This window comes from Pongo pygmaeus, chromosome 15 (assembly GCF_028885625.2).
Source record: "Pongo pygmaeus isolate AG05252 chromosome 15, NHGRI_mPonPyg2-v2.0_pri, whole genome shotgun sequence".
NCBI lineage: Eukaryota > Metazoa > Chordata > Mammalia > Primates > Hominidae > Pongo > Pongo pygmaeus.
This window is the reverse complement of record NC_072388.2, coordinates 72,403,794-72,507,537: the sequence shown is the minus strand read 5'-3', so window position 1 is coordinate 72,507,537 and position 103,744 is coordinate 72,403,794. Positions and strand designations below refer to the sequence as shown.

Genomic DNA, 103,744 nt, shown 5'->3' with positions numbered 1-103,744 from the left:
TTTGTATTTTTAGTAGAGACGGGGTTTCACCACATTGGCCAGACTGGTCTCAACCTCCTGACCTCAAGTGATCCGCCCACCTCAGCCTCCCAAAGTGCTGGCATTACAGCAGGTGTGAGCCACCACGCCTGGCTCACTTATACTCATTCAGCAAAGAATTATTGAACTCCATTTACGTACCAGACACTGTTAATTGATGTTACTCACTTTTCCTTTCAGAACTAAAGCCTTATCAGTTGTGTGCTGAGATAGAAAGAGGAGACTTTTTCCACTTCTTGTGTTTTCTACAGTTACTCCCTTCCCAAACTGATAAAGTATACAGTTTATAAAAATCTTAAAAACTCATTCTTACTGGTAAATTCATTTTAATAATGAGGGAAAGAAACTTTAAGTAGTTATTAAAAACAAAAGAATGAATACACATACACACACTAAATGTGGCAGATGTTTCCAGGAGAGATTAGCAACAGAGAGGCCACATGATCAAATAAAAATTACAGTTTTGCTGGGATTGTCCCCTCTTGGCCACTCAAGTGTTTGTGGAAGAAAGTCTGGAGTTGTTTCCAAGCATCCACCTGAGCCATGGCATGAGCCCTGGGCTCCCCTCCCCAGATAATAGGACTGCCCACCAAGGCATGCAGGGAAGCCCGGCACAGGGGGAAGTAAGGAGGCTCAATATAGTGCCCTGTCTCTGGGTAACAGATGATCTGGGGCTTTCTCTTCCCATGGGCCTGCAAGCGTTTACAGGCCTCATTAGCATAGAACTCACTCTTCCAGTTGTGGTCATCCTGACCTACCAGGAACAGGAAGGTGCTCTCTGCCCTTTCCACGGGAATGAAACTCTTCTGGTCAGGTCCTTCCAAAGGGCTGTTCAGGACATCCACAATGTCTGCATAGCCATCTTTGGTCACCCTGATGCGATTTCTGTTGACGCCCACAGGGGGCAGGGTCTCACCCTTGTAGCGTAAGGTTCCCCCAACATTGGCCACAGAGCCGTTGATGACAACAGCAGCCGTGATGCCCTTCAGGAAAGAGGCCATGGAAAGGCAGAGCTCACCCCCTTTGGAAATTCCAAGCAGCCCAACTCCTGGACCTTTTACCTGAGAAAGGGACAAAGGAAAAAGAAGAAGAATGACTCCACAAACAGTGGAATACGGTGAGTAGTGTCCACCCTGGAAGTTAGTTGAACCTGAGTCTGAATCTGGGTTCTACCATTTACCCAGATTTGCAGCGTTGGGAATTTACCTCCCCTCTATCTCTTCCTTTCCACAATTTCTCCATCACCACTCTTGGTGATAACCATGTGGAAGATCTATCAATTACTCTGGTTTCTCAGTTCCTTAATCTCATATCTCCTATGATCTTTTTCTGTCTCCCACCTGAGCCACCCATTCCCAATGTTGTAACTAAACTGAGTCATCATCAACAAGTACATCATCTCCTGGCCGGGCGTGGTGGCTCACGCCTGTAATCGCAACACTTTGGGAGGCTGAGGTGGATCATTTGAGGTCAGGAGTTTGAGATCAGTCTGGCCAACATGGTGAAACATTGTCTCTACTAAAAATACAAAAATTAGCCGGGCAGTAGTGGCATGCGCCTGTAGTCCCAGCTATGTGGGAGGCTGAGGCAGGAGAATCAATTGAACCCGGGAGGTGGAGTTTGCAGTGAGCCGAAATCATGCCATTGCACTCCAGCCTGGGTGACACAGCAAGACTCCATCTCAAAAAACAAAACAAAACAGAAAGAAAGAAAAAACATACTGGAATTTAAAATTGCATAACAACAACTACGAATCTGTTTACTAGCAGAAAATATGTAGTATAGAATTGTATAGAAACTGTCTATAAGAGGCTAGGTGTGGTGGCTCACATGCCTGTAATTCCAGCACTCTGGGAGGCAAGGTGGGCAGATCACTTGAGGTCAGGAGTTTGAGACCAGCCTGGCCAACATGGTGAAACCCCATCTCTACTAAAAAAAAAAAAAAAATACAAATATTAGGCTGGGCATAGTGGCTCATGCCTGTATTCCAGCAATTTGGGAGGCCAAAGCAGGTGGATCATTTGAGGTCAGGAGTTCAAGACCAGCCTGACCAATATTGTGAAACCCCGCCTCTACTAAAAATACAAAAATTAGCCAAGCATGGTGTCAGGTGCCTGTAATTCCAGCTACTCGGGAGGCTGAGGCACAAGAATCACTTGAACTTAGGAGGTGGAGGTTGCGATGAGCCAAGATCGCACCACTGGACTCCAGCCTGACAACAGAGTGAGACTCCATCTCAAAAAAAGAAAGAAAGAGACTGTCTACAAGAAGTGACTAAAAAAGGTAGTGTGTGTTGGGGTAGGGAATGGCTGTCATGAATGAGTCAACTTCTGTGAAAACCCAGACCATTAAGAGACCTGATACATCATAGCCCATAAATCTGAGAGAAGAACTAACCTCAGGATGACTGAGCAAGTAGTTCACGGCTTCTTCAAAGTACTCCAGATGGAGCGTCTCCATGGTCTTGGGGAGGTCTTCATAGTTATAATAAGCCAGAGCCATCACAGCAAAACCCTTCCCAGCCAGCAGACTAGCCCGATACTCCAGCAGGCCACCTCCAGTTCCGAACATGTCCACAATCCCAGGAAAGGGCCCAGGTTCTTGGGAAGAAACAAAACAAAATGCAAAACTAAGCTATTCCTGAAACAGTTGGTTTCTTATCAAGTTAAACACATACTTACCACACATGTGACCCAGCAATCCCACTCCTAGGTATCTACCCACGAGAAATGAAAACCTGTGTTTGTCCAGAAACTTGTAGGCAAGTGTTTATAGTGACTTTACTCATTATAACCAAAGACTGGAAACAACCCAAATGTCCTTTGACTGGTGAATGAATCCATTTAATGGTACACCACCAAGAAACAGAAAGAAAGACTGCCACACAGAAGAGCATAAATGCCTCTCCAGTGCACTCGACAGAATGCACTTATTCAATGGAGACAGACTCAAAAGGCTACTCATTCTGAATGACTCCACCTACTGAATATTTTTACCATTTACATTAAACGTTGTATTTCACACACAAAAAATAAAGAATAACAACACAGGCTGGGTGCAGTGGCTGACGCCTATAATCCCAGCACTTTGGGAGGCTGAGACAGGTGGATCACCTGAGGTCAGGAGTTCGAGACCAGCCTGGCCAACATGGTGAAACCCCATCTCTACTAGAAATACAGAAGTTAGCCGGGTGTGGTGGCGGGCACCTGTAATCCCAGCTACTCGGGAGGCTGAGGGAGGAGAATCGCTTGAACCCGGGAGGCAGAGGTTGCAGTGAGCCAAGATTGCGCCACTGCACTCCAGCCTGGGCAAAAGAGTGAGACACTGTCTCAAAAAAAAAAAAAAAAAAGAATGCAAACATCTTATAGGCAACACTTTAAGAAATACTTCAGTGCTGATACCCTCAAATCATAAAAGTCCCACAGACCCCTGTGCCCTTTCCTCCCTTTCCAGTATCCTGGACTTTCTGTGTTATCACTCTTGGTTTTCTTTATAGTATTACCACTTAGATTATGTACCTTAAACAATATTTTATTTTGCCTATTTTTTGAATTGTATCGAAATGGAATGATACTGAATGTGTTCTCCTAGGGTTTGACTGTTTCACTCAACAGTGGTTTGGAGATTCATCCATGTTGATTCTGTTGTATTTTTTTCTTTTATTTTGTGTATCTTGATAGATGTTGATTCTTGTAGCTGTAGTTCAATCACTTTGACTGCTGGAAATATACCTCAATTTATTAATCTGTTCTACTGTTGATGGACATTTGGACTGTTTCCAGTTGGCTTTGCTCTCTTTTAAATTTAATCCAGATTAAATTTAATCCAGATGAGCCATTGCTCATCTGCAATGGCTTTCCTCTTATAAGGAATATGCTGCACATGTACAAGTAGAACAACATATTTAACTTTATAAGTTAAGACAAATTGTTGCCCAGAGCAGATGAATATGTTGACTCCTTCTAGCAGTGAGTTTCATTTCCTCCACATACTGGTCAGCAATTGATAATGCTGGCTTCTAAAAGTGGGCCACTTCTGAGAGTGTGAAATGTACTCTGTTGTTTTATTTTACATTTCTTTGATTATTAATAAGGATAAGCATCATTTCATTTTTACATTGGTTGATTGCTCTTTATGTAATATAAAAGTATCCAGTAACCTCAAATTTCCATTTGACAGCAAGAGGCCTTCCTATTGTAAATACTAATTTACATAAACCTTAACATACTGTGGGAGTTGAAAGAAAAGTTGCAAAAATGAGAAACTTTTAAAGCACATTTGTGGGCCCCATACCCCTAGGATCCCGAGAAACCCCAGTGCCCCAGCAGCGATGAGCACAGCCCATGCGTGTGCTGATGGACAGGGACCACGTGCTGGCAGCTTCCAGATGGCCTCCTGCTGGGCTTCAGCCACTGCTTCTCAGGGAGCTGCACGTGACACTGCAGCAGCACCGCAGCTTCCTGGCCTGGAAGCAGTACCGCACCCTGCTGCCGGACCTGGTGGATAAAGTGGCCCATGGGTGTGAAGCCCTAGGCTTTTCCCTAGTCTTGGAGCCCACCCTGGAGGGCCTTGCAAGAGATGAAGCACATGCACAACACCGAGGTCTTCATACTGCACCAGCCCCTGTCAAAATATGACCACTGTGTGGGTGAGAAGCACTGCTGGGTAGAGCAGCACCTGGAGTCCCAGCTTGTGAAGTGAATTATCCTGACAATGGACAAGACCGTGGTCTTTGGGGACTTGCTCACTGATGACAAGGATACCATTCGAGGCCAAGAGGAGAGGCCGCAATCAGTACCTGGTTCTGCCATGCACAAGGAGGTGGCTGCTCTCCTGGAGTGACAACAGGAGGGAGATCATAGCCAGCCAGCGGGGAGCTAGGCAGCAGGAACGAACAGGCCCTGTAGGGGGCAGCAGCTGCAGCTGGAGCAATGGCGGGCGGGCAGGCACCATAACTAACCTCTGTGCTGTCACAGGCCCAGCCACCTGGCACCTCCTGGCTGCCATGGAAATACAGTGAGAAAACCACTCAGCATTCTTATTAAAAAAAAAAAAAAAAAAAAAAGTGGCTTTGTAGTCAATACATGAATAAGAACATTAAAAAATTGAAACTACCTGAAATTTTTTTTTTTTTTTTTTTTTTAGATAGAGTCACTCTTGTCCCCCAGGCTGGAGTACAATGGCGTGATCTCAGCTCACTGCAACCTCTGCCTCCCGGGTTCCAGTGATTCTCTTGCCTCAACCTCCTGAGTAGCTGGGACTACAGGCTTGCACCACCACGCCTGGCTAATTTTTGTATTTTTAGTAGAGACGGGGTTTCACCATGTTGGCCAGGCTGGTCTCGAACTTCTGACCTCAGGTGATTCGCCTGCCTCCGTCTCTCAAAGAGCTGGGATTACATGCGTTAGCCACCGCGACCGGCCTGTTTTGTTTCTTTGTTTTTAATATTATAAGTGTCTTTTCCCTTTCCCTACAATGTTTTTTTTTTTTTTTTTTTTCTTTTGAGACGGAGTCTTGCTCTGTCGCCCAGGCTGGAGTGCAGTGGCGGGATCTCGGCTCACTGCAAACTCTGCCTCCCGGGTTCACGCCATTCTACTGCCTCAGCCTCCCGAGTAGCTGGGATTACAGGCGCCCGCTACTACGCCCAGCTAATGTTTTGTATTTTTAGTAGAGATGGGGTTTCACCGTGTTAGCCAAGATGGCCTTAATCTTCTGATCTCGTGATCCGCCCGCCTCGGCTTCCCAAAGTGCTGGGATTACAGGTGCTGGGATTACAGGTGCTGGGATTACAGGTGTGAGCCACTGCGCCTGGCCCTTACAATGTCTTTTAACTGAGCACTAGGTTTGAGGGACCTCTCAGTTTTGGAGCGGCAGGGACACTTCCCCAACCAACTTTCCATTCCATTCCTGTTTCCTTACACTAACCTCCGGAATGTTGGAAGCTACATCCCTTCTTCGTGTGAAAAGCGCAGGGACGGGGAAAAAAAAAGTGTAACTCCCCTCAAAGTGCCGGTCGCGGTGGCTCACCCTGTAATCCCAGCTCTTAGGGAGGCAGAGGCGGGAGGATAGCTTGAGACCAGGAGTTCGAAACCTGCCTGGGCAATATAGCCCGGGAGCGCAGGTGGGACATACACACAAGCGAAAAGCGCGGGGCGGAGGAGACACACATACAAAGTGAAAAGCGAAGGAACAGGGAACAATTAGCGGAGGTGACTCACCTGGCGGCAGGAAGAGCGTGCCCCGCACCCGGCCCGCGCGCACCGGCTCGCGCCGCACCCCGGGCGGGAGGAAGTAGCGCTCGTGCCGCGCCTGGCACAGCAGCCGCCCGGGGTCGGGGTCGTGGCCATCCAGCACCTCCAGCTCCACGGCCAAGGGCGTTCGCACGTCGCGCTTCACCAGCCGCACCAAGGGTTTCTCGGGCTCCAAGGCCCACAGCAGCCCCATGGGCTCAAGCCCCGCGAAGCTGCCGCCCAGCGCGGGCGCGCGCTCCAGGTCCAGCTCGCCGTGGGCATCGGCGCGGTAGCGCGCGTGGGCCTGGAAAAGCGCACCCTTCTCGTCGCGCAGGGACGCGCGCAGCGTGACCGGCTGCTCCGGGGCTAGGCCGCGTACTGCGATTCGCACCGGTTCGTCCCAGCAGCAGCGGCCCGCGGGCTCCACGATCAGCGTCGCCGCCATCCGAGCAGGAACCCTAATGATCTGGCCAACCTGCCTCAGCTGTGGAGACCCCAGGAACTGCGCCGAACTCTTCAGGCTCCATTGGTACAGCTGCGACGCTCGAAGGACAGCAGGAGATGAGGCCATTTTGAATTCAGACCTGAGAACAACTGAATGGGGGTGGAGAGAAAGAACCTTGTTAGAGATCCTCTCGGGCTGCCGTCGCAGGCTAAGCGCCCACTAGGGCAGAGTACTCTGCTAATGTGAGCGGGGAAGGCCAGAGTCCAGCCGATCAGCCAGACCAAATATAGACACACTGGAACTTGCTTAAAGTCTCCTGTGTTGAAAACTCCACTTTATGTTAGAAAGCAACTTCCTAGTTTTGCTTTTCAGAAGCCTGCTGGCCTGCGGAATGGGCTGGACCATGGCTGGTTCTTAAAGAACCTGGCAGCTAGCAGTCACCAGGCGCCAAACTCCTGATGGCGAAGAGGAATGCAGAGCTGGAGTTGGTTTTGATCACTTTGTTGAATAATTCACACTCATTACTAATTTTAGGGCTTTTCTTTCAAAATCTGCACCATGGTGTTTTGCTTTTGTGTTCTCTGTATATGCCTATCCTCCACATCACTCCCACATCGAAGGGTGCTGGCTTCTTACTAGCTGTGTGACCTCTGAGCTTCATTCCTTACGAGTGTAAAAATAGCCAAATGAGGTAATAGTTATTAATTTTTCAAACTCCTGACTTTGTAATGCGCCCGCCTGGGCCTCCCAAAATGCTGGGATTTACAGGCATGAGCTACTGTGCCCGGCCAATAGTTATTATTTTGTTATACTGGTTTCTCAATTATTGTTCCAGTCATACAAGTGTTTTTGAGAGACAGGGTCTCACTACATTGCCAGCCTGGAGTACAGCGGCGGTTTACCATCACCGCACTTACAAGCCTCAAACCTCTGTGCTCAAGCCATCTTCCTGCCTCAGCCTCTCAAATACCTCAAAGGACCACCGGCGCTCCCCACGCATCGGAATTTTTTCTACTTTTTCATAAGCTATTGGTTCCAACCAGAGGTTTTTTTTTTTTTTTTTTTTTTCATTACTTAAGCTTTAGGCCCCTGCCGAGCCCTTGTACCTGATTTTATAATTTCCTACCTGTGTAATTAGAGAAACCTATAAATGTGTAGGCTTCAAACCCACAAAACTTGTGTTTGCCTCTGCTTCTAATAACACTGTCCTCAAGGTAAGCCTTTTTATCTCGTTCCAAATCTCTCATATCCCATGTCATTAATCATACAATTCCCTGTTAGTTCTAATTATCTTTGTATAGGTTGTGGCACACATCAAGTATATTCTGTGCATAGAACTCTCAGGAAGTAAAAAGGCAAATAATTGTGTGTCCGGAATTGGTTCCTTCTGGTGGGTTCTTGGTCTCACTGACATCAAGTACAAAGCCGCGGACCCTCACGGCGACTGTTACAGTTCTTAATACAGTTCTGAAAGGTGGTGTGTCTGGAGTTTCTTCCTTCTGATGTTCAGATGCGTCTGGAATTTGTTCCTTCTGGTGGGTTCGTGGTCTCGCCTCTCGCTGACTTCAAGAGTAAAGCCGCAAACCTTCAAGGTGAGTGTTACAACTCACAAAGGCAGTGCGTCCGGAGTTGTTTCTCTTGTTCCTCCCAGTGGGTTCGCGGTCTTACCTGCTTCAGCAGTGAAGCTGTAGGCCTTCACGGTGTTACAGCTTTTAAATGCAGTACGGACCCAAAGAGGGGGCAGCAGCAAGGCTTATTGTGAAAAACAAAAGAATAAAGCTTCTATCAGCCTAGAACGGAACCCAAGCAAGTTGCTGCTACGAGCTGGGGTGGCCAGCTTTTATTCCCTTATTTGGCCCCGCTCACTTTCTGCTGATTGGTCCATTTTACAGAGTGCTGATTGGTCCATTTTACAAAGTGCTGATTAGTTCGTTTTTACCCAGTGCTGATTGGTGCATTTACAAACCTTTAGCTAGACACAGAGTGCTGATTGGTGCATTTACAATCCTTTAGCTAGACAAAAAAGTTCTCCAAGTCCCCACCTGACCCACAAGCCTAGCGGTCTTCACCTCTCAATAGTAGCTAATGGTTAATACTTATAAGAATCCTATTAGTAAATTAAGGCCCAGAGAATTTAACTGATTTTCTGAAGATCACACAGCTAGAAAGTAGAAGTTGGGTGAGGTGGCTCATGCCTACAATCCCAGTTTACTTGCAAGCTGAGCTGGCAGGGTTGCTTAAGGCCAGGAGTTTCAGACCAATCTGGACAACATAGCAAGACCTTGTCTCTAAAAAGAAAAAGGGGACGGGCACAGTGGCTCACACCTGTAATCCCAGCACTTTGAGGCGGGTGGATCATGAGGTCAGGAGATCGACACCATCCTGGCTAACACGGTGAAACCCCATCTCTACTAAAAAAAAAACACAATAAATTAGCTGGGTGTGGTGGCAGGCGCCTGTAGTCCCAGCTACTCTGGAGGCTGAGGCAGGAGAATGGCATGAACCCCGGAGGCGGAGCTTGTGAGAAGTGACAGCGTGCTGGCAGCCCTCACAGCCCTCGCTCACTCTGGGCACCTCCTCTGCCTGGACTCTCACTTTGGCGGCACTTGAGGAGTCCTTCAGCCCACCACTGCACTGTGGGAGCCCCTTTCTGGGCTGGCCAATGCCGGAGCCGGCTCCCTCAGCTGTCAGGGAGGTGTGGAGGGAGAGGTGCCAACGGGAACCCGGGCTGCGCACGGCACTTGCAGGCCAGCTGGAGTTCCGGGTGGGCGTGGGCTTGGTGGGCCCCGCACTGGGAGCGGCCAGCAGGCCCTGACGCCCCTGGGCAATGAGTGGCTTAGCACCTGGGCCAGTGGCTGCGGAGGGTGTGCTGGGTCACCCAGCAGTGCTGGCCCACCGGCGCTGCGCTCGATTTCTCACCGGGCCTTAGCTGCCTTCCCATGGGAAAGGGCTCAGGACCTGCAGCCCTCCATGCCTGAGCCTCTCCCCGCCTCCGTGGGCTCCTGTGCAGGCCGAGCCTCCCCGACGAGCACCACACCCTGCTCCATGGTGCCCAATCCCATTGACCACCCAAGGGCTGAGGCGTGTGGGCGCACAGCACAGGACTGGCAGGCAGCTCCACCCGCAGCCCCAGTGCGAGATCCACTGGGTGAAGCCAGCTGGGCTCCTGAGTCTAGTGGGAACTTGGAGAGCCTTTATGTCTAGCTAGGGGATTGTAAATACACCAGTCGGCACTCTGTATCTAGCTCAAGGTTTGTAAACACACCAATCAGCACTCTGTGTCTAGCTCAGGGTTTGTGAATGCACCAATCGACACTCTGTACTAGCTACTCTGGTGGGGACTTGGAGAACCTCTGTGTCAACACTCTGTATCTAGCTAATCTGGTGGGGACGTGCAGAACCTTTGTGTCTAGCTCAGGGATTGTAAACCCACCAATCAGCACCCTGTCAAAACAGACCACTCGGCTCTACCAATCAGCAGGATGTGGGTGGGGCCAGATAAGAGAATAAAAGCAGGCTGCCCAAGCTAGCAGTGGCAACCTGCTGGGATCCCCTTCCAAACTGAAAGCTTTGTTCTTTCACTCTTTGCAATAAATCTTGCTGTTGCTCGCTCTTTGGGTCCACACTGCCTTTATGAGCTGTAACACTCACTGCCAAGGTCTGCAGCTTCACTCCTGAAGCCAGTGAGACCACGAACCCACCGGGAGGAATGAACAGCTCCAGAGGTGCCACCTTGAGAGCTGTAACACTCACCTTGAAGGTCCACAGCTTCACTCCTGAGCCAGCAAGACCACGAACCCACCAGAAGGAAGAAACTCCGGACACATCCGAACATCAGAAGGAAGGAACTCTGGACACGCCACCTTTAAAGGCTGTAACACTCACCACGAGGGTCCACGGCTTCATTCTTGAAGTCAGTGAGACCAAGAACCCACGACACACTTGCAGTGAGCCGAGATGGCGCCACTGCACTCCAGCCTGGGCGACAGAGCAAGACTCCATCTCAGAGGAAAAAAAAAAAAGAAAAAGGGAGAGGGTTCATACCTTTAAAATCTGATTCTCAAGCCTGGGCTCTGAACAGCTATGCTTTTACTGTCTCTCACATGATGTTGAAGAAGATTTGGAAAAGAAACTCATATATTGATGAATGTTGTATAAACTGGTATGACCTTTTCATGGCAATCTGTGCAAAAACACTTAAAAGATCCCTTCTCTTTGACTCACAGTTCCACGTCTAGGAATTTCTTTTAAGTAAACTTTAATGAATGTGTGTAAATATTTGGCTATAAGGATGCTTATCATATCATTTTAATAGAGAAAAAATGAGAAACAAGTGAGCAATATGAATTTGGTTTAACCAGTTTAATTGTGATGTCATAAATGAAATCAGTGTAGCCATTTAAAGTTATATAGCAGAAGAATATATGATGAGCATTTTTCCATGAAACTGATGAAAAAAGCAGGTTAGAGAACAGTATAAATATACTTTTTACCAAGATATTAACATATTTTTTAAAAAGACTACTCAAACAATACCCCAGTAGCTGGGTGCAGTGGTTCATGGCTGTAGTTCCAGCTGTTAGGAGGGAGGCCTAGGCAGGAGATTGCTTGAGCCCAGGAGGAGTTCGATACCAGCTTGGGCAACAGAGCAAGATCTCATCTCTTTAAAAAAAAAAAAAAAAAAAAAGCAGAAAAGATAAGACATGAAAATTTAAAAACACACACATCTAACTATTTCAAACTGTTGTTTCTTGAGCCTTGCAGTTTTATGCATAGTATTTGTTTATTTGTTTGTTTGTTTTTTAAGATGGGGTATCTCACTGTTACCCAGGCTGGAGTGCAGTGGTGCGATCATAGCTCACTGCAGCCTCAACCTCCCAGGCTTAGACAGTCCTCCCACCTCAGCCTCCCGAGCACCTGGGACCAAAGGCATGCACCACCACACCTGGCTAATTTTTAAAATTATTTGTACAGACGAGGTCTCCCTATGTCACCTGGTCTCAAACTCCTGGCTTAAGCAGTCCTCCCACCTTGGCCTCCCTGAGTGTTGGGATTATAGGTGTGAGCCACCACACTCGGCCATGTTTCTTTTTTTAATTCTTTTTTTTTTCAAGACAGAGTCTTGCTCTGTCGCCCAGGCTAGAGTGCAGTGGTCTGATCTCGGCTCACTGCAACCTCCGCCTACTAGGTTCAAGTGATTCTCCTGACTCAGGCTCCCGAGTAGGTGGGACTACAGGCACGCACCACCACACACAGCTAATTTTTCTATTTTTAGTAGAGATGGGATTTCACTGTGTTGGCCAAGCTGGTCTCAAACTCCTGACCCCAAGTGATCTGCCTGCCTCAACCTTCCAAATTGCTGGGATTATAGGCGTGAGCCACCGCGTCTGGCCCAGAACTTTTACATCATTCTACAATGAAAGTCTTTGCCCGTTAAACTATTGGGGGAACTCACCCCCAATATTTCAACGTAGGTTCTTTCTATTTTCCATAAGAGTCGGCCGGCTGAGAAATAAAGAGAGACAGTACAAAGAAAGGAATTTTACACCTGGGCCACCAGGGGTGACATCACATATCGGTAGGACCGTGATGCCCACCTGAGTCTCAGACCAGCAAGTTTTTATTAAGGGTTTCAAAAGGGGAGCAGGGGTAAGAACAGGGAGTAGGTACAAAGATCACATACTTCAAAAGGCAAAAGCAGAACCACTAATAAGGGTCTAACAAAGATCACATGCTTCTGAGGGAACAGGACAAAGGGCAAAAGCAGAACCACTCATAAGGGCCCAACAAAGATCACAGGCAAAGGGCAAAAGCAGAACCACTGACAAGGGTCCAACAAAGATCACAAGGCAAAGGGCAAAAGCAGAACCACTGATAAGGGTTGTGTTTAGCGGTGCACGTATTTTCTTGATAAACGTCTTAAACAACAGAAAACAGGGTTGGACAGCAGAGAACCAGTCTGACCACAAATTTACCAGGGTGGAGTTTTCCCAACCCTAGTAAGCCTGAGGGTTCTGCAGGAGACCAGGTCGTATCTCAGTCCTTATCTCAACAGCACAAGACAGACGTTCCCAGAGCGGCCATTTATAGACCTCCCGCCAGGAATGCATTCCTTTCCCAGGGTATTAATATTAATATTCCTTACTAGGAAAGGAATTTAGTGATATCTCTCCTACTTGCATGTCCATTTGTAGGCTCTCTGCAAGAAGAAAAATATGGCTCTTTTTGCCCGACTGCACAGGCTGTCAGACCTTATGGTTGTCTTCCCTTGTTCCATAAAAATCACTGTTATTCTGTTCTTTTTCGAGGTGCACTGATTTCGTATTGTTCAAACACACGTTTTACAATCAATTTGTACAGTTAACACAATTATCACAGTGGTCCTGAGGTTACGTACATCCTCAGCTTATGAAGATATCAGGATTAAGACATTAAAGACAGGCATAAGAAATTATAAAATTATTATTTGGGAACTGATAAATGTCCATATTAAGATGAAATCTTCACAATTTATGTTCCTCTGCCGCGGCTCCAGCCGGTCCCTCCATTCGGGGTCCTTGACTTCCCGCAACATTAAACAATAACTCCTTATTCCCTCCTGCCACCAGCCCCTGGAAACCACTATTCCACTTCCTGTCTCTGAATTTGACTACTTTAGGTACCTCATAAAGTGTAATTATACAGTATTTGGCCCTTCGTGTCTGGCTTATTTTGCTTAGCATATTGTCTTCAAGGTTCATCCATATACTTACAGCATATCATAACTTCACTCTCCCCAGAAATTTTGCTCTGTCACCCAGGCTCTGGGGTGCAGTGGCAAGATCATGGTTCACTGCAGTCTCAACTCCCAGGTGCAAGCAATCCTCCCATCTCGGTCTCCCCGGTAGCTGGGACTACAAGCACGTGCCACCTCACCTGGATACTTTTTAAGTTTTTTGAAGAGATGGGGGTCTCACTTTGTTGCCCAGGCTGGTCTTGAACTTCTACATTCAAGCAATCTTCCTACCTCGGCCTCCCAAATTGCTGGGATCATAGGCATGAGCCACCTCGCACAACCATTTCATTCTTTTTTTGAGACAGAGTTTCACTCTTGTTGCTCCGGCTGGAGTGGAGTGGTGCAATCTTGGCTCACTGCAACCTCCTGGGTTCAAGTGATTTCCTGCCTCAGCCTCTCGAGTAGCTGAGACTACAGGCATGTGCCACCACACCCGGCTAATTTTTGTATTTTTAGTAGAGACAGGGTTTCACTGTGTTGGCCAAGCTGGTCTCGAACTCCTGACCTTGAGTAATCCGTCTGCCTCAGCCTCCCAAAGTGCTGGGATTATAGGCGTGAGCCACTGCACCTGGCCCATTTCATTCCTTTTTCTTTTTGTTTTTTTTCTTTTTTTTTTTGAGATAAAGTCTCGCTCTGTCGCCCGGGCCGGACCACAATGGCACGATCTCGGCTCACTGCAACCTCCGCCTCCTAGGTTCAAGAGATTCTCCTGCCTCAGCCTCCTGAGTAGCTGGGATTACAGGCGCCTGCCACTACGCCTGGCTAATTTTTGTATATTTAGTAGAGATGGGGTTTCACAATGTTGACCAGGCTGGTCTTGAACTTTTGACCTCAGGTGATCACCCTCCTCCGCCTCCCAAAGTGCTGAGATTACAGGCGTGAGCCACCATGCCCGGCCCATTTCATTCCTTTTTAAGGCTGAATAACATTCTGTTGTATGCATCTTCCACATATTGTTTATCCATTCATTCACTGATGGACATTTGGGTTGTTTCCACCGTTTGGCTATTGTGAGTATGCTGCTATGAACATGGGTATACAAATATCTGTTAAAGTCCCTGCTTTCAATTCTTTTGGATATATACCTAGAAGTAGAATTGCTGGATCACATAGTAATTCTATATTTAATTTTTTGAGGAACCTTCAACAGGATTTTGATTTATTTTATTAGAGACAGGGTCTCCCTCTGTCACTGAGGCTGGGGTGCAGTAGTGCCATCATAGCTCACTGCAGCCTCCAACTCCTGGGCTCAAATGATCCTCCTGCCTTAGCAGGGTTATACTGTTTAATTTTTTTAGTCTTTAATTTTCTTTTCTTTTTTTTTTTTTTTTGAGATGGAGTCTTGCTCTGTCGCCCAGGCTGGAGTGCAGTGGCCCATTCACGGCTCACTGCAAGCTCCGCCTCCCGGGTTCATGCCATTCTCCTGCCTCAGCCTCCAAGTAGCTGGGACTACAGGCGCCCGCCACCACGCCTGGCTAATTTTTTTGTATTTTTAGTAGAGATGGGGTTTCACTGTGTTACTCAGGATGGTTTAAATCTCCTGACCTCGTGATCCGCCCACCTCAGCCTCCCAAAGTGCTGGGATTATGGGCGTGAGCCACAGCGCCTGGCCTAGTCTTTACTTTTCATACCAGAAAACGTACCCTCTCGCTCTTTTATGGGGGTCCAACCGTCTGAGTGCAGCTTGAGCCCAAGTGCTAAAGTCCATATTCAGGTTGGTCAGCAGCAGCAGTCTTGCCTGGAACCAAGAGATGGACCACCTGAATAGCATGACCTGGGTCAACGAGATAGAGCCTTAGGCCCGGAAATCTTTCCTGCTGTCAGGATAAATTAGTTTGTTTCACAACAGGACTCCTGAAGATCAGAATTTCTATATCTGTAAGACTTCTACGACTTAAAGAATTTCTGTACATGTGAAATTATACTATTAGAAATACAAGATTGAAGAGTCTCCTTGTAAAAACTAGTGTTAATGGCTAATAATCTAGCCAGGATTTGGAGATCAGGGAAAATGGGATTGAACTGTGCGGACAAAGGAGATTAAGTAGCAGCGGAGGAGCTGAAAGGGGAATGGAAAAGTCGACGGACAGCTTCTACTTTACCATCTGTTCTATCAGCCTGGTAATCTGACGCCTGCCAGAGCTATGTGGTCATGTGTTCCCTGCTTTGCTTCTTTCTCAGGATTTATAAACCCCTGTGGTGGGAGAATATGGAGCTGCATACATCTAGAGGGTTTTTTATTTTTATTTTTTGAGACTGCGCTTCACTCTTGTTGCCCAGGCTGGAGTGCAATGGCCTGATCTTGGCTCACTGCAACCTCTGCTTTCTGGGTCCAAGCGAGTCTCCTGCCTCAGCCTCCCGAGTAGCTGGGATTACAGGCATGTGCCACCAGGCCCAGCTGATTTTCTTTTTAAATTTTCTGTTTTTAGTAGACACGGGGTTTCACCATGTTGGTCAGGCTGGTCTCTAACTCCTGACTTCAGGTGATCTGCCACCTCAGCCTCCCAAAGTGCTGAGATTGCAGGCATGAGCCATCGCACCTGGCTGAGGTTTATTTTTCAAAGAATGACCAAGAGGCTGGGTGCGGTGGCTCACGGTTGTAAATCCCAGCACTTTGGGAGGCCAAGGCAGGCGCATCACTTGAGGTCAGGAGTTTGAGAACAGCCTGTCCAACATGGTGAAACCCCGTCTCTACTAAAAGTACAACAATTAGTGGGGCATGGTGGTGTGGCCTGTAATGGGAAGCTGAGGCAGGATAATTGCTTGAACCTGGGATGCAGAGGTTGCAGTGAGCCGAGATCGCACCACTGCACTCCAGCCTCGGTGACAGAGTGAGACTCTGTCTCAAAAAAAAAAAAAAAAAAAGAAAAAAGACCAAAAACTCCATGAAACTACCATTCAATAAATAATCAATAAATAAGATGCAATTTCTCGAAGCTCAGTTTACAAAGAAGGAAATTTAATAAATGGTTGAAGATACCCCCGACTGAACCCACATGTTCTCTGAGTAGACTCATGGAATTCTAAAGAGTTGGTTGCTTGGAGACTGATAGAAACAGCTTTGGAACCTAAGAAACCAAGGAAGGCTTAAGATGCAGAACCTTGCTTCTCTCTGAGGACTGCCTTGTAGGAGGCCATTTGGAAAGTAATTTTGAAACACTGCTCCTTTGCCAGTATCTGAAAGGTGCTGGATGGTGTCAGCTGGAAGATGAGAGGCAACCTAAGGTAGCTGAAAAAACTTTGGATTAGGTGTCAAAAGGGTCAGTACTACTTCAGATACCAACCAGTATGGTGATCTTAATGATGTCTCTTCTCTCTGGGCCCCAGTTTTGGGATTTATAAAATCAGGACATTAGGCCTGGTGCAGTGGCTCATGCCTATATTCCCAGCATTTTGGGAGGCCAAGGTGGGAGGATCGTTTGAGTCCAGGAGTTCAAGACGAGCCTGAGCAACATAGTGAGACTCTATCTCTACAAAAAAACAACAAAAAAAATTTAACTGAGAGTGGTGCTACGTGCCTATACTCCCAGCTATTGGGAGGATTGCTTGAGCCCAGGAGGTCAAGGCTGCAGTGAGCCATGATTGTGCCACTGTACTCCAGGAGAGTGAGACCCTGTCTCAAAAAAACAAACAAACAAACAAAAAACAAATCAAGGCATTAGACCAGGTCATCTTTATAGCAGAGTTTCCAGAGTAATCTCTGGAGATAGCCGTATAGCTGTGTGAGTGCATGGCGAGAAGTTAGAAAGTAGAGGGGAAAAAATGAGAGGAACTTTTTGAGGGCAAAAAGGGAGAAAGGGGGATTTGAAACAAGCCAGGTTAAGCAGCTGTTCCCTAATCCCACTCTCCCCACTAACCAGGCTTCCTTCATACACCCCACTGACACCCTTTGGGCTGTGCTTTCTTTAAATGTAATGTGTATTAAACCTGAGAGCTTGTGAAAATGCAGATTAGTAGGCCTCACTTGCAGCCCACTGAATCAACATTCTGGGAGTAGGACACAAGAGTCTGATGTAAAAGGTTCGTTACCCATATCTACTCCAGGCGCAGTCCCAGCATTTCTGGGGGCCAAGGCAGGAAGAACGCTTGAGTCCAGGAGTTTGAAACCAGCCTGGACAACATAGTAAGACCCTGTCTCTACTAAAAACAGTTTTAAAACATTAGCCAGGCATGGTGGTGCGCACCTGTGGTCCCAGCTACTGGGGACGCTGAGGCAGGAGGATTGCTTGAGCCTGGGAGGCAAGGCTGCAGTGAGCCATGACTGTGCCACCGCACTCCAGCTTGGGTGACAGAGTGAGGACCTGTCTCAAACATAAATAAATAAAAACAAAAAACTATATCTAACAAACACCACCCCAGAAGCTGACTGCACACTCTTGGACTCCATCTCAGAACTTCAGAATCCAAATCTGTTGGTAGAGATGAGAGTATTATTTTTTTAAAGCTTTCAGAAGATACTGATACTAAGGCTTACTGCTTTTTAGTCTTTTCTTTCAAGGCAGTTTCCTCTATTTTGATAACAAGGGAGAACGCAAGATATTACTCCTTTTAGCACACGTTACTCAACCTACTTTGACCACTTGTACAGGATAAAGGTATCAGACCAGAGGGTGAGGGTAAGCGACTGATAAGCAAACAGAAAAGTAGAACTAAATTTGGAATCTCTGAGATACTACCCATTTTGAGTTGAGTTCTGTATTCATAAAATATTAGAGGCAGGAGAGGAATTTAGTCCAACTCCTACGTTTTCCAGTTGGGGATCTAGGAAGTTCATCAGGTTTTAACTAGAGGCATGTGGCCTAACCCTTCCAACCCCATTCCTACCCTTCTAGCCCAAGTTCCTAGAAATGCAGATAATGCTGGTGGGTTGCTCATTCCAGGGCCTGGTCTGCAGTTATGCCAGATTGACTTAATTTTTTATGCTGTGTACAAAAGGACCCAGGACCTGCCACTCTGCTTTTGGTTCTAGAGGGCTATTTGTTGGGAGTGGGGTGCTGCCTCATAATGCTGGTCACGTAATGTGTAAGTTTAGATAATAAGGAGCCTCCAAACTCCATTAATAAGTCCTTTCTTCCTTCTCTAAGCACCCTCTCTTTTAATTGCTGAGTACCCTGTACCCCTAAATTCTTCCCGAAGCGCCCAGTGCATCTAACTGTAGGACCCAGAGACTTGCCTTCTAAGGACAACAGTCCATCCTCTAAACTAATAATAACAATTCCTCACACATATATTTTAGTTTGCAAAGAACTTTCATACATGTTTCTACTTTTGAGCTTCATATCAATTAACACTAAATTAGAACAGGTATCAGACTCAATTTTCAGATTGGGAAACTACAGATTTTAAATTATTTGCCCAAGGTAACATGACTGGGAAGTGCAGAATTTGGCCTTACACCTGCCCCGTGACTCCAAGACAGACAAAGACAAGCCAGAACAAGCCTCTTGATCAGACCTTGTGTAACGTTTTCTTCTGTCCCCATTCCTTTTCAAAACAGACCTATCATGTGTTCCCTTCCTTCTTAGTAAGCCATCATATCAGATGATAATAACTATTCCTTAAGTTTTTTTTTTTTTTTTTTTTTTTGAGGTGAAGTTTCACTCTTGTCGCCCAGGCTGGAGTGCACTGGTGCGATCTTGGCTCACTGCAACCTCCACCTCCCGGGTTCAAGCAATTCTCCTGCCTCAGCCTCCTGAGTAGCTGGGATTACGGGTGCCCGCCACCATGCCTGGCTAATTTTTTGTATTTTTAGTAGAGATGGGGTTTCGCCATGTTGGCCATGCTGCTCTTGAACTCCTGACTCAGGTGATCTGCCCACCTCAGCCGCCCAAAGTGTTGGGATTACAGGCATGAGCCACCGCACTCAGCCTCCTTAAGAATTTCTAATAATTGATAATGATAATATGGTATTCTTTCTGGGATGTTTGCATTGTAACTAAAGATTCTTTATGTCAAAGGCTAAAAGGCATTTATCTGGGGACACCCCAAATCACTCCTTTTTTTTTCTGAGATAGAGTTTCGCTCTTGTTATCCAGGCTGGAGTGCAGTGGCACGATCTCGGCTTACTGCAACCTCTGCTTGTCAGGTTCAAGCAACTCTCCTGCCTCAGCCTCCCAAGTAGCTGGGATTACCGGCATGTGCCACCATGCCTGGCTAATTTTGTATTTTTAGTAGAGATGGGGTTTCACCATGTTGATCAGGCTGGCTGGTCTCGAACTCCTGACCTTGGGTGATCCACCCACCTCAGCCTCCCAAAGTGCTGGGATTACAGGCGTGAGCCACCCACCTAGCCAATCACTCCTTATAGGTAGTCATCTGGGGACGAAACGAGTCCTCATCCCATTTTTCAACTGTTTAGGATCAAATTGCCCCCTGCCTTAGAAGCAAGATGTGGACACACTGATGTGTTAGGAATGTAAAATGTTTTAGAAGAATATGCAAGGCAGGAGAATATTAATGTTCTTTTCATTTGACCATTCATATTCAACCAGTGAGGAACTCCTCTTAACAAGAATCTTATAAGACAGGTCTGATGTTGTCAAAATCTCTCACTTTTTTTTTTTTTTTAACTAAGAATATCCTTATTTCTCCTTCATGTTTGAAGGCTGTTTTTGCTGAATATAATATTCTAGATTGGAAGTTTTTTTCCTTCAGCACTTTGTCACCCCACTCTCTCCTGCCCGGTAAAGTTTCTGCTGAGAAGTCTGCTACCAGCCATATTGGAGCTCCTTTATGATGTTATTAATATGTCCTTCTTTTCTCTTGCTGCTTTTAGGATCCTTTTTTAGCCTTGACCTTTGAGAGTTTGATTATTATATGCCTTGAGGTAGTCTTATTGAGGCTGAGTTGGCTTGGTGTTTTATGACCTTCTTATACCTGTATATTCATATCTTTCTCTAGTTTAGAAAGTTCTCTGTTACTATTTCTTTAAATAAATTTTTACATTGATCCCTCCCTCTACATTCTTTTTTTTTTTAGTTTGATCATTTTTATTTCAAGTGTATTTAAAAAATCATAAATGGGGTTTCATAATCCAAAGTTGAAACATTTATTCTTCATAGCTTCAGAATTTGACAAGCAATTGTAGACCATGCTTTCCAAATCCAGTCTTCTTTGCTATTTTTCAAACTTCTGAGATCTAGTATTAAACTGCTCCATTCTAAATGTATAGTTTTAGATAAGTATTGTACACTTGTTGATAAGGGTTTTCTGAAAACAGTCTATCAAATATAAAGAATGGTTTCTATCTAAGAATCAGCAGTGAGGGAAGAATATTAAATACCTATCAAGAAATCAATTATTCATTTTAAAAATAACAGAACCAGTGCTGCTCTCTGTCGTAAAAGAGAACATGTAAAATTTATTTTTATAAATTTTGGTAATATTTTATTCCCCACAGAAGCCTTCAATCCTACTTAAAGACATTTTACACACAGTAACCATCAGGATTTACTGAGTAAAAATCTCAGGTATTAACCATGCCCCTAAAATGTGCTATTCCAAAGAGGAACAAGTTACTTTTGAGGAAAAAAGCTGCCTTGGTAACTTCCTTCAAATGTTTATTTTAAATAAAGATAATTGATGGAAATATTTTTTAAACGAACTTTGGGTGTAATATGGCATACTGCCCATCAAATAAAAAAGGAAATCAAAACTTTCTTTCCATTTATAATAAGTTTTCCACCTTTACTATCAAGATTACAACTTATTGACCTTTTATGCTTGCTTGGTTTTTTTGACTGCCTAATCCAATATTTAAATTTTTAAAAGTCTGCATTTCAATGTAGTAAGAGGTATTTTTCAAATAATCTTCAGAACCCAGAATACAGACACCAGAGCAACACTCTCAAGTCATACTTTTGACTACAATTAAGAGATGAAAATGGACGGATATCTGAAGATAGTTATTCCCTCTGCTCTGAAGGTGAGCAACATTTTAACATGTGAGCAACACAGAACTCCACTCCTCTGGAGCTTCTTTCAACTCAGAATGCTTCAGTTCAGTAAGTCAATATATTACTCTTAAAAATTAAAGTTTGGTCACTAAGAAGGACTGAACAAAAATTATTCCCCTCCCGCCAAACACAACCAGAACAGTTCTAATCAGGCCCTCTTCTCCCCACAAAAATAGGGAAGTAGCTGGGCTGAAGGCTTTAAGTGTGACATTTCAGTTCCTAAAACATCGCTGCTATTTGCTCAAAGTTGTAGGTCTATGTATTTCCTTCTCCAATACGTCCCCATTTATAAGTTTATTTCCATACATACAAACGTGCACATGTGTGCACATGCACACGCACACACACACATTCACTCTCAAGTAAGACACTTTTTTGTGTTTGTTGATAAATTATGAGGATTATGAACTAGGTGTGTGCAGGGTTTCATAGGTGCTTTGTAAACATCAGAGTCACTTGGGTCCTTTCCTCCACAAGCCTCAAATCAAATTATGCAACCAATGACCACTACTTTCCCAGACGCTGTTCACAGGCTGCATATTGACGAAGGGCAGAGAAAAAGTCCTCATAACTGATGTTTAGGTGGGAAGGCAAAGAGACAATCTCAGTCAATCTGATGTGCCAGGGAAGAAAGCCTAATGTGCTGTCCACAGGACCGAACTTCAATACTAAATCAGGATCAGGACAACCATTTGAACTAAGTAAACTGCCTAACGTATCTACATCCAAATCTGTGGGTCTCTTTTGCTTCTGGGCTACTAACTGGCAAAAGTCCTGAGCAGCTCTTAAAATATCTGCTTTTCCATCTTCCGGAGACAGCACCTTCACTGCCAAATGGCAATTTAAAACTTGATCATCTTTGTCACTACTATTTGCAAATTCTGGTGAGTATTTTGAACAATCTAGGCCCAGAAGTTCTTGCTGTTTTAAAATTTCATCCATCAATCTGGAATTATTTCTTTTGAAAATACCTTGGTGGTCGTAGACGCTAATGTAGGAGATGCCCACGGCCATACACCACACCACGAGGCTCGCGATGTCCGAGAAGCTGGGTTCCTGCTCCACCTGGGTGATCACCAGGCCCATATGCACAGGCAGCTTCTCCAAGGAACGGCCGTCCGCGCGCCAGCGCATCCGGTGGTGGGCGGCTGCCAGGCACGACCCCCCGCGCGGGTGCCGGTGGTGACGGCGGTTCCTGCCAACTGCCCGGGGCTGGCGGAGCGTGAAGCCGAGAGGCGCTAGGACCGCGGCAGAGGCGGCGCGGCAGCAGCGCCGCCAGATCCAGTTCCAGGTGCCGAACCCAACGCGGAGCCAGGAGGTGAGCGTGCGGTGCAGATAGAGCAGCGCGTGCAGCACCCACCACACCAGCTCGTACAGACTCGTCATACTCTTATGGCCCTCGGGCACCCCTTTCCCTCCCACCCACTCCCGCGGCGCGACGGCTTTTTATCCGCCCCTGCGGCCGGCGCGGGCCATCGTTCCGCGTTCCCCCGCCCCCCGAGCCCGAACCCCTTTCCACTGCCAACACCTCACCTCGCTCCCGCCGCCATCTTCCTCCTCCCTTGGCAGCCCCGCCCCCAGTCCCCTCTACATTCTTTTAAAGGCCAGTAACTTCAACTTGCCCTTCTGAGGCTATTTTCTAGTTCTTGTAGGCATGCTTCCTTTTTTATTCTTTTTTTCCTTTTACTCCTTGGACTGTATATTTCCTTTTTATTTTTATTTATTTATTTATTTTTGAGAAGTTTTGCCCTTGTCGCCCAGGCTGGAGTGCAGTGGCACTATCTCGGCTCACTGCAACCTCTGCCTCCCGGGTTCAAACTGTTCTCCTGCCTCAGCCTCCCGAGTAGCTGGGACTACAGGCGCCCGCCACCACACTCGGCTAATTTTTTGTACTATTTAGTAGAGACGGGGTTTCACCATGTTAGCCAGGATGGTCTCGATCTCCTGACCTCGTGATCCGCCCGTCTCGGCCTCCCAAAGTGCTGGATTACAGGCTTGAGCCGCCGTGCCCGGTGGGAACACAGACAATTTTTAGGGCAGTGAAACTATTCTATGTGATACTGTAATGGTGGACACATGTCATTATACATTTGTCCAAAACTATAGATGTAGAACAAACACCAAGAGTGAACCCTAAAGCAAACTAGAGATTTGGGGTGATAATGATATGTCAGTGACGGTTAATTGTAACCGATGTACCATTCTGGTGGGGGATGTTGATAGTGGAGGTAAGGGAACTATGCATGTTTTGGGGGCACAGGGAGTATATGGGAAATCTCTGTACCTTCTGCTCAATTTTGCTATGAAACTAAAACTGCTTTAAAATATAAGACTTAAAAAAAAAAAATAAGTAAACCACCCAGATAGCTCAGTTGGTACAGCATCAGACTTTTAATCTGAGGGTCCAGGGTTTATGTCCCTGTTCCTTAATTTTTTCTTAACTTTTTAATTAAATTAAACACAAAAAAGAAAAGTAAATGTATTGGATGGAAAATCAAGAGTGGGTCTGGCTTAACATTTGATTGATCCAATGGCTAAATGATGACACCAGGAACCTCTGCTTTCTGTCTTCTCTGCCATAATAACATCATAAGGTGGCTGTCAGCGTAATTGGGGCCTCATCCTTTTTTGCTTATATTGAGTAGGAGGGAGAAGATTCAGATTTCTAAGAAAGGTCTAAGTCACATATTTTCTCCTGTCATGGAATGTTGAAATTGGCTTAAACCAAATGGAGATTGCCACCATTGCCCCTGGGATCAGGGTGGAGTTAGCATTTCCTGGAATCCATAGCTGCAGGGGGAGGGGCAATGAAATCAGGAATTCTCCGAAAAAGTGTAATATATGCTGAGCAGGTACCTGACACTATGAGTGTAACGGAGGAAGTTCTCATGACGGTACTGATGGCTTTTTGAAATGTAGGGCAAGAAAGGACACTTTGAAAATTTAGAGAGATAGGCCGGGCTCGGTGGCTCACGCCTGTAATCCCAGCACCTTGGGAGGCTGAAGCTAGCGGGTCACTTGAGGTCAGGAGTTCAAGACCCGCCCGGCCAACATGGTGAAACCCCGTCTCTACTAAAAATACAAAAATTAGCCGGCGTGGTGGTATGCACCTGTAATCCCAGCTACTCGAGAGGCTGAGGCAGGAGAATCACTTGAACCCAGGAGGCATAGGTTGCAGTGAGCCGAGATCGCGCCATTGCCCTCCAGCCTGGGCGACAAGAATGAAACTCCATCTCAAAAAAAAAAAAAAAAAAAAAAAAAAAAATTAGAGAAATAAAATATGGGTCTAATAGGAGTTATGATTATTTTTGGGGCAAATTAAAGAATTTGGAAGTTGGAGACTGACTTTGAGAAGATTGGGGCGTATTTAGATTTGAACACAGAGTTTGACATAAAATATGTGTTGGAAAACAAGAAAAAATTTAAGCACATTAGCAGTATTTTGCTGCTAGATAATTCTCCCCCAGTTTATCCTCAATCCTCAAAATCAAGTGGGAATGGGAGGTCCCGTGGAAACAAGTCAGGGGAGATAAGGTAAATCCACTTGTGTTCCTAGCAGAAATTTTACTGATAATCAGAATAGTAATAAGTATTGAAATAAAGCAAAAACAAGTGGATGGGCCAGGTGCGGTGGCTCATTCCTGTAATCCTAGCACTTTGGGAGGCCAAGGCAGGCAGATCACTTGAGGCCAGGAGTTTGAGACCAGCCTGGCCAATGTGGCAAAACCCCATCTCTACTAAAAATGCAAAAATTAGCCGGGTGTGATGGCCCATGCCTGTAGTCCCAGCAATGTCCCGGGAGGCTACGGCAAGAGGATTGCTTGAACCCAGGAGGCGGAGGTGGTGCTGAACCAAGATGGCATCACTACACTCCAGCTAGGGTGACAGAGCAAGACTCTGTCTCGAAAAAAAAAAGTGGATGTTGCCAAAAGGGGAGCGGGGGAAGCAAGAAGTCTGTGTCAAAATATACCCTATTTTTGATAAATCTCCAAACAAGTATGCAAATACTCCTGTCAGTAGGCTCAATCAACAGTCTGTCTGACACCCTGAAGCTAATGCAGAGAAAAAATGCCCAAGAATGACTGGCAGCTGTTCGTGGGGCTGAAGAAATCATCTACTTTTTTTTGTTTTTTTTTTTTTACACCAGGCCGGGAATCATCTAATTTTTCTATATTAGGGAGGAAATTGAGTAAACTCAATATTCTGTAGTAATATCACCATAAAACAAAGACAAAAATACAAACAAATAATTGAGCACTCGTGGACTTCAGTATGGAACTAAAACATAAAATGTTTTGCCAGCACTTTGGGAGACCCAGGTGGGAAGACTGCTTGAGGCCAGAAGTTTGAAACCAGCCTGGGCAACAGAGCAAGACTCCACCTCTATAAAAAATTAGCCAGGTGTTGTAGTGCATACTGGCAGTCTCAGCTACTCAGGGAGGCTGGGATGGGAAGATGGCTTGAGCCCAGAAATTTGAGGCTGCAGGTGAGCTATGATCACACCAATGCACTCCAGCTCTGGGCATCAGAGCAAGACTCTGTCCCTAAAACAATTTTCTTTTTTTTTTTTCAGACAGAGTCTCACTGTGTGGCCCAGGTTGGAGTGCAGTGGTTCAACTTGGGTCACTGCAACCTCCACCTCCTGGGTTCAAGCAATTCTCGTGTCTCAGCCTCCCAAGTAGCTGGGCCTACAGGTGCATGCCACCATGCCCAGCTAAGTTTTTGTATTTTTAGCAGAGGTGGGGTTTTACCATGTTGGCAAGGCTGGTATCCAACTCCCGACCTCAGGTGATCCACCTGCGTTGGCCTCCCAAAGTGCTGGGATTAAAGGCATGAACCACTGAGCCTGGCCTCTAAAAAAATTTTTTTTTTCTTTTTGAGACCGAGTTTTGCTCTTGTTGCCCAGCTGACTGCAACCTCCGCCTCCCGGGTTCTAGCGATTCTCATGCCTCAGCCTTCCTGAGTGGCTGGGATTTACAGGCATGCACCACTACGCCCGGCTAATTTTTTTTCTTTTTTTCTTCAAGATGGAGTCTTGCTTTGTCACCCAGGCTGGAGTGCAGTGGTGCCAGTGGTGGTGTGGTATTAGCTCACTGCAACCTCTGCCTTCCAGGTTCAAGCTATTCTTCTGCCTCAGCCTCCCAAATAACTGGGATTACAGGTGCCTGCCCCCAGGCCCTGCTAATTTTTGTTCGTTGGTTGTTTGTTTTTTAGATGGCGTTTCGCTCCGTCACCCAGGCTGGAGTGCAGTGGTGTGATCTCGGCTCACTGCAACCTCCACCTCCCGGGTTCAAGCGATTCTTCTGCCTCAGCCTCCCAAGTAGCTGGGACTACAGGAACGGGCCACCATGTCTGGCTAATTTTTGTATTTTTAGTAGAGACCGGGTTTCACCATATTGGCCAGGCTGTTCTCAAACTCCTGACGTCGTGATCCACCCGACTCAGCTTCAGAAAGTGCTGGGATTACAGGCGTGAGCCACCGCGCCTGACCTTTTTTTTTTTGTATTTTTAGTAGAGATGGGGTTTTACCATGTGGCCAGGCTGGTCTCAAACTCCTAACCTCATGATCCAAACTCCTGACCTTCAGCCTCCCAAAGTGCTGGGATTACAGGCGTGAGCCACCTCACTCAGCCTAATTTTTGTATTTTTAGTGGAGATGGGGTTTCACCATATTGCCAAACTGGTCTCGAACTCCTGACCTTGTGATCGGCCTGCCTCAGCCTCCCAAAGTGCAGGATTACGGGTGTGAGCCACCATGCCCGGCCTGGGTATATGGCATTTCATGCCTCCTTGGCATTGCTTAATCTAGAGCCTACGTTGCAAGTGGTTTCAAGGGATAATTAGTTCAACTAGGAGTAAGATGTGACAGCTATCATATTTTAAGTGCTTCTCTGGGCCTGATAATTTAAAGGGGCTTGCACTTCTCAGATAAAAAGGCTTTGTTTTTTCTTTCCTCATGACTATGGTTAATAGTGTATTGTATACTTGAAATTTCCTAAGACAGTAGATCTTAAGTGTTGCTATGGTGTGAACGTTGGTGTCCCCTACCCACCCTAAATTCAAATGTTAGAACCCATCAAAGGACAAAATTACAATTAATTTAGTTAAAAATCTCAATTGAAAAAAAAAGTCTTAATTGGCTTTATTGCGATTCTAAGATCAGGTAACACTTCATTCCATAAAATAGAGTAAGTATTCACATGAGCTGAGCAGAAGTTGGCCTTTATAGACAGAGAAGAGCTGAAAAGAGCAGAAGCAAAGAACAAAGAGCTTCCTGGTCATTTCAAAACTATTTTTCTTGTAAGGTGGGCATCAAGGAGACAGAATAACAGAAAGTAACTGATTAGTTACTTAGTTACTTCAGGCTAATTTTTTTTTTACTTTTTCATTGTTATTATTTTTTATTTTTAATAGAGACGGGGGTCTCACTGTATTGCACAGGCTGGTCTCGAACCCCTGGGCTCAACAATTGGCCTCCCAAAGTGCTAGGATTACAGGTGTGAGCCAACGTGCAGGACAAGGCCTTCCTTTTCTTTTCTTTTTTTTTTTTTTCTTTTTTGAGCTGGAGTCTCACTCTGTTGCCCAGGCTGGAGTGCAGCGGCACTATCTCGGCTCACTGCAACCACTGCCTCTCTGGTTCAAGCGCTTCTCTTGCCTCTGTCTCCTGAGTAGCTGGGATTACAGGCCCCCACCACCATGCCTGCTAATTTTTTTTATTTTTCATAGAAACAGGGTTTCACCATGTTGGGCAGGCTGGTCTCCAACTCCTGGTCTCTAGTGCTCTGCCTGCCTTGGGCTCCCAAAGTGCCGGGATTACATGAGTAAGCCACCATACCCAGCTGGCTAATTCTTTTGTGTACAGATTAAAGCAGAGGGGAACCTCATTGCCATGATAATTGAAGATCAAAATTGGCATGTTTGGGAAATTGGCTGTTATTTCTCTCCTGATTTCTCAGAAGGCCAGGTAACACTTCAATTTAGGTTGGGTGAAACTTTAGCACGGGTGACGCCATTTTGGTTTTTAGTCTTGTCTGTTGGGGCCTAGTGCTAGAGCCTAGTCCAAAACAATGGCCTTAGTGGGGCATGGTGGTGCATGCCTATAATCCCAGCTACTAGGGAGGCTGAGGCACAAGAATTGCTTGAACCTGGGAGGCAGAGGTTGCAGCATGCCAAGATTGCACTGCTGCACTCCAGCCTGGGGGACAGAGCAAGATTCTATCTCAAAAAAAAAAAAAAAAGAGCAAAACAATAGTCTCCGATACTTTTTTTTCATTCCCTTCAAATGTATCCTCCACAGCAATAATTTTTATTTAACAAACCTAATACCCAATGTGATAGTACTTTTTTATTTTAATTTTTTTGGAGGTCTAGTCCTGCTCAGTTGCCCAGGCTGGAGTGCAGTGGCACAATCCCGGCTCACTGGACCTCTACCTTCTGGGTTCCAAGTGATTCTCCTGCCTCAGCCTCCCCCGTAGCTGGGATTACAGGTGAGCGCTACCAAGCCCGGCTAATTATTTTTTGGATTTTTAGTAGAGATGGGGTCTCACCATGTTGCCCAGGCTGGTCTTGAACTCCTGAGCCCAGGTAATCCACCCACCTCAGCCTCCCAAAGTGCCGGGATTACAGGTGTGAGCCATCATGCCCAGCCTCAATGTGATAGTATTAAAAGGTGGGGACTTGTCACCTGGGGGAGAAGAAGGGGAGGCACAGGACCCCAGAAAGTGTCCTGAGCAGGAGGCTTGTGTCCTTGGGGGTGGGGCAGCAGCACTGGTGCTGACCTGTCCTTGCCCTGACCTAGGCCTGTCTTGCTGGGCCAGGCAGGGGCTATGGCAAATGAGCGAGACACGGTGGCCAGGCCGTGAGCCAGGAACAGTGGGAGTCAGGAATGCCAGACAGTGTGTGCATGGGTGAGGGAAACCCGGGATAGGGCCCATGAGGGGATGGAAGGGAGCTGGTGGGAGAACTGCCCACACAGACAGGCCTGGGTGGCACCCAAGAGGTATGGGGGTCAGGGGCCTCAGACTCATGGCATAAGACAGGCATGAGGTGTTGGGGGTCTGGGTGAGGGGGTTGACAAACTGCCAGGCTGGAGCAGGGGGTGTCTGGAGGGCCCAAGGTGTTATGAGATCAGGAAGTGGGGGACACTGGAGTGTTTGTGGGTTGCTAGAATAGCTGTGGGATGCACTGGTCTAAGTTGGGGGTGACAGTGGTTGGGACACGGGGAGGTTGATTTGTGTAGGCACAGGGGATTGTGGGAATGGGGGCTGGTAGGGTCTCAAAAAATGGGGCCCAAGCTCAGAAGGAGCAGGCAAATGAGGATTAGGGAGGGGATGCTGTAGGTTAGAATGAAGGCTCTGCCTCCTCTGAGCTTGGAGCCTGGGAAAGGGGCCAGGGTGGATTTATGATGGTACAGGCAGTGCTGGGGGCTCCCGACAGGCCCCGGGCAAGGAAGAGGCTGCAGAATGCCCGCTCTGCCATTACAGACCAATTACACTGAGACAGCAGGGTTTGCAGCACAGAAAGAGCTTCATGATCACAGGGCACCTAGCAACGAGATGGGAGGAGACCCTCAAATCCATCTCCTTGAAGAATTCTGGGCTGGGGTTGTTACCAGTGGAAAGTGTCTGAGTTACTGGTGGCGAATCTGTACAGGTCTGCAGCAACTTCAGTTCTTGCCTCCTCAGAAGAAAGAATTTGACTGAGGGGCATAAGGCAGAAAAAGAGATGGAGGTGAGTTTCAGAGCAGAGTGGAAGTTTATTTAAAAAGTCTTTAGGACATGAAAGAAAGGAAAGTTCACTTGGAAGAGACCTGACTGGGCACCTGAAGGTCAAGAGCCCCGTTTAACTGTGATCCTAGGACTTTATAGGCTCGCCTCTTTCTCGTGATTCTTCTCTGAGGGTGGGCTGCCCTCATGCTCTGTGCTCTCTTTACCTTTGGGAAGTGAGCATGCACAGTGTATGTAGGAAGTTGTATACATGCCCATCTGAGGCTTTCTTCCCTTCTCTGGTGGAGTGTCCTGGAAAGGTCATACGTAGCCATTTTGTCTGGTTTTTTTTTTTTTTAAGACGGAGATTTACTCTTGTTGCCCAGGCTGGAGTGCAGTGGCATGGTCTCAGCTCACTGCAACCTCCACTTCCCGGGGCTCAAGCGATTCTCCTGCCTCAGCCTCCCGAGTAGCTGGGACTACAGGTGCGCACCACCACACCCAGCTAATTTGTGTATTTTTAGTAGAGACGGTGTTTCACTATGTTGGTCAGGCTGGTCTCGAACTCCTGACCTCAGGTGACCCATCCACCTCAGCCTCCCAAAGTGCTGGGATTACAGGCGTGAGCCACCATGCCCGACCTGCCATTTTGTCTCTTAATGCACATGCCCAGGAAGTTGCTTCTCCCTGGCACCTGCATTCAATTAACACTTTAATGTTAACAGCTGTGGATCATCAGGAGCTTGTCTCACTCTGGCCCTCTGGCACCGACTGTGAATTTTCAGTTTTAGAGAGGCAATGTGATAACTGTCGAACCATCACCTGACATTCCTAGTGGGTGAGGGAGAAAAGCCCTCTCCTTCCCTGCTCATGTCTGTCTAACTACCTGTAACAGGGTTTTTAAAGGGATCATGAAGGGTAAAGGGCTAGAAAATCGGGGTCATTGATTGGTTGGGGTAAAGGGGATTAAATTTTCAGGAGGTGGAAACTGCATTCTTTTTTTTTTTTTTGGAGACAGAGTCTCACTCTGTCACGCAGGCTGGAGTGCAATGGCGCGATCTCGGCTCACTGTAACCTCTGCCTCCCAGGTTCAAGTGATTCTCCTGCCTCAGCCTCTCAACCTCCAAGTAGCTTGGGCTACAGGCACATGCCACCACACTCGGCTAATTTTTGTAGTTTTAGTAGAGACGATGTTTCGCTATGTTTGCCAGGCTGGTCTCGAACTCCTGACCTTGTGATCCACCCGCCTCCGCCTCCCAAAGTGCTGGGATTATAGCTGTGAGCCACTGCGCCCAGCAAAAACTGCATTCTTTAGTGAGTGAGTTCCTGTGGGGTCCTTCAGAGAAGCTGGCATCAACAGTTTCATTGGCGGCTGATGTGACACCTCGGTTCTTGTCTTCTTGGTTTAAAAGAATTTAAACAAGAGACACACAGCAAAGAAGTGCAGCATAGAGTAATTTATTGCAAAGGAAGAGTATTTTGAAAGTTACGTGCAGAATGGACAGTATACTGTGAGAGAGAGAGGATTCAAGGCAAGCTGCTCATAGGGGTGAGACAGCAGAGACTTGCAGTAGGGAGACTCCCTTTATGGGAGTCTTACATGATTATTCATAAGGTGGTGGGAAGAGGTGTTGCTAGTAAGCATGTTCCGGGTGGTCTTCTGGGTGCACATGCACAGTAGCTGTACATGCTTGTTCATATGTCACATGTCTCACTAGCATATTACATCTCCATGTAGGGCTGTCTTCTTCTATTATAATGAGCAAAATGTCAGTTTGAGGACAGGTAAAATTAAAATGCTCATGCTGTCTATGGGGGAAATTCCCTACTGAAGACAGCTTTGCTTGAATGTGCTCAATGACAATGCGAATGCTGAGGCTCACTGTGTTGACTGTATGGGTGCCATGGTCGCTGCATCCCGAGAACACGGTCACTCCCTTAACTACCTATCCTGCCTCAGTTTCATTGCTACGCAGGACCTGAAAGAATATCTCAAATGGAAAAGTTAACGTTTTATAATGTTCCAGTTGTTATCTATAGAGCAGTGAAGGGGAACTATGACCTTGTGACAGGGTCTATGTGACTCTGGAGCAACAGACAGCAAACAACTCTGAGCAAGTGGGTCAGAGAGCAGCTGACCTCATGGCCAATGCTGTGTGTGCTACAAGCTGGGCTGATTTCCATTTCGCCCCTCCCTTCTTCCCTGATTAATTTCATAAAGTTGATAGGAAGGTTTCAGTGGGATCTTGGCCACTCTCATAAAGGAGGCTGTTCTGAGGGGCTGGGAAGGAGGCCTCATGAGAGGAGGAAGGGCTCCCAGGGAAGGGCTTGAGCCAGGGTCCCTGATGTTGGGGTGGAGTGGAGGGCAATATTAGCTTCAGCATGTGCACAGAAGAAGGCTTGGGGGTTCTGAGTGGTTGGGGTGCTACTGTGGGAGGCGGTCACCTTCAGAGAAGGGGCAACAGGAGGTGGGAAGCCCTGGTAAAGATTCAATTCCCCAAGTGGCCCAGATGCTCTAAAAATGGCTTGCCTCAGGGACTGTCCACCACCAAAATATCTCAGCACTCTCTCTTGGTATTTAATCAGATAAAGCCCCAGGATCTGAAGCCCCAGGTTCAGATCCTGCCTTGCCATTGGCTTGCAGGATCTATGACCTTGGCAAATGGCTTTGCCCCTTGCCTCAATTTCTTTTTCTGCAGAATGTGACAGGAGTGTTCTCTACTTCCTGAGGGTGTTTAAAACATTAAATAGTAATTAGCTCTTAATAGCTAACACATTGAACCTGATGCCCAGGGCTTGATGCATGATTGTTAATTCCTCCCAACAAGATGGGATTGTTGTTATACCCATTGTATAGATGAGGAAATTGAGGCCTGGCGCTCCGAGATACACACAGACACACAAACATCACGAGGCATTTGGGAAGTGACTGTCATGAGGGTGGAACCCTCATTAATGGGACTGGTGCCCTTATAAAACAGGTTGAAGAGAGCTGCCTTGCTCCTTCCACTAGGTAGGACACAAGATGGTGCCATCTATGAGGAACAGGCCCTCACCAGACACCAGATCTGCTGGTGCCTTGATCTTGGATTTCCTAGCCTCCAAAACTGTGAGCAATACATTTCTGTTGTTTATAAATTACCCAGTCTAAGACATTTTGTTACAGCAGTTGAACAGATTAAGACAAGTGTCCTCACCACCGGGGAAAAAAAAAAAAAAGAGCGAGAGAGAGAAAGATGGGAGATGATGGACAGGTTAATTACCTGGATTGCAGGAATCCTTTCACAGTGTGTTAATGTACACATATCAAAACACCATGCTGGGTTGGCACAGTGGTTCACGCCTATAATCCCAGCCCTTTGAGAGGCCAAGGTGGGAGTGTAACTAAGCAGGTTAGCAGCTTAGCCTCAAATCTTAAGACTTTTTTTTCCTTTCCCCTTTCTCCTCCCCCAATGAGTCTCAAGATAGAACTCTGAGACCAGCTGCATATGTGTTTCCTTTCATCGTGAAATACACCCTCGGAATGTGCTGAACCTCCACGCCCTTTCTTTTCCCATTCTATGTTTCCATGCCTTATGCACATGTATTTACCTAGATGCTCGTTAAGTACACACCATTACCTGGTCATATATTTCCTTCAGCTTCAGGGACTGGATCTGGATATGGACCAGACACCTCTAGCCACAGTGATGGCAATGGCTTCTTCACCAGATGAACAATACTTCAAGACAAGCCACTGGAGCAGGTCACGCCACCCGACAACTCCTAGTTCCGCTGCCTCTTCTGCACTCCAAACTCTCTCTTCAAAAACTCCTGGATTCCCTCCACAAACTGAAGAGTGGAAATATTTGCAAATAATTACACCCACTTCTCCCCTTGCTAGCATGGGTAATAAAACTCACTCTCTTTATCACACCTCATTCTTATTATATTGGCTTATTTTTACAAGTGGCGAGCAGCTGGACCCTTCTACTGATTACAGGAGGATCACTTGAGGCCAGGAGTTCGAGACCAGCCTGGGCAACATAATAAGACCCTGTTTCTGCAAAAAATTAAAAATTAGCTGGGCATGGTGGCAAGTGCCTATAGTCTCAGCTACTCAGGAGGCTGAAGTGGGAGGATGGGTTGAGCCCCCAGGAGTTTGAGGCTACAATGAGCTATGATAGCACCACTGCACTCCAGCCTGGCCAGAGCCTGTCTCTTAAAACAAAAACAAAAACAAAAACCACCCGCCACAACCATCACTTTGTACACTTTATTTTTATTTTATTTTTTGAGACAGGGTCTCACTCTGTTGTCCAGGCTAGAGTGCAGTAACACAATCTTGGCTCACTGCAACCTCCGACTCCCAGGTTCAAGCGATTCACCCACCTCAGCCTGCCAAGTAGCTGGGAGTACAGGTGTACACCACCACGCCTGGCAAATTTTTATATTTTTTGGTAGAGATGGAGTTTTACCATGTTGGCTAGGCTGCTCTCGAACTGCTGACTTCAAGTGATCCACCCACCTTGGCCTCCCAAAGTGATGGGATTACAGGCGTGAGCTACCGTGCCTGGTCCATGTTATACACTTTAAATATGCTTTTAAAAACCATGCCCATTGGACTTGGGTATTGGTTACATGGTGGTTCCCTTTAAAATTATTCATGATGGCCAGGTGCAGTGGTGCCTGCGTGTAATCCCAGCGCTTTGGGAGAGGTCAAAGTGGGAAGATTGCCTGAGCCCAGGAGTTTAAGACCAGCATGGCAACATAGGGAGACCCCATCACTTTTTTTTTTTTTTTTTTTTGAGACAGCGTTTTGCCCTTTCGCCCAGGCTGGCATGCAGTGGCACGATCTCGGCTCTCTGCAACCTCCGCCTTCCAGTTTCAAGTGATTCTCCTGCCACAGCCTCCCGAGTAGCTGGGATTACAGGCACCCAGCACCACGCCCGGCTAATATTTGTATTTTCAGTAGAGATAGGGTTTCACCATGCTGGCCTGGCTGGTCTCAAACTCCTGACCTCATGACCTGCTCGCCTTGGCATCTCAAAGGGCTGGGATTACAGGCGTGAGCCACCGCACCCGGTCTTTTTTCTTTTTCTTTTTTGAGACGGAGTTTTGCTCTTGTTGCCTAGGCTGGAATACAATGGTGTGATCTCGGCTCACTGTAACCTCTGCCTCCTTGTTCAAGCGATTCTCCTGTCTCAGCCTCCCAAGTAGCTGGGATTACAGGCACATGCCACCACACTTGGCTAATTTTTGTATTTTTAGTAGAGACAGGGTTTCATCATATTGGTCAGGCTGGTCTAGAACTCCTGACCTCAGGTGATCTGCCTGCCTCGGCCTCCCAAAGTGCTGGGATTACAGGCATAAGCCACTGCACCCGACCTCTGTTTTCAAATAAATAAGCGAATCATTATGGAGCATGTTAGTTTAATGAACTTTTCTGTATATTTCACAGTGTTCACAGTGTGCATGGGTTGCAAGTGAAAAGAAAAATGTCTTTCAAATAACTAATAAAGACTAACTAGGCTGGGCCCGGTTGCTCATGCCTGTAATCCAAGCAGTTTGGTAGGCCAAGATGGGCAGACTGCTTGAGCCCAGAAGTTTTGAGACCAGCCTGGGCAACATGGTGAAACCTTGTCTCTGCAAAAATACAAAAATTAGCTGTGCATGGTGACACGTGTCTGCGGTCCCAGCTACTCAGGGGGCTGAGGTGGGAGGATCACTTGAGTCTTGGAGATCGAGACTGTAGTGAGCCAAGATCATGTCACTGCCACTGCACTCTAGCCTGGGTGACAGAGTTAGATCCTATCTCAAAAAAAAAAAAAAAAACGAAATGTCAAGAGGCTGATAGGTAATCTGAACCCTTGTGGTGATTTTTAAAATTTTTCATGTTATTAAAACATTTTTTTTGCCAGGTGCGGTGGCTCACGCCTATAATCCTGGCACTTTGGGAGGCCAAGCCAGGTGGATCACCTGAGGTCAGGAGTTCAAGACCAGTCTGACCAACATGGCAAAACCCCATCTCTACTAAAAATACAAAATTTAGCTGAGCATGGTGGCAGGCACCTGTAATCCCAGCTACTTGGGAGGCTGAGGCAGGAGAATCACGTGAACCCAGGAGGCAGAGGTTGCAGTGAGCCGAGATCAAGCCATTGTACTCCAGCCTGGGCAACAGAGTGAGACTCCGTCTCAAAAAAAAATTGTTTTTATAAGATGGTGTCCCACTGTGTTACCCAGGCTGGCTTGAACTCCTGGGCTCAAGCAATCCTACTGCCTCAGCCTCCCAAATAGCTGGGATTACAGGCATGTGCTTCTACACCCACAGGCTTATCTGTGGTGCTTTTGAATCTAATATTCACCAGCCCGAATTTCTAAGAATGGGGAATAGGGTCCCTAAGGTCTCAAAAGGGCTTCAGCAGACAAGTTTGGGACCCAGCATCTACTAAAACAAGTTTTAACTATTGCACTTTTCTAAGAGAGTCATATACTATATAATTGCAAGGGAAAAGATAAAACAATATGACTTGAAATTTTGTGTTGTGGCCTGGCATCTTGGGGTGGGACTTGGCCAGGCCAGCTATGAGGAACTGTCCCAGACTGCATCATCTCTAAGAGTTTTCAGAGCCTCGGGTCATGTGTACTCTAAATGGGGCTCCATGCCCAGCACTGGCATTCTTGTGGAAGTTTGGACAGACATGGCACCAGCTGCAGTCCTGGGTTGCAGAGTAACACAGGAAGTAGCTTCATCTCAGGGTATCATCTCTCTACTGTAGATGTGGTTATATTCTACTGCTACAAGACCATGAATTCCTTTAGAAAAAAGATGCCGGAAGCTGGCAGCAGTGGCTCACACCTGTAATTTCAGCACTTTGGGAGGCTGAGGCAGGAGGATTGTTTGAACTCAGTAATTTAAGACTAGCCTGGGCAACATTGGGAGACCCCATCTGTAAAAAAATTAAAAATTAGCCAGGCCTGGTGGTGTGTGCCTGTGGTCTCAGCTGCTAGGGTGGCTGAGGTAGGAGAATAGCTTAAACCTACGAGGTTGAGGCTGCAGTGAGCTGTGACTGTGCCAGTGCACTCCAGCCTGGGCAACAGAATGAGACCCTGCCTCCAAAAAAAAAAAAAAAGAAGGAAAGAAAAGAATAATAAATTAAGGTTTTTTTTTCTTTTAAATACAACTAAGGTTTAAGAAAAATCAAGTTTATTGTGGAACTATTTATATCAAGTGATATAAATATTGTCTTTCTTTTTCTTTCTTTTATTTATTTTTTTTGAGACAGTATCTTGCTGTCACCCAGGCTGGAGCGCAGTAGCACGATCTCGGCTCATTGCAACCTCTGCCTCCCGGGCTCAAGCGGTTCTCCCACCTCAGCCTCCCCAGTAGCTGGGACTACAGGCATGCGCCACCATGTCTGGTATTTGTTTGTAGAGACGGGGTTTTGCCATGTTGCCCAGGCTTGTCTTGAACTCCTGGGTTCAAGCAATCCACCGGCCTCGGCCTCCCAAAGTGCTGGCATTACAAGTGTGAGCCACCACGCCAAGCCTAAATTGTTATTGAATTTCACATTTATCATTGTTAAAATCACTTATGTAATTCATCTAAATAATGTTTTATCAGCTTTTGAAACAATTAAATCCTAAAGGTCCATATGTATAAACAGGAATGTAAAATTTATTTGCACTAGGAGAATCCTTATTAATCCAAGGAGAAGATATCAAAGAACTAAATATGTATTGGTTTTGAAAAGTTTTAGTAGTTTTATATCTAACTAGTAATCAGTTTATAGGCAAGATGTTAACTTCCATTCTTAAAGGAGGAACTCAAATCTGATATACTTTTTATATTATGTGCTTTTCTTCCACAGTAGGTAATCATTTATTTATTTAATTAATTAATTTATTTTTGAGGCACAGTCTTGCTCTGTTGCCCAGGCTGGAGGGCAGTAGCGCAATCTCAGCTCATTGCAACCTCTGCCTCCCAGGTTCAAGCAATTCTCCTGCCTCAGCCTCCTGAGTAGCTGGGACTACAGGCACGCGTCACCACGCCTGGCTAATTTTTTGTATTTTTAGTAGAAATGGGGTTTCACCACGTTGGCCAGGCTGGTCTTAAACTCCTGACCTCAAGTAATCCATCCACCTCGGCCTCCCAAAGTGCTAGGATTACAGGTGTGAGCCACCACGCCTGGCTCACTTATACTCATTCAGCAAAGAATTATTGAACTCCATTTATGTACCAGACACTGTTAATTGATGTTACTCCCTTTTCCTTTCAGAACTAAAGCCTTATCAGTTGTGTGTTGAGATAGGAAGAGGAGACTTTTTCCACTTCTTGTGTTTTCTACAGTTACTCCCTTCCCAAACTGATAAAGTATATAGTTTATAAAAATCTTAAAAACTCATTCTTACTGGTAAATTCATTTTAATAATGAGGGAAAGAAACTTTAAGTAGTTATTAAAAACAAAAGAATGAATACACATACACACACTAAATGTGGCAGATGTTTCCAGGAGAGATTAGCAACAGAGAGGCCACATGATCAAATAAAATTTACACTTTTGCTGGGATTGTCCCCTCTTGGCCACCCAAGTGTTTGTGGAAGAAAGTCTGGAGTTGTTTCCAAGCATCCACCTGAGCCATGGCATGAGCCCTGGGCTCCCCTCCCCAGATAATAGGACTGCCCACCAAGGCATGCAGGGAAGCCCGGCACAGGGGGAAGTAAGGAGGCTCAATATAGTGCCCTGTCTCTGGGTAACAGATGATCTGGGGCTTTCTCCTCCCATGGGCCTGCAAGCGTTTACAGGCCTCATTAGCATAGAACTCACTCTTCCAGTTGTGGTCATCCTGACCTACCAGGAACAGGAAGGTGCTCTCTGCCCTTTCCACAGGAATGAAACTCTTCTGGTCAGGTCCTTCCAAAGGGCTGTTCAGGACATCCACAATGTCTGCATAGCCATCTTTGGTCACCCTGATGCGATTTCTGTTGACGCCCACAGGGGGCAGGGTCTCACCCTTGTAGCGTAAGGTTCCCCCAACATTGGCCACAGAGCCGTTGATGACAACAGCAGCCGTGATGCCCTTCAGGAAAGAGGCCATGGAAAGGCAGAGCTCACCCCCTTTGGAAATTCCAAGCAGCCCAACTCCTGGACCTTTTACCTGAGAAAGGGACAAAGGAAAAAGAAGAAGAATGACTCCACAAACAGTGGAATACGGTGAGTAGTGTCCACCCTGGAAGTTAGTTGAACCTGAGTCTGAATCTGGGTTCTACCATTTACCCAGATTTGCAGCGTTGGGAATTTACCTCCCCTCTATCTCTTCCTTTCCACAATTTCTCCATCACCACTCTTGGTGATAACCATGTGGAAGATCTATCAATTACTCTGGTTTCTCAGTTCCTTAATCTCATATCTCCTATGATCTTTTTCTCTCTCCCACCTGAGCCACCCATTCCCAATGTCGTAACTAAACTGAGTCATCATCAACAAGTACATCATCTCCTGGCCGGGCGTGGTGGCTCACGCCTGTAATCGCAACACTTTGGGAGGCTGAGGTGGATCATTTGAGGTCAGGAGTTTGAGATCAGTCTGGCCAACATGGTGAAACATTGTCTCTACTAAAAATACAAAAATTAGCCGGGCAGTAGTGGCATGCGCCTGTAGTCTCAGCTATGTGGGAGGCTGAGGCAGGAGAATCAATTGAACCCGCGAGGTGGAGTTTGCAGTGAGCCGAAATCATGCCATTGCACTCCAGCCTGGGTGACACAGCAAGACTCCATCTCAAAAAACAAAACAAAACAAAACAAAACAGAAAGAAAGAAAAAACACACTGGAATTTAAAATTGCATAACAACAACTACGAATCTGTTTACTAGCAGAAAATATGTAGTATAGAATTGTATAGAAACTGTCTATAAGAGGCCAGGTGTGGTGGCTCACATGCCTGTAATTCCAGCACTCTGGGAGGCAAGGTGGGCAGATCACTTGAGGTCAGGAGTTTGAGACCAGCCTGGCCAACATGGCGAAACCCCATCTCTACTAAAAAAAAAAAAAAAAAAATACAAATATTAGGCTGGGCATAGTGGCTCATGCCTGTATTCCAGCAATTTGGGAGGCCAAAGCAGGTGGATCATTTGAGGTCAGGAGTTCAAGACCAGCCTGACCAATATTGTGAAACCCTGCCTCTACTAAAAATACAAAAATTAGCCAAGCATGGTGTCAGGTGCCTGTAATTCCAGCTACTCGGGAGGCTGAGGCACAAGAATCACTTGAACTTAGGAGGTGGAGGTTGCGATGAGCCAAGATCGCACCACTGGACTCCAGCCTGACAACAGAGTGAGACTCCATCTCAAAAAAAGAAAGAAAGAGACTGTCTACAAGAAGTGACTAAAAAAGGTAGTGTGTGTTGGGGTAGGGAATGGCTGTCATGAATGAGCTAACTTCTGTGAAAACCCAGACCATTTAAGAAGAGACTTGATACATCATAGCCCATAAATCTGAGAGAAGAACTAACCTCAGGATGACTGAGCAAGTAGTTCACGGCTTCTTCAAAGTACTCCAGATGGAGCGTCTCCATGGTCTTGGGGAGGTCTTCATAGTTATAATAAGCCAGAGCCATCACAGCAAAACCCTTCCCAGCCAGCAGACTAGCCCGATACTCCAGCAGGCCACCTCCAGTTCCGAACATGTCCACAATCCCAGGAAAGGGCCCAGGTTCTTGGGAAGAAACAAAACAAAATGCAAAACTAAGCTATTCCTGAAACAGTTGGTTTCTTATCAAGTTAAACACATACTTATCACACATGTGACCCAGCAATCCCACTCCTAGGTATCTACCCACGAGAAATGAAAACCTGTGTTTGTCCAGAAACTTGTAGGCAAGTGTTTATAGTGACTTTACTCATTATAACCAAAGACTGGAAACAACCCAAATGTCCTCTGACTGGTGAATGAATCCATTTAATGGTACACCACCAAGAAACAGAAAGACTGCCACACAGAAGAGCATAAATGCCTCTCCAGTGCACTCAACAGAATGCACTTATTCAATGGAGACAGACTCAAAAGGCTACTCATTCTGAATGACTCCACCTACTGAATATTTTTACCATTTACATTAAACGTTGTATTTCACACACACAAAAAAAAGAATAACAACGCAGGCTGGGTGCAGTGGCTGACGCCTATAATCCCAGCACTTTGGGAGGCTGAGACAGGTGGATCACCTGAGGTCAGGAGTTCGAGACCAGCCTGGCCAACATGGTGAAACCCCATCTCTACTAGAAATACAGAAGTTAGCCGGGTGTGGTGGCGGGCACCTGTAATCCCAGCTACTCGGGAGGCTGAGGGAGGAGAATCGCTTGAACCCGGGAGGCAGAGGTTGCAGTGAGCCAAGATTGCGCCACTGCACTCCAGCCTGGGCAAAAGAGCGAGACACTGTCTCAAAAAAAAAAAAAAAAAATGCAAACACCTTATAGGCAACACTTTAAGAAATACTTCAGTGCTGATACCCTCAAATCATAAAAGTCCCACAGACCCCTGTGCCCTTTCCTCCCTTTCCAGTATCCTGGACTTTCTGTGTTATCACTCTTGGTTTTCTTTATAGTATTACCACTTAGATTATGTACCTTAAACAATATTTTATTTTGCCTATTTTTTGAATTGTATCGAAATGGAATGATACTGAATGTGTTCTCCTAGGGTTTGACTGTTTCACTCAACAGTGGTTTGGAGATTCATCCATGTCGATTCTGTTGTATTTTTTTCTTTTATTTTGTGTATCTTGATAGATGTTGATTCTTGTAGCTGTAGTTCAATCACTTTGACTGCTGGAAATATACCTCAATTTATTAATCTGTTCTACTGTTGATGGACGTTTGGACTGTTTCCAGTTGGCTTTGCTCTCTTTTAAATTTAATCCAGATTAAATTTAATCCATATGAGCCATTGCTCATCTGCAATGGCTTTCCTCTTATAAGGAATATGCTGCACATGTACAAGTAGAACAACATATTTAACTTTATAAGTTAAGACAAATTGTTGCCCAGAGCAGATGAATATGTTGACTCCTTCTAGCAGTGAGTTTCATTTCCTCCACATACTGGTCAGCAATTGATAATGCTGGCTTCTAAAAGTGGGCCACTTCTGAGGGTGTGAAATGTACTCTGTTGTTTTATTTTGCATTTCTTTGATTATTAATAAGGATAAGCATCATTTCATTTTTACACTGGCTGATTGCTCTTTATGTAATATAAAAGTATCCAGTAACCTCAAATTTCCATTTGACAGCAAGAGGCTTTCCTATTGTAAATGCTAATTTACATAAACCTTAACATACTGTGGGAGTTGAAAGAAAAGTTGCAAAAATGAGAAACTTTTAAAGCACATTTGTGGGCCCCATACCCCTAGGATCCCGAGAAACCCCAGTGCCCCAGCAGCGATGAGCACAGCCCATGCGTGTGCTGATGGACAGGGACCGCGTGCTGGCAGCTTCCAGATGGCCTCCTGCTGGGCTTCAGCCACTGCTTCTCAGGGAGCTGCATGTGACACTGCAGCAGCACCGCAGCTTCCTGGCCTGGAAGCAGTACCGCACCCTGCTGCCGGACCTGGTGGATAAAGTGGCCCATGGGTGTGAAGCCCTAGGCTTTTCCCTAGTTCTTGGAGCCCAACCCCGGAGGGTCTTGCAAGAGATGAAGCACATGCAAAACACCGAGGTCTTTATACTGCACCAGCCCCTGCCAAAGTATGACCACTGTGTGGGTGAGAAGCACTGCTGGGTAGAGCAGCACCTGGAGCCCCAGCTTGTGGAGTGAATTATCCTTACAATGGACAAGACCGTGGTCTTTGGGGACTTGCTTACTGATGACAAGGATACCATTCGAGGCCAAGAGGAGAGGCCGCAATCAGTACCTGGTTCTGCCATGCACAAGGAGGTGGCTGCTCTCCTGGAGTGACAACAGGAGGGAGATCATAGCCAGCCAGCGGGGAGCTAGGCAGCAGGAACGAACAGGCCCTGTAGGGGGCAGCAGCTGCAGCTGGAGCAATGGCGGGCGGGCAGGCACCATAACCTCTGCACTGTCAGAGGCCCAGCCACCTGGCACCTCCTGGCTGCCATGGAAATGCAGTGAGAAAACCAGTCGCAATTCTGTTTATTGAAAAAAAAAAAGTGGCTTCCTGGTCAGTACATAAATAGGAACATTGAAACTACTTGAAAATTTTGTTGTTGTTGTTTGTTTTTTGTTTTTGTTTTTGTTTTTTAGATGGAGTTTCACTCTTGTCCCCCAGGCTGGAGTACAATAGCGTGATCTCGGCTCACTGCAACCTCTGCCTCCCGGGTTCCAGCGATTCTCCTGCCTCAGACTCCCGGAGTAGCTGGGACTACAGGCGCCCGCTACCACGCCCGGCTAATTTTTTGTACTTTTAGTTGACACGGGGTTTCACCGTGTTAGCCAGGATGGCCTCTATCTCCTGAGGTCGTGATCCGCCCGCCTCGGCCTCCCAAAGTGCTGGGATTACAGGCGTGAGCCACCGCGCCCGGCCCTTACAATGTCTTTTAACTGAGCACTAGGTTTGAGGGACCTCTCAGTTTTGGAGCGGCAGGGGCACTTCCCCAACCAACTTTCCATTCCATTCCTGTCTCCTTACACTAACCTCCGGAATGTTGGAAGCTACATCCTTTCTCCGTGTGAAAAGCGCAGGGACGAAAAAAAATAAAAATAAAAAAATAAGTGTAACTCCCCTCAAAGGGCCGGGCGCGGTGGCTCACCCTGCAATCCTAGCTCTTAGGGAGGCAGAGGCGGGAGGATAGCTTGAGTCCAGCAGTTCAAGACCTACCTGGGCAACATAGCCCGGGCGGTGGGGGGGCTGGAGAAGAGACACACACACGCACACACAAGCGAAAAGCGCGGGGCGGGGCGGGGGACACACACACACACACACACACACACACACACACACAGCGGAAAGCGCAAGAACAGGGATGGGCAGACGGGAACAATTAGCAGAGGTGAGTCACCTGGCGGCAGGAAGAGCGTGCCTCGCACCCGGCCCGCGCGCACCGGCTCGCGCCGCACCCCTGGCGGGAGGAAGTAGCGCTCGTGCCGCACCTGGCACAGCAGCCGCCCGGGCTCGGGGTCGTGGCCATCCAGCACCTCCAGCTCCACGGCCAAGGGCGTTCGCACGTCGCGCTTCACCAGCCGCACCGAGGGTTTCGCGGGCTCCAAGGCCCAGAGCAGCCCCATGGGCTCAAGCCCCGCGAAGCTGCCGCCCAGCGCGGGCGCGCGCTCCAGGTCCAGCTCGCCGCGGGTGTCGGCGCGGTAGCGCGCGTGGGCCTGGAAAAGCGCGCCCTTCTCGTCGCGCAGGGACGCGCGCAGCGTGACCGGCTGCTCCGGGGCTAGGCCGCGCACCGCGATTCGCACCGGTTCGTCCCAGCAGCAGCGGCCCGCGGGCTCCACGATCAGCGTCGCCGCCATCCAAGCAGGAACCCAAATAATCCGGCCAACCTGCCTCAGCTGTGGAGACCCCTGCAACTCTGCCCAACTCTTCCTCTCGGGCTGCCGTCGCAGGCTAAGCGCCCACTAGGGCAGAGCTGTCTGCTAATGTGAGCGGGGAAGGCCAGAGTCCAGAGGATCAGCCAGACCAAATATAGACACACTGGAACTTGCTTAAAGTCTCCTGTGTTGAAACCTCCACTTTATGTTGGAAAGCAACTTCCTAGTTTTGCTTTTCAGAAGCTTGCTGGCTCGCGGAATGGGCTGGGCCAGGACTGGTTCGTCCCAGCTACTCGGGAGGCTGAGGCAGGAGAATGGCGTGATCCCGGGGGGCGGAGCTTGCAGTGGGCCGATATCACGCCGCTGCACTACAGCCTGGGCGACAGAGCGAGAGTCCGTCTCAAAAAAAAAAAAAAAAAAAAAAAAGAACCAGGCAGCTAGCTGTCTCCAGGCTCCAAACTCCTGATGGCGAAGAGGAATGCAGGACTGGAGTTGGTTTTGATCACTTTGTTGAATAATTCACACTCATTACTAATCTTAGGACTTTTCTTTCAAAATCTGCACCATGGTGTTTTGCTTTTGTGTTCTCTGTATATGCCTATCCTCCACATCACTCCCACATCGAAGGGTGCTGGCTTCTTACTAGCTGTGTGACCTCTGAGCTTCATTCCTTACGAGTGTAAAAACAGCCAAATGAGGTAATAGTTATTAATTTCTCGAACTCCTGACTTTGTGATCCGCCCGCCTCGGCCCAAAGTGCTGGCATTTACAGGCGTGAGCCACCGCGCCCAGCCAATAGTTATTATTTTCTTATTCTGGTTTCTCATTTTTGTTCCAGTCAGGCAACTGTTACCTCTCTCATCTTTTTTTTTTTTTTTTTTTTTTTTTTTTTTTAAAGAGACAAGGTCTCACTACGTTGCCAGTCTGGAGTACAGCGGCGGTTTACCATCACTGCACACTTACAAGCCTCAAACTCCTGGGCTCAAGCCGTCTTCCTGCCTCAGCCTCTCAAACACCACAAGGGACTACCGGCGGTCCCCATGCATTGGGCTCTTTTCTACTTTTTCATAGGCTATTGGTTCCAACCAGAGGTGGGTTTTTTTTCATCAAACTTAAGCTTTAGGCCCCTCCCAAGCCCTTGTACCTGATTTCATAATTTCCTACCTTGGTAATTAGAGAAACCTATAAATGCGTAAGCTTCAAACCCCCAAAACCTGTGTTTGCCTCTGCTCCTAATAAGGCTGTCCTCAAGGTAAGCCTTTTTATCTGTTTCCAAATGCTCTCATGTCCCATGTCATTATCATACAACTCCCTGTTAGTTGTAATTACCTTTGTATAGGTTCTGTGGCACACATCAAGTATATTCTGTGCATAGAAGTCTCAGGAACTAAAGAAGGTAAATAATAGTAGCTAATTGTTAATACTTACAAGAACCCTATTAGTAAATTAAGGCCCAGAGAATTTAACTGATTTTCTGAAGATCATACAGCTGGGAAGTGGAAGTTGGGTGAGGTGGCTCACGCCTGTAATCCCAGTTTACTTGGAGGCTGAGGTGGCAGGGTTGCTTAAGGTCAGGAGTTTCAGACCAACCTGGATAAGACCCTGCCTCTAAAAAGAAAAAGGGGCCTGGCGCGGTGGCTCGCGCCTGTAATCCCAGCACTTTGGGAGGCCGAGGCGGGCGGATCACGAGGTCAGGAGATCGACACCATCCTGGCTAACACAGTGAAACTCCGTCTCTACTAAAAAAAAAAAAAAAATACAAAAAATTCACCGGGCGTGGTGGCAGGCACCTGTAGTCCCAGCTACTCGGGAGGCTGAGGCAGGAGAATGGCGTGAACCCGGGAGGCAGTGCTTGCAGTGAGCCGAGATGGTGCCACTGCACTGCAGCCTGGGCAAAAAAGAAAAAGAAAAGAAAAGAAAAAGGGAGAGGGTTCATACCTTTGAAATCTGATTCTCAAGCCTGGGCTCTGAACAACTATGCTTTAACTGTCTCTCACAAGATGTTGAAGAAGATTTGGAAAAGAAACTCATATTGGTGGATATATAAACTGGTATGACCTTTTCATGGCAATCTATGCAAAAATATTTAAAAGATCCCTTCTCTTTGACTCACAGTTCCACGTCTAGGAATTTGTTTTCAGTATAACTTCATAAATGTGTGTAAATATTTGGCTACAAGGATGCTAATCATATCATTTTAATAGAGAAAAAATTAGAAACAAGTTAGCAATATAAATTTGGTTTTACCAGTTTAATTGTGATGTCATAAATGAAAGCAGTTTAGTTATATAGCAGAAGAATATATGATGAGCATTTTTCCATGAAGCTGATGAAAAAAGCAGGTTAGAGAACAGTATAAATATACTTTTTACCAAGATATTAACATATTTTTTAAAAAGACTACTCAAACACTCCCCCAGTAGCTGAATGCAGCAGTACATGCCTGTAGTTCCAGCTGTTAGGAGGGAGGCCTAGGCAGGAGATTGCTTGAGCCCAGGAGGAATTCGATACCAGCTTGGGCAACAGAGCAAGACCTCATCTCTTAAAAAAAAAAAAAAAGCAGAAAAGATAAGACATGAAAATTAAAAAACACACACATCTAACTACTTCAAACTGTTGTTTCTTGAGCCTTGCGGTTTTATGCATAGTATTTGTTTATTTGTTTTTTAAGACGGGGTGTCTCACTGTGTTACCCAGGCTGGAGTGCAGTGGTGCGATCATAGCTCACTGCAGCCTCAATCTCCCAGGCTTAGGCAGTTCTCCCACCTCAGCCTCCCGAGTACCTGGGACCACAGGCACGCACCACCACACCTGGCTAATTTTTTAGATTATTCGTACAGACGGGGTCTCCCTATGTTGCCTGGTCTCGAACTCCTGGGCTTAAGCAATCCTCCCACCTTGGCCTCCCTGAGTGTTGGGATTATAGGCAAGAGCCACTACACTTGGCCATGTTTCTTTTTTTAATTCTTTTTTTTTTTTCAAGACAGAGTCTTGCTCTGTCACCCAGGCTGGAGTGCAGTGGTCTGATCTCGGCTCACTGCAACCTCTGGCTCCCGGGTTCCAGCGATTCTCCTGCCTCAGCCTCTTGAGTAGCTGGGATTATAGTCACGTGCCACCACGGCCAGCTGATTTTTATATTTTTAGTAAAGACGGGGTTTCACCATGTTGGCCAGGCTGGTCTCAAACTCCTGATCTTGTAATCTGCCCGCTTCAGCCTCCCAAAGTGCTGGGACTAGAGGCGTGAGCCACTGTGTCTGGCCTTAACTCTTATTTTTTTAGAGACTAGGTCTTGCTCTGTCACCCAGGTTGGAGTGCAATGGCACCATGATAATTCATTGCAGCCTTGAACTCCTGGGTTCAAAGGATCCTCCCACCTCCTCTTCCCAAACAAGTGACCCTACCACCTCAATTTCCCAAAGTGCTGGGATTGTAGGCATGCATGGCCTCATTTTAACTTTTTTTTTTTTTTTTTTAGAGACAGGGTCTTGCTATGTTGCCCAGACTGGTCTTGAACTCTGGCCTCCAGTGATCATCCTGCCTTGGCCTCCCAAAGTGCTAGAATTACAGGCATGAGCCACTGGAACAAGCCAATTTTAACCATTTTTAAGTGTACAAGTCAGTGACATTAAGTACATTACATTGTTGTACAACTATCACCATTATCCATTTCCAGAACTTTTGGAGTCTCACTCTGTCCCCCAGGCTGGAGTGCAGTGGCGTGATCTCAGTTCACTGAAACCTCCACCTCCCGGGTTCAAGTGATTCTCCTGCCTCAGCCTCCCAAGTAGCTGGGACTGCAGGCGCGCACCACCACACCCAGCTAATTTTTGTATTTTTAGTAGAGATGGGGTTCCACCATGTTGACCAGGCTGGTCTTGAACTTCTGACCTCAGGTGATCCACCCTCCTCGGCCTCCCAAAGTGCTGAGATTACAGGCGTGAGCCACCACGCCCGGCCCATTTCATTCCTTTTTAAGGCTGAATAACATTCTGTTGTATGCATCTTCCACATATTGTTTATCCATTCATTCACTGATGGACATTTGGGTTGTTTCCACCGTTTGGCTATTGTGAGTATGCTGCTATGAACATGGGTATACAAATATCTGTTAAAGTCCCTGCTTTCAATTCTTTTGGATATATACCCAGAAGTAGAATTCCTGGATCACAGAGTAATTCTATATTTAATTTTTTGAGGAACCTTAACAGGGTTTTGATTTATTTTATTAGAGATAGGGTCTCCCTCTGTCACTGAGGCTGGGGTGCAGTAGTGCCATCATAGCTCACTGCAGCCTCAAACTCCTGGGCTCAAAGGATCCTCCTGCCTTAGCAGGGTTATAATATTTAATTTTTTTAGTCTTTACTTTTCTTTTTCTTTTTTTTTTTGAGATGGAGTCTTGCTCTGTCGCCCAGGCTGGAATGCAGTGGCCCAATCTCGGCTCACTGCAAGCTCCACCTCCTGGGTTCACGCCATTCTCCTGCCTCAGCCTCCAAGTAGCTGGGACTACAGGTGCCCACCACCACACCCGGCTAATTTTTTTGTATTTTTAGTAGAGATGGGGTTTCACAGTGTCAGCCAAGATGGTTTTAATCTCCTGACCTCATGATCCGCCCGCCTCAGCCTCCCAAAGTGCTGGGATTATGGGCGTGAGCCACAGCGCCTGGCCTAGTCTTTACTTTTCATACCAGAAAACGTACCCTCTCGCTCTTTTATGGGGGTCCAACTGTCTGAGTGCAGCTTGAGCCCAAGTGCTAAAGTTCATATTCAGGTTGATCAGCAGCAGCAGTCTTGCCTGGAACCAAGAGATGGACCACCTGAATAGCATGACCTGGGTCAACGAGACAGAGCCTTAGGCCGGGAAATCTTTCCTGCTGTCAGGATAAATTAGTTTGTTTCACAACAGGACTCCTGAAGATCAGAATTTCTATATCTGTAAGACTTCTATGACTTAAAGAATTTCTGTACATGTGAAATTATACTACTGGAAATACAAGATTGAAGAGTCTCCTTGTAAAAACTAGTGTTAATGGCTAATAATCTAGCCAGATTTGGAGATCAGGGAAAATGGGATTGAACTGTGTGGACAAAGGAGATTAAGTAGCAGCGGAGGAGCTGAAAAGGGAATGGAAAAGTCAACGGACAGCTTCTACTTTACCATCTGTTCTATCAGCCTGGTAATCTGACGCCTGCCAGAGCTATGTGGTCATGTGTTCCCTGCTTTGCTTCTTTCTCAGGATTTATAAACCCCTGTGGTGGGAGAATATGGAGCTGCATACATCTAGAAGGTTTTTTATTTTTATTTTTTGAGACTGCGCTTCACTCTTGTTGCCCAGGCTGGAGTGCAATGGCCTGATCTTGGCTCACTGCAACCTCTGCTTCCTGGGTCCAAGCGATTCTCTGGCCTCAGCCTCCTAAGTAGCTGGGATTACAGGCATGCGCCACCAGGCCCAGCTGATTTTCTTTTTAAATTTTCTATTTTTAGTAGACACGGGGTTTCACCATGTTGGTCAGGCTGGTCTCTAACTCCTGACCTCAGGTGATCCGCCTGCCTCAGCCTCCCAAGGTGCTGGGATTACAGGTGTCAGCCATCGCGCCTGGCTGAGGTTTATTTTTCAAAGAATGACCAAGAGGCTGGGTGCGGTGGCTCATAGTTGCAAATCCCAGCACTTTGGGAGGCCAAGGCAGGCGCATCACTTGAAGTCAGGAGTTCGAGAACAGCCTGGCCAATATGGTGAAACCCCGTCTCTACTAAAAGTACAACAATTAGTGGGGCATGGTGGTGTGGCCTGTAATGGGAAGCTGAGGCAGAATTGCTTGAACCTGGGAGGCAGAGGTTGCAGTGAGCCGAGATCGCACCACTGCACTCCAGCCTGGGTGACAGAGTGAGACTCCCTCTCAAAGAAAAAAAAGACCAAAAACTCCATGAAACTACCATTCAATAAATAATCAATAAATAAGATGCAATTTCTCGAAGCTCAGTTTACAAAAAAGGAAATTTAATAAATGGTTGAAGATACCCCCGACTGAACCCACAAGTTCTCTGAGTAGACTCATGGAATTCTAAAGAGTTGGTTGCTTGGAGACTGATAGAAACAGCTTTGGAACCTAAGAAACCAAGGAAGGCTTAAGATGCAGAACCTTGCTTCTCTCTGAGGACTGCCTTGTAGGAGGCCATTTGGAAAGTAATTTTGAAACACTGCTCCTTTGCCAGTATCTGAAAGGTGCTGGATGGTGTCAGCTGGAAGATGAGAGGCAACCTGAGGTAGCTGAAAAAACTTTGGATTAGGTGTCAAAAGGGTCAGTACTACTTCAGATACCAACAAGTATGGTGATCTTAATGATGTCTCTTCTCTCTGGGCCCCAGTTTTGGGATTTATAAAATCAGGACATTAGGCCTGGTGCAGTGGCTCATGCCTGTATTCCCAGCATTTTGGGAGGCCAAGGTGGGAGGATCGTTTGAGTCCAGGAGTTCAAGACCAGCCTGAGCAACATAGTGAGACTCTATCTCTACAAAAAAACAACAAAAAAAATTTAACCGAGAGTGGTGCTACGTGCCTATACTCCCAGCTATGTGGGAGGATTGCTTGAGCCCAGGAGGTCAAGGCTGCAGTGAGCCATGATTGTGCCACTGTACTCCAGGAGAGTGAGACCCTGTCTCAAAAAAACAAACAAACAAACAAAAAACAAATCAAGGCATTAGACCAGGTCATCTTTATAGCAGAGTTTCCAGAGTAATCTCTGGAGATAGCCGTATAGCTGTGTGAGTGCATGGCGAGAAGTTAGAAAGTAGAGGGGAAAAAATGAGGAACTTTTTGAGGGCAAAAAGGGAGAAAGGGGGATTTGAAACAAGCCAGGTTAAGCAGCTGTTCCCTAATCCCACTCTCCCCCCTAACCAGGCTTCCTTCATACACCCCACTGACACCCTTTGGGCTGTGCTTTCTTTAAATGTAATGTGTATTAAACCTGAGAGCTTGTGAAAATGCAGATTTCTAGGCCTCACTTGCAGCCCACTGAATCAACATTCTGGGAGTAGGACACAAGAGTCTGATGTAAAAGGTTCGTTACCCATATCTACTCCAGGCGCAGTCCCAGCATTTCTGGGGGCCAAGGCAGGAAGATCGCTTGAGTCCAGGAGTTTGAAACCAGCCTGGACAACATAGTAAGACCCTGTCTCTACTAAAAACAGTTTTAAAACATTAGCCAGGCATGGTGGTGCGCACCTGTGGTCCCAGCTACTGGGGACGCTGAGGCAGGAGGATTGCTTGAGCCTGGGAGGCAAGGCTGCAGTGAGCCATGACTGTGCCACCGCACTCCAGCTTGGGTGACAGAGTGAGGACCTGTCTTAAACATACATAAATAAACAAAAAAACTATATCTAACAAACACTACCCCAGAAGCTGACTGCACACTCTTGGACTCCACCTCAGAACTTCAGAATCCAAATCTGTTGGTAGAGATGAAAGTATTATTCTTTTAAAGCTTTCAGAAGATACTGATACTAAGGTTTATTGCTTTTTAGTCTTTTCTTTCAAGGCAGTTTCCTCTGTTTTGAGAATGCAAGATATTACTCCTTTTAGCACACGTTACTCAACCTACTTTGACCACTTGTACAGGATAAAGGTATCAGACCAGAGGGTGAGGGTAAGCGACTGATAAGCAAACAGAAAAGTAGAACTAAATTTGGAATCTCTGAGATACTACCCATTTTGAGTTGAGTTCTGTATTCATAAAATATTAGAGGCAGGAGAGGAATTTAGTCCAACTCCTACGTTTTCCAGTTGGGGATCTAGGAAGTTCATCAGGTTTTAACTAGAGGCATGTGGCCTAACCCTTCCAACCCCATTCCTACCCTTCTAGCCCAAGTTCCTAGAAATGCAGATAATGCTGGTGGGTTGCTCATTCCAGGGCCTGGTCTGCAGTTATGCCAGATTGACTTAATTTTTTTTTTTTTTTTTTTTTTTTTGAGACAGAGTCTCACTCTGTTGCCCAGGCTGGAGTGCAGTGGCACGAGCTTGGCTCACTGCAACCTCCAACTCCTGGGTTCAAGCAATTCTCCTGTCTCAGCCTCCCGAGTAGCTGGGATTACAGACATGCGCCACCACGCCTGGCTAATTTTTTGTATTTTTAGTAGAGACGGAGTTTCACCATGTTGGTCAAGCTGGTCTCGAACTCCTAACCTCAGATGATCCACATGCCTCAGCCTCCCAAAGTGTTGGGATTACAGGTATGAGCCACCACGCCCAGCCAATTGACTTAATTTTTTATGCTGTGTACAAAAGGACCCAGGACCTGCCACTCTGCTTTTGGTTCTAGAGGGCTATTTGTTGGGAGTGGGGTGCTGCCTCATAATGCTGGTCACGTAATGTGTAAGTTTAGATAATAAGGAGCCTCCAAACTCCATTAATAAGTCCTTTCTTCCTTCTCTATGCACCCTCTCTTTTAATTGCTGAGTACCCTGTACCCCTGAATTCTTCCCAAAGCGCCCAGTGCATCTAACTGTAGGACCCAGAGACTTGCCTTCTAAGGACAACAGTCCATCCTCTAAACTAATAATAACAATTCCTCACACATATATTTTAGTTTGCAAAGAACTTTCACACGTTTCTAATTTTGAGCTTCATATCAATCAACACTAAATTAGAACAGGTACCAGACTCAATTTTCAGATTGGGAAACTACAAATTTTAAATTATTTGCCCAAGGTAACATGACTGGGAAGTGCAGAATTTGGCCTTACACCTGCCCCGTGACTCCAAGACAGACAAAGACAAGCCAGAACAAGCCTCTTTTGATCAGACCTCGTAATATTTTGTTCTGTCCCCATTCCTTTTCAAAACAGACCTATCATGTGTTCCCTTCCTTCTTAATAAGCCATCATATCAGATAATAACTATTCCTTAAGTTTTTTTTTTTTTTTTTTTTTTTTTGAGATGAAATTTCGCTCTTGTTATCCAGGCTGGAGTCCAGTGGCACGATTTTGGTTCACTGCAACCTCCGCCTCCCAGCTTCAAGCGATTCTGCCTCAGCCTCCTGAGTAGCTGGGATTACGGGTGCCCACCACCATGCCTGGCTAATTTTTTGTATTTTTAGTAGAGATGGGGTTTCACCATGTTGGCCAGGCTGGTCTCAAACTCCTGACCTCAGGTGATCTGCCCACCTCAGCCTCCCAAAGCGTTGGGATTACAGGCATGAGCCACCGCACACAGCCTCCTTAAGAATTTCTAATAATTGATAATGATAATATGGTATTCTTTCTGGGATGTTTGCGTTGTAACTAAAGATTCTTTATGTCACAGGCTAAAGGGCATTTATCTGGGGACATCCTAAATCACTCCTTTTTTTTTTTTTTTGAGATGGAGTTTCACTCTTGTTACCCAGGCTGGAGTGCGGTGGCAACCTCTGCCTGTCAGGTTCAAGCAACTCTCCTGCCTCAGCCTCCCAAGTAGCTGGGATTACAGGCACCTGCCACCACGACCGGCTAATTTTTTGTATTTGTAGTAGAGATGGGGTTTCGCCATGTTGGCCGGGCTGGTCTTGAACCTCTGACCTCAGGTGATCCACCCGCCTTGGCCTCCCAAACTGCTGGGATTACAGGCATGAGCCATCCTGCCCGGCCCTGACTGTGTATTTTCATATAACCCGTCTTCAAGCTCACCAGTTCTTTCTTCTGCTTGACCAATTCTGCTGTTGAGAGACTCCAATGCATTTTTTAGTCAACTTAATTTTTCAGCTCTAGAAGTGATGCTTGATTTTTTTTTCTTTTTGCAAAGTGAAAGCAAGTTTATTAGAGAAGTAAAGAAACAAAAGAATGACTACTCCATAGGCAGAGCAGCCTTTCTGCTTGATTTTTGTTATTTCAATCTCTTTTTGAAATTTCTGATAGAATTCTGAATTCCTTCTCTGTGTTATCTCGAAGTTTGAGCTTCTTCAAGATTACTATTTTGAATTCCCTGTCTGGAAAGGTAACATATCTCTGTCACTCCTGGATTGGTCACTGGTGCCTTATTTAGTCCATTTGATGAAATAATGTTTTCCTGGATGTTCTTGATGCTTGCGGATGGTCATCAATGTCTGGACATTGAAGAGTTAGGTATTTATTCCAATCTTTACAGTCTGGACTTATTTGTACCTATCCTCCTTGAGAAGGCTTTCTATATATTCAAAGGGGATTAAGTGTTGTGACTTAAGCCTATGGTCTCTGCAGCTGATGTATACCAGGGGGTGCCCTAAGCCTATGACCCCTGCAACTGTTGCCAATTCCTGGATACTCCTGGATCCTTGGTGGCCTTGGGTAAGATAAGGGAGAATTCCCTGGTTACCCAGGCAACATCTCTCACTTTCTCTCTTCTCTTTCCCCCAGTCAGGAATCTCTCTCCCTACTGGGCTGCCTGGAGTTGGGGGAGGGGTAACATAAGCACTCCCGTGGCCACCACAGATGGCAGTGCACTGGGTCACACCTGAAGCTTTGCAGACCAGTACAGTATTGGATCCTGCCTAAGGCCTGTGGCCAGAACTGCTTAGCTACCACTGATATTTACTCAAAGCCCAAGGGCACTTTAGTCAGCAGGTGGGGAATCCTGCCAGGATAAATCTGACCCATCAGAGCAGCAGATTCCCTTCTGGCGCAGGATAGGTCTGGAAATGTAGCTTAGGAGCAAAGGCCTGGAATCAGAAGCCTCAGGATTCTGCCTGGTGCTTTGTTTTCCTGTGGCTGAGTTGCTACTCAAAGTCTTCTGGACTTTGTCTGGCAACTTGAGTACTCTTCCCTCTCCTTTCCACACCCAAAGTCCGCTGCCTCCATGACCAGTGCATCTCCAGGGTTTGCCTAGGAATATAGTCCTTGTGACCTGACTGTCACTCATATGTATTCAGGGCCCCAGGCCACTTTGGTCAGCTGGTGGCAGAACCAGCTGGGACTCAGGTCTGTCCCACTCTGCCTGAGGATTCTCCTCTGGCCCAGAGCTGATCTAAATGCGTCCTCTGTGGGTGCCAGCAGAATTCTGCTTAGTGTAGTGCTGTGCTGTGACAGGGCAGCAGTGAGTTCCAATGCAAAATCCCACACTCCTCTCCCTCCCTCACATGCACAGATTCTGTCTCCAAGCTGTTGTGCCAGGGGCGAGGGATGGGGGTATAGGCGATGCAGGACCGTCCTTCCCACCCTCTTCAGTGCCTCTTTTCTTGATACGATGTGAAAACCAGGTACTGTGATCACTCACCTGATTTTTTGTTTCTTATGAAGATGCTTTTTTTTTTTAAATAAGGAGTCTCACTCTGTCACCCAGGCTGGAGCGCAGTGGCACCATTTCATCTCACTGCAACCTCTGCTTCCCAGGTTTAAGCGATTCTCCTGCCTCAGCCTCCCAAGTAGCTGGGATTATAGGCCCCCACCACCACGCCCAGCTAATTTTTGTATTTTTAGTAGAGATGGGGTTTCTCCACGTTGGCCAGGCCAGTCTTGAACTCTTGACTTCAAGTGATTCGCCCACCTTAGCCTCCCAAAGTTCTGGGATTACAGACGTAAGCCACCGCATCCGGCCTAAAGGTGCTTTTCTTGCGGGGACAGTTGTTCAGTTTGGTGTTCCTGCATGGAGACAATCGCTGGAGGGGTCTGTTTGGCCATCTTGCTCCAGCCTTTCCATTTTCAGCCAGTGGGAGTAGCCACTGTTTCAGGAGAAAACATCATCTTGTGACCACCCTCTTTCTCTTAACTTGCCTTCATGAAGACGTTGCCTTCATGGTTGTGAAGAGATGAAGCAATTACATTTAGCCTTATGTGCAAAAAGTCCTGGAGTGATAGCATATTAATCATGTGTCACCTAATTTGAGGGAGGTTATTGATTCTGGCCTAATAGCATCTAGATGAAAGTTGAGCCTTTGCTGAATGCTGTAGCTCACACCTGTAATCCCAACGCTTTGAGAGGCCGAGGCAGGCAGATTGTTGACCCCAGGAGTTTGAGACCAGCCTGGGCAACATAGTGAGACCCCATCTCTATTAAAAATAAAAAACAGATAGCTGGGTGTGGTGGCGCATGCACCTGTAGTCCCAGCTACGCGGGAGGCTGAAGTAGGAGGATTACTTGGGCCCAGGAGGTTGAGGCTGCAGTGAGCTATGATCGTGCCAGTGCTGCACTCCAGCCTGGGTGACAGAACAAGACCCTGTCTCAAAAAAACAAAACAAAAGAAAAAAAACGCACAAAAAAAGAATTTGCCCTTAACACAAAGAAATACAATATGGTCACTTTTACACATGGAAGACAGTAAGAGAAATCATGCCCTAGGGAGAGAGGCTATGTGCTGGGTGTTAAGGAGGAAAGAGAAACAAGTCAGATCTGGTCTGCACGGGCACCTTGGACGCAGGGCAGGAGTTGACACTAGCAGGATAGAAAGATATGGAATAATGGTCTTTCCTTCATCCTTACACATAAGGAGGCCTACCTGCTCCTTGGAGAGGCAAGGCCAACAAAGTGAGTGGTAGGGAGTGGTGCTTGGGCCAAGGCCAGTGTGGCACGGAGGTTAAGTGCTCCAGAGTTGTGATCTAGTAGGCTAGGTTTGAAACCTGACTCCTCTTCTTACGGGCTATGTGATCTGAAGCAATTTACCTACCTCTCTGAACCTCAGCTTCTTAAAATAGGGAATGAAGATCATAATATCTTCCCTACGTAAAACCCTCAGCAAGATTATTCCAAAACTATCATTATTAGGCCAAGGGAATACTTCAAAAGGAAAACAAAACAAAACTAAACTAACATTAAATTTAAGCATTTGTTATCTACAGTGTTTGCCATGCTAGCTAAAATATAGAAACAACCCATCCAATAATTCATGAAGAACCAAAACCATTTACCTATTTGATAAAATACATTACAGCTATTTTTTATATATATATATATATATATATTTTTTTTTTTTTTTTGAGACGGAGTTTCGCTCTTGTTGCCCAGGCTGGTGTGCAATGGCATGATCTTGGCTCACTGCAATCTCCCCCGCCCTAGGTTCAAGCGATTCTCCTGCCTCAGTCTCCCAAGTAGCTGGGATTACAGGCACATGCCACCACGCCCGGCTAATTTTTTGTATTTTTAGTAGAGATGGGATTTCACCGTGTTGGCCAGGCTGGTCTCAAACTCCAGACCTCAGGTGACCTACCCACCTCAGCCTCCCAAAGTGCTGGGATTACAGGCGTGAGCCACTGTGCCCGGCCTACAGCTATTAAATATTTTAACAATAAAAACTATGTAGCAATAGGTGTGCTGGATGACTCTGAAAGAAGAGACGGGAGTCATGGTCACTGGGCAATGGAATTATAGTCTCAAATATTTAGTCTCAAATATTTAACAATGCGAGGTGTCATAGGATTAACAGTTAAAGTAAGTGGTACAGACCAGGAGGAATTTATAAACTTGGGTATGACCTGGTAGCCTGGAAAGGTCAAGAAAGAGTTATGGAGCAGCACAAATTGAGCTGGGCCTGGAAATTGGATACAATTTGTGTCAAGTATGAAAGGCCATTTCATGTAGAGGACACAGAAGGAAGCTTCATTAGGTGGAGAGAGGATACTCAGAGAACAGCCAGGAGACTGGACTGGCTCAAGCAGAGGTTACATGCCAGGACAAAGTCATAAACTGAGGCCAAAGTCATGGAGAACCCTGAATGCCATGCTGAATAGTCTGAACTTCACGCTATAAGCCTTTTGAACGAAAGAAGGCAACATTTAAAGACAAACTGGAAGCATGGGATACTGCTGAAAAGCAGTCATCCCTCACAAGGAGATGAGGGTCTGAGCTTTGGGAACAAGTGTAAGAACCAGAAACAAGGGCCTGATACATGAAATATTTAGGATGTTGCACCATTTTCTTCTTTTGTTCTTCTAACTCACGTGGCTTTTCCCCACCCCCTTTCCATCTGTTTTTCAAGTTATTCTCTTTCTGAACTGCTATGGGCTACCAATTTCTGCTGCTCTAGAGTTCTCATCAGTTCCTGCCATTCCCTTAACAGGTGCCAGGTCTCATCTCCAGGCCTTGCCTCTAGGCCAGGCAGTGTGGAAGGAAGCATTTGCTGGGACGCAGTATGACCAGGACCCAGAAGGAAAAGACCTTTCTCCCCCATTGCTTCTATCAGTCACTGCCCCCACGGTTGGGATGGGGCATGATTTTAAACTACTCAAAACTGAAAGGCAAGGAGGAGTGTGCCTCTGTCTCCAGTGTGCCTACGGTCTTCTTCAGCTCACAGTACTGTCTACACCGCAAGAGCCAATATTTGAAAATGGCTGCTGCAAACCTTACCTTCTCTCAGGAGGTGGTGTGGCAGCGAGGACTGCCCGGCATTCCTTATAGCCAGTACAGCTTTGACCACCTCTACAATACCAATGACATCATCCATACTCCCCGAATCAGGAAGGCCCGGCCTCAGAAACCTGTTAGCTTCAAGTTCCTGGGTTCCTCAAGTCCCTTAACAGGAGACACCTCCCTGGCTGTGAAGACAGAAAGCTCTGCCAATCCCGAAAAGAAGCTGAAGAAATCAAAGCCAGCCAGCACCATCCAGGAAGCACCCCGCCCTCTCATCCGTCATCCCTGCATGCATCCAGATATGCTGGGTCGGCCACCTTCTCCAGATGTGAACCTCGAGGAAAGAGAAGCCTGGCTTCTGCCTCCTGAGAAGGAGGCCAGAGCGTGGGAGGCCACTGTGCTGGAAAAGCTGAACAAGCGCACAGCCCGATGGATCCAGAACAAGCATCCTCAAAGGCCTGGGGCATCCCCCAACAAGTGGCAGAGCTTCCTGCGCCAGCAGTACGACTGGAGTCACATCCGTGATGAACTTACCTCTGCCAGTGACCTGGAGCTCCTGAAACAGCTGGAGGCAGAAGAGACAGCAGAGTTTGAGGATCAAAGTGTCATCCTGCCCCCACAGGAAAAGAAGAAGCCAGAACTGCTGCTTCCCGTTTACTACAGGTATACTGACCAGGGCCTCAAGTGTACCTTTGATAATCCCTGACTCCCCTTTAGGGACTCCCAGGTGGACTCACACTCCCGATTTTGGAATGCACTCTCCCATCAACTTTATGTTCTCCACCACCGGCCTGCTCTCTGAGAGCTCTGCAAAGTAAGGTTTCTCAATCTGCACTGCTGACGTTCTGGGTTGGATAATTTTTGTTGTGGGAGCTGCCCTGTTCATTATGGAATGATAGCAGCATCCCTGGCTCATACCCACCAGAGCACAACCTCCTAGCTGTGACAACCAAAGATGTCTCAGACACTGCCAAATGTCTCCAAGAGGGACAAAGTCATTCCCAGCTGGGAACCACTGCTCTTAAAGGGATTGGTTCTCAACCTTCTCCAGCAGACTTTGCCATCAGACTGCTGGTGTAGTTACCAGCCAGGTGCTCCCAGAAATGTATCCTTGGTGGAGTGAGGAAGGCAGGAACCTCATAGCACTGAGGTTTGGTCCTGCCTCACTCTGAATAAGGAACCAGTGTGTCACTGACTCAAAAACTGACTAGCTGCAGGACAGAGAACCAGACAACCTGAGAGAAGAAGATGACTACATGTTTCTTAGATTGCTTCCATCTCATTTTTAGCTAGAGGGAAGACTGGAGCTATTACACTATCCCTGATTTCCAAGAGTGAACTAAAAATCAGTGGAAATCCTTTTATTTATTCATTTATTAGACAAATATAAATTACGTTCTTGCTACTTTCCAGGTACTCTGCAAAGTGCTGGGAATACAATGTAAAAGCAACAGACACAGATATGTACCTTTAAGGAGCTCACAGCCTGTCCATCACCAGGTGGATGGACATTAAATAACCACACACAGAATAGACAGAGTGAGATGACGAAGGAGGTGGGATCCCTTCCCCAAGGCCATGCCGCCTTTAAGGGTACGAATGTTAAAAAAGGGTTATGCTGGAGCACCGCCGCTCTGCCCTGCTGCTTGGTGGCTGCAGAAGGCATGGATCCTTCAGTAGCCAGGCAGGACAGCTGTAGACAGGCCCTTCTGGCAGCTCCACATTCAACTGGCACCATGGGGACAAGGCTAAAAGTTAAACATTGGTGTTCTGCAATGCTCACGTGTATAGGAGCTGAGCTTAAAGAGGAAAAGGAACGAGCTGTGGATTTAATGGAAAGGGGGATCCACCTCCTACTCTTTTCCCCTTTTCCCTCCTTTCTCACCCCTGCCAAGATTGCCCAGTTACTTCCAACAAGCAGAGACAGCTGAAATCATGCCTGGCCACAAGACCACTGAGGATATCCATGAAAAGACGAGCCTCTCCCAGCCCCAAACCCAGAGCTACTTTCGCCAGGTGACTCCCCGAGCTGGAAAGTTTGCCTACTCCACAGACAACACCTTTGAACAGGAGATTTACTTTGGTAATAGAGCTGTGCCCCTGTGGTAGGGGCACAGGGGGACATGGGCCAGGGAGGTGGAAGATCACTGGGGGCTGGAAACAGTTGTGGGTATGGAGAAGAGGCCCTGGATGACCCAGGTTTTCATGTTCATGACCCAGCACCCACACTAGCACAGGAGTCGGGTCGGGGAGTGATAACTAATAGGGAGGGAACTGCTCTCTCCCCGCTTTCTCTATCCCTGCATCTTACTAAAGAGGCAATGAAGGGTGGAACTGTAAAGTAGGCAAGACTTTGGGAACAATCCATCTCGTCTGTCCACCCTTCTCCCTTCTCTCACTTTGAGATATTCTCCCACTTCGAGATAGTCTCCCACCAAGGTGCTATGTGGGAAAAAATCAGAGCTTTGGAGTCAGGCACATTTGGGTTTAAATCCTGGCTCAGTATTTTTTTAGTAACCTTCAGTAAATTATATAATTCCTCTGAGCCACAAGCACCTTATTTGTGAAGTGATGTTAACAAAAATGTACTTTGAGTAGAGTAGATGAGAAAGCATATGTAATGCTTCTTGCCCAATGTCTGTTTAAGGTGTTCAGTAAATGTTCGCCACCTTCCCCGTCCCTACTGCTGTCCCTTAGATGCCTGGGCTTCCAGGATACTCGATCTAGGTCTTCGTGTTCCAAGCTGTTTCTTCTTCCCAAGCCCCATCTTTTTCCTAAACTGCTGCAGCTGAAAGTCTTCTCAAAGTGTTTAACAAAATTACTCTAAGGTATTCATGACTGATGGGATTAATTAGGTGCCTCTTTTTTAGTATCTAGCTTTTTATAAGGGATAAGGCCTCTAAGTGGTTACATAGGTTCTTTTCTTTTGTTTTCTTTTCTTTTGAGACGGAGTCTTGCTCTGTCGCCAGGCTGGAGTGCAGTGACACGATCTTGGCTCACTGCAACCTCCGCCTCCACCTCCCAAGTAGCTGAGATTATAGGCGCGCGTCACCCCGCCCAGCTAATTTTTGTATTTCTAGTAGAGACGGGGTTTCACCATGTTGGCCAGGATGGTCACAATCTCTTGACCTTGTGATCCGCCCTCCTCAGCGTCCCAAAGTGCTAGGATTACAGGCGTGAGCCATGGTGCCCAGCCGGTTCTTTTCTTATTTTTGAAACGGTTTCACTCCCATTGCCTAGGCTGGAGTGCAGTGGTGCTATCTTCACTGCAACCTCCACCTCCCAGGCTCAATTGATTCTCTTGCCTCAGCCTCCCGAGTAGCTGTACCCAGCTAATTTTTGTATTTTTTGTAGAGACGGGGGTCTTACAATGTTGCCTAGGCTGGTCTCAAACTCCTGACCATGTGATCCACCCACCTCGGCCTCCCAAAGTGCTAAGATTACAGGTGTGAGCCACCACACCCGGCCATAGGTTCTGCCTTAGGAAGGAAAGCACCATCCTTGGCTCCCAGGCCTCTAATGAGGTGACTAGCTATGACATTTCTTTTTTGTTGTTTTTTTCCCCACAGACACTATAGTGATTTATCGCTGTGATATTTCTAAGCAATGCTCACCTTCAAGGGATGCCCCAGAGTATAGCAGTCATGGATCCTAGGGGCTTAGATTAGGGCAAAAGGAAGTTGGGTCTGATCCTGGTGATTGGGAACCCAGGGAGAAAGGAAAGAGGGAGGTTATAGGGGACTCATTGTTTCTTTGTCTGTTCACAGATGAAGTCCAGATCATCCACCAGATTGGTGCAAAGAGAGACCAGATTGTCCTGGAAAACCTAAATCGGTACAACAAGCAGCTATCTAAGGTCTTCCCTGAAACTCCAGAAAAGTGGAGTGCCCAGGCAATTCCTGAAGCACGTAAGCAGGAAGCTAACAGGGAAGGCAGGGGTTAATAACGGGAATGTGGCTACTTCCCATCATTACCCACTATTCATGTGCTAGAGCTCCCAGTTCATGGGCTGAAGCACCATTAGCATCTAGGCAATCGGCTTTCTACGTACTAAAAATAATCTCACAAAATTATAAAATACTAACTGTAACTAGGAAGAGCCTCACAGGAACATACAATCAGTTGAGATCTGATATAACTTAGGTATAACCAAGTGGTTTAGGGCCAATAGTTACCAATAAGGCAGCTCCTATCTCAATGCTAACAGGGAAAGTGCACCTAACAGGGAAAGTGCATCAAACTCTTGACCCAGCATTCTGCCCTTTTCCCTTGGGCTGGCTCTACCCTCCCACTCGACACTCAGCCCACCCATACCTGAACTTTCACAAGTTCATCATTCTTCACTCTGTAAGACAAAGAGGGAAAGAAGGTGGCCAAGAAATTAGCTTATGAAACAAAATGTGCACATCTTCCACAAGACTCTATTTCCCATGACTCTTTGTAGGATTACTGTTCAGATGGGCCCAGTGGTGTGCAGAAACTAACAGCAGTTGCCACCCATTCCTTTTTTTTTTTTCTTTTTTTGGAGACAGAGTCTTGCTCTGTCACCCAGGCTGGAGTACAGTGGCGTGATCTCTACTCACTGCAACCTCTATCTTCCTGGTTCAAGCAATTCCCCTGCCTCAGCCTCCAGGGTAGCTGGAATCACAGTTGCATGCCCCCACACCTGGCTGACAGGGTTGCCTGGCCTGCTAGCTGTGCCTTTGCATCCACTTGGCAAGAAGTCCTTCCCTGGGCTCAGTCTACCCTTGGAGGCACAGGCACATTCTGTGCCTGCTGTGGAGGCACCCGCCAGAGAGCTGTGGACAGCCACAGGATTTCCACACAACCTGGCTTTGTTTGTTTTTGAGACAAAATCTCGCTCCGTCGCCCAGGCTGGAGTGCAGTGGCGTGATCTCGGCTCACTGCAATCTCCGCCTACTGGGTTCAAGTGATTCTCCTGCCTCAGCCTCATGAGTAGCTGCGACTACAGGCATGCGCCACCACGCCCAGCTAATTTTTGTATTTTTAGTAGAGATGGGGTTCACCATGTTGACCAGGATGGTCTCGATCTCTTGACCTCATGATCTGTCCACCTCGGCCTCCCAAAGTGCTAGGATTACAGGCGTGAGCCACTGTGCCCAGGCTTTTTTTCTCCTTCCTCCCTTCCTTTTTTTCCTTCCTTTCTCCCTTTCCTTCCTTCCTGTCTCCCTCTCCTCTCCTCTCTTTCCCCCTCCTGCTCCCCTTCCCTCTCCCTCTTTTCTTCTCTTTTTTTTTTTTTTTTGACAGGGTCTCACTCTGTTTCCCAGGCTGAGCACAGTGGTACAACATGGCTCACTGCAGCCTTTACCTTCCTGAGCTCAAGCAATCCTTCCACCTCACTCTCCCGAGTAGCTGGAACTACAGGTGCACACCACTATACCCAGCTAATTTTTGTAAAGACAAGGTCTCGCTGTGTTGCCCAGGCTGGTCTCAAACTTCTGGGCTCAAGTGATGCACCCTCTTCAGACTCCCAAAGTGTTGGAACTACAGGCATGAGCCACTCTCCCAGCCAGAGGATTCTTTTCCAATAACAGCTTTATTGAGCTTGAATTTACATACTATAAAATTAATCCTGTTAAACCATACAATTTGATGAGGCAGACAGATCGCTTGAGCCTAGCAGTTTCAGACGAGTCTAGGCAACAAGGTGAGACCCCGTCTCTACAAAAAAATACAAAAATTAGTTGGGCGTGGTGGCACGCACCTGCAGTCCCAGCCACTCGCGAAGCTGATGCAGGAGGATCAGGGCCACAGGTGCGCACCCCACACCCAGCTTATTTTTAACTTTTTTAGAGATAGGGTCTCACTATGTTGCCCAGACTGGTCTCGAACTCCTGGCCACAAGGGATCCTCCCACCTCAGCCTCCCAAACAAAGTGCTGGGATTATAGTCATGAGCCACTGTACCCTGCCAAGAGTCATTACTTTGTGTGCTCCCTTTAGATCAGCAGTCCTCAATCTTTTTGGCACCAGGGACCGGTTTCGTGGAAGATAATTTTTCCACAGACCAGCAGGGTGGGGATGGTTTGAGGATGAAATGGTTCCACCTCAGATCATCAGGCATTAGATTATCATAAAGGGTGCACAACCTAGATCCCTCACATGTGCAGTTCACAATAAGGTTCATGCTATGTGACTCTAATGCCACTGCTGATCTGACAGGAGGCAGAGCTCAGCGGCAATGCTTGCCCACCCACTGCTCACCTCCTGTTGTGGTGGCCCGGTTCCTAACAGGCCATGAACTGGTACAGGCCCATGGCCTGGGGGTTAGGGACCCCGGCTTTAGATGACTGTTGATGTGGAAGGTAGCTAGTGGATGTGTTTCTATCCAGTTATAACCCAAATGACTGGAACTAAAGTAAAATTTGGCAGTTGTATTTTTTATTCCTATGAGGTTAAATATCAGAGATCTAAGACTTGCTCATCACAAATCCATTTTAACTCCTTGAGGAGAGGGATATAGGAGAACTGGGGTTAATTCAGCTACTTCTCATCTCTTCAGGAGGGATTTCAAATCGGCTGAGAGAAGTCGGGGAGCGTCACATGGCAAAGTGTGAGCTGGCCTGTCAGAGGTGGTTCCACAGCTCCTAGTTGCACACACCCTACCCCACAAAGGAGGGAGGCCTCAAGCAGAGTGGCTGAGTCCCCCAGCACGTCCAAGCTGGTGGGGACCATTTGGAGGAGATGCATTGTATGGGCATCTTTGCTAAACTGCCCTGGAGTCTCACAAGACTCTTTTTTTTTTTTGAGATGGAGTCTCCCTATGTCACCCAGGTTGGAGCGCGATCTCAGCTCACTGCAACCTCCGCCTCCCCAGTTCAAGTGATTCTTCTGCTTCAGCATCCCAAGTAGCTGGGATTACAGGCGCCCGCCACCATGCCTGGCAAATTTTTGTATTTTTAGTAGAGACGGGGTTTCACCATGTTGGTCAGGCTGGTCTCGAACTTGTGACCTCAAGTGATCCACCCGCTTTGGCCTCCCAAAGTGCTGGGATAACAGGCATGAGCCACTGCACCCCGCCTCACGGGACTCTTCTTACATTAGAAGAAAGAAATGTTATGTCTTCCTTGCTCAAAGGAAAGAATTGATTCAGAGCAAATCTAAAGGTGTTAAGAGTTGGAATGAAATCTTGGAAAAAAACAGAAATGGCTGATAGTGACTGATTAGAACATGAGACTAATAGGCAGTGTGAATAATGAATTAGTACATCTGGAAATGTTTTTATCATTTTCCCTTCCCCTTCTCCACACAGCTTTTTTACTGAGAAAGAGGCTTTCTAAATTTGACACCATGAAAAACATTAAGTTCAGAAAATATAACTATAGCTTTTTTTTTTTTTTTTTTTTTTTTTTTTTGAGAACAGAGTCTCACTCTGTCATCCAGGCTGGAATGCAGTGGTGCAATCTCGGCTCACTGCAACCTCCACCTCTCAGGTTCAAGTGATTCTCCTGCCTCAGCCTCTCAGTAGCTGAGACTACAAGCACATGCCACCATGCCCAGCTAATTTTTTGTATTTTAGTAGATACGGGGTTTTCACCGTGTTAGCCAGGATGGTCTCGATCTCCTGACCTCGTGATCTGCTTGCCTCGGCCTCCCAAAGTACTGGGATTACAGGCATGAGCCACCGCACCCGGCCAACTATAGCTTTTCTAACTATATCTAATATTTATGGTTTCTTCTGTTCTCAAATTTCTGTTGTCATGAGGAAAAACTCAGAGATGTTAAAATCTTTAAAATTTCACAGCTTATAGCACTATTGCTCTCCCCAAATTAAAAACATTAAAAGGAAAACTTAATACTTTAGAAATAATGGCCAATGACACTAAATTGCAACGTATCAAATATTGAATTTTATGAGCAAATCTCGTTACGTATAAACATATTTATGTTCCTAAAGATTTAGGTTCCTAAAGATAACCTTTAAACTTACAGAAAGGTTTGTAGATATCTCAATTTCCCCCCACAAATCTCTCGCCCCCATCATCATCATGGCTTACCATGTCTGTAGTCAGGACTTTCCATAATTCCCTGTGTACTTGTACTCAGTTCCCTAATCATGGGGAAATTCACTCTTGAGGGTTTTGTTTTGCTTTGGTATTAGGAATAGGAATGGGATGCAAGCTGGGGCCACTGTGTGGCAGGGCCTAAGGCAGTGGGGTGATGAAAAGACCTCACACTGCCACGCTGCACAGCTTACAGACCCGTGCAAGGAGCCCTGCGCTGGACTGCTTTGCCCACCCCCGCCAAGGATATGCTGCTGCAGGTGGGTGAGAAGGATGTGCCTATTAAGACCAGGAGATTGAAGAAGCAGGTAAAATCACTGCAGGAGGATGTGACCTGGGAACTGGTGGTCCTGCGGAGGATGCTGAAGGAATGGAAGACTGCCTGGGCTCTGAGTGAGTGAAGGGAGGTCCTGTGATACTGTACGTTTGTGAGAAGTGGTTCTCATCTGGGACTAGGCTTTCTCAGTCTTTGAAAAATCCATCCCTCCTTTGTGAAATGTAAACATCTGGTTGCCTCATTAAGGCTAGACAAGAGCCTTTCACACATTGGGTGTTAGATGAACTTCAGTTGACATATATCTGGGTGCTTTTTGCATGGGTGGGTATTACTTCAGTAATTTGTGGAAACTCATTATTACACTGCAGACTCTTCAGAGGCAGGGACCTTATCTTTTTTTTTTTGAGACGTAGTTTCACTCTTGTTGCCTCGGCTGGAGTGCAATGGTGGGATCTCAGCTTACTGCAACCTCTGCTTCCTGGTTTCAAGTGATTCTCCTGCCTCAGCTTCCTGAGTAGCTAGGATTACAGGCACCTGCCACCACATTTGGTTAACTTTTTGTATTTTTGGTAGAGATGGGGTTTCACCATGTTGGCCAGACTGGTCTCAAACTCCTGACCTCAGGTGATCTGCCCGCCTTGGCCACCGCGCCAGCCCTTTTTTTTTCTGAGATGGAATTTCACTCTGCTGCCCAGGCTGGAGTGCAATGGCACTTGATTTTGGCTCACTGCAACCTCTACCTCCCAGGTTCAAGCAATTCTCCTACCTCAGCCTCCTGAGTAGTTGGGACTACAGGCATGTGCCACAATGTCTGGCTAATTTTTGTGTTTTTAGTAGAGACAGGGTTTCACCATGTTGGCCAGGCTGGTCTCGAACTTCTGACTTCAGGTGATCTCCCCGTCTTGGCCTCCCAAAGTGCTGGGATTACAAGCATAAGCCACTGCACCCAGGTGACCCTACCTTATTGATTTCCAAACTTTATGCTCAGCAAATGATGCATGAAGGGAAGAACAAAATATGCTGTCCAACCACTGTCCATGTCATAGTTGACTGTGGTATCAGCAACCCCTCTCCAAAATTCATTCGTAGAGTTGGGGCTATCCTACACCTACTTTGCCTTCAAAGATAGGAGAGTAGAAGTCTGAGTGCCTGGGACAAAGTAATGGCCTGGCAAGGACTGCTGAAAGCTATGGTATTTGAGAACTCAATAGCTGCTGGCTTTCAGAACATGATAGACAAGCTTAGTTAGTGCAGGAAAAAGAGAGGCAATCCATTAGGTAAACTGGATCAGATAAACAACAAAAAAGACTGAAGGAAGCACCTACAGATAGTAGGAGCTTTGAAATAAAAGTCTGATACCTGCCAAAAGAGTAGTTAGCAACTAAAATGAGGAAGATGTTGAAAGCCAAATAGAAGTGCCCTCAAAGACAAAGAACCTAATGAAAACCACAATAATTAACATTTATTGAACCTTCATTATCTTGCCAGGCATTTTGCTAAACACTTTGTCTAGTTAACTCATTTAACACTAAGAATAACTCAATATGTGGGTTCTAGTATTATGCCTGTATTACAAATAAGAAATCTCAGGCTCAGGGTTAAGTAACTTATCCACAGTCACACAGCTAATAACTGTGATCCCAAACCAGGTATGTCTGAAAACAAAGTACTCTTAACTACTTTGTTTTATTGTCACTTTTATTTCCCAGATGGTTACAACAAAAAGTGATTTAAGGAAAGAGAAACAGATACGATGGGGTTGGGAGAAGTTTTGTCTGGGAACTTACTTGAGAGGGTACATGGATCATCAGAGAAATAACTCCCTAAAGACCCCATCTCTGGGTCCTTTATTCTTCTGAGCTAATGTTTTGCTTGAATTATTCTGGGTGAAGGGCGGACTTCTCGTCACCTGCCTGCAGCACAATATCTAACCCTAACCAGGTGGTTCTCTTTTCATTTCCCTCCCTGCGGCTCAGTCATAGAGTGGCACCATGAGACAGTAGAGAACCTGCTTCGGAGCTTGGGAGACCTGCATGATGATGTTCGGATCAAAGCTATCACCACATGTGCCACAGCTGCTTTGGAACGGCCCCGGATTGCCACCAGCCAGAGAGACTCAGGTGAGAGCCAAAGCTGAACTGCTTGAGAACATAAGCAACTCATAAAGCCATGGAACATCTGAATTGGTAGGGACCCAGGGCTTATCTGAGATCATTTTACAAATGTGGAAACCAAGACTTAGAGACTGGCCTATATATACATGATTATCAGCAACAGAGACGAGATTAAAATTCCAGACTTCTAATCTAGTAATTTTTGAACTACATTTCATCAACTTTTGTTTGCTCAGTGGCCTGCAGAGAAGTTAACATTTCCCACCTTGAAGATCCCATTCTTTTCTGTTTTTGTTTTTTTTTTTTGGTAGAGACTGTGTCTTGCTACGTTGACCACCAACTTGAACTCCTGGCCTCAAGTAATCCTCCCACCTTATCCTCCCAAACTGCTGCAATTACAGGCGTGAGCCACTGTGCCCAGCCAAGATCCCATTCTTTTTTATTTTATTTATTTATTTATTTATTTATTTTTGAGACAGAGTCTTGCTCTGTCACCCAGGCTGGAGTGCAGTGGTGCGATCTCTGCTCACTGCAACCTCCACCTCCCAGGTTCAAGCAATTCTCCTGCCTTAGTCTCCTGAGTAGCTGGGACTACATACAGGCATATGCCACCATGCCCAGGTCATTTTTTTGTATATTTAGTAGAGATGGGGTTTCACCATGTTGGCCAGGCTGGTCTTGAACTCCTGACCTCAAGTGATCCACCCACCTCAGCCTCCCAAAGTGCTGGGATTACAGGCATGAGCCACCGCACCTGACAAAATCTTAAAATATGATTCACGGGCTCAGCTGTGCCACTCCTTGGGCAGTCAGCTAACCTCTCTGAGCTTCAAATTCCCTATCTATAAAATGAGACTAGTGGTAGACAAAGGGATAACAAACCTTTCCCCTTCCTACTTGAGAATTTGAACTTCCGTTAAATGCTCACCTGTTCCCCTAAAAACCTGATAAGAACTATCTTTATAGGCAACATTGGTTATGATATAAACCCTGTTTGATAAATTACATTGGGACTGAGAAGAGCTATAAGTGAAATATAAATACTTGATAGGGACACCACAGTTTAGGCCTCCCTGGATACTGTAACTTATAATAGGCATGCCCTTTGTGGACCCTAGAATTGTGTCTATGGAGTTTTGTAAGATATTAGTTCCTGTAAAGCATAAATTCACCCAATGAATAAACAATATGCTCCTGTGCTGTCCCCAAGACTCTGTGGAATGCTCAAGGCAGCCTCAAGAACTCCAGCCAAGGCCAGGCGCGGTGGCTCACACTTGTAATTCCAGCACTTTGGAAGGCCAAGGTGGGTGGATCACCTGAGGTCAAGGGTTCAAGACCAGCCTGGCCAACATGGTGAAACCTCATCTCTACCAAAAATACAAAAATTAGCCAGGCGTGGTGACAGGTGCCTGTAGTCCCAGATACTCAGAAGGCTGAGGCAGAAGAATCGCCTGAACCCAGGAAGCAGAGGTTGCAGTGAGCCAAGATTGTGCCATTGCACTCCAGCCTGGGAACAGAGCAAAAACTCTATCTCAAAAAAAAACAAAAACAAAAACAAAAAAACTCCAGCCAATAGGGATGCCTGATGCTGCTGCCCTGTTGACAAACTATGCTCCTGTCCCATATTCTTCTGGTGCCATGCATGGCCCATGACAGTCTTATGAACCTTAATGTTTAGCTGAACCGAAAAAGACTCCCTAGTGAGCTCTACAATGATACCTACTTTGCCTAATTCAACCAAGGTTGAAAGATAATGAGATAATCAATGCGAAAACACTATATTGTAAAGCACTACCTAAATATAATTGTTCTTACAAATATAAACGCTCGGCTGGGGGCGGTGGTGCATGCCTGTAATCCCAGCACTTTGGGAGGCTGAGGCAGGTGGATTACAAGGTCAGGAGATCGAGACCATCCTGGCTAACACGGTGAAATCCCGTCTCTACTAAGAATACAAAAAATTAGCTGGGCGCCTGTAGTCCCAGCTACTCGGGAGGCTGAGGCAGGAGAATGGCGTGAACCCAGGAGGTGGAGCTTGCAGTGAGCAGAGATCACACCACTGCACTCCAGCCCAGGCGACAGAGCAAGACTCCGTCTCAAAAAATATATTAAATAAATAAATAAATATTTCTCTCTCTCTCTCTCTCGCCATATCTATATCTATATCTATATCTATATCTATATCTATATCTATATATAAAGGCTCATGGGGCAAATTGGTTGCTTTTAATCACTAAAACTAATGATGTAGTTCACTGTAGCCTAGCTGGAAACATTCTTCTTCAGCTTAAATATAGCTGTTTAGAGGCCAGATGATAAAGGACTGGGAATTGGCATACCAGCACACAGGTGGGCTTTAACACCTTGAGCATAAAATCCTGCCCATCTGAAGGGCTCAGCTAAACTGTAATTATATTACATAGCACTAAGCAACTGCAACTGGGACTGAGGTTGGCCGCCACATGGCTGTAGAAAGGAAGCTGTGTGTGAGAAAAGCAAAGAGGCTAGTACTCTCTTACCTGGCTCTTTTGATCACAGACAAGACCATCCAGGACTTGCCGGAGGTTCTACTGCCTGCCCTAGAGGCTGCTCTTTGTGACAAGAATGCCCATGTGCGGATGGCAGCAGCAATATGCCAATATGCCATACAGTCACATAATCCCCTTGCCCGGAACATCATGCAGACTGCCCTTCTGAAGGGTGAGTAACTCCCTGTTACTTCTGACCTGGAAATATGGGATAGACATCTCACTATCAGCTTTCCCAGTCCTTTCCTCTCCACTGTCATGCTCTGCAATGTCTGCTGTATTGGGTTTAGATTTATGTTAGACCATTTGAAAATTAGGGCCAGACACTGTCGCTCACACCTGTAATCCCAGCACTTTGGGAGGCCAAGGCGACAGGATCGCCTGAGCATAGGAGTTCTAAACCAGTCTGGGCAACATAACAAGACCCCATTTCTATAAAAAATTTTAAAATTAGCCAGGTGTGGTGGTGTGCTCCTGTAGACCCAGCTACCTAGGAGGCTGAGGCAGACCTATATATACATGCTTATCAGAGTCAGCTTGAGCCCAGGGGGTTGAAGCTGCAGTAAGCCACGACGGTGCCACTGTACTCCAACCTGGGTGACAGAGCAAGACCCTGTCTCTAAAAAAAAGGAAAAAAAGAAAATTTGCTCTTTCTAGGTACTTTAACAAAACAGGTACACTGCCACCAAGTGGTAGCTGGACTAAATTTTTTTTTTTTTTTTTTTTTTTTTTGAGACAGAGTTTCACTCTCGTTGCCCAGGCTGGAGTACAATGGTAGGATCTCAGCTCACTGCAACCTCTGCCTCCTGGGTTCAAGCAATTCTCCTGCCTCAGCCTCCCAAGTAGCTGGGATAACAGGCACATGCCACCACGCCCGGCTGATTTTTGTATTTTTAGTAGAGATGGGGTTTTACCATGTTGGCCAGGCTGGTCTCGAACTCCTGACCTTAGGTGATCCGCCCACCTTGGCTTCCCAAAATGTGGGGATTACAGGTGTTAGCCACCGTGCCCAGCCAATATGATTCTTCTAAATATGGTTTAAATAAGAAATTGTATTTCCAGACTGAGTGGGGCACAAGGAAGTGAGATATCAGGTGGGTAGCAGCCTTGAGTATCAATCCAAAGGCTGTTCTCTAGGGGGAAAACACATCACCATTCTGAACTCTTTTTCACCCAACTGTGGCAGGTAACAGTGTGGATAGCTGGGCTGCAGCTCAGTGCTTGGCTCTGGAAGGTACTGCCACTTACCCTGTAATTAAGAGGATCCTCCACCAGCTGTTTACAAAGAAGAATGAGGACACTGAGGAACAGTCTTATATCCTCCTGAGCCATCTGAGTGAGAAGACAGTATGTGTCCATTACCGGGTCAGAGAAAGAAACAGTTTTGGGGAGCAATTAGGTCTTTGAAGTCAGTGAATGTAAGCAATCTAAAATGCAGCTGGGGCTGGGACAGTGGCTCACGCCTGTAATCCCAACACTTCGGGAGGCCGAGGCAGGTGGATCACTTGAGGTCAGGAGTTCGAGACCAGCCTGGCCAACATGGATGAAACCTCATCTCTACTAAAAATAAAATTAGACAGGTGCAATGGTGCACACCTGTAGTCCCAGGTCTCGGGAGGCTGAGGCATGAAAATTGCTTCAGCCTGGAAGCGGAGATTGCAGTGAGCTGAGATCACGCCACTACACTCCAGCCTAGGTGATAGAGCAAGACTCTGTCTCAAACAAATAAAATAAAATAAAATGCAGCTGGGCTGGGCATGGTCGCTCACGCCTGTAATCCCAGCACTTTGGGAGGCTGAGGTGGGAGTGTCCCTTGAGTCCAGGATTTCAAGACCAGCCTGGGCAATATAGTGAGACCCTGTCTCTACAAAAAAAGAAATAAAATTAGTCAGGCATGGTGGTATGTGCCTGTAATCCTAGCTACTCAGGAGGCTGAGGTGGGAGGATCACTTGAGCCTGGCAGGTTGGGGCTGCAGCGAGCTGAGATCACACCACTGTACTCCAGCCTGAGTGACAGAGCAAGACCCTGTCTCAAAAAATTAATTACATAATTAATTAACTAGATAAAATGCAGCTGGTTGGGTTGACGATCTCAAGCATAAGTAAAGGTAGAATAAGCATGAGTAAACCTGGATGTAGAGGTGTATACAAGGGGAAGTCACAACAGTTAGCTGAGAGAAAAGTGAGAATTAGGTTGCAAATGGTCTCTATTTGCATATGCAAGAAGAGTTGTGACATGTAGAATTTGCTTCTGCTAGAAGTTTACCATTGAAAACTGCAGAGACCTACATTTGTGTTTAGTTACTTTCAATAGAAATGTGAAAGTCATAAGCTTGAGGCATATAAAAATCATTTTAGGGGTAAAAACAGTTAAAGACAAGAGGCCGGGCGCGGTGGCTCACGCCTGTAATCCCAGCACTTTGGGAGGCCAAGGCAGGCAGATCACCTGAGGTCAGGAGTTCAAGACCAGCCTGGCATCAACATGGTAAAATCCCGCCTCTACTAAAAATACAAAAATTAACCAGGCGTGGTGGCAGGTGCCTGTAATCCCAGCTACTCGGGAGGCTGAGGCAGCAGAATCACTTGAGCCCGAGAGGCGGAGGTTGCAGTAAGCCGAGATCGCGCCACTGCACTCTAGCCTGGGGGACAAGAGCAAGACTTCTTCTCAGAAAAAAACAAAACAAAACAAAACAAAACAAAACAAAAAAACAAAAAAAACAGTTAAAGTCAGGAAAGGAAGGTCCCAGTTTTCTGTTTAAGTTATTAAATTTGTATTTTGTTCCCCAATTTATGATCCCAGAGTCAGTTGGCTGTGATGGAAACATGCCCCATCTCTTGTAAGCCCACTGGTGACATTAATTATGCAGGATGCCATGTCAGAATGTAACTTCAAGGTTCTAGTATCTCTAAAAGTGATGGTGAATATCCATACAAGTCTTCCATTTCCTCAGACCCTGATACACACCATGCTTGCTGTGGAGCTGAACAGCTGTCAATGGAAGAACCGGATTGTGGCCTGCCAGGCTTTCTCCCGGATCAGTGGAAATGTCTGCTTGGTAAACCTCCTTCTTTGCCTCCAGGACAGAAAGCCTAAGAGAGGCTGAGCTACAGAGGCCTTCTACTTTTTGCTGCTATGTATTATTCCATTCTTACCAAACAGATCTCTTCCCATATCACTACTTCTTACTTCTAGCCCAGAATTATCTTCAAATGCTAATATGTCTGTCTGGAAGCCAATGCTTCTCAGTGCACTGGTGGTCCATAAACTGTTGGTAACTGATCCACAATGAAATAGCACAAAAACTGACAGGAGTTTAGAAACGTTTATAGTAGGCCGGGTGCGGTGGCTCACATCTGTAATCCCAGCACTTGGGGAGGCCAAGGCATGCGGATCACGAGGTCAGGAGTTGGAGAGCAGCCTGACCAACATGGTGAAACTCCATCTCTACTAAAAATACAAAAATTAGCAGGGTGTGGTGGCACGTGCCTATAATCCCAGCTACTCAGGAGGCTGAGGCAGGAGAATCGCTTGAACCCAGGAGGCAGAGGTTGCAGTGAACCAAGATCTCACCACTGCACTCTAGCCTGGGTGACAGAGGGAGACTCCATCTCAAAAAAAAAAAAAAAAAAGAAACGTTTATAGTAGTTTGATATTGCCTCAATATCAGCAGACTTTATCAGTCAATGGTGTATTCCCCCCCCCCAAAATTGGTTCTTCATCAAAGATCATTCGAGAAGCACTGACTTAAACTACCAAAAAACCCATCTAAATGAGCGTCTGTGCTGCTTCTCTGAGTGTTCAGCATACACATATAAAACATAGTCCCGGCCGGGCACGGTGGCTCACACCTGTAATGCCAGCACTTTGGGAGGCCGAGGCAGGTGAACCAGAGCTCAGGAGTTTGAGACCAGCCTGGCCAACATAGTGAAACCCCATCTGTACTAAAATACAAAAATTAGCCGGGTGTGGTGGCTGGCACCTGTAATCCTAGCTACTTGGGAGGCTGAGGCACAAGAATTGCTTGAACCTGGGAGGGAGATGTTGCAGTGAGCCAAGATTGCACCACTGCACTCCAGCCTGAGCAACAGTGCGAAACTCTGTCTCAAAAAAAAAAAACAACAAAAAACAAACAAACAAACAAAAAAAACCATCGTCCCAGCTTTCACAAAATTAACACTATGGTAGAAACAACAAGACTAATATACACAAATGATTCAAGAACAAGCAATAAATATAAGTTACCCTTTTAAAACTTTTCAGAGAGAGAGAGATTAGTGTGGGTTAAATTTATTGAAGTTCTGTGAAGGGGTCCAGTACGGTGGCTCATGCCTGTAATCCCAGCACCTTGGGAGGCTGAGGTGGGTGGATCACTTGAGACCAGGAGTTTGAAACCAGCCTGGTCATCATGGTGAAACCCTGTCTTTAATTAGCTGGGCATGGTGGCACACACCTGTCATCCCAGCTACTTGGGAGGCTGAGGCAGGAGAATCGCTTGAACCTGGGAGGCGGAGGTTTCAGTGAGCCAAGATCGTGCCACTGCACTCCAGCCTGGGCGACAGAGCAAGACTCCATCTAAAAAAAAAAAACCAACTGTCGGTGAAGATGGTGGGGCTCAGCTAGAACTAAAGAGGAAATTCCAGGCAACACTTCATTTTTGCCATTATTTCCCAATCATCTTCAGCTGTCCAAATGGGAGCTTTCCCTTCTTCCTATGTGCTACTTCATCTTTTCCTTATAACTTTGGGTATCTCCACAATAGCCCAGAACATTGCCATTCCCATGATAAGTGAACATCCTCCACTCTGTAACCCTGACATTTTGATATGGGAAGCACAAAATCTGGCCACTCAGTACAGTAATCACCTGAAAAGGTTTTGGACTTGGGTTAGTTCTGTCTCAAGTGCTATAGCACTCTGCTGCTAAAGTCCTGGACCAGCAGCACAGGCGTTACCTAGGAGCTTATTAGAAATGCAAAAATCGGCCGGGCACAGTGGCTCACACCTGTAATCCCAGAACTTTGGGAGGCCAAGGAGGACGGATCACGAGGTCAGGAGATCGAGACCATCCTGGCTAACACGGTGAAACCCTGTCTCTACTAAAAATACAAAAAATTAGCCGGGTGTGGTGGCAGGCACCTGTAGTCCCAGCTACTCGGGAGGCTGAGGCAGGAGAATGGCGTGATCCCGGGAGGTGGAGGTGGCAGTGAGCTGAGATCGCGCCACGGCGCCCCAGCCTGGGCAAGAGAGCGAGACTCTGTCTCAAAAAAAAAAAAAAAAAATTAGCCAGGCTTGGTGGCACATGCCCGTAATCCCAGCTACTCAGGAGGCTCAGGCAGGAGAATCACTTGAACCCGGGAGGCGGAGGTTGCAGTGAGCCGAGATCGTGCCATTGCACTCCAGCCCGGGCAACAAGAGTGAAACTCCGTCTCAAAAAAAAAAAAAAAAAAAAGAAATGCAAAAATCTCATCTTAGGCCAGCTCAATCAGAATCTGCATCTTAACAATATCATTTTAACAACTTCTAATTCATTTGTACCTTCACCTCCTTGGCACTTGTCACTTAGAATTGTCAACTGAAAGTAAAAAGACATGCAGAGCTAGCAGGGGCTGAGGTAAAGATGATGAGGACTTCATGGCAGACTGCTGGAGCTAAGAAAGGCAGTATGTCTATGAGTCTTTCCATTCAGTAAGTATGCAGTTTCTGACCACATCCGACACGCTAGGCACTATGCTACTGCTGGGGGTGCAGGGATAAGTCTTCCCTTAGTAAATGTTATAAATAGCTAGAACAGAAGCAGCTATAAGGTGTTGTGGGGATTTCCTGTGCTTACAAGGGGCAAAGAAGACTTCACTAAGGAGATGTTTTTATTTTTTTAAATTTTTAATAAAAGATCAGTGTGATAGGAAGGAGATGCTTTTGAGCTAAATACTAAAGGAAGACTACAAAGACATCAAGTACCAGGTAGGAGTAGAGAAGGGAGATACTTCTAGCAGGAAGAACAGCGTGGGCACATTTACACAATCATCGTGTAGTAATCTTTGCCCATTCCTCTCTGAGAAAAGTGCACTTACAGAGTGACCAACTGTTCTGGTTTGTCCAGGCCATGGGACTTTCAGTACCAAAACCAGGAGAGTCCCAGGCAAACTGCAATGAGCTGGTCACCTCATCAAGTATCACCTTCAAATTTTAAGTCTCCCAGGTACAGGTTATGTTGGCACTGATACTACGTAGTTTAAAGGATGAGGTTGGGAGAGTTGGGTTTGAGTCCTGGTTCCAGCACTCACCAGGTTAACCTTGGACAAGTGGATCAAAGCCTCCATTCTATCATCTGTAAATGGTAGTAATATCTGCCCCACTGGATTCTTTGGGAGAGTAAGGGATGGGAAAAAACACTCAGGACAATCCTTATTAGTACAGTGATAAGTAAAAAAAGAAGAAAAAACAGCACAATGCCAAGCACAAAATTAACATTCAGTAAGTGATGATACCTAATGATCATACCTATTTATAGGATATGAAACATAAGTTGATCCAGCTGATGTGGAATGACTGGAATAAGGAAGTGAGGCGAGCAGCTGCGCAGGCGCTGGGGCAAATGAGCCTTGGGAAAGAGGTGCACGACATAATCAGGTAAGACCCAGTCAACATGAGGAGACGCTCTTCTAAATTCTCAGAAGTGTTTAGGAGGCAGGCCAGACATGGTGGCTCCCAACACTTTGGGAAGACGAGGCGGGTGGATCACAAAGTCAGGAGATCGAGACCATCCTGGCTAACACAGTAAAACCCTGTCTTTACTAAAAATACAAAAAATTAGCCGGGCTTGGTGGCACATGCCTGTCATCCCAGCTACTCGGGAGGCTGAGGCAGGAAAATCGCTTGAACCCGGGAGGCGGAGGTTGCAGTGAGCAGAGATCACGCCACTGCACTCCAGCCTGGCGACAGAGCAAGACTCCGTCTCAAAAAAAAAAGTGCTTAGGAGGCCTGGGATCCAGCCACCCAGCATTTGTTGAGCTCCTCTGTACGGACCCTGGACCAGGTCCCACTGTAAAAAATTAACTGTCCCTACAAACTAACAACATGGCTAGGGAAAGAAGCATTGAGTGCCTAGTAGGTGTGAGGCAATGGTTTGGGTGTTGGAGGGTGTTCAAAAGTATGATGCAATTCTGATGACCACATGCAAAATATACAAACACCTAATTAAAAATACCAAATCATTAAAAACTAGAACAAATGGCGTATACCATAACTGCTGGAGCAGAAAAATGGAATACTCAGCGTGGCTAGAGGAGTAAGGCCAAGTTTCACAGAGGGTGGATAAGACTGCACAGGAGGCCCAGCCCAGTGGCACATGCCTGTAATCCCAATACTTTGAGACTCCGAAGCAGGAGGATCAATTGAGCCCAGGAGTTCGAGACCAGCCTGGGCAACACAGCAAGACCTTGCCTCTACTAAAAATAAAATAAATAAAAAAAATAAAAAATTGGCCAGACGCAGTGGCTCACTCCTGTAATCCCAGCACTTTTGGGAGGCCGAGGCAGGTGGATCACAAGGTTAGGAGATTGAGACCATCGTGACTAACACGGTGAAACCCTGTCTCTACTAAAAATACAAAAGGGCGTGGTGGTGGACACCTGTAGTCCCAGCTATTCAGGAGGCTGAGGCAGGAGAATGGCATGAACCTGGGAGGTGGAGCTTGCAGTGAGCGGAGATCACACCACTGCACTCCAGCCTGGGCGACAGAGTGAGACTCCGTCTCAAAAATAATAACAATAAAATAAAATAAATAAAAAATTAGCCAGTGTGGTGGTGTATGCCTGTAGTCCCAGCTACTTGGGAGGCTGAGGCAAGAGGACTGCCTGGATCCAGGAAGTCCAAGGCTGTCATGAGCCATCATCATGCCACTGCATTCCAGCCTGGGCAACAGAGAAAGACCCTATCCCAAAAAAAAAAAAAAAAAAAAAAAAGAGAGAGACTGCATAGGAGCCTGGCAGAGTGGGTAAGTGCCTATAATCCCAGCTACTCAGGCTGAGGCAGGAGAATCACTTGAGGTCAGGAGTTCAAGACCAGCCTGGGCAACATAACAAGACCCCATCTCTAAAAATAATTTAAGGCCGAGCGCAGTGGCTCATGCCTGTAATCCCAGCACTTTGGGAGGCCGAGGCAGGCGGATCACGAGGTCAGAAGATCAAGACCATCCTGGCTAACATGGCAAAACCCCATCTCTACTAAAAATACAAGAAAAACAAAATTAGCCGGGCACGGTGGCAGGCGCCTATAGTCCCAACTACTCAGGAGGCTGAGGCAGGAGAATGGCGTGAACCCAGGAGGTGGCGCTTGCAGTGAGCCAAGATCGCACTACTGCATTCCAGCCTGAGCAACAGAGCGAGACTCTGTCTCAAAAAAATAATAAAATAAATAAAAATAATTTAAACAAACAAAAAGACTGCATAGGCATTCCAGGCTGGAAGCCAAATGCAGACATAATTATGGCACACGTGAGGGCGTGGAGAAGAGAACTTGACTGTGAAAAGAGGTGCAAGTTGACATTTTCCTTTATTCAGTCATTCAATGTAACTGAAAGCCCTGCATTACCTAATTACTAAACAGCTATGTATTAGGGATTCAAGTAAAGAAGACAATCGAGCTCTGTACCCAGTAAAACTTACCTCATGAGCATAAGGCTGAATGGGATTGACAGCCTACAGAACCCGGATTTTATCATGAGGGCATTAGTGGGGGTTGAGGGTTAGGTACTGAAAGTTTAAGGAAGTGAAAGAAAAGCAACTTGTGCCTTACAGGGTCAAGCTGGGTCAAGGAAATTCCCAGGAGCGTGTGGAAGCTCTCTCCCTGATAGGTGAGCTCAAGCTTATGACCGCCAAGCTTCTCCCAAGCTTCCTGCACTGCTTCTCTGATGACTTCACAGCAGTTCGGCGGGCAGCCTGTTTGGCAGCTGGTGCCCTGCAGATCCGTGACAAGATGGTGAGTCAGGGAAACATATTCTCATCTCACCTGATTGACCTGAAGAGGGCATTGCCTTCCCTGGTTGTGCACAGTATGCTTAACTTCTGCGGGGACACAGAATGAGAGATCGGAACTGGGAAAGGGGTGTATAAGCCACTTCAAATGGGACTGTTTCAGGGGCATCTAATCTTTTGGCTTCCCTGGGCCACAATGGAAGAACTGTCTTGGGCCACATATAAAGTACACTAACACTAACGATAGTTGATGAGCTAAAAAAAAAAAAAAAAAAAAAAAAAAAAGTCCATGCATAATTCTCATGTTTTTTTTGTTTGTTTTTTGTTTTTGTTTTTTGAGACGGAGTCTGGCTCTGTTACCCAAGCTGGAGTGCAGTGGCGCCATCTCAGCTCACTGCAAGCTCCACCCCGGGTTCACGCCATTCTCCTGCCTCAGCCTCCTGAGTAGTTGGGACTACAGGCACCTGCCACCACACCTGGCTAATTTTTTTGTGTTTTTAGTAGAGTTAGGGTTTCACTGTGTTAGCCAGGATGGTCTCAATGTCCTGACCTCGTGATCCGCCCTCCTCGGCCTCCCAAAGTGCTGGGATTACAGGCGTGAGCCACTGTGCCTGGCATAAGTCTCATATTTTAAGAAAGTTTACAAATTTGTGTTGGGCCGCATTCAAAGTTGTCCTAGGCCACATGTTGGACAAGCTTGGTTTAGCTCCCAGCCAGCCCAGACTTCAATTCTAGAGCACACCCCTGTATCCTGTTCTCACCTCAGTTAACTAGCTTCTCATTACCTGGGTGCTGATTGGCTTTAGGATCAACTCCCATAAATGGAGTTATAATTCCGTTATTAGGGAAAAATCTGTTTGAAGTGTTCAAGAGAAGCCATATGGCCACAGATCTGTAGACTGAGAAAATCAATAGCAGATAATTCAGCTAATATACTCACTATGCATACAGGTTGGTACTTCAGGCTCCAGCTCATTTGTCACCAGAATTGATAGGTCATTTTTCAATTATAGCTCCTTTTAGAGATAAGTGGTTTCCCTGTTTCTGATTCATTCTTTTGCTTTGTTTTGTTTTTTTGCTTTTTTGAGATGGAGTTTCACTCTGTCACCCAGGCTGGAGTACAGTGGCACAATCTCAGCTCACTACAACCTCCGCCTCCCAGGTTCAAGCAATTCTCCTACCTCAGCCTCCGAGTAGCTGGGATTACAGGCATGTGACACCATGCCCGGCTAATTTTTGTATTTTTAGTAGAGACAGGGTTTCACCATGTTGGCCAGGCTGGTCTCAAACTCCTGACCTCAAGTGATCCGCCCACCTTGGCATCCCAAAATGCTGGGATTACAGGTGTGCACCACCGCACCCAGCTGTTTCTGGTTCATTCTTGCTCTGGTCCTCCCCACTCAACACTGCCTTTTCCATCCCAGGTGCTTGAATGCCTCCTGAACCTGATGCAGAGAGATCCTTACTGGAAAATCAAGGCCTTTGCTATTCGAGGTATTATAGAAGTAGTGCCCCAAACTCTTCAACCTTAAATACCTTTCCCTATGCGAGTAGAAATGATCCCCAGAAACTCTCTAATGGGGTGAAGTGCAGGAGAGGTAATGATCTTAGCTTTTCAGAAGTTCCTTGTCTGAGAAGAGAAAAATAATTTTCTTCTTCAATTTTTAGTGAAAGATCCTGAGTCTAGGTATATGTCAAACTTAAGTTAAAGAAAGGGCTGACAAGACAGTCCCTGCCAACAGAATTAAGGATAAGTTCCAAGTAGGTATCCAGTGCTGGATGCATCTTGCTTTCCTTGGAGATCTCAACTATTATGCTCTGCAAAAGTCAGATCAGTTTCAAGACTGCTACAGACCTAAAACCCTGCCCCTTAATCTGCCTAGTTTCTTTTTAGAATCTTTGGCATTGCTTCTCTTTTTGACACAGATAAATAATTGTGCCTCCTTTCCCCATCACCCTGCTGGGACTAGGCAGGTCTTCCATGTTATTTGTTCTATATTTCATCCCAAAATACGCAAATATCCTAACAGGCAAGGATGGGATGGAACATCCCTCTTCTAGGAATCCTTTGGAGGTAATGTCCCACTCTGACCTATCCCTAAAATTCTAATGGTGATTACCATCCAAAAGGGAAGGTATTGTTTACAAAACTCAATTTATTTCTGGATGCTAGAATATAGTAAGCTCAGTCTTCAGTGACATGCTGCCCTCTAATCTCTGCAGCTTTGGGACAGATTGGGCAAGTAAGTCCCGAGCTGACAGATCTTCTGCTCTGGGCTATCCACTATGAAGAGTCACCAGGTGTACGGCTGGAAGCTTGCCGTAGCATCCTAGCCCTGAAACTTCAAGGGGACCGGGTCAGGGACACCTTCCTAGACGTGCTGCTCCTGGAGAACCACGATGCTGTTCTAAAGTAAGCACTAAACCTCTGGCTCCCACCATGACCTTATACTGCCAATTCTCACATCTTTGCTCATTGAATATGTCCCTGCCTTTCCAGGCTGCCTAATGGCAGTAAAAGCACTGATTCACCTGCACATTCACCACTCACCCAAGTAGGTAACCGAAAAACTGGCCTAAATTAGATTGAAAGTCAAGCTTATGTAGTTCATGCATCTTTTCTCCCCACCAGGATAGGTTTTGGCCAGGCGCGGTGGCTCACGCCTATAATCCCAACACTTTGGGAGGCTGAGGCAGGTGGATCACCTGAGGTCAGGAGTTCGAGACCAGCCTGACCAACATGGAGAAACTCTATCTCTACTAAAAATACAAAATTAGCTGGGCATGGTGGCACATGCCTGTAATCCCAGCTCCTAGGGAGGCTGAGGCAGGAGAATCACTTGAACCTGGGAGGTGGAGTTTGCGGTGAGCGGAGATGGTGCCATTGCACTCCACCCTGGGCAACAAGAGCAAAACTCCGTCTCAAAAAAAAAAAAAAAAAAAAAAAAGGATGGTTTTAAGTTATTCATATATTCAACTAACATTTATCAAGTGCCTATTGGGACAACAAGTTTTAGAGTCAAAAAGACCAGGGTTTGAATTCCAGCTCTGGCATGCAATAGCTATGTGAGCCTGTGTAAGGTATTTAAACTCTGTGAGCCCATTTTTTTCATGTATCAAATGCAGGTGATAGTCTACATTATAGGGTTGTGGTGATAATTAATGAGATGGCATATTTAACGCCTGTCATAAAGGTGTTCAGTAAATGGTACCTATTGGCACCTTCAAATATATTGTCTTGGCCAGATGTGGAGGCTCACATCTGTAATCCCAACACTTTGGGAGACTGAGGCAGATGGATCACCTGAGGTCAGCAGTTCTAGACCAGCCTGGCCAACATGGTGAAACCTGTCTCTACTAAAAATACAAAAATTAGACAGGCGTGGCCGGGTGCAGTGGCTCACACCTGTAGCCCCAACACTTTAGGAGGCTGAGGCAGATGGATCACCTGAGGTCAGGAGTTCTAGACCAGCCTGGCCAACATGGTGAAACCCCATCTCTACTAAAAATACAAAAATTAGCTGGGCGTGGTGGCACGCACCTGTAGTCCCAGCAACTCGGGAGGCTGAGGCAGGAGAATTGCTTGAACCTGGGAGGTGGAGGTTGCAGTGAGCCTAGATGAGATCATGCCATTGTACTCCAGCTCTGGGAAACAGAGCAAGACTCCATCTCGCAAAAACAAAAAGCAAACAAAAAAACCCACAAATATATTGTCTCAAAAACTGCACAGTATTCCTGTAAGCTAAGCGTTATACCATTTTTGCATATAAGGCTCAGCAAAACTACACAGTTAGGATTGGAACTTGGGATTCTTACCTGATTCCAAGCCCTGTATTTTCTACCCCCATACTTTTTTAAAGGGCAGGGTAGAATAATCTAAGAAGCCCTACTTATCTTTCAGGGAAATGTACCAGACAATGAAGATACTCAACTTAGGAAATGAAGGAAACCAAGAAATGCTTCAGGAGATCAAGAATAGGGTAAATAAGTGCAAGCTCTGTTTTCAAGAGAAAATTCAGGGCTCTCAAGAGTTTCTCAGACCCTGTCCTCCTCAAACATGTACATACCCTTTTTCCCACCATAGAAGTACTTTCTAAAACCCCAGACACAGATGCCACATCATTTGAAGATGCAAAGCATCTGTGCAAGATTGGGTTACAAGGTCCTACTAGTAAAGACAAAAACAAAACAAAAATCCTATTACTCCTATCAAGTAGCCCTCAAAAATCAGGGTTTATTGTTATTGTTTCAGAAATACTATTTCCCTCCCTTCCTATTTTCTCCCCATCATCCCCAAACCCAAGTTGTTTATTTTTCCTTTTTTTCAAATAGGCATAGAGAAGGAATAAGGGACTAGAGCTGGCCCCCTAGATTTTCTTCTTAATTTTTCTGAATTCCTAATCTGGATTCTCTCACCAAAGAAAATCTCTAGCTGAAAGGATTAACATAATTTTTGCTTTTTTTTTGAGGGGGGAGAACAGTCTCGCTCTGTCACCCAGGCTGGAGTACAGTGGTATGATCTTGGCTCACTGCAGCCTCCACCTCCTGGGTTCAAGTGATTCTCGTGCCTCAGCCACCAAAGTAGCTGGGATTATAGGCATGTGCCACCACACCCAACTAATTTTTTTGTATTTTTAGTGGAGACAAGGTTTTGCTATGTTGGCCAGGCTGGTCTTGAACTCCTGGCCTCAAGTGATCCACCCGCCTCAGCCTCCCAAAATGCTGGGATTACAGGCATGAGCCATCATCCCTGGCCTGGATTGTTCTAATTTTTCAAAGCTGTTAGATAAGATGAAGGAATAGAGGAGAAGGGACTGTAAAAAGGGAATTCAAGAAACCAACTTCACACCAAGCAAGCATTTCTTAGCAGGTTCCTTTCATCATGCCCAAAAAGCTGAAGTAAAATTTTCACGAACAGGTATAAAAAATCTCCAACCAATATCATAAGAGAACAATGTTCTCAGGCACTTATGTACCACCTACTACTGATAAGCATATGCAATTAGTTACTTCTTTATTTTCTAGAGACAGGGTCTCACTTTGTTGCCCAGGCTGGAGTGCAGTGGCATGATCACAGCTCACTGTAGCCTTGAACTGTTGGGCTCAAGTGATCCTCCCTCCTCAGCCTCCCACAATCACTTTATTAATGTTTTTTGATAATTTGCTGCCTAATACAGGTGTTTTGTTTTGTTTTTCAAACATTATTTGTTCTAATTTAGATTAAAACACTAAGCCAAAAGGACTTGCTGACACATAAAATACTCAAGCTGGAGATGGTCATGGGAAAAGTGAGGGAGGAAGCAAAACGTGTTTACTTGAAACCCAAAAGAGAACAAGAACCACTAACACTCCAGACTTTACTCCAAGAAACTTTTCAGGGTAGGTTTCTAGGGGTGAGTTCTATGCCTTGATTCCTTTAATAAGCCTCTTCCAGGATCTGGATGTTTTGGGACTTAGTAGCAAGCCTTGGAGGATGAAAGAGTCAGGAAAGGGTACTCCCTTCCCTCTTGGCTACCATCCACTCAGTCTTTGTTACTTTGTTTCTCAGGTTTTTATTCATTTATTTTCTCCCTTAAAAAGTTATCTCTATTTGAACTGACTTAAAAGTTAGGTCAAAAAAGGACGTATCAGAAAAACACAAGGTTTTATAAAACAATACTACCATGTATGTTTGATTAAGCACCCAAAAAAGCCTTATGAGCTTAGCCTTAACAGTGGTAGTGGCTGGTGGTTGGGCGTGGTGGCGCACACCTGAAATCCCAGTGCTCTGGGAGGTCATGGTGGGAGGATCACCCAGGCCAGGAGTTCAAAACCAGTCTAGGCAACATAGCAAGACCCCTTCATCTCTACCAAAAAAAAAATAAATAAATAAATTAAAAATTATCTGGGTGTGGTGGCACACACTGGTAGTCCTATCTACTAAGGAGGCTGAGGCGGGAGGATTGCTTGAGCCCAGGAGGTTGAGGCTGCAGTAACCCAAGATCTTACCACTGTACCCCAGCCTGGGCAACAGAGTGGGACCCTGTCTCAAACAAACAAACCAACAAAAAATAGTGCTTGTCTCTGGAAAGTGGGGTTGGAGGGAGAACTATCATTTTTACTTAGTGTATGTCTATGCTTTTGTAACTTTTTAAAAAAGAACTTATAAAGTTCTCAACCTTAAATAACAGAAAACTATCCATTATGGTGATAGACACTTAAGAGTCCCAGACACAACCTAAATGATGAGGGTGCAGAAATCAAGCTGTACCAAAATATACTTACAAAATCTGTGTGCCCGAGCGTAGCAGCAGCCTCAGGTCACTCAGCCAGTTGCCTACCAGCTACCACCCCAAACCCAGGTCTTCTGGTTCCAAGTCCAGTGCTCTTTCTGGTACATCAGGCACTTTTCCACCAACCATGAGAATATTCACTTGTCAGATTTGGGGAAGTTTCTTCCAACTGCCAGAATAAAAATGAGAGTGGAAAGTAACTTGAACACCAGCCTTCCTTTATGGGCAGCCTGCTAAAAGTTGGTTGCCTAAGGTCTATGAAAGCACAACTAGGTGACATGCTGCCCTTATGACAGCAGTGCCAGCCATGGATGTAAGCAAACAGTGAGCAAAAACATACCATGCTGTTAAAACTGAACTAGCTGGTAGAAAATAATTTTTCTACTAGAATTGGGTTGCATAATTAAATAGCATAAATTATCCCCAAAGTTAGTGAACTGGTCCCAATCAGATAAGACTCTTTTTTTTTTTTTTTTTTTTGAGATGGAGTTTCGCTCTGTTGCCCAGGCTGGAGTGCAGTGGCATGATCTCAGCTCATTGCAACCTCTGCCTCCCAGGTTCAAGTGATCCTCCTGCCTCAGCCCCCCTAATAGCTGGAATTACAGGCACGCGCCACTATGCCTGGCTAATTTTTGTATTCTTACTAGAGACGGGGTTTTGCCATGTTGGCCAGGCTGGTCTCAAACTGCTGACCTCAGGTGATCCACCCGCCTCGGCCTCCCAAAGTGCTGGGATTACAGGCCTGAGCACCGCACCCAGCCTGAGATTCTCCTCCTTAAGAGGTTAACATGCTCCTTTTACATGCTACAACCACCCCAAGTTGCTTTTCACTTCAGCCATTATAGATTTTCCCTATCTTCCTCCCGCTCTTGCATTTCTTCGAACCATCCCACATAATAATCTAGCCTTAGAAAAGGGAAACATTCTTTGGCACTTTAATAACTTTTCTAAGGTTCATACAAATTTAACAATAACAAACAGGATACTGACCCCGACCCGCCCCCCAAACTGATGAAAAAGAACTCAGATGAAAGATCCAAATTCCAAAAAATATCTAATGTCTGTCTCAAGCAGAATGACATGGTCAGTGCTACCCAGTACACTGAAGCCTGAAGGTGATGAAATTGGTGCTCTGAAATGATCACGGATCAAGGTTTTTTTTCCACCTCCAACTTCTCCTTTTCCTTTTGTACCTAGATGAGATGGTTCTTCCTAGAAGACCTTCCGAGGTTTGTGACACTGAAGCAGTGATAAAGGTAAATGTGAGCACACTGATGGTTATCAAGGTAAGAACATGAGTTTAAGAAAAAAAAAAAAGGTAGCAGTGGCAGAGGAGAATCACTACTGCCTTGTTTCCAGCAATCAACAAGAAACTAATTTAGGGCTAGAGGCATCTTGGTGAGCAGCAGCCCCTTATCATACAACATGGTTGCCAAGGAAAGCTGGTCCTCCACACTGTCACAGGGCAGATCCCCCACTCTCACAAACTCTGGGTAAGAACGAAGCAACAGTTCCATGGCATCAGCTTGGTGGGGGTATATTTCCAAGCACTTGGGTTCTTCCAGATGATACACACGGGAGTTTTCCACTGTGTAATAGAGAAACAAATGGCCCCCCTCACCCACCAGCCGAGCTATCCCATCCTGAAGCATGTGGACTTCTGTTTCTGTTGTCAACTGGGCCCCCACGTTTACAGGTTCTCCAGCCTCCCAGCGAATTGGAAGCCCGTAAACACTTAGTGCCCTCTCCCTATCAGTCAAAACAGGGGGCAGAGAATCGTGGATGAAGTCTTTGGCTCGCTGGTCGGCCACAGCATCAACAGGAGCAAAGTGTCCCAGGCGGGCAACCAAGACCCGCACCTTCTCCATGAAAGCGGTTCTTCGCGGATCCTTAGAATCTGAATGCTGGGCCCCCATGTAATCCATGAAGTCTCGGGGCAGACCCCTCCGAAACTCCACATTTTCTTCCATTGCAGCCTGCACTGCCAGAGGCAGTATGGCCTCTAAGAAGTCACCCCAGGTATTGCGCTGGTACGTGGACAAGGTGAGGTGCAGAGAGTGGACTCCATCCTGGCATTCAGCTTGGTGAATGAATCCCCGAGGAAAATACAGCAAATCTCCAGGTTCCAGCACGGTCTGCAGCACCGGCTCACCAAGGTCGTCCTGACTGAAGTTGGGGCTGGATGTCAGAGCCAGTTCCTCGGCTGGGACTCGGGGTCGGTATACACGCCAGAGTTTCCTACCTTCCAGCTGCAGCACGAAGGCCTCGATGTCGTCGTAGTGGGGGGCAAAGCCCTGCGAGTTAGGGGGCGTGAGGTAAACGTTGGAGCCTGCCATGCTTCCAAACTGCTCTTGAAGCACAGCCAAAAACTGCCACACAGTGGTAGAGAAAGCCTGCGGACAGAGGAGGCGCAGGGAGCAGCCGGCCTGGTACAGGGACCACGCGGCGGCGGGCAGCGCGCGGCCGGGTGGGTTCAGGGTCTCGCGTCGCCCGTTGATGTAGCGAGCGGCGTCCAAGTGCTGGCCGAACTGCACCTCCTCGTTGCGCAGCATCGAGTCCAGGTCGGCGGTAGAGAAAAGTCCCTGGTAGTAGGTGTGGTCCTGCCGCCGCACCAGCACCGCCTCGCGCTCCCATAGGCGCCGGTAGAAGTGATCTGGCGGCATGGGCGCGATGAGCCACTCAAAGAGGCGGGCCGCTCGCCGCCGGCTGCTGGGGATGCGGTTCAGCTCGGCCAAGACGCGCCGCAGCGGGGAGTCCCAGGCCGGCTCCCCACCCGTGTTATCCACCTGCGACGCCGTCGCAGGGGCCCCGGACGACTGGGCGGCCGCCAAGTGCTGCGCGGTGCACAGCAGGGCCGAGGTCTCCACTACCCGGGCCGGCGCGGCGGGCACCTCCACCAGGCGCGCGGGCGGCGCGGAAGCGGGCACCAGGCGCGCCGGCGGGGTCTGCAGAGACCGCGCGGCGGGCGAGGCCTCCAGCAGCTCTGCGGGCCCCAGGTGGCCGTATGGCTCTCGCCGGGCTGCGTCCGGGACGGCCGCCACCGCCGCCCCACCGGGTAGCGCGTCCCCCAGGTCGTCGGCCGTCGACTCCACCCTCGAGTCCTCCGAGTCCTCGCTAGGCAGCGTCTGCGTCCTCAGCGCTGCCATGCGGGGTACAACACTTCTCAGCTGCTTTCGTATCTTCCTGGGCCTCAAGGGCAAGGCCAGGACCGACCCGCTGTGTGGCTGGGGCTTGCGCCGGCGCCTCGGCCGCCCGCGCCTCAACGGCCCTGCACTGGCCTGGAGCCCATCCATGGCCAGACCACACCAGACTGTCTTCCCCGCCCGGCCGGGGCCGAGGCTAAAGCGGTTCCTGAATGCAGCGGCTGCGGTGCACTCTGGGAAGGGGGCGCGGCCTCCAGCCACCTCGGGGTTGGCCACGCCCATCATTCTTCTATTCGGCCCCTCCCGCTCGCTTTCATTAAATGTTTGGCTTCAAGCTGTAGCGGCAGCGGCAAGAACTCTTGCCAAACAAACAAGGAATCTACACTCAGAGAGCAATTTAAAAATCAAGTTGCGGCCAAGCGCGGTGGTTCACGACTGTAATCCTAGCACTTTCGGAGGCCGAGGTGTGTGGATCACTTGAGGTCAGGAGTTTGAGACCAGCCTGACCAATATGGTGAAACCCGTCTCTTCTAAAATTACAAAAATTGGCCGGGCGCGGTGGCTCACGCCTGTAATCCCAGCACTTTGGGAGGCCGAGGCGGGCGGAACACGAGGTCAGGAGATCGGGACCATCCTGGCTAACACGGTGAAACCCCGTCTCTACTAAAAAAGAAAAATACAAAAAATTATCCGGACGTGGTGGTGGGCGCCTGTAGTCCCGGCTACTCGGGAGGCTGAGGCAGGAGGATGGCGTGAACCCGGGAGGCAGAGCTTGCAGTGAGCCAAGATGGCGCCACTGCACTCCAGCCTGGGCGACAGAGCGAGACTCCGCCTCAAAAAAATAAAAATAAATAATAATAAAAAAATTACAAAAATTAGCCAGGTGTGGTGGTTTGCACCTGTAGTCCCAGCTACTCGGGAGGCTGAGACAGGAGAATTGCTTGAACTCGGGAGGTGGAGGTTGCAGTGAGCCGAGATCGTGCCATTGCACTCCAGCCTGGGCGACAGAGTGAGACTCCGTTTCAAAAAACAAGAAGAAGCACAAAATCAAGTTACTAGACTCCCCAGGAGAAATGGCTACTTGACTGTTTTTTCCTTCTGGTCTCTGCACATTGCAGTGTTCCTTGGATGTCCTCATTTCTGAACAGGATGTTCCACCGGCAGCTTCCCACCAAAAAGTGCAGAATTCTTGTTTTCAAGGAATGCCCCCAGGCAGTTTGAGTTCCGCATAAACTTCTGCTCTGCAGATGAATTCACTGATTGAAGCCTTATCTAGGAGTTCCTCCACCTAACTTCTCTCCCTCCTTTCTCCAATACAAATTCTCAAATTCATTGTCCTCTCTCTGAAAAAGAAGTTATGAATTTCTCTACTTGCATTCTTGATATCCGCCCTTCATGCCCCTCTGGGATTTTGTTTCTTTAGCTACAACTTCTCTGGCTCTTAAACTCGGGTTCTTAAATCTGGGCCTCTAATTTAACAGGCAATGTGGTGGCATGAGGGTGTAATTTTTGAGAACATCGTCACTGTCTGTCATGCAACTAATTGCTTTGTACATAAAGATTCCTTGTCTTCATTTGAATCATTTAAGATAAACTCCCAGAAATAAAAGTGCTGGGTCAAAAAGTAAGATACTTTTTGTGATTATTAATAGGTTTTACCAAACTGCCTTCCAAGAGGGGTTTACAATGTTTCAAGCAATGATAAGCATATTAGACTACAGTACATGGCCTCTAGGACCTTTCTCTGTTTGAGCTTTCAACACTCCCTCTTTCTCAGTTGCACACCTATCCAAACACTTGCCAAGGCTTTTAGATTTTGCCCTTACCCATGTCTAACATCCACCCTTTTTTATTTCTCACATGGTCTATTACACACACAGTTATCAACTGGGGGTGATATTGTCTCCATAGGGACCTTCGGCAATGTCGTATAGGGGGCGAGGGGTTGTCTAACATCTAGTAAATAGACACTAGAGACACTGCTAAACATTCTACAATACTAAGGACAACCCTCCCACAACAAATAATTATCCGATGCAAAATGTGTTGAGGCAGAGAAATCCTGGTTTATTACAAATAGCCTCCCAACTAGTCTCTTTACCTTTATTTTTTATTTTTATTTTATTTTTTTGAGACAGGGTCTTGCTGTGTTGCCCCAACCTCTGTGTTGCAATGGTCCAATCTTGGCTCACTGCAACCTCCACCTCCCGGGTTCAAGCGATTCTCCTGCCTCAGCCTCCCAGGTAGCTGGGATTACAGGCACCTGCTACCACCAAAGCTAATTTTTGTATTTTTGGTAGAGACAGGGTTTCACCATGTTGGTCAGGCTGGTCTTGAACTCCCGACCTCAGGTGATCCACCCATCTCGGCCTCCCAAAGTGCTGGGATTACAGGCATGAGCCACGGCGCCCGGCCGTCTCTTTACCATTAATTGCTCCTGTATTAGCCATTCTTACATTGCTATAAAGAACTACCTGAGACTGAGTAATTTATAAAGAAAAGAGGTTTAATTGGCTCACAGTTCCTCAGGCTGTGGAGGAAGCATGGTTGGGGAGGCCTAAAGAAACTTAAAATCGTGGTGGAAGGTGAAGGGGAAGCAAGCTCACGCCTGTAATCCCAGCACTTCAGGAGGCCGAGGTGGATGGATCACGAGGTCAGGAGATCAAGACCATCCTGGCTAGCACAGTGAAACCCCATCTCTACTAAAAATACAAAAAATTAGCAAGGCGTGGTGGCACGCCCCTGTCATCCCAGCTACTCTGGAGGCTGAGGCAGGAGAATTGCATGAACCCAGGAGGTGGAGCTCACAGTGAGTCAAGATCGTGCCACTGCACTCCAGCCTGGGCGACAGAGCGAGACTCCGTCTCAAACAAAAGCAACTAGATCTTGTGAGAACTCAACCACCATCATGAGAGCAGCAAGGGGGAAATCTGCCCCCATGATCTAATCACCTCCCACCAGATCCCTCCCCCAACATTAGACATTACAATTCAACATGAGATTTGGGTGGGGACACAGAGACAAACCTTATCAGCCCCCATGCCAATTTATACCACAGATAGCTACAAGATTAATTTTCTCAAGTTGAGGCCCCAAACCTATCATCACCCTACTCAAAATCTACCCATGTGCCCCATTGGCAAATCCAAGTTCCTCAGCTAGGTACTGAAGTCACATAATGTTACAGCCTATCATCCCCAACCCCTGTAAACTCTACTTCTACAAGCTAGACTGTTTGCTGTTGCTTACCTATATCGTCCTTTATATGTTTTCTCAGGCTGTTTCCTCTGCATACTGTCCCCTAATTATCTTTTGTCAAAACCCTAATTAAAGCCCATTTCACATTCCATCTCCTCTCCAAAGGCACTACCATCTCCTTCATCTCAAGAGAATTTTGACTCTTTCACATGAGTTTAACACATTGTGCTGGTAATTCATGTTCTTATCATATTCCTTCCTAAAATTCAAGGAAAAGACTTCCTTATGCCTTTTTCTATCCCATCTTGCATTTAGCACACTGCCCTGGGATTACAAGCATGAGCCACCATGCCCTGCTAAAAATATAGGCTTTTTTTGTTTGTTTGTTTGTTTGTTTGTTTTGAGATAGAGTCGCGCTCTGTCATCCAGACTGGAGTGCAGTGGTGCTATCTCGGCCCACTGCAACCTCTTCCTCCCAGATTCAAGCAATTCTCCTGCCTCAACCTCCCGAGTAGCTGGGATTACAGGCACCCCCTACCACGCCCGACTAATTTTTGTGTTTTTAGTAGAGACAGCGTTTCCTATGTTGGCCAGGCTGGTCTCAAACTCCTGACCTCAGGTGATCTGCCCGCCTCAGCCTCCCAAAGTGCTGGGATTACAGGCGTGAGCCACTGCGCCCAGCCAAAATATAGTATTTTTTAAACAATAAGCTTTACTTTCCCTAATTCATCTCATTTTTCTTGATTTTTAAGTATTGCTTACCTTTCTCTTCTGTTTTTTTGTTTTGAATCAATAGAATTCCCTTTAAAAAAAATCAAAGGAACTTGACATTCTTCTTTTTTTATTATTATTATTATTTTTAGTACAGACGGGGTTTCACCGTGTTAGCCAGGATTGTCTCGATCTCCTGACCTCGTGATCCGCCCGCCTTGGCCTCCCAAAGCGCTGGGATTACAGGCGTGAGCCACCGCGCTCGGCCAGGAACTTGACATTCTGAATATAGATGCTAATCATTGTTATTCAGAGAAACTTCTACAGAAAAGAAGATGAATAGAGCCAACAGGATGTTTAGGTATACATAGTATGATTTAAAGCCTATCAGGAAAGTACCCCAAGTTATCTCTCCCATCAAAATTCATCCCATCATTAGATAGTTGTTCTTGAATTAGTCATTGTCACTTTCACTTCATCTATATCTAAAGTGTAAATATACTGGGAAGGAAGGGTGATATATACTAAATTATAAGTTCCTTTCTTTTTTTTTTTTTCAAGACAGAGTCTCACTCTGTTGCCCAGGCTGGAGTGCAATGGCGCGATCTCGGCTCACTGCAATCTCCACCTCCTGGGTTCAAGCAATTCTCCTGTCTCCACCTCCCAAGTAGCTGGGATTACAGGCGCACGCCACCACATCTGGCTAATTTTTGTATTTTCACTAGAGACGGGGTTTCGCCATGTTGGTCAAGCTGGTCTTGAACTCCTGAGCTCAGGCAAGCCACCTGCCTCAGTCTCCCAAAGTGCTGGAATTACGGGCGTGAGCCACCACACCCAGCCTCATAAGTTCCTTTAAGTGTCTTTTCTTTAAGAAGGAAGGATAGCATGAGTTGTTGAAAGGGAGATGGTGAGAAAGAGAAATAAAAGGAAAGTAGAAGAAAGCAAATGTCCGAGGCAGTGGTTCTGAACCTGGGGCTATTTTGCACCCCCAGGGGTCATTTAGCAATATCTAGAGATATTTTTGGTTGTCCAACAGTGGGGGTGCTACTAGCATCTAGGGATGCTGTAAAACATTCTACAATGTACAATGAAGCCCCATAACAAAGGGCTATCTGGCCCCAAATGTGAATAGTACCAGGGTTGAGAAACCCTGGTAAAAACTTTTAGATGACAATTCATCAATACAAAATTTTGATATCTTTGACCCAGTAGTAATTCTACATCTAGAAATCTATCCTTAAAAAATATTCACTGGCCAGGTGCAGTGGCTAACACCTATAATCCCAACACTTTGGTAGGCTGAGGCAGGTGGATTGCTTGAGCTCAGGAGTTCCAGACTAGCCTGAGCAACATGGTGAGACGCTGTTGCTATGAAAAATCAGCAATTTTTTTTTTTGAGACAGAGTCTTGCTTTGTCACCTAGCCTGAAATGCAGTGGTGTGATCTTGGCTCACTGCAACCTCCACGTGCCAGGTTCAAGCGATTCTTGTGCCTCACCTGAGTAGCTTGGATTACAGGCATGTGCCATGATGCCCAACTAATTTTTGTATTCTTAGTTGAGATGGGGTTTTGCTATGTTGGCCAGGCTGGTCTCGAACTCCTGGCCCTAAGTGATTCAACTGCCTTGACCTCCCAAAGTGCTGGGATTACAGGAATGAGCTGCCATGCCAAGCCGAAAGATTTTAAATAGAAAAATTAGCCAGGCATGGTGATGTACACCTGTGGTCCCAGCTACTAGGGAGGCTAAGGTGGGAAGATGGCTTGAGCCTGGGATGCAGAGGTTGCAGTGAGCTGAGATGGCACCACTGCACTCCAGCCTGGGCAGTAGAGCCAAACCCTGTCTCCAAAAAAAAAAAAAAAAAAAAAATTCACCCATGTGTACAAAGATATTTATACATAGATGCTTGTTGCTTATAATTTCAAAACTGGAAATTACTCAAATATCTACCAATCAGTAGTTATTTAAAAGAATGACAAGGAAATGTCTATAATGCGTTAAAAAATCAAATTATAGAACAATATGTTGTCCCATTTTTTGCTTAAAAAATGCAGCCAATATACATTATATATAATTTTCTTTTCTTTTTTCTTTTTTGAGACAGAGTTTCCCTCTGTCACCCAGGCTGGAGTGCAGTGGTGCAATCTCGGCTCATTGCAACCTCCACCTCCCAGGTTCAAGCAATTCTCCTGCTTCAGCCTCCTGAGTAGTTGGGATTACAGGCGCCTGCCACCATGCCCAGCCAATTTTTCTATTTTTAGTAGAGACAGGGTTTCACCATATTGGCTAAGCTGGTCTCAAACTGCTGACCTCAGGTGATCCACCTGCCTCAGCCTTCCAAAGTGCTGGGATTACAGGCATGAGCCTACATTATGTAAAATTTATTTAAAACCATATATGGTGTGTGTGTGTGTGTGTGTGTGTGTGTGTGTGTGTGTGTGTGTCTGCCTGCATAATTGAATATCCGGAAAGATATAAACCAAACTGAAGACAGAAGTTCCCTCTGGGTAATGGGATTATTTGTTATAGAAGAATTTTCATGTTTAACTTTAGGATGTTAATATAAAGTTTAGGCTGGGTGTGGTGGCTCATGCCTGTAATCCCAGCACTTTGGGAGGCTGAGGCGGGCGGATCACTTGGGGCCAGGAGTTCAAGACCAGCCTGGCCAACATAGTGAAACCCCGTCTCTACTAAAAAATGCAAAAATTAGCCGGGCGTGGTGGCATGCGCCTGTAATCCCAGCTACTCAGGTGGCTGAGGCACCAGAATTGCTTGAACGCGGGAGATAGAGGTTGCAGTGAGCCGAGATCGCGCCGCTGCACTCCAACCTGGGCAACGGTGCAAGACTCCATCTCAGTAACAAACAAACAAACAAAAAAATCACAGTTTGCATAGGCCATCTGGCCCCAAAAGCCTGAAATATCTGCTATCTGGCCTTTTACAGAACAAATTGACTGAGTCTTGCTATACATCATAACAGATGCTATCCAGGATGTTGAATTTCCAACTCTTTTGCTTGCTCATATAACCTATAAAATAATTTTGAAAAATGATGTCACCTCTTTACTTTATTAAATTGACATCTAAAATGAGGCCAGGCACGATGGCTCACGCCTGCAATCCCAGCACTTTGGGAGGCAGAGGCAAGTGGATCACCTGAGGTCGGGAGTTTGAGACCAGCCTGGCCAACATGGTAAAACCCCGCCTCTACTAAAAATAAAGAAAAATTAGCCAGGTATGGTGGCGCATGCCTCTAATCTCAGCTACTCGGGAGGCTGAAACAGGAGAATCGCTTGAACCTGAGAGGCGGAGTTTGCAGTGAACCGAGATCGAGCCACTGCACTACAGCCTGGGTGACAGAGATGAGACTCCGTCTCAAAAAAAAAAAAAAAAAAAAAAAAAATTGACATCTAAATTGTTTTCATTTTAAATAGAAGCAGAGTTTAATTTCAAACATGTAAGTATTCCCGCTTTACATATTGATATTTTAAGTTCAAAACTGAATTTAAATGCATCCATTTGAATCTAAATGCCATAACAGTTTGATAACTACCATCATCCATTTTAAAAATAAAATATGTAAGCTCTTCTTTAAAATTAAAATTACATCTTAAAAAAAAACGCTCACATTTCCTTTATGAAGTAACTTCCACACAGAATTTTATCCTAATATACAATTGTGCTTGAAAGTATTTATTTTTCATCATCACATCTGCAACAAAAATCTGTATTTAAATTGAGGGTTGGGGCATGATGGTACATGTAGTTTTAGCTACATGTGAGGCCAGAGACAGGAGGATCACTTGAGCCCGGGAGTTCAAGGTTATAGTGAGCTATGATCGTGCCTGTGAATAGGTACTAGCTACTGCACTCTGGCAGCTGGGGCAACATAGTAAGACCAGGTCTCTAAAAAACAAACAAACAAATAAAAAACACCTGATGTAAAAAATGAAGGTTTTAAAATTTATTTTCCATGACTAGAAGACTGTCTATATTTCTTTCAGGTAATCATTACAATTATTATTAGTATACTTTATGTTCCAATTTTCCATACATAAATCAGAAATATTAACCCACACTCCCTTGGGAAACAATTTTATTAACTAGAGTACAGTGCTATGTGCAATTCCTGTTGTATTTAGTCTTACAGATTCCACACATTTCTGAAGTTTTTCCTACTCCCTTCACTGAAGTTGTTTTATACATTTGGTTCTCTTGCTACATGCAGTCCGTATTCCTTCCTAGATCCCCTTACTTCCTAAATGTTTTTGTTTTAATTTGCATACATTAATGTTTACTCTGGCTGGGTGGGGTGCCTCATGCCTGCAATCCCAGCACTTTGGGAGGCTGAGATGGGTGGATCACCTGAGGGTCAGGAGTTCGAGACCAGCCTGGCCAACATGGTGAAACCCCGTCTCTACTAAAAATACAAAAACTAACTGGGCATGGTGGTGCTTGCCTGTAATCTCAGCTACTGGGGTGGCTGAGGCATTTAAAAGACGCTTTAATTTGGGAGGCGGAGGTTACGGTGAGCCGAGATTGCACCATTGCACTCCAGCCTGGGTGACAAGAGTGAAACTCCGTCTCAAAAAATAAGGTTCACTCTTCTTGCTGTAAAGTTCTATGGGTTTTAACAAATGAATAATGTCACGTATCCATCATATATTATACAGAATATTCAGAATAGTTTCACCACCTTAAAAAGTCTCCTGTGCTTCCCTTTTTTTTTTTTTGAGATGGAGTCTCGAAGTCTGGCGTCTGGCTCTGTCGCCCAGACTGGAGTGCAGTGGCGCAGTCTCGGCTCATTGCAACCTCCGCCTCCTGGGTCCAAGTAATTCTCCTGCCTCAGCCTCCCGAGTAGCTAGGATTACAGTCGCCCGCCACCATGCCCGGTTAATTTCTGTATTTTTAGTAGAGACAGAGTTTCACCACGTTGGCCGGGCTGGTCTCGAACTTCTGACCTCAGGTCATCCGCCCGCCTCAGGCTCCCAAAGTGCTGGGGTTACAGGTGTGAGCCACTGCGCCCTGCCTAATTTTTGTATTTTTAGTAGAGACTGGGTTTCACCATGTTGGCCAGGCTGGTCTCAAACTCTTGGCCTCAAGTCATCTGCCTGCCTGGGCCTCCTAAAGTGCTGGGATTACAGGCTTGAGCCACTGTGCCCGGCCTGTGCTTCACTTATTCAACCCTCCTTTCCTCCCCACAAATACCTGTCAACCACTGATTTTTCTTTTTTCCTCTCCTTTTTTTGTTATGTTTTTGTTTTTTATTTTGAGACAGGGTCTCCTCCTGTTGCCTAAGCTGGAGTTGCAGTGGCATGATCATGGCTCACTGCAGCCTCAACTGCCCCTGCTCAAGTGATCCTCCCACCTCAGCCTCCCGAGTAGCTGGACAACTACTGATTTTTTTTTTTTTTTTTTGAGACGGAGTCTCGCTCTGTTGCCCAGGCTGGACTGCAGTGGCGTGATCTTGGCTCACTGCAAGCTCCGCCTCCTGGGTTCACACCATTCTCCTGCCTCAACCTCCCGAGTAGCTGGGACTACAGGTGCCTGCCACCATGCCTGGCTAATTTTGTTTTTGTATTTTTAGTAGAGACGGGGTTTCACCTTGTTAGCCAGGATGGTCTCGATCTCCTGACCTCGTGATCCACCCGCCTCGGCCTCCCAAAGTGCTGGGATTACAGGCGTTAGCCACCACACCTGGCCTTTTTTTTACTATCTCTATAGTTTTGTCTTTTACACAATGTCATATAATTGGAATTATACAGTATGTAGCCTTTTCAGGCTGCCTTCTTTCACCTAGCAATACATATCTTTTTTTTTCTTTGAGACACAGTCTCACTTTGTCGCCCAGGTTGAAGTGCAGTGACACCATCTCACCTCACTGCAATATCTGACTCCTGGGTTCAAGCGATTCTCGTGCCTCAGCCTCCCAAGTAGCTGGGATTACAGGCGTGCACCACCGCCCCCGGCTAATTTTTGTATTTTTAGTAAAGACGGGGTTTCACCATGTTGGCCAAGCTGGTCTCAAACTCCTGACCTCAAGTGATCCACCTGCCTCGGCCTCCCAAAGTGCTGGGATTACAGGCATCAGCCACCCTCCTGGCAGCAATACACATTTGAAGAGATTCATGCATGCATGTCTTTTTCTGGCTTCACATCTCATTTCTTTCTTTCTTTCTTTCTTTCTTTTTTTTTTTTTTTTTTGAGATGGAGTCTTGCTCTGCTGCCCAGGCTGGAGTGCAGAGGTGTGTTCTCGGCTCACTGCAACCTCTGACCGCCGGGTTCAAGTGATTCTCCTGCCTCAGCCCCCTGAGTAGTGGAATTACAGGCACACACCACCACGCCCAGGTAATTTTTGTATTTTTAGAAGAGACAGGGTTTCACCATGTTAGTCAGGCTGGTCTTGAACTCCTGACCTTGTGATCTGCCTGCCTTGGCCTCCCAAAGTGCTGAGATTACAAGTATGAGCCACCGCGCCAGGCATCATTTCTTTTTACCTCTGAATACTGTTCCATTGTATAGGTGTACCAGTTTGTTCATTCACTTCTTGAAAGACATCTTGGTTGCTTCTAGTTTTGAGTGATTATAATAAAGCTTCTACAAACATTCATGTACAGGTCAGACTTACTTTGTATCATGACTTCATTTTTTATTTCACATACAATATTCAAAAAACATAATAAAATATTAAAAATAAATATAACAAATATAAGAATAAATCTTGAAAATGAAAATTAAAATAACATGGTCCATTATAATTGATTAATCTTTTTTTTTTTGAGACGGAGTCTCTGTCTGTCGCCCAGGCTGGAGTGCAGTGGCGCAATCTCGGCTCACTGCAAGCTCCGCCTCCTGGGTTCACGCCATTCTCCTGCCTCAGCCTCTCCGAGTAGCTGGGACTACAGGCGCCCGCGACCATGCCCGGCTAATTTTTTGTATTTTTAGTAGAGACGGGGTTTCACCGTGGTCTCGATCTCCTGACCTCGTGATCCGCCCACCTCGGCCTCCCAAAGTGCTGGGATTACAAGCGTGAGCCACCGTGCCCGGCTGATTAATTTTTTTTTTTATTTTGAGACAAAGTCTCGCTCTGTCGCCCAGGCTAGAGTACAGTGGTGCAATCTTGGCTCACTGCAACCTCTGCCTCCTGGTTCAAGCGATTCTCCTGCCTCAGCCTCCTGAGTAGCTGGGATTACAGGCACCTGCACCATGCCCGGCTAATTTTAGTATTTTTAGTAGAGATGGGGTTTCACCATGTTGGCCAGGCTGGTCTTGAACTCCCGACCTCAAGTGATCTGCCTGCCTCGGCCTCCCAAAGTGCTGGGATTACAGGTGTGAGCCACCGTGCCCAACCAATTATTCATTTTTTAAGTAATGAAAAACAAGATAAATAATACATTGGTTTTATTACTTAACTAGTAATAACGCCATATAATGTATAACTGAAATTATAACTTATTAGTGAAGTAAAGAATATTATAAGAGATATTGTGTTCCTTCTACAAATGTGTGAGTGAACATATATCAAACTCTGGTGTTAGGCTTTTATTTTTATTTTTTAATGGGCAGCTTTTCAAGCCAGAGTAGGCTCAGAGAGACTCCCCTGGTGTTAGGCTTTTGAGATTAATTAAAGAATAATCTCTGGGCGCGGTGGCTCACGCCTGTAATCTCAGCACTGGGAGGCCGAGGCAGGCAGATCATGAGGTCACGAGTTCAAGACCAGCCTGGCCAACATGGTGAAACCCTGTCTCTACTAAAAATACAAAAAAATTAGCTGGGCGTGGCTGGGAACAGCGGCTCATGCCTGTAATCCCAGCACTTTGGGAGGCCGAGGCCGGCGGATCACCTGAGGTTGGGAGTTCGAGACCAGCCTGGCCAACATGGAGAAACCCTGTGTCTACTAAAAATACAAAATTAGCAGGGTGTGGTGGCGCATGCCTGTAATCCCAGCTACTTGGGAGGCTGAGGCAGGAGAATCCCTTGAACTCTGGGGGCGGAGGTTGCGGTGAGCTGAGATCGCACCTTTGCACCCCAGCCTGCGCAACAAGAGCAAAACTCTGTCTCAAAAAAAAAAAAGAAAGAAAGAAAGAAAAAAGGCCGGGCGCAGTGGCTGACCCCGTAATCCCAGCACTTTGGAAGGCCGAGGCAGGCGGGTCACAAGGTCAGGAGATCGAGACCATCCTGGCTAACACGGTGAAACCTCGTCTCTACTAAAAATATAAAAAATTAGCTGGGTGTGGTGGTGGGCGCCTGTAGTCCCAGCTACTCAGGAGGCTGAGGCAGGAGAATGGCGTGAACCCGGGAGGTGGAGCTTGCAGTGAGCTGAGATCGCGCCACTGCCCTCCGGCCTGGGAGAGAGTGCGAGACTCCGTCTCAAAAAAAAAAAAAAAAAATTAGCTGGGCGTGGTGGCGGGCGCCTGTAATCCCAGCTGCTTCAGAGGCTGAGGCAAGAGAATCACTTGAACCCGGGAGTTGGAGATTGCAGTAAGCCGAGATTGTGCCACTGAACTCCAGCCTGGGCAACAGAGTGGGACTCCGTCTCAAAAAAAAAAAAAAAAAGGAGACACACTATAGCCAAAGAAGCCTTCACTTGGGCTCTGTCGCTCACATGAGACATGTTTGGCATATGCACTCATGTTTTCATGTTTCTCTGCAGCCTGTGAAGCCCCGCGCACCAAATCCCTGGTTACAAAGTTCAGTCCCAGGCCTAACCACACGAAGCAAAGTTCGTTCATCACTTGTCAAAGATCTACGCACCTCCCGCGAGAAAAGGATTGCTGTGGGACCATTTAGATCCGACTACTCAGCTCTTCATCTGGGTAAATTCTCAGAGAGAACATTTTCTTCTCCCATCATGTCTTCTCCCTCTGGAAGGAAAGGTGCTCATCTCTAAGCTGAACACTTGTCTTACTTCAAGATGCAGGAAGCAGTGGACCTGGTCACGTTGGGTCTTTTTAATTGATACTGTAAAATCTTGTTGTTACTATGTTTATAAACAAAAATTATTTAACAGTAGACCTCATGTCTTAATGTGCACTATTTACATGGAAGGTTAAAGAAAATTGACATCACATTAGATGACAAAGCGTATTTTTCCAGGCCCCAGAAAGGTCATGTACTAAATATGGGTCAGAGTTCCAAATCTTTCTAAAGCAGTAATATTGAAGGATCCAGCATCTTTTCCAAATGGTACAAATTGCCCTCTGAAACCCAAATTAGGGCTGGGCACCGTGGCTTATGCCTGTAATACCAGCACTTTGAGAGGCCAAGGTGGGTGAATCACATGAGCCCAGGAGTTTGAAACCATCCTGGCCAACATGATGAAACCTCATCTCTATTAAAAATACAAAAAAATTAGCTGAGTGTGGTGGTATACACCTGTAATCCCAGCTACTAGGTGGGCTGAGGCAGGAGAATAGCTTGAACCCAGGGGGCAGAGTTTGCAGTGAGCCGAGATTGCGCCACAGCGTTCCAGCCTGGATGACAGAATGAGACTCTGTCTCAAAAAATAATAAAACAAAATAAAATAAAACCCAAACTAGAATCCCATTTGTCTAGGAAAGAAACAGCTTAGGTGACTTTTTAAATCTACGAGTCTAGTCTTGTTCT

The 103,744-nt window shown here is 46.4% G+C and overlaps 4 protein-coding genes and 1 long non-coding RNA gene across 15 annotated transcripts; 2 read left to right on the top strand and 3 right to left on the bottom strand.

Annotated features, from left to right (window-relative positions):
* Positions 1-348: 348 nt before the first annotated feature.
* On the bottom strand, positions 349-23,023 carry ACOT2 (acyl-CoA thioesterase 2). Of its 4 annotated transcripts, none has more exons than XM_054449550.2 (4): positions 22,978-23,023; positions 6,258-6,863; positions 2,437-2,639; positions 349-1,100 (listed from the first exon to the last, which is right to left on the bottom strand). In XM_054449550.2, exons 2-4 carry the CDS (start codon positions 6,838-6,840, stop codon positions 495-497), a joined length of 1,392 nt encoding a protein of 463 aa, XP_054305525.2. In that variant the 5' UTR covers positions 6,841-6,863; positions 22,978-23,023; the 3' UTR covers positions 349-494. The 4 variants fall into 4 exon arrangements, with proteins under 4 accessions (XP_054305525.2, XP_054305523.2, XP_063507889.1 ...); XM_054449548.2 differs by lacking the exon at positions 22,978-23,023 and adding an exon at positions 22,416-22,858; XM_063651819.1 differs by lacking the exon at positions 22,978-23,023 and adding an exon at positions 10,600-10,625.
* On the top strand, positions 16,553-34,068 carry LOC129013103 (uncharacterized). Of its 2 annotated transcripts, none has more exons than XR_008493769.2 (3): positions 16,553-16,749; positions 21,305-21,492; positions 33,791-34,068. It is a non-coding gene; the product is annotated as an uncharacterized LOC129013103 (long non-coding RNA). The 2 variants fall into 2 exon arrangements; XR_010123754.1 differs by having other exon boundaries at positions 21,305-22,762.
* LOC129013102 (acyl-coenzyme A thioesterase 1) lies at positions 31,592-44,958 on the bottom strand. Of its 2 annotated transcripts, XM_063651820.1 has the most exons (4): positions 44,143-44,939; positions 40,642-40,844; positions 38,986-39,288; positions 31,592-33,980 (listed from the first exon to the last, which is right to left on the bottom strand). In XM_063651820.1, exons 1-4 carry the CDS (start codon positions 44,597-44,599, stop codon positions 33,915-33,917), a joined length of 1,029 nt encoding a protein of 342 aa, XP_063507890.1. In that variant the 5' UTR covers positions 44,600-44,939; the 3' UTR covers positions 31,592-33,914. The 2 variants fall into 2 exon arrangements, with proteins under 2 accessions (XP_063507890.1, XP_054305526.2); XM_054449551.2 differs by lacking the exon at positions 31,592-33,980 and having other exon boundaries at positions 38,537-39,288; positions 44,143-44,958.
* HEATR4 (HEAT repeat containing 4) lies at positions 39,288-103,231 on the top strand. 3 transcript variants are annotated; one of them, XM_063651814.1, is made up of 18 exons: positions 39,288-39,344; positions 45,516-45,708; positions 58,610-59,562; positions 60,795-60,982; positions 62,667-62,807; positions 67,112-67,315; positions 69,176-69,319; positions 71,852-72,013; positions 73,028-73,188; positions 74,793-74,897; positions 78,353-78,471; positions 80,640-80,820; positions 82,241-82,310; positions 83,040-83,229; positions 84,718-84,796; positions 86,036-86,195; positions 88,286-88,344; positions 102,792-103,231. In XM_063651814.1, the coding sequence occupies exons 3-18, from the start codon at positions 58,682-58,684 to the stop codon at positions 103,026-103,028; spliced, it is 3,081 nt and encodes a 1,026-aa protein (XP_063507884.1). In that variant the 5' UTR covers positions 39,288-39,344; positions 45,516-45,708; positions 58,610-58,681; the 3' UTR covers positions 103,029-103,231. The 3 variants fall into 3 exon arrangements, with proteins under 3 accessions (XP_063507884.1, XP_054305496.1, XP_054305495.1); XM_054449521.2 differs by lacking the exons at positions 39,288-39,344; positions 45,516-45,708 and adding an exon at positions 50,718-50,879; XM_054449520.2 differs by lacking the exons at positions 39,288-39,344; positions 45,516-45,708 and adding an exon at positions 50,718-50,914.
* Positions 50,593-90,489, bottom strand: RIOX1 (ribosomal oxygenase 1). 4 transcript variants are annotated; one of them, XM_063651815.1, is made up of 7 exons: positions 88,079-90,489; positions 87,081-87,257; positions 80,638-80,799; positions 78,343-78,442; positions 63,214-63,244; positions 59,434-59,464; positions 50,593-51,124 (listed from the first exon to the last, which is right to left on the bottom strand). In XM_063651815.1, exon 1 carries the CDS (start codon positions 90,379-90,381, stop codon positions 88,462-88,464), a length of 1,920 nt encoding a protein of 639 aa, XP_063507885.1. In that variant the 5' UTR covers positions 90,382-90,489; the 3' UTR covers positions 50,593-51,124; positions 59,434-59,464; positions 63,214-63,244; positions 78,343-78,442; positions 80,638-80,799; positions 87,081-87,257; positions 88,079-88,461. The 4 variants fall into 4 exon arrangements, with proteins under 4 accessions (XP_063507885.1, XP_063507888.1, XP_054305522.2 ...); XM_063651818.1 differs by lacking the exons at positions 78,343-78,442; positions 80,638-80,799; XM_054449547.2 differs by lacking the exons at positions 59,434-59,464; positions 78,343-78,442; positions 80,638-80,799 and having other exon boundaries at positions 50,593-52,061.
* Positions 103,232-103,744: the final 513 nt, after the last annotated feature.

Excerpts from the sequence above, each read along its gene's own strand:
- RIOX1 (XM_063651815.1), bottom strand. The coding sequence starts at position 90,381 with ATGGATGGGCTCCAGGCCAGTGCAGGGCCGTTGAGGCGCGGGCGGCCG.
- HEATR4 (XM_063651814.1), top strand. The coding sequence starts at position 58,682 with ATGACCAGGACCCAGAAGGAAAAGACCTTTCTCCCCCATTGCTTCTAT. Across the intron at positions 69,320-71,851 it reads CACCAGCCAGAGAGACTCAG|ACAAGACCATCCAGGACTTG; the intron begins GTGAGAGCCAAA and ends TTTTGATCACAG. Across the intron at positions 84,797-86,035 it reads TTCAGGAGATCAAGAATAGG|ATTAAAACACTAAGCCAAAA; the intron begins GTAAATAAGTGC and ends GTTCTAATTTAG.
- LOC129013102 (XM_054449551.2), bottom strand. The coding sequence starts at position 44,599 with ATGGCGGCGACGCTGATCGTGGAGCCCGCGGGCCGCTGCTGCTGGGAC. Across the intron at positions 40,845-44,142 it reads CACGCTCTTCCTGCCGCCAG|AACCTGGGCCCTTTCCTGGG; the intron begins GTGACTCACCTC and ends TTTCTTCCCAAG. Across the intron at positions 39,289-40,641 it reads ACTTGCTCAGTCATCCTGAG|GTAAAAGGTCCAGGAGTTGG; the intron begins GTTAGTTCTTCT and ends TCCCTTTCTCAG.
- ACOT2 (XM_054449548.2), bottom strand. The coding sequence starts at position 22,830 with ATGACGAGTCTGTACGAGCTGGTGTGGTGGGTGCTGCACGCGCTGCTC. Across the intron at positions 6,864-22,415 it reads TAGCGTCTACGACCACCAAG|TTGTTCTCAGGTCTGAATTC; the intron begins GTATTTTCAAAA and ends ACCCCCATTCAG. Across the intron at positions 2,640-6,257 it reads CACGCTCTTCCTGCCGCCAG|AACCTGGGCCCTTTCCTGGG; the intron begins GTGAGTCACCTC and ends TTTCTTCCCAAG.